The sequence below is a fragment of the Haliotis rufescens genome, unplaced genomic scaffold (genome assembly GCF_023055435.1).
Source record: "Haliotis rufescens isolate VD_foot unplaced genomic scaffold, xgHalRufe1.0.p SCAF_10, whole genome shotgun sequence".
In the NCBI taxonomy this organism is placed as follows: Eukaryota; Metazoa; Mollusca; class Gastropoda; order Lepetellida; family Haliotidae; genus Haliotis; species Haliotis rufescens.
In genome coordinates this window covers 2828344-2939961 of record NW_025963780.1, presented here as the reverse complement: position 1 = coordinate 2939961, position 111618 = coordinate 2828344, and the positions used below count along the sequence as shown (strand labels likewise).

The following is a 111618-nucleotide window of genomic DNA, read 5'->3' as shown; positions in this document are numbered from 1 at the left end:
TGATGCAAACGGATTGTGCTGAAAAACCTAGAAACATAATTGGGGCAAACCAAGTTTCGAATCACAGCATAGGAAATTGCGATCTGTAGACGACTCCCCCCCTAACACACACACACCTCCCATCATATAATGATGACAAATAAATTGTCAATGTTGTAGAATAATAAGTTCATATTATTTGCCAAAACCGAAGAAAAAGTTAAAATAATCAATCAATACTGAGGCCTTGATCAAACAACTTATATTCTGTGGTGACTGTATGAGAGTCAGTAACTGACAATGATACATTCATGTTTCAAAATATCCTCAAAGATTATCTTGATGTGGTAGGATTTGTAACGATAACTGCAAGTAGTAAGTTTTGTGTCAGTAGTGATCATGATAACCATGTCTCAGAAACTGACAATGATGAAGCCATGTTTAACAAAATCATGAATGTTGACATTACCCTTGACTTATTTTCACTAGAATCTGGATCCTCATACTAAAGAAAGTGTATAAATATTGTCTAGTTTGATGAAAAAAGTATTTATTCTTTTTGTGTCAGGTGGTCAGATTTGGGAATGTGACTCTTTCTGTGTCGTCCTTCCTATACTTGCTCATTCTTTATTTCACTAGTTTACCTGGTCCTGACATGAATATCTACAGGCTGACATGGTGTAGTGGCAGTGAATAAGATATACTAAGATGACGACAGGTGGCAGGCAATACGTGGAAAACACACGGTAGAGGAATCATTGTGTAAATAAAAGGTAATATTGCGGAGGATATATATGTCATAAACACCATCTGTTACCAATTATTCTCATGTGGCACGCCGAACATTTCTGTTTTCACTGATCTGTTTCACATTACATAGATTCTCAAAAAAAGAGGAAACAGATACGTGGGCCAGCTGCCTGTACCCAAAGATGAAGCCATTATCATCCATCTTTATTTGTCGCATTGCACACGATTCTGATGATAGTCACATTTGTTTATTTATTTCATTTTACACCAGTTTGATTATGGATATGTCAAGCTTTTATTACTTTTGCGTCTCTTGTACATTTTCCATTTCTATTAAATATATCCTTCCAGACCAAATTGTCTGTTAGTTGTCTTTGCAATTCAATTGTTTTTATATATGTGTGTCAGTCTACACCAGTATTAACTACCCGTGACATATAAACACATTGTAAAGGGAGTCTGCCACACCTACCAAGAATCATACCATTAAATGTTGTTCTCTTCACTTTTAGATATTGACTACAAAATTTAAGTTGTTCTGCCTCTATTAATTTACAATGACAAGTTCGTCATATTTCAGAACAATAGCAGAGTATAAGAAAATATTTTGAATAAATCAGAGCATGTTATGTTATCAATCAATTTCTGAAAACCATTTAAAGATATACTAGCTGTATTTGCTTGATATGCTGGGAATGAGTGAGCTTTGCTCCATATAAGTTTGGGTGTGAAGACTAGTCCCAGATACCTATAAAATGACTAAGTTTCAACAGGGCTATCATTATAATACCATTTCCTATATCGGCGTAGGGGACCACCATTTATAAAGACAATAATTGGAATTTTATTTCCATTCACCTTCATTCTTGTATCATTACAGACGTTTTCCAAAACATTTAGCTTCTTTTTGAGTAAAGAAACAGCAGAAATATCATCAACAAACATTAGTGCACACAAGTTAGCAAATAACTCATTTATGAAAGTTCCTTGTCCCCCTTCTTTTTCCATTTTCTTATAAAGCTCTTTAATAAATATGATAAACCTCTGTCGACTTAAGATGCAGCCCTGGCGGGTACCAACAGAACACTTAAAACAAGAAGATGAAAGTCCACATTTGGTTCTAACACGGGCTGTTTAATGAGAACACATTGAGGCAATAATGTTTTAAAACTTGCCAGAAATCCCAGCCTTAGGTAATGAATGTTGGAAAAAACAATAAAGAGGCAATAAAATGTCCCCAATTTCTTTCAACAATACTTCTAGACAACAACCTGTAAAGCGAACCTGTGGAGTAATTTGCTCTGATGCCAGCATGAGCCACACTAATTATATTATTATTTTCACACCAAATTTGAAGCCTTTTATTCAAAATGGAAGTAAATATTTTGCAGAGAGTGTCAGTCAGTGATATACCTCTATAATTGTTTGTATCGTTCTTACTGCCAGATTAAAATAAAGGTCATATGATATTTTTTTTTCCCAGCTGTTTGGGAAGTGTCCACTGTTAAGAAAGTAATTGAACAAGTGTAAGCAGCTTGATAATTATATGATGGGCATTTTTGAATAAATCTGCAGCGAGTCCATCAGGTCCTTGAGTTTTATTTTTTGGTAAGTGTGTGATGCTGGAGCAGATTGACAAAGTGCGTTACCCACTGTTCATCTGGGATAGTGTCAGACATTCCTTGTGAAGCTCTGTTTTCTTTAAGAATTTTCAAGATCACATTGGGATCATTTCTTGCATCTATTAGATTGTCTTTCTGTTTGCCTAAATATATATGTTTCTTTTGAATGAAGGATCTTCTGAAAAGTGATCTTTATTACATAAATAGTGAAACATCTGTGTTATTCTATGTGTGAGTTTATTATAGTGACACATCTGTGTTATTGTCTCTGTGTTCATTATCCCACCAGGGTGGTTGAGTATTATTTCTCTGTTCAAAACACCACAGTATAATTTTCTTTGTGTTCTGCAGCTTGATGAAGCATTTACTAAGAAGGCTATAGTTTCATCTATGTTGTTGTATATCATATTAATCAAAGTGGAATGTAAGTTACTGACGAAATTGCTAAAGTTAGTGATGAAGCAGTTATTCGAGTCTTTATTCCATGAAACCTTTTTCCATGCTTGTGTTTCTTGTTTGTATCTGTTCCTTACATTTGAAGTGCATGTGGGCAATTGGAATATGGGTATAGTATTGGACTTTGCTTTGCTATGTCAATGTCAAGTGAACAGTATAAAGAGAAATGACAGGACGTGTCTAATGTACCAACCCCACAATATGGTATGTGTGGACAAAGTGATGATGAGGCATCCATATCGTCTACAGAACTACTCCCATTGTGAGTGATACATGTATACATGTAAATTCACCTGCTGTGTTATTGAACATTCTGCCATTTAATGTAGGAATACGAAAGCAGTGATACAAGTCAACTAATTCAACGTCATAGTTATTGTACACTGAATTATCTTTAGAACATCTTGGCAAATCAAACAGATCACTTGGATAATCATCGGAGTCATTTATGAAGTCAGCTGGTTATGATTATCAGCTGGTATATGGTCTAGAAAGTCCTTGATTCTCGCATTTAGGCCACCACCTAAGATATGTTTAGTTTGGTGGTCAGATGTGATAGCAAACAAATACTGTTCAAATGTTGAAATACGGTCATAATCAGTATCTTTATATATTGGAGAGATTTAAGGGAATAGGTAAGGGAATATCAAGATAGACACGATCGATAGATGTTTGCTCTCCTTTCCTTTGAACCACCAACATATTTTACAATACCTTCCGAATGGAGAGACGCTTATACCTGGAAAATAAGCTATCATCCATATTCGGATAAATGGAGGCCTTAACGGCGATCCGGATGAAAAGGGAAACATTATGAAATGTAAGTGAATGGCGCCGCGATTCGCTTTGCAGAGTTGCGCCCCTTGGGCATGCCAGAAACCTATGATTGTGGGTTCGAATCCCGGTTCGCCACGGTTATGTTTCTAGGTTTGTCAGCATTACACCCATGCTCGAGGGTTTCACCGAAGTGGTAAACGTCTGAGACCTGCATCACTTCGGGCTTTCCTCCCACATTAAGCTGACACGCTGCGTTATAACTGGAATACTGTTAAAAGTGGTGTTAAACCCAACTTACTCACTCATTCGTTGTGTTTCACATAGCCAAAGAGACAAATACATCGGGATGTTGTCCAGAGAAAAATGTTTTTTACCAAATGATTTAAGAAATAAATAACCCTTAGCAAAACAATCTATACAGAAATCTGGGAGTGAGTTTGGTTTTACGCCATTTTGAACAGTATTTCAATTATATAAGCTTGGCGTGGGAGGAGAGCCCGAAGTGATGCAGACGTTTGGGCCCTGGCACTCCTAGGGGAGGCATCTCTACACAGCGAATGGCCAACGTAATAAATATCGATTGAGACAGGGGTTTACTCGTTTGAAAAGTATTTTGTCTTAACACTACTTATCTGCTGGAAGGTCACCACGCTGTTATTTTACGTATGACGTTTGTGTCAGAAAGACACAGGATGCAACTCGAATAAATTGTTAAGGGAGACACTTGAAGCAACACGATGTACTTGGGACGTGTTGAAAACAGTATTCCATTGTGACGTGTTTAATAGGGCAACGTGCTACTTCGTCTTCCAGCCTTTTGGTGTGACGCAAGGACTATCTTCAAAGTGGAAAGAATGCCTAAAATGAACTTCATTGTATTTCAGGCCGCATATAACGGCATGTAAATTAGACCATGATTAATTAGATGAATAGAACATAACGGCACGTACATGTACATACATACATACATACATATAGGTTCTAGGACTTAAAGGTTTTCGTTATAATTGAACAGAAAAAAGTAAGCTTACTAAAGACGCTGGCTTTTCTGCTGTTGAACAGATTACGAAATTTGTGTTTTTTAATGTGAGACAGACAACATGATATTCATTCTCTATTTTATCGAGGTAACATTGATTGTTTTTCCTTTCTATGGGTTGGGTACAGTTCCATCATCCAACCCAAAAAAAGGGGGCGATGATTTAACGTTCTAAAAAGGAATGAATTTATCCATCTATTTCTAGGTAAAAGTTTCAGTTTCAACTCCGTTTCAAATTCCTTACACTTTGTACCCTTTGAAGATGCATAAATGTCAGACATCCCTGACTGAAAAATATGATCATCTCTTCTTTGCTTTACTATATATTTTACCAAATATACAAACAAAACTCATCCAGCAAACAACAATTGTAGCCATGGAACTTAACATAGACTCTACACATGATATATCTATTAATGTTATGTATATTTACATGATCGTGGTATAATAGTGTGAACATAATACAAGAAAGTTTCAACGTGTGGAAACCAAATATTATAGGCAGGGTGAGATCATAAACCTTTATACTTTAATACTTATACTTTAGTAAATACTTTATTACCACGCTGGTCCACGCATCGCACACAACGCTGGTGCATGTACCCGTCCGTTTTTTGTCTTGCTAGATTTAAAAGGTACCATGGCTTTGTAAAGATATATTTCGTGGCGGTTGGCTCTGTATATGGCTTTTGAATAAATTTTCTCTTAATGTTTACATTCCATAAGTACATACGGTTTCGTATGCTTGTTGTTTAACGCCGCACTCAGCAATATTCCAGCTATATGAGGGCGGTCTGTATATAATCGAGTGCGTAAAGCGCATGTTAAATATTCAACTTAGTTGGTCAGGTAATTTGTTTGGGATTGCTTCTAAAGTCTGTTTGGAAGATCAGTATTTATGTGAAACTTAGCAATTGCTGAGAAGATGACTGTTGTGTTTGAAGGTTGTAGTACTAATGTGATTTTGTTTATGCAGTGTTGTATATAAATTAGATTTGCCACTATTGATTCTATTTATTATCTTATCTGAAAAGACCGAATTTGTAAAATGTGGCATTTTGTGATTGGCTTAGTGAAAAGGGACTTTATCCATATGGATTTACAATTTTGATTTAGAATTTGGAAATTTTGAGTTTTAATATATTTCATTTGGATTAAAACTGGAGTACAGACTGGAGAACAGACCTGACTCTAGCAAAATAAAATAAAAACATTAACAATTAATTCAATTTTAGTCATAACATTTCACAATTACATTTGTGCTAAAACTCCAGCTTGGCAAGAAGTATGCATACCATGGTCTCTGTTGTAATCCTATGTACTCCAGTTAGGACTGGTCCATTCCCAAGTAGGTGTTGTCTTAATCAATCCCCTCCTGGCCCCCTCCCAGGCTGTGTAACAACTGGGAATATAGAGGTGTGTGACAAATGGGACGTGCAACGAATAGGAGATAACCAACCCACAGGCAAATTGTTGAGTACAATGGGGTTTTTAAATATCTATTTCAATTTGTTTCCACCGTTGTCTCTTATGTTTATGTTGCTTAACGTATTGCTCATGTCAGTGTTCCCAAATCTACAATGGTGAAAGAGAAGCAATGGAATACTTCTGGAATACTATGGTTTGCATACATTGTTGAAACATCGTGATATCAAGTGGCAAGTGTAAGAAATAAGGCGAATGAGAGGATTATTGCTTGCAATAGGCTTTTTGTTAATTTGACATTCAGTAATTGCCGAGTGTGGTGGTTGTGGTTGTTATGTTGTGTGGTGTGTGGAGTGTGGAGAGTGGTATGTGGTGTGTGGTGTGTGGAGTGTGGTGTTTGGTATGTGGTGTGTGGAGAGTCGTGTGTGGAGTGTGGTGTGTGGAGAGTGGTGTTTGGTATGTGGTGTGTGGAGTGTGGTGTGTAGTGTGTGGTGTGTGTAGAGTGGTGTGTGGCGTTTGGTGTGTGGAGCATCGTGTGTGGAGCTTGGAGATTGGTGTGTGTCGTGTGGTGTGTGGTGTGTGGTGCGTGGAGAGTGGTGTGTGGCGTTTGGTGTGTGGAGCGTCGTGTGTAGAGCGTGGAGATTGGTGTGTGGTGTGCGGAGAGTGGTGTTTGGTATGTGGTGTGTGGTGTGTAGTGTGTGGAGCGTGGAGATTGGTGAGTGGTGTGTGGAGAGTAGTGTTTGGTATGTGGTGTGTGGAGTGTGGTGTGTAGTGTGTGGTCTGTGGAGAGTGGTGTGTGGCGTTTGGTGTGTGGTGTGTGGAGTGTGGAGAGTGGTGTTTGGTATGTGGTTTTTGGAGTGTGGAGAGTGGCGTGTGCCGTTTGGTATGTGATGTTTGCTGTGTGGTGTGTGGAGAGTGGTGTGTGGCGTTTGGTGTATGGTGTGTGGAGAGTGGTGTCTGGTATGTGGTTTTTGGAGTGTGGTGTGTAGTGTGTGGTGTGTGGAGTGTGGCGTGTGGCGTTTGGTATGTGGTGTGTGGAGTGTGGTGTGTAGTGTTTGGAGAGTGGTGTGTGGAGGGTGGTGTGTGGAGTGTGGTGTTTGGTATGTGGTGTGTGGAGTGTAGTGTGTGGTCTGTGGAGAGTGGTGTGTGGCGTTTGGTGTGTGGAGTGTGGAGAGTGGTGTTTGGTATGTGGTTTTTGGAGTGTAGTGTGTGGTGTGTGGAGAGTGGCGTGTGGCGTTTGGTATGTGGTGTGTGGAGTGTGGTGTGTGGTGTTTTTGAGAGTGGTGTGTGGCGTTTGGTATGTGGTGTGTGGAGTGTGGTGTTTGGTATGTGGTGTGTGGAATGTAGTGTGTGGTGTGTCGAGAGTGATGTGTGGCGTTTGGTATGTGGTGTGTGGAGTGTGGAGAGTGGTGTTTGGTATGTGGTGTGTGGAGTGTGGTGTGTAGTGTGTGGAGAGTGGTGTGTGGTGTGTGGAGTGTGGAGCATGGAGATTGGTGTGTGGTGTGTGGAGCGTGGAGTTTGGTGTGTATTATGTGGTGTGTGGAGAGTCGTGTGTGGAGTGTGGTGTGTGGTGTTGAGTGTGGTGTGTGGTGTTTGGTATGTGGTGTTCGGAGAGTTGTGTATGGAGTGTGGTGTTTGGTATGTGATGTGTGGAGTGTGATGTGTTGTGTGTGGTGTTTGCTGTGTGGTGTGTGGTGTGCCATCTGAAGTTAACCCTGAAAACTACGTAAAAATGCTGGACATCCTCACGCATATCACCTGTCTGACACTTGGAGGTATGACATTTCACGCATGAATTAGGCATCTCCATGGACGCCAAATGTGTTCCCCTTTTTGCTGATCTGTTTCTTTATGCATGTTAATTGGAATATGTGCTCGTATGTGCGTATGAGTCACAACAAGGTAATTTAATCTTATCGTTTAATGTATCGTTCAATAACCACCAAAGAGCCAATTCCCTTCCACCGATCTACCCACCTGAACCAGATATACAAGACGGCACAGCAACAAAAGAAACTGGCGTGTTTTATGATAATATCAAAATAACTGCATGTCACGAGGCAATGAAGAAATTATTGATTCGGACGAGCATGAGACATAAAACTCAAATGAAAAGTGTTAAGGGCAAGAAGGGCGGTCGGGTAGGCTCGTGGTTAAGCGTTCGCTCGTCACGCCGAAGACCCGGGTTCGATTCCAAACATGGGTACATGAAGCCCATTTCTGGTGTCCCTGATGCTGCTGGAATATTGCTAAAAGCGGCGTAACACCTCACTCACTCACTCACTCACTCACGTTAAGGGGAAGCAGCCAAACCGGTTGATTCACAATGACGTCGCAAAGATGAAGAACCAGAGGTGTCACTATAATCACTACTGGCTGTGGCCCCTATGAGCTTGAATGCACCTCACGTCGCATAAACTCCCGTTGAATGGAATTCCAGAACACCACAAGTGTGTTCCGCAACTTCTACAATGAATCCGGCGCATGGGATAAGTGTCCAAAAACGTTGTCCTTCTCGTCCCATGCTCGATCGGGGTAAGATATGCAGAGCAAGCAGGTTAGGGTAGAAAATTAACATTATTATGTACAGGATTTTGCTGTCGTGCCAGATGTGGTCTGACGTCGTGTTGCTGTCAGATCCCACTGGGGCCATGTTGGTGAAGAAACAACAGCACCACAGAATGGATTATCTCATCTCTGTAACGCGGGGCATTGAGATTCCTGACAATAAAACCCAACTGTGATTTCTGTGTTGCTGTTATTACCCAACAGGACCGATCTTCAACCATGACGCGGGTATCACTATCAAATAGTGATGGACGTGATCCTACTGCTGTGAGGGTTTGGGTACCTTTCACAGGAACCGGCGTCAGCATGAGAAGTTCTTCATTCCCAAAAGATGATGGCGAAATGTCAATGGGCATGCTGACATCGAGCTCCTGGGCGAAGTCACGGAACAGGTAGCGGGATGTGACACTGAACTCATATCCCTTGCTTGACATAAAACCCGTCAACTGGAGCCTGGTTCAACCTTTCCCAACGTCAAGAACTGAAGTCTGTTCATTTGTAAACTATACAAATGTCCCCTAGTCAAGTTAAGTGTAGATGAATTAAATGTCCTACGTACAAGGCAATCGTACACTCTTTTCGAAAGTACCTGATCCCACTGGTATTATCACTCCTGAAAACTTAGATGTATCACACAAATCTTTCGTCTTTTCCAATGGGCGTTTGACACCTATAATTAACAAGTTTACAAGTCTCACATCAACGGGTAAATCAAGATGATGCATTCATGTGTCATCCTATATCATAGGGTGAGCAACAGCTTTCAGTCACTTCTCGTGTATTTTCAAAGCAAACATAACATTTTTAGTTCCATGTTGGCAAAATATAAGAAAGAATTATGATAAAAGTTTGAATAGATATGCAAGGTTATCATTTAGCATTAAAAACCGCAATATCATCACAGCAGAAATGGTATTTAAAATTTATTTCAATTTGTACCTTAATGTCAACGATAAATAAAGCGCCGAGTTGAGGGGTCTTTCTAAGAATAATCTTTATATTTATATTGTTTATACATAAACATCCTACTGGCACAAGAAATAATTAAGATACAATGCAATTGCTGAATTCTAAGCTAATTCTAAATTTGGATGAAACATTTATTTTTGCATTTTGCCTGATTTAAACAGGAATTTTCACGAAACCCTCAAAACAGTTCATGTAGTTCTTGTGTTGTTACTCATTTCTAAAGATAGTCTTATAGGCATGCAATAAGGATGTGGATATTGATACGCGCACATCCTTTCTATCCAGTGAACATATCCATTCTATGGTATAAATACACTCAACCCATTTGCTATTAGATAGCGTCCTTTTTGGACCGCTTCGAGAGACACCACTCTAAAACAAGCCGTCCAATCAAACTACATTCATCATTCGAGACACATTGGTAGAAAAAGATGTATGTAGTAGCGATGTTCAAAATGTAATAGAGATATTTTTATATACCTAAGTGTGAAAGACTGAGAATTCACGAGTTTCAAAACTGATATTTCCACAGTAGTGACAGAAACGTGATTTGTTCACTGCAGTGAAAATGACCCTTTTGTCGGAACTACATGTAACGCAGTTACCAGCACATGCGCCTGTCACATGCGGCAGAAGCGAGGCTGCGGAACAGGTACATGTTCATGTTAACAGTGAAATGGTTTTTAACATCTAGTTAAAGATTTACTGGATAACAGTTCTTGTCATGTGATATTTGTTTGAAACGATTTATCAGTTATGCTTCAAATAAATTGGTGAGTGATCGTGCTTTTTGGTTTCATTCGTGGCCGTGTTTGTTTAAAATTTGATATTTTAGTGATCTTGTAAGTTAGATTAAATACCTCAAACAGAAAATGACCATTCATTAATTCAGAAGGTATGAAATAAAATATCAACAATATGTACATTTCATTATTTGATTATTAGCTTTAGTTATATAAATAACATTGGCACTTACCGGGTTTGTGTGCAGGAAGCTGTGTCTGAAAAGGTCAGTGTGTGTAGATTTTGCGTAATATTTGATATTTTCCTTTTCACATCACGATATGGGAGATGCATCAAATTCCACTAGACACATTGAATATTTCCTCATTATAATACACAGATGAGCCATTATAATACACAGATGAGCCATTATAATACACAGATGAGCCATTATAATACACAGATGAGCGAATGCATTGTGTGTGTTATGAACTCCTCTGTCTTTAACATTTTGCAAACCTTAAACGAAAACAGAGCTTTGGTGTCTCCACAGACTCGTCCTTGCCCTCCTCAGGGGGACATGGAGATGTCAAGTCTGTTCAGGTGGGCGTCTCTATCAGCAGCAGCACCAAGAATCAAAAGGCGTAGGCAAGACAAATGGATGAAAGCAGAGCCGAACAGGATCATTTGTGCGTTAAATCGTTACGCAGTTCATACAACAGGTCGAAATGTCCTACAGTTGTCACTCTTGGGTTTTCATATGGCAGCTTGGATACACATCTCTGTATTGAAGTAAGATTTCGTATTTGATATGAAAATTTCATATACCCATTAACACGTACATCATAGCCGATTAATTAGATAGTGTATGAAACATGTTGCTCTCATAATCAGCGAGATATTGTTATGCGTGTGTTGACAGGCTGATTAATGATAGCATTATATTTTAACCATTTACAGTCACCCATTTTTACATGAGCTACTAATATCCATAATTGACCTGAATGCATTTTAAATTTCCAAAAGTAAGTACGTATTGCCTGATGCTGCACAGCCGTACTCCTGTCATGCGATCTCAGCCTGTAAACATTCTTTGGTTAACATTCCTTCAAGGAACCGTAGCGCCTAAAATGTTTAAACAACCTTGTTTTGATAACCGTTTTTAAAAAGATATTCAAGAAGGCTACGCTTAACTGTGAGACCACTGTGAGAGTCGGCCCTACGTGATACAGCTGAAAAATATTCCCCGAGCCACTGCACCTCGCACTTTTAACGACTCGGGCTAAGAAATGCATGTCCTGGGGCTAGTTTACAACTTATACAGGACCAATTTGAGCACATTTATCAATCACCTGAATAATCCTTGCCCATGTTGATTGGCTTATTATGAGCAAAACAGATCACAATAAGAGTAATCTCATATCTGTTCGTTTCATTGAATGAAAAGCTACCTAATCACACGTCCGTACAATGAACAGAATACCATTAAGCTTTCTGCATAAAATATTTTAGCGTTCAAAAACGGGAATATATGGTACAAGTAAAAATGGAGAAATCCAACCGACATCATTTTTCTTACCCAAACTTCAAATTTGGAAATGCCATCCACATATACTACTGATGTCTTCTGTACAAAGCAGGATTTGATGCCCTAGTTGCAGCATTATCGCTACACCATCATCATAAGCATCATTTGGTGATGACAACCATATATACAAAACGTCATCGCCGGAGAATAGTCAGTCTCGATTATCTGCAGAAAAAAAACAGATTCCAGTGAGTGTGAAAGGCAAAAGGTGATGATAATGTTATGAATGGAACAGTGATAATCAGTGATGACACCAGGTGTTCTCGAATAGGTGAAGCATGACCTGCTTTACCGGTAGCATATAGCGACGTTTTGATGTAGGTTCTTACACCTTGACTACGACAAAATAATGTGAGGTACATGATATGTTGTGACAAGCAGCATATAACAGTAGCAACAGCTCATGAGTAACAAGTAGTGCACCCATTATTCTAGAAAGCGTGATGTACAGTCAGAGTAACAAATAGTCCACAGATAATGAAGGAAGATGTACAGTAAGGATTAACCCTTTGAAACAAGCTGATTGGATACTAATTAAAAAGAGTCTTTTGCTTGAAAATATCTTCATAGGCAGACAGGGTGTAATACCTTTGGTCTCTGTTGTTCAATTTGTGACATTTGATTTCTATGTCTTGAGATATTATTCTTTTTGTCAAGTCCTGGTGCTTGGCCTAGAGGGTTTGGACTTTGGGGAACTGAATTTGATGACTAGGGAACGTTCGCTATTGACAAGCTTAACTGCAAGTAAAAATGAGCATTTGCGTGATATTTCAATTCTGTACATGCACTTAATTCCCAAAGCAACTCGAAAATGTTGACGCTCGTGATGTTTATCACTGGACTGTCTGGTCAAGATTCGACTATTTACAGACCGCCGTTTTATAGCTGAAATATTGCTGAGTGCTGCGTTAAACCACAAACAAACAAACAAATTTAGCTTGCTATCATTTTTAATTTCCATGCATAAATCCATCTGCATATCTGTGCACAACTACATCCATCGATTCTCAAAAAGGTATTCGATATTCATGTCATATGTGTCCTTATGTAATTTCATCATATTCGTATGGTGATGATATTCTTCCTGACGATTGGTAATTGAACCAAAACACAAAGAGTTGTTAATAGCTCGATGTAAGAAGAATGCTGAAAAAATGCAAGTTATTATTATAGAGATTGTTTTTATACAGTCGAAGTAAGGATAAGATTTATGAATGAATAACTTCTTTATTACAAGAACTTCTAAATACCTATCAAAGAAATTTAATCAGTCTATTAGGGCATGAAATCAAGTACCAAACTCATGATTTTGTTGGTGAGTTCTACCTGTATACCAGGACATGCTTACCCTTTTGGCGATTTTCATTCGTTTTCAATGATCCCTTAATTCATGTTCACCAGTAATGTACCTGTTGGAGACAATGAAATCTGTTTGAGCGGGTAATGGAGGATGAATTTATCTGGCGTTGATGTTTTATATTAACAGTTTAGTAATCATCAGTATGTATATAAATAGATGTAAATATACACGCCCACTGTGATTATATGTCAGTTATAGTAATGCTTACTGTTTAATTTTGACCCGGGGTAGAATAGGTCTTCAGCAACCCATGCTTGCCGTAAAAGGCGACTAACGAGATCGGGTGGTAAGACTCGCTGACTTGGTTGATGCATGTCATCGTATCCCAATTTCGTGGATCGATGCTCATGATATTAATCATCGGATTGTCTGGTCTGGAATATTGCTGAGTGCGACGTTAAACAACAAACAAACAAAATACTGTTTAATTTTGATTTTTAAGGAATTGACCATAAATTACCGTTTCTTATCTTGGAATTTGTGAAAAAACAAGTTGCTGCACAAAGGTAAATAAAATCCTTCTTATTTCCTTCTTCGAAAATGCACAAAATAAGGGATTGCATTACTGGTGATCCCCAAATCATGTTGGGATTCATGACAACAACATCCACGTTGAGAGATGGAGATTATGTACAGTTTATCACGCTTGTGTGTTTGGGGATGGTAAATAACCTCTTTGTCATATATTGTCATTCTTCAATTCTGTGCTCGAAAAATCTCTTCCCATCTCTTACAAACATTACCTGAACATCGCAAGTTTTCCTTGAATGTTACGTCAGAAGGAAAGTGATGTGTCAGTCGGACAGTGACAATAGTCTCTATAGTTCCAACTCAAACCTGTTTCTAAAACAGTGGCGTAACTGCATATATGCTTGCCTTTCACGGCAATTCATCGGTCCGTCCCGTTGAGTGACGGTCCTTTGTAAAAGGGAAGTTAATCTAACCCTTGTCTATGAGACGTTACATTTCTTGCCAGACTGATTGTCCTATCATAACGTTAGAAAGTGCAGTCAGATGTTCACACAACGACAAAACGAAAAAAGAAACAGTTCGGATATATTTCGGCCACACCAACTGTTTTAATTTGGGAAAAAGGTTCAAAGCCGCAGAGGTCTACAAGCGCAGATATGGAAACTGAACTGAATATGAATTGAATATGATCATCATATTGATGAAATGGCGTGTGCCTTTCAAGTAACAGATGGAGGTGTTATCAAACACCTTTATTGGGCACCGTGCACGATTCGATTCCGACGGTAGTTCCATTAGGTCATATATTTCATTTTACAACATTATTAATGGTGATGTTGGGTGATAAGCGTGTATTTTAACTTCATATTTGCATCCTTGACGTGTATATATAAACACGTGGACTTAAATGAATATATACCTGCCAACAGAAATCATCCAACACTGCCACAGACTGAAAAAGGTAATTGACATTCCTATTTAGCTATCAATTATTTCTTCTTTTTTCGGTGCATAGAGGCAATAAGCCATCTATACATGAATAGAGATTGTATATCATATGTATTTAACATTCGAAGATACGAGGATTACTATATTAGTCTCCCAAACCCTAGAGAATAAATGACAAGATTCCAGAAATTTCATCAGATGTGCAGATTTGGTTAGTCCCTGAAACTAAGCACTGTTGTGGCAACCATTATTTCTGGGAATGTATGTTAGTCTAATCGTATCTGTCATGTAATGGATAGAGTGTCTGCCTGGGGAGCATAAGGCCGGTGGTTCCGTCTTATGGTCGCGTCATGCCACATGACTTTAAAATATGGTACTTATTTTTACCCTGCCTGGCGCTCTGCATGAAGGGGAAAAATAAGACTGGCTGCTAATTCAGTGTACCGTGTGGGATACGCATATATGCATATAAAATCTGCAGGATGGTTTCAGTGGGAAAGAACAATTAAAACCTCATACGTCCGGACAAGAACAGGCAGCATTGTCGCAAAGACCTAACATTTTACGTGTGTATTTTACATTTTTAGGAATATATGGCTCAGACATTACAAGTAGATGCAGCCGATACGTTATGTTCCATATTGCTTAAAACATATAAATGACAAATTACCCAAATGGTATTATTTGATATGCAGGTATTTGCATTTAACTGCCACATGAACTCACCAAGGCGTACCTATTCCCTATGTTTACATTCATTAAAACCCAAAGGTTTTTGACCATATAGAAGCAAAAGAGAGATTTCACACAAAATATATTGTAAAAATGGACAATGGGAATGAATAACGTTTCGTAATGAAAACCTCCTCAGCTTACAATGCTAAAATATCAAAAGATTTCGACCATTTCAGTCTGTTTTGAACCTTGCATTTTTTCGTTCACAAAGCTAAAATATGTTGTTTATATCAAGACACATTGTGAGGCATCATGTTAAATAAACGCATATACTATCGTGCACCAAATTTACACCTTCACTCTTATCCTAGGAAACTGATTACAATCAATAACTTTTGTTATGATGCTCGATTTGTCTGTCACAATCTCAGCAGTTGCTCATTCAGAGGGTGAATTTCTTTCGATATTGATTATTTTAGAATAATATGATGTCGTTTTTACTGTCAATGTTATTTATTAATATAGCATATATATAGCACCACTTGCATTAAGACACCCTTGGGATAATATTGCGTTTGTGCCAATGGACTCTCCAAACATTAAGCGCTCATTGCTGTTATGGCTGTGGGTGTTCTGGCCCCAAATCTCCTGAAAAAGAAATTATTCACTGTCGATAAATGAGGACAACAATTGTGACATTTTAGAAAGTGGTATTCGAAATATTGCTTGAACGTTTCATTATGCGTATTATCTACAAAATTAGCACGTGACCTGTCCGTTGATGCTAGAAAATGACAATTCTGATCAGAACATGAGTACCTGTGACGAGATTGTGAAAGGGCAATTATCACTTATAATTATTCCAGTTTGCCTCACGGAATCCTGAGACAGTATATAACGACTCGCTGTAATTAACAATGCTCCTATTCGTCGCTGGTTTGATCACCATGGTGTGTCTCCCCCTGTCCGTTCTCGGCGCTTCCGATGATAGAGATGCTCTTATATACAAAGTGGAAATCTTCCTTCCCCCCAAAGAGGGAAGAGACGAGACTGCGGACATACAGCAGATTAAGGAGACGGTGGAACGTCTAAATGACATTGATGTTCTCTTTTCATTTAAGGTCTGTACAATTGTGTTACTAAAAAGACATGCACACATTCATCAAAAATGCATAGCACATAGGCGATCACCAAGTTCTTAGAATTATGTATCCCTTATATAACAATACATACCAAGGACAGCATATCTACATCTCTGGAGATCTGCAAACTGACACTCAAAATTAAGTGGTTTTGATAGGGTTAAAGGGTTGTATAATTTGAATCGAAGAGTCCACGGCACTAATTATTAAATCATGAAGACATAATTTACTTGATCCTTCAGATGTGCATAGCCATACATATTGCATACACATATGTCTATATGAAATAATGAAACGTTACTTAAATAAAGTCGCACAAAACGGGAATTCCATGACATATGTTTGTAATTTCTGGATAAAAAAATAGGTCATTGAAAATACATACAATTGAACAAAAGTAATATGTGCTGAAAATAAGTCGCATGTATTTCTTATTTTATTTTTTTTGAGCAGGAACTCGGGAATCCAAGGATTATTCTTAGTAAGTCAACTTAACAATGTTCTTTAGTTATCATTTTATATTTTGAACGGTTCGTATTTCATTCGGTATTCCTTATTCCTTGGGATATTTTCACTGAACTTAACACCATTCAAGGTCTTAGTACAAGCCTAAAACAGTTGTATGATATACACCTGGAAGTCATCCAAAATTGAAGTCATCAGTGACGCAAACACAATGTCTGAATCAATTCCCTATTTTGACTATGACGTGTTCCCCTTCTTTATACCTCTACTGTGGTGGTTAGTATACTTGGAAATTTGGGTACGAATTATTAACAAATGACATATATTTTAGTTATTCAATATGTTTTTATGTGCTTCTTTCAAAAAGGCTGAGTGATGCTATTGTTCATCCTCTCATGTTGGGACTCACAGAGACAATATCTTGATTTGTCCTTTTATTTGGCAAACTGCTGGAAATATGATTTCTATAAACTATCTCACTTACATGTTATATATATTCAGGTATTGACAACACCAGTCATACTGCATGTGACTGTAAATGCAGTTGGACGTTCAGAGAAAGATATATTGTGTTCATGTAAGTGGAACATATCATTCATCCACACATGACTTAATGATAAGACATTCTTCTTCAAAATATATTTTTATTGCATGCGTTTTAGTTCTTGACGTTGAGAAAGCATGCAGTTGGCCTCAACTGACAGGCTTTCTGTCAAGCCAGGGATATGAGTTCAGCGTCACATCCCTCTACGACTGCAGTGACTTCGCCAAGGAGCTTGGTCTCAACCTGCCCAACGACATGTGGGCATCATCGTTCGGGAATGATGACCTAATCATGGACAAGGAGATATTCCCCGTGAAAGGTAAATACTACATTCCTGACGAAGTGCAAGATGATTAACCAGCTTGATAGAGTATCACCTTGAGGTTATCTGCATGGTGTCAGTGTTGCTGAAAAAAGTGTAATCGGAGAATCAAGGATATATTACAACATGGTCGTGAGCAAATAACCTCTTTAAGGTCGATCCTAATAACAAATTAACAACTGAAATGCATGATTCTGAATATGAAGGACCGAAGAGATGTTGCAATATTCAGATTTATATGATTGATAAGTTCTGCAGTGGTAATTAACAGCTTATTGACCGATATATTAGTGAATGTACACACCAAAAGGACTTACTACGTATTCGGTGTCAATTTCGTTGTTTGTCACAGAGGTTAAAAGTACAGAAAAGTAGTAATAGTCCGAATGGTGACAGATGTGAAGCAATCTATTCTAAATTTAAATAATCTGAAACGAATGTCGAATACCAGACTGAGTGCTGAATGCGCAAAGTACAAAAAGTAGAACAAATATGTCCCAACCTATTACTATGTATATCTAACAAAACATGAAACTTCATCCCTTCTAAAATGTAGTGATGCATAACACAATTGGACCATGCACATACACATACTGTGTAACACCCTTTCCATAAATAAATAAGAAGAAGAAGCCACAAGAATTTACAATTGAAATATTATTTCAAGTGAAACAAAATTATCACATGATGGTGTGAAAAAATAAAATCGGCATTGGCCAAACTTGGTTGTGGCTATTGTGATTTTAAGTTGCATCAAGTGCTATTGAATGAAACCAAAAGAATATATTTACACATTTTTCTTACATTTACTAACGTAGACAGAAATATCCCAATTCTTCATTACTGCTGAATTGCTGCTGTGTTCCCCACACGGGGTGATGGGACGTCCTAGTGAATAAGGCGTCGGATCGCCACGCCGAAGACCAGGGTTCTATTCCCCACATGGATACAATGTGGGAAGCCCATTTTCCAGCTTCGCCCGTCGTGATATTGCTGGAATACTTATGAATTGTTCACCACACCTTGTTATTAAATGTTACAAAATTTCTTCTGAACGCAGAGTCCATTCTGAGATTCTTACTACATCATAAGCGTGTGTTTGTGAATCCCTATTAAATAATGATAAGAAAACCAAGAAAACTTTCAATCAATAAACTAACGAAATATTTCAATAGTCTTTAACCAATCATGAATTACCTCATCAACCATCATGTCCATTCCAGACTTGTCAACACTTGAGTACAATGAAAAGCTGAAGTGGATATTCGAGGAAGATTTAGCCCTTCATAAAAACGGTCAGCCAGCGGTATGTTTCAAAACTCTCGCAGAGTTTCCGGTTGAGGTAATAATAAGAATCTTCGTTCGGTGTCTTACTTTTTCTCCAAGGAACTTCAAAAATATACAAATGTGACATATCAATGGATAATTAACGCTCTCAGTTGTTATTCTGTTCTCTTAATTATTTATTTATTAGAATAACTACCACGAACAAGGGTCTTCACTATCTCAGAACTCAGAACTTTAACAACTGTATTGTCGTTTCATGTTATGGGATTTTAGTATATTTTTAAAAGATAATGTGACAGTGGCATGCATTGTAGAACGTGATAAGTTGTGTCACAGCAGCGTAAGGAAGTTACATCGAACGTAATCGATAGAAATTTGACGAATCACATTGACGTCATGCTTATTCTGGTTTGGCAAAGGACTGCAGGTTGTCTCCACAACAATATATGTATTGATGTTTATTGCAGTAAACAAAATGTTCATAGTTTATTAGTAATGATCACATTTCAAATCATTTCAGCTGGTGTACTTCGCCCCGGTGAAACAAAGCAAGTCAGAAGCAATTGTAGACGCATTGCATGGACCTAATAACTTTCACAATGAAGTCACACGCATAGAAAACCTTGATTATTACACAGGAGTGTGCCAAGGAGACTAAAGTGATGTGAAAACTGTAACTGAACAGATGTTTTAAACACTGTTTAGAACACATGCCTACGATGAAGATGCGCAACTAACGCATTGTATTTTACTGAATAAAAATGTTCATGTCATCTGTGTCAGGATGATGCATCAAATTTGGACAAGCATTCAAATAACAAATAGTTAGTTTGAGTTCGTTTCCGTTTGAGCTGGAGCACATGGTGATGACACATGGTGATTTACTTGACCGTGACGCAACAGTACGGGAAATCAGCAAGTGTCATTACCGGATAAGATCCACACCTTCGTATCCTATTCTTGTTGCCAAGTAGCAGTCATGTAGCTGTAACATTACTGAGTGTGACAACAAACAACAAACATCTTGTCGCTGTATGATTTATATGTTTCATAATCTTGCATTCACTCACAGACAGTCAACCAATCGTTGACGAATTTAATTACAGATGATATATCACCGTTTGTATGGCCATCATATGATGAGCGATTTGGGTTTAACTCCGCTTTTAAGATTATTCCGGTTACATGTCAGCTGGATTGGGGTTGAAATTCCGACGTGATGCAGGTTATAGGCGTTCAGGAACAGGTGATCCTTTTGCCCAACACACCACTTCGACCCTTACTTCACCTAGGCGCTCGGTAGAATTGGCCCGTTTCTATCATTGGTTGGTTGGTTGGTTTGTTGTTTAACGCCGCACTCAGCAATATTCCAACTATATGACGGCGGTCTGTAAATAATCGAGTCTGGACCAGTGATTGATATCATGAGCATCAATCTACGCATTTGGGATCGATGACATGCATAAACCAAGTCAGCGAGCCTGACCACCCGACCCCGTTAGTCGCCTTTTACCTTTGTGCAGCAGCTTCTTTTTTACAAATTCAAAGATAAGAAACGGTAATTTATGGTCAATAGTCGTTAGTCGCCTTTTACGACAAGCATAGTCACCTTTTACGGCAAGCATGGGTTGCTGAAGACCTATTGTACCCCGGAATCTTCACGGGTCTCCGTTTCTATCAATCGGCTGGTCACGCCATGCCCTGTGCATGGAATACTTGAATGGAATAATTTCGAAATATATCAAACTATTTCCGATCAAGATATTTAATTACTTGACTGTGTTTATTTCAATTTTGCCTAGAGTCCTATGCCAGAAGGCGGTGGCTCATGGGCCAATCTGGTTGTATGGACCGCTGAATTCTGTGTTTTTATTGGAAAATGCCATGGACCGAACCAGCCTGACATTTCTCTTTTAATAACATCAGCTATTCACGTCTATATTTCTGGAGTATAGCATTCCTGTAACCCTGATGTTGCAGACTGGTTTCCACTGCAACATCGTCCTTGATGACACTCGATGGCGGGTGGGGAGCAGAAATGCTGAACAATCTACTCATATCATGGCTACCAACACACCCACTGGTTCATCGAAAGCTAATAAAAGAAGGCACCTTTCTTCGTCATCTGATGAGGAATTATCTCCAATAATTTTAGAATCTTGGCCACGATTTTTAGTCATTTCAAACATAGATGATAGTCCTTTAAAACTAAACCCGTTTGCGATCTCCAAGGGTATCCAAAGTGCCTGTGGGGAGGTTAAGAACGTCACACGTCACCGCGGTGGATCAATCCTTGTGGAATGTGCACGGAGACAGCAATCCGTCAATCTGTTGGGCCTCCAGCAATACACGGGTTCTTGTCTCAGCGCACAAGACACTGAACTCTAGTAGGGGCATCGTTCGAGATCGACCTCGCTGTCTGTCAGATATGACAGAAGAAGAGATCAAAACTGAATTAAAACCTCAAGGTGTCACCGCAGTTGAGCAGTTTACTAGAAAATTATCAAAATCCAAACTTACTTTTTCACTTTTGCTCTCACAACCAAATTCCATAAAAGCAGGTTACTTTAACATTGGAGTCGAGGTCTATGTTCCAAATCCACTCAGATGTTACAAGTGTCAAAAATTTGGTAACGGTGCCAAAACTTGCACTAACATGGCAAGGTGCTTCCGTTGCAGTGAAACTCATGAGAGTTCAGACTGCACAAATGAGATCCGGTGTGCCAACTGCAACGGGGTGCAAATGCGTTTGCATTGAGAAATCACACAGCGTTAACTGTCGCCGACATATTAGTGTCTGAGGTGATCTGTAGATTTGGATGATCACACCGATCAGGGGAGAGAGTTCGAGTCTCATTTATTCAAAGAAGTGTGTCATTTGTTAGGGATTGATAAAACCAGAACTACCCCTTATAGACCTCAATCAGACGGGTTAGTTGAACGCTTCAATAGGACCTTAAAACAGATGCTCAGCATTCATTCTGATCAAGAACCCTTAGATTGGGACGACCATCTACCATACTTACTTATGGCGTATAGAGCCTCCGAGCACAAGAGCACTCACTGCTCACCCAACCTAATGATGTCTACCTATAGATCTCATGGTGGGTACCCCACCTGCAACTGATTGTGACCGTTGCCCTAGTGAATATGTGAAATGGTTGAGGGGGACCACGCAAGGCATATTTCAGTTTGCAAATGACCAGCTAGGTAGAGCCGCTCAATTACAAAAGAGAAACTATGACCACAAGTTGAAGGTAAGATCTTATGAAGGAGGCTCCTTTGTTTGGCGATGGTATCCGCCTAAGGCCAATCAGAAGTTAGGGTTGGGATGGGATGGGCCCTATGTGGTAGTAGGCCAGCTGTCCCCTACAACATATCGAATCCAGAGGAGTCAGGGGAGGCCAGTTATCAGCATCCATGTTGATCAACTAAAACCATTTGAGGGTTCTCCATGTCCAAGGAATTGGTTGAATCAACCAGAGGATGACCCCGCTGCTGCGGAGGTCCAAGACCTCACATTTGCGGATATGGAGGGATCCTATTCAGAGGGGGGAGTAAGGACTCCAGTCGCTGTGAGAACTCGTGCGGGGAGGACTATGAAACCGCGGATAAGGTTTAGTCCGAGTTAGATAGGAGGGGGGTGGTATTCAGTGATATGTAAATAGTTCCATTGTTGTTTGATCGTGTTGTTTGTTGTTGTTTGGGGGATTTTTTAAGGGTGTTCCTGATGGGCAAACTTTACCACTATATTTTTCACTGGGAATCGATCTGCTTTTCAAGTTCTGCTTTCAGATGGAACTGCAAATAAACGTCAGCTAGGCTGAAATGGCCGATTTTACGGAACAAGAACGGCCTATCTGGCCGAACGAGGGAATGACTTGTGCCGTGGAGGGATGTGATACGATACACTTTACGAAATACCGGCAGATGGTGGACCATTTGGTCCGGGCACACCGCCCAAAGCATAATCTCAGGGAGTGCACCACCTGCCGAAAGGTATTCCAACACATGCCAGAGGCGGAAAGGCATGCTAAGACCCATTCACTGCCACTATAGTCCAGAGGAGGAACCGCCAGTTCCATGACCCTGGAGACTTCCTCGGAGAGACCCTGTTTCAGGGTCTAGAAGTGTAGAACGGGATCAGGCTGCCCAATCACGATCGGCACAACCCAAACGACGCCTGAGCCTGGCGGCTCAGGAGGTAGAAAACAAGGAGACACTGGCAAACTTCTCAAGTGATTGAGAAATCCATGTATCGCATTATTGTCGCATTTCTTCGCATTTTGTTGATACTGTTTGTGCCTAAATCCTGTTATTTATTTTTAATTTTTATTATTTTTGATATACTCCACGGGTTTTTCTATTTATTTACACTAGATGATTTATTTAGATTTGTTTTGTTTTGTTTTTGTATTTTTGAAGGGGGTCGAAGGGGGTTATTGTGGATAAATATATATATTTAAGAACGTAGTGGGTGGGTTAGTTTAAGGGTGAGTTGAACGGCTGACGTAGTACCTATCTTTGTAGTCCTTGCGTAGAAGCTTATGCCACACGGGCGTAGTGGCTGGGAAGACGTGACGATGCCACGCTTCTTGCATGCTGGGCTAGGCGGAAGGCATGATTGAGAGAGCCGAGATGTAAGGAGCGTGTTCATTGGTTGTGTCCGTTTTCCTGGTCACCTGGTCCACGTGTTCGCTTTATAAGCCTACCCTGGGTGGGGAATCGTCAGTCGTCACTCACCAGTATCTGGTAAGCACGGTCGACTTTCGCGTCCTGAACCAGGATCATTCATTATTATTTTAGGGCTTTCGTTGAGGTATTAGATTAAAATGTATGGGCGGGGGAAAAGTAGAGTAGGGATTAAATAGGTTTGTTTTATAGACGCTTTACTTTTGGGAGTTCAGTTAGAGGGGTGGTTAAGAGTACAAGTTTAAGTTATAAGGTTGAATAGGTTTAGGTTTACGTAGGTAGGGAAGGGGGAAAATTAAGTAGGGTATAGATAAGAGAAGGATTTTGCCCCTGTTGTTTTTTTCCTGTTAAATAAACTTTATATCCAACGTCATTCTTTGTGTTTTGTTTATAATTAGAATTGGTTACCCGGTCTGGAGCCTCCTAGAACGTAGAGACAAAAGAATACTGCACAGGGAGAGGAGAACACAACGCAAAATACCACAGTATAACATCTGACCTTTTGTCAACTATCTCTATAAGTCTACTGTCACTGGGCGCCTTTTACAGGCTTTGGAGGGCGCCTATTACATATATTTGTCTTCTGTTATTGTTTTCAGTTGCTATTATAAAGAGCCTTCCACCCTATGGGAAGGTGAACACATTTTCTCATATATGGAGTGTCCTGCTCACTCAACAAAACGTTGCACCTCAAAGAGTTCCATCTTAAACCGGTCATGGTAGAATGGCTACGCGTTCGGTTTCAAATTCAATTTAGCGCGGTTAAATCTACAGGTAACGTAGCTCTACATTGAAAACACAGTAGGTTTATCTCCTAATTCAATCACACAGCTCACACAACAAAAGACGTTCACTCCTGACCCAAGCAATCTTACTTAACACCTCTAAAGCTCACAGCTTACATACAGTCCAACCACACTCTTACACATACAATCAAACCAACTTCAGAGAAATATATACACTGTGATCTTTACAGTCATATAATGTCATTCTTCAATTCTGGGCTCGAAACATCTCTTCCCATCTCTCACAATTATTACCTAAACATCGAAGTTTTCCTTGAATGTGCGCATTTAGATATAATACGTCAGAAGGTAAGGGATGTGTCAGTGGACAGTGACAACAGTCTTTTAGTTTCAACTCAAACCTGTTTCTAAAACAGTGGCATAACTGCATATATGTTTGCCTTTCACGGCAATCCATCGATCCGTCCCGTAGAGTAACTGCCCTTTATAATTATAAAAGGGAAACTAATCTAACCCTTGTCTATGAGACGTTTCATTTCTTGCCAGACTGATTGTCCTGTCATAACGTCAGGAAGTGTAGTCAGATGTTCGCACAGCTGACACAGTTCGGATATATTTCGGCCACACCAACTGTTTTAATTTGTAAAATTCCCAAGCCGCAGATCCTGCTACGCTGGCGTGCTCGCTAAATTGTTTCGAAATCCTTTCTCTCCAAAGTTGCTAAAACTTGAAAAATGCCTTAGCTTTGTCACAGTTAAACATTGAGTTTCAGTATATTTGTCTTTTCTTTTGGTAAGGATAGCAATTATCAAAATAGTTTCTCTTGATTCCCGATGTTTAATTCTGACTTCATCGCCGAATGGCAACGGAGACACCATGTTTGTTTGTAAGCGCTGAAGTTAGTCCCAACTTGACTTTTGATTTTTGCATCTCTACCTGCATATGACCCTAACGGATATCTTTTTATCTGTTTGCTTTTTTCTGCCTAGATAACTACCCATTATAAAAATAAATTATAAACACTTGCCGCAGATGTTAGACGAACAGAAATTATTAGGTCACTGAACATCTTAGCTTTCATATTGAAAGAGAATAGAAACCATTCCTAATTCCTGAAAGAGTACTAATTCCTAGTCGATAAATGAGGAGTGCAATTGTGACATTTTAGAAAGTGATTTTCCAAATACTGTTGAACATTTCATTATTCGTATGTAAGCGGTTAGTTTTGATTTTTGCATCTCTACCTGCATATGACCAAAACCTGACCTGCATAACTACCCATTATACAAAAATTGGTACGTGACTGGTCCGTTGATGCTAGAAAATGACAATTATCATTCAAATACGAGTTCCTGTGATGAGATTGCCAATAACATGTATAACCGCCACGTATCTGGGCGACCACCTCAAAACTCCGCTTGCTGCCTCCTGAGAAACTACTTGGGTGCACTGACGACAATTGATGTTGATAACACATTAATTACAAACGATTACAAGAAAATGAGCTGTCTTACTGACTGTCTGTCTGATTGTAATACCATTTACAGTGCGTGTAAATAAGAACTGAACGTCAGTTTGGATGGGTTCATTGAAGTGTGAACCAACACGGCCCCAGTATGATCTCACAGGAACACAACGTCAGACCACACGTGGCAACATCCTGTACAGAATAATGTCAATGTTCTACCCTGACTTGCTTGCTCTTACCCTGATTGAGCATGGGACGAGATGGAGCAACGTTTTGGGGCACTTACCCCATGCACCGAATTCATTGCAGAAGTTGCGGAACGCAGTGGGTTTTTTCTGGAATTCCATTCTATTGGAGTTTATGCGAAGTGAGGTCCATTCATGTTCATATAGGGGCCACAGCCAGTAGTGATTATAGTGACACCTCTGGTTTTTCATCTTTGCGACGTCATTGTGTGTGTGTGTGTGTGTGTGTGTGTGTGTGTGTGTGTGTGTGTGTGTGTGTGTGTGTGTGTGTGTGTGTGTGTGTTGTGTGTGTGTGTGTGTGTGTGTGTGTTCTGACGTATATGCGAAAGATCCTTCATATTGATGAAATGGCGTGTGCCTCTCAAGTAACAGATGCAGATGTTATCAAACACCTTTATTGGTCACCGTGCACGATTCGATTCTGACGATAGTTCCATTAGGTCATATATTTCATTTTACAACATTATTAATGGTGATGTCTGGTGATAACGCGTATTTTAACTTCATATTTGCATCACTGACGGGTATATATAAGCACGTAGACTTCCATGCATATATACCTGCCAACAGAAATCATCCAACACTGCCACAGACTGAAAAAGGTAATTTACATTGCTATTTATTTATCAATTATTTCATCTTTTTTTGGTAAATAGAGGCAATAAGCCATGTGTACATGAATAGAGATCATATATGTATTTAACATTCGAGGATACGATTACAATATTAGTCTCCCAAACCCTACAGAATAAATAACACGATTCAAGAAAGTTCATCAAATTAGAGCCTTGCAGATTTGGTTAGTCCATGAAACTAAGCACTGTTATGGTAACCATCCTTTGCTGTAGATATATATTTTCAAAGAAGATAACATTATTTCTGGGAATGAATGTTAGTCTAATCATATCTGTGATGTAATGGATAGAGTGTCTGCCTGGGGAGCATAAGGCCGGTGGTTCTGTCTTATGGCCGCGTCATGCCACATGACTTTAAAATATGGTACTTATTCTTACCCTGCCTGGCGCTCTGCATGAAGGGGAAAAATAAGACCCAACATTTTACATGTATATTTTACATTTTTAGGAATATATGGCTCAGACATTAGAAGAAGATGCAGCCGATACGTTATGTTCCATATTGCTTAAAACATATGAATTAGAAATTACCCAAATGGTATTATTTGATATGCAGGTATTTGCATTTAACTGCCACATGAACTCACCAAGGCGTACCAATTTCCTATGTTTACATTCATTAAAACCCAAAGGTTTTTGACCATATAGAAGCAAAAGAGAGATTTCACACAAATTTTTCTTGTAAAAATGGACAATGGGAATGAATAACGTTTCGTAATGAAAACCTTCTCTGCTTACAATGCTAGAATATCAAATGATTTCGACCATTTCAATCTGTTTTTAACCTTGCTTTTTTTTGTTCACAAAGCTGAAATATGTTGTTTATAGCAAGACACACTGTGAGGCATCATGTTAGATAAACGGATATACTATCATGCACCAAATTTACACCTTCACTCTTAGCCTAGGAAATTACAATCAATAACTTTTTGTTATGATGCTCGATTTGTCTGTCACAATCTCAGCAGTTTGATGCTCATTCAGAGGGTGAATTTCTTTTGATATTGATTATTTGAGAATAATATGATGTCGTTATTACTTTCAATGGATTTTATTAATATAGCATATATATAGCACCACTTGCATTAAGACACCCTTGGGATAATATTGCGTTTGTGCCAATGCACTCTCCAAAATTTAAGCGCTCATTGCTATTATGGCTGTGGTGTTCTGGCCCCAAATCTCCTGAAAAAGTAATTATTCACTGTCGATAAATGAGGACAACAATTGTGACATTTTAGAAAGTGGTATTCGAAATGTTGCATGAACGTTTCATTATGCGTATTATCTATAAAATTTGCACGTGACTGGTCCGTTGATGCTAGAAAATGACAATTCTGATCAGAACATGAGTTCCTGTGACGAGATTGTGAAAGGGCAATTATCACTATTCCAGTTTGCCTCACCGCTTAACTCACGGAATCCTGAGACAGTATATAACGACTTGCTGTAATTAACAATGCTCCTGTTGGTCGCTGGTGTGATCACCATGGTGTGTCTCCCCCTGTCCGTTCTCGGCGCTTCCGATGATAGAGATGCTCTTATATACAAAGTGGAAATCTTCCTTCCCCCCAAAGAGGGAAGAGACGAGACTGCGGACATACAGCAGATTAAGGAGACGGTGAAACATCTAAATGACATTGATGTTCTCTTTTCATTTAAGGTCTGTACAATTGTGTTACTAACAAGACATGTACACATTCGTTAAAAATGCATAGCACATAGGCGATCACCAAGTTCTTATAATTATGTATCCTTTGTATAACAATACATACCAAGGACAGCATATCTACATCTCTGGAGATCTGCAAACTGACACTCAAAATTAAGTGGTTTTGATAGGGTTAAAGGGTTGTATAATTTGAATCGAAGAGTCCACGGCACTAATTATTAAATCATGAAGATATAATTTACTGGATCATTCAGATGTGCATAGCCATACATATTGCATACACATATGTCTATATGAAATAATGAAACGTTACTTAAATAAAGTCACACAAAACGTGTATTCCATGACATATGTTTGTAATTTCTGGATAAAAAAATGGGTCATTCAAAATACATACAATTGAACAATAGTAGTATGTGCTGAAAGTAAGTCGCATGTATTTCTTATTTTTTTGTTTGAGCAGGAACTCGGGAATCCAAGGATTATTCTTAGTAAGTCAACTTAACAATGTTCTTTAGTTATCATTTTACATTTTGAACGATTCGTATTTCATTCGGTATTCCTTATTCCTTGGGATATTTGCCACTGAACTTAACACCATTCAAGGTCTTAGTACAAGCCTAAAACAGTTGTATGATATACACCTGGAAGTCATCCAAAATTGAAGTCATCAGTGACGCAAACACAATGTCTGAATCAATTCCCTATTTTGACAACGATGTGTTCCCCTTCTGTATACCTCACTGTGGTGGTTAGTATACTTGGAAATTTGGGTACGAATTATTAACAAATGACATATTTTTACACAAGACCAAATAGCGTCCATTCCAATTTGGTTTGGAATTGTTTGGAAATACGGTTAGAAGGAACAAGTTAAAATATGTTTTATCAGTAATTTGAACAATAAAAAGACTATGAATTATTTATTGAGTTTAAACTATATATAATAAATAATAAATTTATCTCAAACATTCACTACTTGTCTGTCTAGGGGGGCTTTAGGGGTTGCTTATATAGTAATTTTGAAATTTTGAGATTTGGAAAGAATGCCAAGAGTGGGTGGGGGACGAACTAAGGGAGCTGTGTGTGTTGGGTGGTTGTTAGATAAGGTAGTTTTGGTTTTATTATTTTATTTGGGGTTTAAATGCGACTAATTAGTCCTGTTTTAATTAGGTATAAACCTAAGGCTTTGAATTTTTCTAATTTATTTTGTGGATTTAGGATTGATTCTAGTGTAAGTCCGGTTTTAAGATTTAGGGTTGTCTGTAGTGTTGTTCGGTGTGTTTGGTAGTGTGTGCAGTGAATGAGTACGTGTTCTGGTGTTTCTTGTTGTTTGCACCGGGGCAGTTTCCTGTTGTGTGTAGATGAGCTATTTTACGGTGATTATTTAGTTTGGTGTGGCCTGTTTGTAGTTTAGTAATTATTCTGTCGATTTTTTTGGATGGGTGTAGTATTTTTGGTTTATTTAGGTGTTTTTTTAGTACTTTCCTGATTTGGCTATTTAAGTTTTGGTATATATTTTGTGTTGACTTTTTGTTTAGTGAGACTTTTGATTTCTGATTTTGAGCTGGGTAAGTTTAAGCTTATTTCTGGGAGTTTAAGGGATAATTTTGCTGCTTTATCTGCCTTTTCATTTCCAAAGATTCCTACGTGGGCGGGGGTCCAAATGAACTCTATTTGTTTACCTGCCCTAGTTAAGTTGTTTGAGCTATTGAGCATTTGATTCATTAGTTTTGGGTGTTTTTTAGTGTTTTTATTTTTGAGGGCTTGTAGTCCACTGAGGGAGTCGGTTAGGATGAGGATTTTTTGTTGTTTTTTAGATTGCTGATTGTGTAGTGCTGAGACAACTAATAGGTCTCAAGATTAAGTATTCGGCTTGATGGCAGCTGCCATTTAATTACAAAACAGACAGTCGTCTAGACGGCATACATGTAAGTGCGCCGACATGTGCCTAAGATCATAAAATGGACAATCTTTGGTAACATCTAATTTATTGTTGTCTCACGCCAAAGCTGTGAATAATTCTGTTCATTGAACAATTGTAATTCAGGAAGTTATCAATAATTGTTTTACTTAACATAAGATAAGATAAGTTGTTTACAACATAATATTATGATGTCAGGACGTACTACAGTCAAAACCATATATTTTAAAATCAATCACACTATGATTTCCAAGTCCCGATTAGCAAATCAATGAGGTATCAGTTTCACCACATGTGCACAGACCGCCTATACTTATATATATATTTTTCATAACTATTCTCCAGTTTAAGTCCTATCCTCTTATCAAAAAATCTGTGAGAGTGATCATCATTAACGAAACTCATTCTCGTCAAAGAATACAGAACAAATGAAGAATCAGATGCATACATTTATTGCCATGCTTCATTCATCACGAAGTAGATTTAAATACATTTGTGAATAGCACTTAAACTGTGATAATGAATTTTATCATTGTCCATATTATATTATAAATACTAACCATAATATGGATTTCCGAATATATAAACGACTCCAACGGTGATATTTCAAACAAAAACAAAGTCAGCTGTCTTTTAACGTTCCGGGGAAAAGGGTTTGCTCTCACAATTGAACATTTGTTTTCACCAAAGGACAATCAAATCAAGCCAAAAACACGGAAAATACACATATATGGTTAGCGACCGTCATTATACAGCGAGGGGGGAAATTCGTCTGCTCTAACTGCCTTCCCAAAAACATTCCAGCCCTTAATTACCGAGGCAGCTGTGACGTAGTAGCATTACATTCGCTGCGTTTGCAGCATATAAGATGTGTAATCTGTGGAGTGACTAAAGTAATATTACGGCTGAAATCTTACTTGCATGGTTGTTTTAATAGAAAACTTACGGTTTAAAAACACAATTGTTCTTATATAACGTTTTTAGGTTTGGTTTATAAACACAAGAGAAGATTTTTTATACATATAAAACTGGTCGAAAATACAGCTGAACAATAGAAAAATAAAAATAGGAGTTGTGAATCGTGACAAATTTTAATTACGTTACCGTGTCAATAATTATTGATTGATTCCGTCAAACAACTGTCAAACCATTTATTGCCATGTACGGACATGTACACAGGAAGTCGGCGCTGTCGGAGGCTCCAGGTAAATAAACATCGTGGTTTTATGAGGGGAGATCAGGCGAACCGTGAACCAGGGGCATGCGACGTAATTACACCTAAAGGTGGTAGAACCAGGGTATTGTCTCTTGGACTGGCTCATTGACCGTACGTATAATTGGTAAATATATTCGTTTTGACACCCGTGTTTCATGCGCATCCCGGCTCATAAGCAGAATACAGACAAATGAGGCCCCGTGATCAGCGGAACGTGAACAACATGGATGCCGCCTTTCGGCCGTACCGAACAGTCAAGCTGCGATCTCGGAACTGAATCCAATTGCAAGCGGAGACAAGATTACTTCCCTAACCCAAACATGATCGTTGCTCAGAAATGTTCAAATCTATCTTCAGTAAATCATGAAATTAATGCGAGCATGACATTTATGCGAAAAATGCGATCGTCAGTTCCTCTGATTATTTTAAAATGTAACATTTCATCATGACAAAAAAGTTAGTCACTTATAAGGTTACCACGTTAAAAATGGAAACGATCGTTTACAAAAACAACAAAATGTATTCTCTCATCACTCAGCCTGACAGTGATATAACTGCAAATTAAACAATCAAGTACGCTAAAGTATTACACATGGTGGGTGGAGGACCAGGGGCACTTTGAGTTTGACAGGTGTCATCAACTGGTCAAGTAACATCACGGTTTGTATATTCACGTTGATTTGACAGTCTAGACTGGCGCCAACTAATCATGACGGCGTCTTCAGAACAGAACAGAACTTTATTTCTCCCAGGTTTAGGCTTACGTGGATAACGGAAAATTTTGTTTTCGTGATAGCACATATGTAATTCAATCTTATATACTTTCCTTGATTGATTATATGGCTGCGGTCGTAGATCCGGATGTATCTAAATATGCTCAGTATATACACAGGGTTTATTGTTATACTATTAGGATTAATAGATACCATTGAGTATTTATACCCTTGATCATAAAGTTAGTCACTACTTTCACATTTTGATTTGTATGATTTGGGTTATGATTAAATTGACAAAATAAGAAATCATTCCGTGTATATGTGTATTATATATTGTACCCCAATACGTAATTAAATTGTGTATAAATAAGGACACTAGGTTAATTACTGTAATTGATTATTTGATAAACATATTCACATTTAGTTGCGTGATATGTCACACAGGTAAAGCTTATTCATAACAACTAATTGTCCTATTTATTTGGCTTCTATCTTTTATATGAAACAAATGCTATAACATGGGGTGATAAACTTCATTGGCAATAGACGTAGCATATAATTGTCCGCATGAACAGTCTACTCTGTTCCAGATATGTTTATTCATTTTGTCAGCATTTAAATCGTTGCATTCCTGGCTCAATGATTCATTTGACGAAATCTTGTTCCCTGTTTTGAATAACCGTCACATAGTTCCAGAACAATTATAAAATTTCCAGCCCTATGTGTTGCGCATAATTCGAGGATAATTCGAACCAGTCATACTGCATGTGACTGTAAATGCAGTTGGACGTTCAGAGAAAGATATATTGTGTTCATGTAAGTGGAACATATCATTCATCCATACATGACTTAATGATGAGACATTCTTCTTCAAAATATATTTTTATTGCATGCGTTTTAGTTATTGACGTTGAGAAAGCATGCAGTTGGCCTCAACTGACAGGCTTTCTGTCAAGCCAGGGATATGAGTTCAGCGTCACATCCCTCTACCACTGCAGTGACTTCGCCAAGGAGCTTGGCCTCAACCTGCCCGATGACATGTGGGTATCATCGTTCGGGAATGATGACCTAATCATGGACAAGGAGATATTCCCTGTGAAAGGTAAATACTACATTCCTGACGAAGTGCTAGATGATTAACCAGCTTGATAGAGTATCACCTTGAGGTTATCTGCATGGTGTCAGTGTTGCTGAAAATAGTGTAATCGGAGAATCAAGGAAATATTACAACATGGTCGTGAGCAAACACCTCTTTAAGGTCGATCCTAATAACAAATTAACAACTGAAGTGCATGATCCTGAATATGAAGGACCGAAGAGATGTTGCAATATTCAGATTTATATGATTGATAAGTTCTGCAGTGGTAATTAACAGCTTATTGACCGATATATTAGTGAATGTACACACCAAAAGGACCTACTACGTATTCGGTGTCAATTTCGTTGTTTGCCACAGAGGTTAAAAGTACAACAAAGTAGTAATTGTCCGAATGGTGACAGATGTGAAGCAATCTATTCTAAATTTAAATAATCTGAAACGAATGTCGAATACCAGACTGAGTGCTGAATGCGCAAAGTACAAAAAGTAGAACAAATATGTCCCAACCTATTACTATGTATATCTAACAAAACATGAAACTTCATCCCTTCTGAAATGTGGTGATGCATCCGTGAATGTTGGATGCAAGGGAAGCTGATACTGGTAACACAATTGGACTACGCACATACACATACTGCGTGCCACCCTTTCCATAAATAAATAAGAAGAAGCCACAAGAATTTACAATTGAAATATTATTTCAAGTGAAACAAAATTATCACATGATGGTGTGAAAAAATAAAATCGGCATTGGCCAAACTTGATTGTGGCTATTGTGATTTTAAGTTGCATCAAGTGCTATTGAATGAAACCAACAGAATATATTTTATCATTGTTCTTACATTTACTAACTTAGACAAAAATATCCTAATTCTTCATTACTGCTGAAGTGCTGCTGTGTTCCCCACACGGGGTGATGGGACGTCCTAGTGAATAAGGCGTCGGATCGCCACGCCGAAGACCAGGGTGCGATTCCCCACATGGGTACAATGTGGGAAGCCCATGTTCCAGCTTCGCCCGTCGTGATATTGCTGGAATACTTATGAATTGTTCACCACACCTTGTTATTAAATGTTACAAAATTTCTTCTGAACGCAGAGTCCATTCTGAGATTCTTACTACATCATAAGCGTGTGTTTGTAAATCCCTATTAAATAATGATAAGAAAACCAAGAAAACTTTCAATCAATAAACTAACGAAATATTTCAATAGTCTTTAACCAATCATGAATTACCTCATCAACCACCATGTCCATTCCAGACTTGTCAACACTTGAGTACAATGAAAAGCTGAAGTGGATATTCGAGGAAGATTTAGCCATTGATAAAAACGGTCAGCCAGCGGTATGTTTCAAAACTCTCGCAGAGTTTCCGGTTGAGGTAATTATAAGAATCTTCGTTGCAAATTTCTTTGTTATGGTGTCCTACTTTCTCTCCAAAGAACTTCAAAAATATGCAAATGTGACATATCAATGGATAATTAACGCTCTCAGTTGTTATTCTGTTCTCTTAATTATTTATTTATTAGAATAGCTACCACGAACAAGGGTCTTCACTATCTCAGAACTCAGAACTTTAACAACTGTATTGTCTTTTCATGTTATGGGGTTTTAGTATATTTTAAAAAGACAATGTGACAGTGGCGTGCATTGTAGAACGTGATATGTTGTGTCACAGCAGGGCAAGGAAGTTACATAGAACGTAATCGATAGAAAGTTGACAAATAACATTGACGTCATGCTTACTCTGGTTTGGCAAAGGACTACAGGTTGTCTCCACAACAATATATGTATTGATGTTTATCGCAGTGAACAAAATGTTCATAGTTTATTAGTAATGATCACATTTCAAATCATTTCAGCTGGTGTACTTCGCCACGGCGAAACCAAGCAAGACAGAAGCAGTTGAAGACGCATTGCATGGACCTAATAACTTTCACAATGAAGTCACATGCATAGAAAACCTTGATTATTACACAGGAGTGTGCCAAGGAGACTAAAGTGATGTGAAAACTGTAACTGAATAGATGTTTTAAACACTGTTTAGAACACATGCCTACGATAAAGATGCGCAACTAACGCATTGTACTTTACTGAATAAAAATATTCATGTCATCTGTGTCAGGATGATGCATCAAATTTGGACAAGCATTCAAATAACAAACAGTTAGTTTGAGTTCGTTTCCGTTTGAGCTGGAGCACATGGTGATGACACATAGAGCTGTGTCACGTTGATAAGTATTGCATAGTTTAAAATTTCACAGGACGGATTACTTGAATGTATAACATTCGGTTGAAGGCCAATCACTTCATATACTGTTGATGTATTCTGACCACCACAAAATACAGGGTTTGAATTTGTTAGTTGAAGCATTACCCATTACATGTATATCACGAGAATATTTTCCTTGCACCTGGCAAACCACTACAGGCAGCCACAAGAATGACTTGACCGTGACGCAGCAAGTGGGGAAATCATCAAGTGTCATTACCGGATAAGATAAGAGTGTGGCGTGAAACAACAAACATCTTGTCGCTGTATGACTTATACATTTGATAATATTGCATTCACTCACTGATAGTCAACCAATCGTTGATGAATTTAATTTTAGATAATATATCACCGTTTATATGGCCATCATATGATGAGCGATTTGAGTTTAAATAACGCCGCTTTTAACATGATTCCAGTTAGATGTCAGCTAGATGGGGGATGAAATCCCGAAGTGATGCAGGTTATAGACGTTCAAACGCACACGTTTTGTGCTGAAAAACCTAGAAACATAATCGGGGCAAACCGGGATTCGAAGCATCAATAAAAGCTTTCTGTCCTGCCCAAGGGCCTAAACACGGCATAGCAAATTGCGATTTTGTAAGTAGTGATAACCACTCCTCAGAAACTAACAAAAGTCATGAATAATGAATTTAGCCTTGACTTATTTTCACCAAAACATCGGCCATCATACTAAAGAAGGTGTCTTTATTGTCTAGTTTAATGAAAAACGTATTCTTTTTGTGTCCACAAAAAGAATCAGGTGGTCAGATTCCGGGATGTGACTCTTTGTGTGTCGTCCTTCCCATATTTGCTCATTCTTTATTTCACTCGGTTACCTGGTACTGACATGAATATCTACAGGGTGCCACGATGTAGTGGCAGTACATATGACACACACTATGCATAATGAACATTTTTCGCGAAAACCTGATATGATCACTATTTGACAGTGATTCATGAACACGTGTTCATGATACAGTCGGAATCGTAAATCGACTCTTCAGGATAGGGTTGGGTTTTATCGCTTTTATGTGCACACCTGTCCACAAAGGATCAGAATCATGTCGAATTACAATTGACCAGAATTGGATTGGACAATGCGATTGATCAAAACCTCGATCTTTGACGAAGTCAAGACACTATTTATTTTATACGAACACATTTTTATAAAATTCCAAATGTTCTTATGAGAAATAGTAAATAGGTTCTAATACATATATTCATATTGATTGTGACTACATTTGCTAATGTGGAGGTTGTTGTGTACGCTCACAGGACGCTAAACCCGTGTCGAGGTATTGTTCGAAACAGAGCTCGTTGCCTGGCCGATATATCTGAACTGGATATACAAGCAGAGCTAGAAGATCAAGGTGTAACATCAGTGAAACGTTTCACCAAAAGATTTGATGGCATTATCAGCAATACCAATGCCTATCTGTTAACTTTTGCCTGCACGTCCGTCCCACGGTCCATCAAGGCTGGTTATTTCACTATCGGAGTGGAGGAGTATGTCCCCAATCCACTCCGATGCTATACATATCAGCAATTTGGACACGGTTCTAAATCCTGTCACAGCTCTGGGGTGTGTCATCGTTGTGGAGACAAACAGGAATCACGCCAAACGCTAACACCGTATTCGTGCGTGCGTGATTCCCGTGCACCCTTTCGAGTTGAGTTGATTGGTTCAACTGTGGCATATGGCCCTGTGACGCAGGGGTAAGCATTATGCAGATGGTTGTTTTAATGAATGCTCGTTCCACCCGTGACGAACAGGTCTGGTTGTTGATGAAATATAGTAATAGCTAAATAGACAGATTTTTTATTCATGCACCGATTGTCTTTAAATGTAATATCCAGTTATGTATGACTGTTTAATAATCTCATACTAACTTTGACTGTAGGTCCAATAGTTTTTCAGATATTGTAGTAAACGTGCGTACCTTAAATTACCTTCCAGACTATACTTGAAAACACGGCATTTCAAAAGATTTACATGATTTTGGATTGCGAGGGCGTTTGCCTCAATTCATATCCGAAGTTTTCACTAACAAACAATTTCAAGTCCGCGTGGGCTCTACCCTGTCTGATCATTATAGTCAGGATCAGGGGGTCCCACAAAGCAGTATTTTGTATGTGACCCTGTGTAGTATTAAGATAAACAGTTTATCTAAAGTTTTAAACAATTCGATTAATGGATGGCTCTTCGTGGATGATTTTAATATTTCTTGTCTTGGCAAAAACATGCATACTATTGAAAGGCATCTGCAGCTATGCTTAAATAAAATCCAGAAATGTTCTTAGAAAATGGTTTTAAATTTTCAAAATCTAAAACAATTATACATTTTTGCAGAAAATATAAACCCACAAAGATCCAGAATTATATTTAGATAACACGCCCATTAACGTTGTAAAGGAAGTCAAATTCTTAGCTCTACTTTTCGATCACCATTTACCTTTCTGCCCCACATTAATGCATAAAGAATAAATGCTTGAAGGCCCCACATTTATTAAACGTTGTGTCCAATTCACAGTGGGGAGGGGGATGAAAAAAATAAAATTACTTGAGACAATTCATCATCAGGGCCCGAGGGTTTGCCTTGGTGCCTTCAGAACTTCGCCTATTCATAATTTGTATGTAGAAGCTGTCAAGCCATCCCTTAAACACCGTCACATTAAATTAGCTCTACAGTATATCTCTAAATTATGTTCCAATGACTCCAACCCAGCGCATGGCTGTGTTTTTAATCCCCTTTATGGTAATCTCTACAAAACAAAATGTATCTGTTAACTTTTGCCTGCACGTCCGTCCGACGGTCCATCAAGGCTGGTTATTTCACTATCGGAGTGGAGGAGTATGTCCCCAATCCACTCCGATGCTATACATATCAGCAATTTGGACACGGTTCTAAATCCTGTCACAGCTCTGGGGTGTGTCATCGTTGTGGAGACAAACAGGAATCACGCCAAACGCTAACACCGTATTCGTGCGTGCGTGATTCCCGTGCACCCTTTCGAGTTGAGTTGATTGGTTCAACTGTGGCATATGGCCCTGTGACGCAGGGGTAAGCATTATGCAGATGGTTGTTTTAATGAATGCTCGTTCCACCCGTGACGAACAGGTCTGGTTGTTGATGAAATATAGTGATAGCTAAATAGACAGATTTTTTATTCATGCACCGATTGTCTTTAAATGTAATATCCAGTTATGTATGACTGTTTAATAATCTCATACTAACTTTGACTGTAGGTCCAGTAGTTTTTCAGATATTGTAGTAAACGTGCGTACCTTAAATTACCTTCCAGACTATACTTGAAAACACGGCATTTCAAAAGATTTACATGATTTTGGATTGCGAGGGCGTTTGCCTCAATTCATATCCGAAGTTTTCACTGACAAACAATTTCAAGTCCGCGTGGGCTCTACCCTGTCTGATCATTATAGTCAGGATCAGGGGGTCCCACAAAGCAGTATTTTGTATGTGACCCTGTGTAGTATTAAGATAAACAGTTTATCTAAAGTTTTAAACAATTCGATTAATGGATCGCTCTTCGTGGATGATTTTAATATTTCTTGTCTTGGCAAAAACATGCATACTATTGAAAGACATCTGCAGCTATGCTTAAATAAAATCCAGAAATGTTCTTAGAAAATGGTTTTAAATTTTCAAAATCTAAAACAATTATACATTTTTGCAGAAAATATAAACCCACAAAGATCCAGAATTATATTTAGATAACACGCCCATTAACGTTGTAAAGGAAGTCAAATTCTTAGCTCTACTTTTCGATCACCATTTACCTTTCTGCCCCACATTAATGCATAAAGAATAAATGCTTGAAGGCCCCACATTTATTAAACGTTGTGTCCAATTCACAGTGGGGAGGGGGATGAAAAAAATAAAATTACTTGAGACTATTCATCATCAGGGCCCGAGGGTTTGCCTTGGTGCCTTCAGAACTTCGCCTATTCATAATTTGTATGTAGAAGCTGACAAGCCATCCCTTAAACACCGTCACATTAAATTAGCTCTACAGTATATCTCTAAATTATGTTCCAATGACTCCAACCCAGCGCATGGCTGTGTTATTAATCCCCTTTATGGTAATCTCTACAAAACAAAATGTATCTGTTAACTTTTGCCTGCACGTCCGTCCCACGGTCCATCAAGGCTGGTTATTTCACTATCGGAGTGGAGGAGTATGTCCCCAATCCACTCCGATGCTATACATATCAGCAATTTGGACACGGTTCTAAATCCTGTCACAGCTCTGGGGTGTGTCATCGTTGTGGAGACAAACAGGAATCACGCCAAACGCTAACACCGTATTCGTGCGTGCGTGATTCCCGTGCACCCTTTCGAATTGAGTTGATTGGTTCAACTGTGGCATATGGCCCGGTGACGCAGGGGTAAGCATTATGCAGATGGTTGTTTTAATGAATGCTCGTTCCACCCGTGACGAACAGGTCTGGTTGTTGATGAAATATAGTGATAGCTAAATAGACAGATTTTTTATTCATGCACCGATTGTCTTTAAATGTAATATCCAGTTATGTATGACTGTTTAATAATCTCATACTAACTTTGACTGTAGGTCCAATAGTTTTTCAGATATTGTAGTAAACGTGCGTACCTTAAATTACCTTCCAGACTATACTTGAAAACACGGCATTTCAAAAGATTTACATGATTTTGGATTGCGAGGGCGTTTGCCTCAATTCATATCCGAAGTTTTCACTGACAAACAATTTCAAGTCCGCGTGGGCTCTACCCTGTCTGATCATTATAGTCAGGATCAGGGGGTCCCACAAAGCAGTATTTTGTATGTGACCCTGTGTAGTATTAAGATAAACAGTTTATCTAAAGTTTTAAACAATTCGATTAATGGATCGCTCTTCGTGGATGATTTTAATATTTCTTGTCTTGGCAAAAACATGCATACTATTGAAAGGCATCTGCAGCTATGCTTAAATAAAATCCAGAAATGTTCTTAGAAAATGGTTTTAAATTTTCAAAATCTAAAACAATTATACATTTTTGCAGAAAATATAAACCCACAAAGATCCAGAATTATATTTAGATAACACGCCCATTAACGTTGTAAAGGAAGTCAAATTCTTAGCTCTACTTTTCGATCACCATTTACCTTTCTGCCCCACATTAATACATAAAGAATAAATGCTTGGAAGCCCCACATTTATTAAACGTTGTGTCCAATTCACAGTGGGGAGGGGGGTGAAAAAAATAAAATTACTTGAGACTATTCATCATCAGGGCCCGAGGGTTTGCCTTGGTGATTTCAGAACTTCGCCTATTCATAATTTGTATGTAGAAGCTGACAAGCCATCCCTTAAACACCGTCACATTAAATTAGCTCTACAGTATATCTCTAAATTATGTTCCAATGACTCCAACCCAGCGCATGGCTGTGTTTTTAATCCCCTTTATGGTAATCTCTACAAAACAAAATCTTCTCTTATTCCACCACTTGGTATAAGACTGCAATCATATGTCCGCTGCTAAAATCAATCTTGACAATATAGCCCCCACTCAGCTTTTGTCTTTCTCCACCATGGCATCCGTAAAACCACAGGTGTATCTTACATTAACTGAACTGAATAAATCCGAAACCAATCGACTAATTTATCAACAAGAATATAATCAATACGGAACTTTTACAATACCTACAAATCTATCAGATGGATCTAAGGTTGGTAACGCAGTTCCTAGCGCTACTGTCATCCAGAATACCAGACAACTATTCCTTTTTACAGCCGAATCAAAAGCAGCACTAGAATACATAAGGAAACAATGAAAACATAAACAATTTATAATTTATCTTTTCAGACTCTCTTTCCGACTGTGTTGATTTTTCCATCACAAGGGATACTTATTTCAAATCATCGTCTATTAAGGATCTTTAACAGAATAAGTTCTCATTTAATTATTGATTTTTAAAAGATATTGAACTTATTGAGTATAATTGTGTATAATTGGTAACTTGGATGGTTAGTGGCTGTATCCTCAAAGGGGTTTGAAGTAGCGTAACATTATTGTCCCCCTGAAAGGATAAGTAAAACCACATCCTTTAAAATATATTTACTCATGTCACATTTTGAAACGTAGTGTATTTTTTTTCTTCTAATTGATTGCTAATATCCGTTTCTCCATTAACAGGGCTTGATCTTCAATCGCCAGGAGTGGTTTATTTTTATTCACCCAATCTGATTGGCTGGCTGAGAGTGGAGAGCTGTGTCATCGCGTTTTGTTGGTTGGCTAAAAATAATTGACGGCACTATTTTCGGATCGGGGATACCCGAAGTCGTCTGGTACAGGAAATCCCCAGCTGGCAAAACATTACCGTAGTGACGGTGTTTCCATCTCCGAAAGTTGGTGACCGAGAGAAAATTTGTGGGGGAAGAAGGGGTGTGATATATCAGAGAATTTCGGCTTCCCAATGTATGAGATTCAGTTGCAGAATGGGGAGACGGTAACCGAAGTGAGATACCGCATCGATTGTACGGAACCAGGTGAGCCACATTCTTTACTGGGCGTTTTCAAGGCTAATAACAAAGCTAATGAAACAGTTAATTAACTCATGTAAAAATACTGATGAAATAGTGAAACAAACCATATTGTTTTTGGTATTTTTGAATAACTATCATCCACATAATAAATGTCACGTTATAACTAAGTGTTGATCTTGAGCCTATCGATCAAAAACATATTTCATAGCTATATAAAAATAATCGAGGCTTAAATTTCATATTTTAAGAAAATAGAGACTCAAATAATTTGGATCTAAAGCAATACTCAATGTTAATGCAGGAAACGATCAATCTTTGCCGGACGGACTGTACTGTACATCTCACGACCAAGATGTTTTGCAACCACAGCAGTTGTTTCCCCTTTCAACAGTCGGAGTTTATCCAGATCAATATAATTAATTTATTTTGGCCTATAATTATTTGGGGGGGGGGGGGGTAAATATGAAGACTTCAATTATTTAAACATCTCAGGACAATCAAGAAACTCATTATAAAAAACAACATAACCATGTTTAAACTTGAATGTATTCAGTCAAACCTAAATCTATGTAAACTCAAAGAAGTAATATATGTATTTATATTTTTTCTTTACCATTTTGATTTCTTATAGGGAGCAGACAAAATGATGAAGATAAACATGGTGTGCACCAATCAACCTTATAAGGTATTTTTTTTTAAAAACATTATTCTTTTTTAATGTGAAAAAAATTTCAGAACATGGTAAGTAAAGAAAAACTCCTATATATGGGTGATGAAGAAATTACCAACAAGAGGTCCTCTTATAACATTTTACAATAAACCTCTTTTCTTTACATAAGTAATTTTAATTTTAATTTTAATACTTTTGACAAAAAAATCATATATGAACAGGTCACTAAAATACAATTTTTTTATGAGTCTTGTTTTCATGAAGATAAAAAGAAGAAAATGTCATTTTTAAATTACCTATCATCAGTAAGTCTTAACTTCTAATCTGATAAAATAAGAAAAGTTTGGAGGTAACTGTTGCAGTAAAATCACAATGTAACATTACAAGGGTATTAAAATGCTAATATTTGTAGAACTATTGAAATGATAATTTATAATTTACATATATCCTATGTATTTATGTTTCACACACAATAAAGAATTGTGCTTGTCAAATTCACATTGTTTCTTGTCATTCACAAATATTGGGAAATTAGATAACTCAATTAGTAACATTTTTGGTGTCATGATATTAAATATTATGGTCAAAGGAAAAATTGTCCACTGAATAAGGGATTTTTTCAAATAATAAAAACACATGTGCTCACCATGTTCAGGAACAAAACAAAAACAAAAAAAGATGACATGAAATAATAATCATTTCACATATTAAATTATTCACTGTAAACTTAGTTTTATATAGGAAAATCCGTTCAAAAATATTACAAGCCATTGGTGGATTTGAGAAGATTTACCTAGCAGTAATTAGCTGATCAGTTGCCTGAGATGGTATTATAAAATCTTGCCTGATCAATCCTGCTAACAGTTCCTTTGGCCCTTGTTTTTCGTTAACAATATTTCACAATATTTAAGACAATATTTAATTCCCTTGGGTTTATACCATTTGTTTCTAGCGGACAAATAAACGAATAACGTATTTACATACACTAAAAAGGTGGGCCTAGTTAGTGTGTTTTGCATTGAGAATGATAGTCACGGCGAGACGAATGCAAATAAAGTTATGGGCTGAGTAATCCAAAACCATTAACAAATATCATTTCACATTACTAATTCTCAAAATGTTACTCCCATCACCTTTTAATTGTTAACAAAAAGCATAACATGAATGCTAACAAGTGGCTTGCCTGTCACGGGAAAACTCGTGTGGGTTGTCTTCGCTAGATCCTTTTTACCTGTTTATGGTGCAGTTGTCATACTGAGCATATTCGAAAACGAGGCTGGAGGGAATCTCGAGTGATTTCTAAACACGGGAAATCTTCAACTACGAGCTCGACTTTTTAAGGCGTATTGTTATTGTCGAAAAAGGATTAACCACTGTGTTCGGTTGTTACCGGAAATCCTGCTGGGGAACCGTGCAGGTAGCAGAAGTATCGTGAGTCCCGATGGTCCCTAGTATGGTGGCCTAACTTTGGTTGCTGGTGATCTATAGCCCATTTTTATATTGTATTGTTGAATGAAAATGTATACTTTTAACTATTCTAAACTAGTTTTAAAATCGAAACTGTGATACTCTAGTTATTATACTGTCCATCGTTGACATATTTTTATTACAATATAATTATTATGTAACTGTTTCGTCACCATATGGCTGAAATACTGCCGATGTGACGTTAAATTTAACTCACTTACTCACTCACTCACAATTTACATTTATTCAACCGTCATTCATTTTAGTGCACCTTAATTCTACATGCCATATAGATCCGGGGTAGAATAGATCTTCAGCAACCCATGCATGCCGTAAAAAGCGACTATGCTTGTCGTAAGAGGTGACGAACGGGATCGGGTGGTCAGGCTCGCTGACTTGGTTGATGTATGTCATCGATCCCAATTGCGTGGATCGATACGCATGATATTAATCACTGGATTGTCTGGTCCAGACTCGATTATTTACAGACCGCCGTCATATAGCTGGAATGTTGCTGAGTGCGGCGTTAAATAACATTCCCAAAGCAACAACTACATGCTATCTTGTGGCTATGGAAAGTGTTTTGTTGCTATTTGAATTTAAAATTTGTGTAGCCGTTTCTTCGGTTGACCTCGCGAATTCTGATGGACTTCTCAACAGATTGCTTGTGGAATGAATGATCACCAGTTGGTGCGGAGAGTTTTCTTCTCCTGCCTTTATTGAAATAGTCGAGCTTTGAATTGGAGTTGAACTGTATGGAGTTGCTTGATAACGGTATTAGTATCTATACCGAAAAAGAAGTTGCATATCAAAAGAACTATCTCCCTTTTTCACCAAACCAACTTGTAAATGTCACTTTAAGAAGTGTATTAACTTGCCCTCAAACATTACACTGTGCGGTTTTCCAAATACTCATGTTTAGGTTATGCTGATAACTCTCTCTCTCTCTCTCTCTCAATTTGATTTATGTTTGTGTTGTGTAACAGACACGTGAAATTATAATGAATTGAATTTGCTGAGAACTTTATTGGAAAGAATTCAGTTAATGAGTTCTAATAATTGTACTAAAACATGTTAAGTCATTAATCGATCAATTCTACACAGCGTTTCGCATCGGATTAGTCTCCTTGGCACTGTCCTGTGTAATGATCAAGGTTTTCGATTCCTGAAGTACATTCTCAAAGTCTCTTGGTCCATGCAAATATTCTTCATATTCTTCAATGCGATGTTGGGTAACTGCTCCGAAGTAGATGAGCTGAAGTGGGTTGAAAAATTATCATTAATTACAGATGGCAAACATTGTCATTACAGAGTCAAATATCTACAATATATTGCAGACATTTAAGAACATAATGCCATTTTTTCAGAGACGAGTGTTGTGTTTCTCTTTAAGAACACTTGACACTTTAATTTCCACCTTGATGATCCCTTTTGCCAAGTTTCATCTTTTTTATTATATCTCAAAGTACATGTATGTTTACAGTTTTTGGACAAATAAGGTTTCTCATATATCTATCCATGGTGACGTTTCTTTTGCGGTTCAGTATACTTTGTAAACGTCACTATTTTGTTTTGTAAGAAATAAACGGGCCATGTAAACGTCAACCAATGACATCGCCGGAAACCCCTTAAAACTTCAAAACAAGAATGTACATAACAATTACTGGATCATTCTCCTCTGCGTTCAACGATACAATTCTACATTTTAGTTTTGTGTCATTAGTCTGGTGCTCCAACAGTTTATGACTTGATTGCATACGAAATAAGGAGTAGCCTCACGATGATGCTCATCTACTCTGTTGCGTGACAATGGCTATGCAGAATTAACGTATACCAACTGTCCTGGCACCAGGCTCTTTCGTAACCTTCGTGTGGGCATTCTGAGAGTGGAGCAGATATGCTCCATGTGACGAATGCATTACATGTTATGGAATATGCACGTGTCGGTGCACTAGGGAAGACCTTGTTAAGATGGAAAGATGGAACATTATAATTATTATTACTCGCTGGACACTCATGGCATCTGACAACTCTCGTGATAAAAATCTAATATCACAGAAAGTAATGTTCTCTTCTTTCCTCTTTTGCCTCAATATAATATGTAGTAGTAGTCTTGCTTTTTGCGAAAAGACATTCTACATGTACTTGTTAAAATCAGACAATGCCAAGCAAATGGTTGATAAAAACTGTTGACAGTCCAGGTGCGATGCCATAAAGAACTTCACATTTTGTTATTGATATCGAGACACACAGTGTTGTCGTTCACTCACATCCTTCCCTTAATGAATGGTCTTGCTCGCCAAATGGAATGTTGGGTGAAATCAGCGATCAACACCTGTGGTACTGACCTCAACCGAGAAACCAGTGAATAAAATTAGGGCTTGTTCCAAACCAAACAAACGAATAACTTGTTCAACCTAACTAGTTATGGGCTAGTGAGCTTTGTTGTGACCGGACCGCCTCCGTGGTCTAGTGGTAGAGCGTCCGCCCGGAGAGCGAAAGGTCCGGGGTTCGATCCCCGGCCGCGTCATACCAAAAGACGTTAAACGATGGTACTTGTTGTTACCCTGTCTGGCGCTCGGCATAAGCGGCTAAAAGAAAGAGTGGTTATACCGTGTCTGATTGGGGTATTCATGTTAAACTGCGGCATGGTATCTCAGTGTGCAAGCACTATAAATCGGCATCAGTCCGGACTAGTACAAGCAGCCGAACACGAACACACACACACACACACACACACACACACACACACATGCATGCACGTCGCTATATAAGTGCAATAATCTTGAACGCGACGTTAAACCCCATTTCACCTCACCTACAACTTTTTTATCATCTCGAAGCTAAAGATGGGGCCACCTTTGTTCTCTTCGTTAAGTGTGGGTAACTGGGTTACGTCGACGGAGTGCACACGAGTTACCGGCAGGGTGCACCGATTCATACAATGCACATGTGTGTAAGGAGAATGAAGGCAGCAGTGTAGTAATAATGCATACTCTATTACTCTTGTTTGTTTCTTGTTTAATTAAAGACGTATAGTATCTGTACCATCTAATAACACAACACTGATACTTTATTGCTGTATCATAATAAAACAATGAAACCTTTGGTCACTTACCTCAAGCGGGTATTCTCCCAGAGCTCTGAACATTGTCATTTGCTGGCCGGACCTGGCTAAGGCAGCATCTCTCTCAAGCGTCCATTCAAGCATTTCGTTGTACTCCAGTGTTGACAAGCCTGAAGAGAAAGAGGTATAACTTCAACTTTCCGTTTGTGTCGAGCAATATCAGAGCAGCTCCAGCCATGTTAGTGTCCCACGTATACCATGTCTATCGTAATAGGTAACTAAAATAGATCCGGTGATCAGGCTTGGTTTGTCTGTTTATTTGTTGTTTAACACTCAGCAATATCCCAGCTAAATGACGGCGGTCTGTAAATAATCGAGTCTGGACCAGACAATCCAGTGATTGACATCATGAGAATCGATCTACGCAATTGAGATACGATGACATACATCAACCAAGTCAGCGACCCTGACCACACGATCCCGTTAGTCGCCTCTTAAGACAAGCATAGTCGCCTTTTACGGCAAGCATGGGTTGCTGAAGACCTATTCTACCCCGGATCTTCAAGGCGTGGTATGTGGCTGAAATATTGCCGATGTGACGTTAAATCCAAACTCACTCACTCACTCAAGGCTTGGTGACTGGGTTGATCATTACGTAGTGTACCCCTGATTTACCCACCTAAACTAGAAATAAAATAGCCCATTGCCATCAATATCATCTGTTTCATATTTAGAACAATGCATGAAGATTCAGGGTGACAATCACTCTTTACAATACTTGTGACAAGAGGTATGACATCAATTTTTCATTTATCATCCTTTTCTTTATTTCGAACAATATTCCAGCATCACCACCCTTTGGTGTCTACATTTCACAAATTTTGAGGTACAATCGAGCATGATCTTTCTTTCAAGATTTCCGAGAGCGTCATACGACTCATGCTCAGAGGTTGTTTGAACCCTTCAAGGCCTCTGTAAAGCTTTCAAATCGTTTTAGTGACAAAATGAAGTCCTATGAAATTCCCTTATAATGTTTTGTTTAGATGAACAATTGACTAGACGTTGCATGTGTTTGTGACGGATGTCACAGGTCGGGCAAGCTACGAACACCTTTTCAAAAACACCTGGTATCATCTCTGTTAAACAGTGATTCATCAGCACATGGCTCATGATATCGTGAACTAGACAGGGATTTCCGGTAAATAGAAATTGTTTTGTCGCTTGTATTTACCTACATTGGCATCATCTATATGATATACTGTAATAAAGTCTTGAAGTTTAACTAAACTGCTGTCATTGCCAAAGTTATCATACAATAAGCTAGAGAATCGTCAATGGTTTCACTTAGAACAGTTTTCACCTCTCTCGGGAAAGACCACTCTGTCCATCACAAGGCGATGATTCTCGAAAGAAGTTGCCCATAAATCACCGGTCAGGTTGACACCGAGTTCCTGTGCGAAGTCACTGACGTGATAGAGGGATGTGACACGGTACTTACGGTGTCTGTAGACATCACCTGTCTTCACTTATTGGCAACCCAGCGTACATGTTGTATGCGCCACTGTGAACGCAGTCGACGATGATGATCGCAAGCTCGGAGGTTCACACAGTTTAACCTGCGCTTTTAAATCGTTCATAATTCAATGAACCCATCCAAACTGACGTTCATTTTTTATTTACACGTACTGTATAGGGTATTACAATCAGACAGACAGTCAGCTAATTATCTTGTTTGTAATAATTGTGTTATTTACATCAATTGTCGTCAGTGCATCCAAGTAGTTTCCTACAGTAGTTTGCCTCGGGGCGGCATCGAACGTCTCTCAGGAGGCAGCAAGCGGAGGTTTTAGGTGGTCGCCCAGACACGTGGCGGTTATACGTGTTATTGACAATCTCATCACGGGAACTCGTGTTTTGATCATAATTGTCATTTTCTTGCATCATCGGACTAGTCACGTACCAATTTTGTACATCATACGAATAATGAAATGTTCAACAATATTTCGAAAAAACACTTTCTAAAATGTCACAATTGCAGTCCTCATTTATCAACAATTAATTATTACTCTTTTAGGAATTAGAAATAGTGTCTATTCTCTTTCAATACAAAAGCTAAGATGTTCAGTCAACTAATAATATCTCTACGTCTAAGATCTGCGGCCAGTGTTAATAATTTATTATTATAATGGGTAGTTATCTCGTCAGAAAAAAAACCAACGGATAAAAAAGATTTTCTGCGCTTACAAACAAACACGGCGTCTCCCTTGTCATTCGGCGATCGAGTCAGAATTAACCATCGGGAATCTAGAAAAATATACTTGGACAATTGTTATCATTACTGAAAGAAAAGACAAATATACTGAAAATTAATGTTTAACTGTGACGAAGCTAAGGCATTTTACGAGTTTGGGCAACTTTGGTGAAAAAATTGCGGAACAATTTAGCGAGAACACTAGCCTAGTGGGATCAGTTTCCATATCTGTGCTTGTAGACCTCTGTGGCTTGGAACCTTTTCGGTGTGGCCGAAATATATCCGCAGTGTTTCTTATTCGCTTTGTCGCTGTGTGAACATCTGACTGCACTTCCTAACGTCACGACAGGACAAGCAGACTGGCAACAAAAGTAACGTCTCATAGACTAGGGATAGATTAGCTTCCCTTTGTTAAAGGGCAGTTACTCTAGAGGACGGACCGATGGATTGCAAGGCAAGCATATAAGCAGTTACGCCACTGTTTTAGAAACAGGTCTGAGTTGGAACTGTATAGACTGTTGTCACTGTCCCGACTGACACATCACTTACCTTCTGACATAAAATTCAAGGAAAACTTGCGATGTTCAGGTAATGTTTGTGAGAGATGGGAAGAGATTTTTCGAACACAAAATTGAAGAATGACAATATTTGACAAAGAGGTTATTTACCATCCCCAAACACACAAGCGTGATAAACTCTACATAATCTCCATCTCTCAATGTGGATGTTGTTGTCATGAATCCCAACATGATTTGGGAATCACCAGTAATGCAATCCCTTATTTTGTGCATTTTCGCAGAAGAAAATAAGAAGTATTTTATTTACCTTCATGCAGCATCTGGTTTTTTTACAAATTCCAAGATAAGAAACGGAAAATTTATGGTTAATTCCTTAAAAATCAGTCCTACTATTACTGACATATTATCACAGTAGGCGTGTATATTTACCTCTATTTATATACATACTGATGATTACTAAATTGTTAATATAAAACATCAACGCCAGATAAAATCATCCTCCATTACCTGCTCAGATTCCACTGCGTCAAACAGGTAAAATAATGATGAGCATGTATTAAGGGATCATTGAAAACCATTGAAAATCGCTTAAAGGGTAAGCTTGTCCTGGTATACAGGTAGAACCCATCATCTTCACAATTTTCAAAATAGAGTAAGTGGGCTTACCAAGAATAATCCGTGGATTCCCGAGCTCCTGTTTAACAAAGAAAAATATTTTGTACAAGACAGTATCTTCAATAATGTGCAAATAGTCAATTCCCTTCCACCGATTTACCCACTTGAAAGTGAAACAAAAGAGACCAGTGAAACCGCCTACTTTGTTTCATATTCAGATCTGTGCATGAACATTCAGAGTGACAAAAACACAATCCCCAAGACTGTATGACAAGGGGTATGACTTCAACTTTCCTAAACTCAACTTCTCATTTTGTTGATTAATTTTCCATCAGCTCCACCCTAAATCTACAACCTATCCAGTGTATTATGTGTCCTCGAAAAAGGTAACTGATTAAAATGCCACAACGATAAAACTAGCCAAACAAACTGTATTCCTCTGCCAGTGTTATTCCGCAAAAGGTAATCGTAAGAAAAATAGAGAACGTAATAATTTTACAAACAAATATAGATGCAACTAGGTCCAGGGTATTCTATCAGGATGCACTGGGTGGTCGATGATGTGCTATGCATTATTAACAAAATTATTTCAATAATTGTACAAACCTTAAATGAAAAAAGAACATCGATGTCAGATAGATCTTTCACTGTCTCCTGAATGTGCAGTATGTCCGCTATCTCATCCCTCCCCTCATTAGGGGGCAGGAAGATGTCCACTTTGTATAGAAGGGCGTCTCTACCATCATCAGCGCTGAGCACTGACAGGGTGAGACACGACATGGTGATGAGACCAGCGACGAACAGCAGCATTGTTGCAAGTCCTTACGTACAGGCAAAGAGGATTTTCTCTGAGACAAGTAGTTCAGCTCTGGCGCAAATGGGACCATGTGTTAGTTGAACGTGCACTGGCGTTAAATTACTATTTAAAATGGTGATTTTTACATTGATACGGTCTGAATACCTTGTTCATGTACAGACAAATGTCAAATTGATTTAGTTTAGAAACATTTCCTGATTCGGCCATGATACGGAAATGAAACAATCACAAGTGGTTTTTTTTGTCATTACATCCATGTGGCATTGCTGAACACATCTTTCGATTTCAATGAATTCCTGTGAGGTCGACCGCAATTAAGGTTATTAGAATGATGATACATTTCTTATAATATCCTAACTTTCATGCAAAGAATGGGGCGCCCTTCAGAATGGGGAACACTTCTGTTGGTGCCCAATCTAATCTGGCTGAATCCTTTCATTCAATGCCACTGGAGAAGTTCAGGACATTTTCGTGACACAATACGTAATACTGCATCGGAAATCAGAAAAACTTTTCTCCACCTACTGAACAAGTTTACTAATGTTGTCAAATAATTGTGGAAATAGAAGATGCATTCGCGGTTATAATAAGTAGAATTCATGCTATCCGTGATCTTGACCACCCTGGAATCAGAACCGAATATTGCTGCAGTCCTGTCTGTAGCATAGTTGGGTTAGTTTACCGTCTGTACCCAAACAGTACTTTTTTGTCTGTTTAACATTTTAAGTAAAATGCAAAATTGATATGTCTCTGGGTCAACAAGACCACCGTGCTTGGAACCATACAATGGGCTTTGCCGTTAGCAGAGATGTCTTATGATTATGGACATAGTTCTGTCGCTTTTATGTTATTTGGGTAACAAACGATGCAATGTTCTCGAAAGATGAGCATTTGGTGATAAATTGATCATATAATTCTAACCAAGTTTTTCTACATTTTGACTCACAATGTCTTACCGAAAAGTGTCAACAGGACCGATACAGCAATTTATTACCCACGTGGTGGAGATACAGGTGGTCTGATACTTAATCCGGACATCACACGTGTGTGTTACCAGTGTGACCTCGTTTTATTCGTTTTGATTTGATAACCGTGACCTCTCTCACACCGGAACACCGTTTTCATTTCTAAAAAAATCACGAGTCGTCTTTGACTTGTACAGCTAAAAGGCAAAACTGAAGGAATCTCATGAAAGCGAGAGACATTTGCGCACTCTTTATTACATCAAGGGGCACGGGTGGCCCAGTCATCTAAGGCGCCGCGATTCGCTGTGCAGAGATGCGTCCCTTGGGCACGCCAGAATCCTATTGTTGAGTGTTCGAATCCCGGTTCGCCCCGATTATGTTTCAAGGTTTGTCAGCACCATACCCGTGCTGGTGGGTTTCAGCGAGATGGTAAACGTCTGAGACCTGCATCACTTCGGGCTTTCCTCCCACCGTAAGCTGACACGCCGCGATATCACGGGAATTCTGTTTAAAGCGGCGTTAAACTCAACTCACTCACTCACTCCCTTTATTACACCAGGCAAAATCGTCACACGGAACAAATTCGCTTTGCATTCCATATTTGTTATGCATAGAGCTACTACCGACATTATATTATCGAGACATGTCCATATGCAAAGTACGACTAGCGATTGATCTTCTGTCAATGGTCCTTTTGAGCGTGACGCACCCAACCTTTTCGCGACTTTTAATTTGTTTCAAGGTTAAGCTTGTTGAAATAAAGTCAGTTTAAACTATCTGGACAGATATCTAGACTTTCGTTGGATGTTCCGGTTGTGCCATCAGTGTCCCCTTTCGAAGCGTATTTTGTGACGTTGCATCCGAAGGTGGTTGTTGATGGATGAACATACACGACAGCACGACCAGGTCACTCAAAGTGAACAGTTCCGATACAAATCATTCGAAAACTGTAAGTGTGCCTGACTTCTGTTTTTGTGGCCCAAAACATCTCAAATGTGAACAATAACATTCCCTATAATGCGTAAAACGCTCTGAGTAGATCACGGATCACTTAAGTTTGTTGATGTTAATCTCTTTAGTATTGAGTCATACAGTTGACATGAATGTCTTTGGCGAACACTCTGATTTCCCTCTTCCAAAATGGTACGGACAGGATATAAATTCAGCTGATAGATCGAGGAATCCGAACCACATTGTTTGCACAGCCGGGAGCTCGGTGGTGCGAGTGACCGACTGTTTGTCCGATATTCAAAGCGATGCGCTATTTGACTTTTTAAATGTTCTTGTGGACGTCCTGCGCACAAATAACAAAGCTCTTGAATAACCATAATTTGAAGACATTCTCAAATAAGGATCTTGACCGTCGGTGCTGTTATGTTTGCATGTTGGCATATATCAATATATATGTGCAACCAAATTTTGCAACCGATTTTAGTTTGGTCTGTTAGCGAACGAAAGTTGTTATGTATTTACACTTAGATATATATTAAACGTGGATAATAAATAAAATACAACATTCATTCTCGCTTTCGTTGAGTCAGATACCATAGAAAGTCAACTCGTGTCAACAGTCTCAATAATATGAAAAGGGTAAGCATGTCCTTCCCTACCAGTAGCAAACCTGACTTCGATTCAGTTCTTACAATTTGGCAACAGATAAGATGGTCACTATATTGCGGAGTCATTTGGGAGCCCTTCATATGAGCATCTGCATTGTTAGTAAACTGCATTTCACTCAGTAATATTTCAGCTACATGACGACGTTTTTGTTAATATACGAGTCTGGACCAGACAATCTAGTACATTGTAGAATACATATGGACTTCATCTTGATCTGTATTGATGTACAAAAGGCCCGTGGCCCATACGTAGCAAAATAAAAGATTGATTGATTGAACTTACCTGGACAGTACCAGTTTTGGACGTTGGCTGTTGGTAGATGTCTAGGGCCGAATGTGACGTGTTATATATACATGTCCTTTATGCAAATAGTAATAATAATGGTATAATATGCAATAAATTCCTACTGCGTCTATCATAAAAAGTAGTGCAAATAGATATGGATGATAACGGTTACATGAGCAGTTTGTAGCAATATTGCCATATCGTATTAACCTGTTGATCACGTGCTTGATAAGGGTACTGACATCTATACCACATATCTGCTTCCATTTTTGAGAGTTTATGTAATTTCAAACAGCTAAGTGAAAACAGAAATGTGCGGTGTGCCGAATGATCATGAGTAACACTGGTTACGGATGGTGTTTATGACTATATATCCCCCAAGGTTACCTTTTGACAACGCAATCATTCCTATCCTATGTGTATTCCACGTATTGCTTTTCGTTGTCACCATTACTGTATGGATAACTCATCATCTCAGTGAGTGAGTGAGTGAGTGTTTATTGCCACAGGCAGCATTACGCCCACTAACTTGTGGTGGTTAGTAGACATTCACGTCTGGACCAGGTAAACTAGAGATGTAAAGAATGAGCAAGTTGTCCTTACATTTGGGTTGGTTGACACGGATTGAGCCAAGTCCCCAAACCTGACCACCTGATCCATTTTAGCCAACACTTTCTCAAAAGGTATAAATTCATTTTTCATTTAACTTAGTATACAGCTTCCACATGCAGGAAACTTAATATTTGCATTTATCATTACAGATCCTACCCCATCAATGTCATCTTTTAGGTTGTTGTCAGACAGGTTAAACATATTAATATTTGCACTGAAAACTGAGACCCGTAAATAATGCAAACCTTATTCTAATACCACATCCTATGTAAAGGTAATAGAACATAGTACCTATTAATAATCACACAATATATACCTTGGTGGTCAGTTTTCAAGCATAATCAACAGCGTCCGGTTTTGATATTCGGAATGATAGTATTTCGTGTTATATTAATTACTATATAATTATGGTATGTAACTGTTTACTCTGTCTTACAGACTCTAGAAAAGATATTTTATGTAAAACAGTGACCCTATTCTCATCCAATTTCCAGCTCTGAAAATTAAAAACTCGAGGGTTCATGAATACTCCATGGTTCCCTTATAAAAGCATTTTTATTTTGCCGGGTACATAAGCTTATTTCAGGGACTATATGTTGGTCTAGTTACTGTTGTACTTTTATGCTTTTATAAGACATGAATACTATTTTGATATCCTGCAACATCGGTGGCCTTTCCAGCTTATTGCGACTTGTGACTGTCCACATTGATGAAATACACTAGACGTGGAAGCTGTTCTGAAGATTCCAGGGTATCATTTGATTACCCTGGCGACAAATGCCGGTCACAGTTGATACATCTTCATATGTAATCTTTGGTGCGTTCATCGAGTCTAGGAAATGTACAGAAGATTATATATATGCAGTAAAACGGTAAAGAAAGACTATTATTTTACAGCGTATAAATAAGTGTCTGCACTTCGTCAAGACTCGATCTACAATCCAAAGATAACATATGTATTTGTCAACAGGTTTTTACACAATACAGCGTTAACAAGCATGAAATACTCATTTCCCCTCCAATATGACGTGTCTGGTTGTGTGCAAGCCATTAGCCCCCGTGAACTATGTTCAGCTGACCTTTTTGTAAATGGCCTAATCGCAAGCACTAAAAATGTTATTTCTGGTGTTTCGTGTCATCTGCAGTTGATGATAGAATACGAAAACTGTATTTGTGATGAGCTGTGTTATTACTTAAACAATAATCAGAGAAGTAAGGGAGTTCTTACTTTACTTAGAGATCAATAATAGCAGGGGTTATCATGAGGTGTACTGAGAAGAACAGCGACAAACATATGATGATCTGAGCAGTGGACTGGTGTTTGGAATCAAACAGCACTGACATGATCAGTAAACATCAAGTCCAGTGTAGCTCTAAGACAGTGAGTTGGAGAGTGAATGAGTTGATTCTTTTTTAGCACATTAAAGAAATCTTCAAATTTCAGTTTTTCACTCACAGTTGAAATGCCCAGGAACAAGGAACATGTTCACAAAGAAAGAAAAATGTATTCAATACTGCGAGATGACGTTACATCACAAAGCTGGACACTGTTCATGAAACACTTACACAACAATACCATGTGTAGTGTCTCCTGTATAGACTTGATATCCTTGGATGTTTCTTTCACTGTAATCTTGAGTTTCTGTGAAACACAAAACATGAACCGCACCGACAAATTTATTATTCTTCACATCTTCAAAATGAGCATTGAGTGATCGAACATTCAAGTGAGCAGCCTTGAGTCCATCACCATGACTGCTCTCAACAGGGTGTGTCCAGGTGAAGAGTCTTTCATTTCGCATTCTAGTCATTCTTTTTTACAACAATTTTGTGTTCATCAAAACCTACAAGTTTGATTTGACCCTACTGAGCAATGTATACACTTGACCATGATGGGCTTTAAATTCCAAGTCAAGTGGTTTCATCTCAATTGGGTAATTTTGGTAACGGTTCTCACGGTAAAAAATCTCAAGCTACCAAAACGAGATCTATGTGCCATGTTAGTTTAAGACATCTCTCATATTATTTTTAGTGTTCCTCCGGAAACGAAACGTGACGGACGGACGGCACTCATTCCTATATCCCCCTTCCACTTAGTGGCGGGGGATAATAAAAGTGCAAGCCACAACATGGCGGAAATACTGCCGATGTAACGTTTAATAAAATATCACTCGTTTTTTTACGGGTTCATATGAATGAAACACCCATATTTTGCTAAAGGTCTTATTTTATTACAAATAACACAATATTAATACAACTTTGCAGATGTACAAGGATAACCGTTTCTAATTCTCATTGTCTAGCTTTTGTCTCTGTCATAATATGTTACGTATGATCGACAAAGTCATGAGTTTGGTACTTGAGTTCATGCCCTAATAGACTGAATAAATTTCTTTGATAGGTATTTAGAAGTTCTTGTAATAAAGAAGTTGTTCGTTCATAAATCGTATCCTTACTTAGACTGAATAAAAACAATCTTTATAATAATATCTTGCAATTTTTCAGCATTCTTCTTACATCGAGCTATGAACAACTCTTTGCAATTGTGTTTTGGTTCAATTACCAATCGTCAGGAAGAATATCATCACCATACGAATATGATGAAACTACATAAGGACACATATGACATGAATATGGAATACCTTTTTGAGAATCGATGGATGTATTTATGCACAGATATGCAGATGGATTTTTGCATGGAAATTTAAAATGATAGCAAGCTCAGTTTGTTTCTTTGTTTGTTTGTGGTTTAACGCAGCACTCATCAATATTCCAGCTCTATGGCGGCGGTCTGTAAATAATCGAGTCTTGACCAGACAATCTAGTGATACACATCACGAGCATCGATCCACGCAATTAGGAAACGATTACATTCATCCTGTTTGTCGCCTCTTACCAAAATGTTTGACAAGAAGAATGATGTCGATTGTCCCATCAATTTCAGCCTATGGCGTCAACATTCTCCTGTTGCTTAGGAAATTAAGTGCATGTACACATAATTCAAATGTCACGCAAATGCTTATTTTTACTTGCAGTTAAGCCTATCAATAGCAAACGTTCCCTAGGCATCAAATTCTCCAAATCCACTAGGCCAAGCATCAGGACTTCACAAAAAGAACATTCTCAGAAGCCATAGAAATCCAGTGACACAAAAAAAATTATCAACAGAGACCAAAGGTATTACACCCTGTCTGCCTATGGAGATATATTCAAGCAATAGTCTCTTTTTAATTTGTATCCATTCCAGCCAAGTGTGTTTGTTTGTTGTGGTTTAACGCAGCATATATTCCAGCTATATGACGGCGGTCTGTAAATAATCGAGTCTGGACCAGACAATCCAGTGGTAAACATCATGAGATCACGCGCATCAACATTCTCCAGTTGTTTAGGGAATTAAGTGCATGTACACATAATTCAAATGTCACGCAAATGCTCATTTTTACTTGCAGTTAAGCCTGTCAATAGCAAACGTTCTCTGGGCATCAACTTCAGTTCGACAAAGTCCAAATCCTCTAGGCCTTCACAAAAAGAAAACTCTCAGAAGCCATATAAATCCAGTGACAAAAAATGATCAACAGAGGAAATCAAAGGTATTACACCCCGTCTGCCTATGAAGATATACTCAAGCAATCGTCTATTTTTAAATAGTGTCCAATCAGCTTGTTTCAAAGTGTTAATCCTAAGTTTACTGTACATCTTGCTTCATAACCTGTGGACTATTTGTTACTCTTACTGTACATAACGCTTTTTGAATCATGTGTGCACTACTTGTTACTCATGAGCTGTTGCTACTGTTATCTGCTGCTTGTCACAACATATCATGTACCTCACATTATTTGGTCGTAGTCAAGGTGTAAGAACCTACATCAGAACGTCGCTATATATAATAAGGAGGACGCTATTATCCATAAAGTTATATGTTTTCGTATTTTCCATCAAGGTTTCATCATCGACCAGAACTTGTATGACAGAGGAAGTGACTTGGAATGACACGTTGCTTGCCAATATGATGCGCGATCTCATTTCCTAAACCTTTGCAGGGAGTTTTTATACCTCCTGACAAATTGACACTAACTTTACTGAAACGGCTGGCCCTCCTTGTTGACAGCGTAACGTCGTGCCCAACGACGTGGATCATTGTTCATAATAATGACGACGTATTGTCATGACGTAATTTGACTGACAGCAGAGGGCCGTAATGTGGCAGGACTCTTGCTGGGTGCGACGTAAGGAAACAAACAGACACTTACTCTTTCAAGTTTTGTGAGTGGAGGGTGCTACCGGTAGAGCAGGTCATGCTTCACCTATTCAAGAACACCTGGTGTCATCACTGATTATCACTGATCCATTCATAACATTATCTTCACCTTTTGTCTTTCACACCCATTGGAATATGTTTTTGTCTGCAAATTATCGAGACTGACTACTCTCCAGCAGTGACGTTTTATACATATACCGTTTATATACCAAATAATGCTTATGATGATGGTATAGCGATATTGCTGTAACACATCCTGCTTTTTATAGTGATTAGAAGACACCAGTAGTGCGTGGATGGCATTTCCAAATTTGAAACTTGGGTAAGAAAAATGATGACGGTTGGATTTCCCAATTTTGACTTGTACCATATGTTCCCGTTTTTGAACGCTGAAATATGTTTTATGCAGAAAGCTTAATGGTATTCTGTTCATTGTACGAACGTGTGATTTGGTAGCTTTTCATTCAAAGAACCGAACAGATATGAGATTAGTCTCATGTTGATCTGTTTTGCTCATGATAAGCCAATCAACATGAGTAAGGAAGGATTATTTAGGTGATTGATAAATGTGCTCAAATTCGTCCTGTATGAGATGTGAACCAGCCCCAGGACATACATTTCTTAGCCCAAGACGCTAAGTGCGAGGTGCAGTGCGAAAGTCTCGGGGAACATTTTTTCACGTGTATCATGCAGGGCCGACTCACACAGTGGTCTCACAGTTAAGGGTAGCCTTCTAGAATATCTTTTTAAATACGGTTATCAAAACAATGTTGTTTAAACATTTTAGGCGCTACGGTTCCTTGAAGGAATGTTAACCAAGGAATGTTTACAGGCTGAAATCGCATGACAGGAGTACGGCTGTGCAGCATCATTCAATACTTACTTACTTTTGGAAATTGAAAATGCATTCGGGTCAATTATGGATATGAGTAGCTCATGTTAAAATGGTTGACTGTAAATGATTACATTTACTGCTATCATTTCTCAGCCTGTCAACACATGCATGACAATATCTCGCTGATTATGAGAGCAACATGTTTCATACACTATCTAATTTATCGGCTGTGATGTTTATGTTTATGGGTATATGAAATTTTCATATCAAATATGAAATCTTACTTCAACACAGAGATGTGTATCCAAGCTATCATATGAAAACACAAGAGTGACAACTGTTGGGCATTTCGACCTGTTATATGAACTGCGTAAAGACTTAACGCACAAATGATCCTGTTCGGCTCTGCTTTCATCCATTTGTCTTGCCTACGCCTATGGATTTTTGATGCTGCTGATGATAGAGACGCCCACCTGAACAGACTTGACATCTCTATGCCCCCCTGAGGAGGGCAAGGACGTGACTGTGAAGACAAAACTCTGTTTTCGTTTAAGGTTTTCAAAATGTTAAAAACAGAGGAGTTCATAATACACACCATGCGTTTGCTCATCTGTGTATTATAATGGCTCATCTGTGTATTATAATGAGGAAATATTCCATGTGTCTAGTGGAATTTGATGCATCTCCCATATCGTGATGTGAAAAAGAAGATATCAAATATTTGGCAAAATCTACACACACTGACCTTTTCAGACACAGCTTCCTGCACACAAACCTGATAAGTGCTAATTATACTTATATACCTAAAACTAATGATAAAATACTTAAATTATTTTTTTTTAATTTACATATTGTTAATATTTTATTTCATTCCTTCTGAATAAATTAAGTCATTTTCTGTTAAATCTGATTTATAGATCACTAAAATATCAAATTTTAAACAAACATTGCGCCGAATGAAACCAGAAAGTGTGATCGCTCACTAATTCATTTGAAGCATAACTGATAAATCATTTCAAACAGATATCACATAACAAGAACTGTAACCAAGTAAATCTTTAACTAGATGTAAAAAAACATTTCACTGTTAACACGAACATGTACCTGTTCCGCAGCCTTGCTTCTGCCGCATATGACAGGCGCATGTGCTGGTAACTGCGTTACATGTAGTTATGTAGTTACATGCTATATTTTAGCAAATGGGTTTAGTGCCTGTAAACTATAGAATGGATATGTTCACTGAATAGTAAGGATGTGCGCGTACCAATATCTACATCCGTATTGCATGCCTATAAGACTATCTTTAGAGATAAGTAACTGCATGAACCGTTTTGAGGGTTTCGTGAAAATTCCTGTTTAAATCAGGCAAAATGCACAAAAATAAATGTTTCATCCAAACTTAGAATTAGCTTAGAATTCAGCAATTGCATTGTATCCTAATTATTTCTTGTGCCAGTAGGATGTATATGTATAAACAATATAAATATAAAGATTATTCTTAGAAAGACATCTCAACTATGCACTTTATTTATCGTTGACATCAAGGTATAAATTGAAATAAATTTAAGATACCGTTACTGCTGTGATGATATGGCGGTTTGTAATGCTAAGTTATAACCTTGCATATCTATACAAGCTTTTATCATAATTCTTTTTTATAGAGATTCATAAACACATGCTAATGTGTAACCGACAGCTTTTAGAAGATATTTCTTATGAATATTGAAAGGCTTTTGATCGCTTTTATTGCAACCTGATGGCAGGCCAGCCACAGGAATTGTTCACAAGCTAAACAATACCGGACCATTTCCACATTCCAGAAGCTTCTCTTGATTCAGGGACTTTGGTGACTAACAATGATGTTTAATTTTTATTTGCAATAACATCATTCCCTTTTTTCAGTAAAAGATGTTAACTTACAGAAGTATATGAATAAATCAGCGCAATGTTGTAATAAGTGGCAATGAAATGTACACCTTGGTAAAACAAAATTCCTTCTTTTAAATATATACACACAAACATGTTTAACACGGCTCGAAATAATTCATACTGAAAAATACCCATTCACAGCAACTGTAAAATTGAATATTATCATGTCACAAATGGTGTTCCAGCGAATGAGAGTACAGTACAATTGCAGCTATGACGTCATATCGCAGCACGACATGCATGTGCAGCATGCCACCCATTCATTTTTCGAAATGCAATCTGTTTACCACAACTGTGACTGTTTAACGTTATTGACTTATTGTTGAAGCATTATCTGTGCATATTGGCACAAAGAAGGTTATCATAGGCACAAAGGTGGCGTATTATTGGTATGCTTTCGACAGTATAATGACTTCAACATGGTTATCATTATTCCATACTCGGCATACTGGTACATAACCTTTGGCGAACCAATGCTGTAAGGATTTCCCTCAGTCAGGAAGATCTTGCATGACGTCGGTGCGTGAGGACATGACACTGCTTTGGCTTGTACGTCGTCAACTATTTGCAATATCTGTTCTGAAGCGCCAGTGGTTACCTAATAGACGGATGTCAACCAGACCAGTGAGGACTCGACTGGAATCGGTGGGAATGAATTCCAGAAGGGCAATCAAGCATCCTCGTTGAATTCGTTTAGCATGGTCTTTGACCCAGTGAGCTTGTAATCTGAGGACTTGGTGAGGACATTTGTCTGATAAGAGCAGGTTCCTGCTCCATGTCACGGATGGCCGATTGAGGGTATGGAAGCATAAAAATACGACCCAGGAACAAAAGACCTTCGACCCAGTATGGTGGGGGTTCAGTGATGATTTAGGATTGCCTGTCACACGATTGTAAGCTGGATCTTCCATCCAAGGAAACGTCAGTGGTGATCAGGCACTCGAGAAGAGCAACCTACCCTTTGTCAGTGCTGGGTATGGTAAGAGCTCTTCCCCCGTGTGGAACCCGGGCAGAATGTGTCCACAGCACCCCATTGCTGGTCGTAAAAGGCGACCGAATGGGGCAACCTGTTTGCCGCGGGTTGCGCGCCTGTGTCGGTGGACGACGAGATTCTGGTGGTTGAGGGCAATGGAGCCAGGAACAGTGTTCCTTTTGCCCCACACATCACTTTGACCCTTACTTCACCTAGACGGCAGGTAGAATGGGCCCGATTCTATCAACCGGCTGGTCACGCAATGCCCTGTGCATGGAAAACTTGCATTTCGAAATATCAAAGAATATAAATCGTTTATCATCAAATGTGATAACGTTATTGATGCAAACTTAAATTTTGCCTAGAGTCCTATGCCAAAAGGCGGTGGCTCATAGGCCAATCTGGTGATACCGACTGCTGAATTCTTAAGAAAAATGTCATGGGCCGAACCAGCCTGACATTTCTTCTTTTAGATTTCGTAGATATTCATGTCTCTATTTCTGGAGTATGTCATCCTTGTAGCCCCGGTGTTGCAGTCTGGCTTCCACTGCAACATTGTCCTCGTTGACACTCGATGGCGGGTTGGGCGCTAGGATGCTGGACCTTCTTATCATAACATGGCTCAAAACTCACACTCTGCTTCTTTGAAAGCAAGTAAGAGAAGACATCTTTCTTCTTCATCTGATGTAGAAGTCTCCCCTGTGGTGAAAGATTCTTTGCCAAGGTTTTTGGTTATTGAAACTGCAGATGGTAGTCCCTTAAAACTCAATCCGTTTGCTGTCTCTAAAGGCATCCTAGGTGCCTGCGGAGAAGTTAAAAATGTCACTCGCCTCCGGAATGGTTCACTTTTAGTAGAATGTGTCAAGAGGCAGCAATCTGTCAATCTGCTGGGCCTCCAGCAGTTTGTAAACACTCAGGTTATTGTCTCTATACACAAGACACTGAACACTTGTAGAGGCATCGTCAGAGACTGGTCACGTTATCTTTCTGTTATGTCAGAAGAAGAAATTGTTGATGAATTGCAAGACCAAGGAATAACTTCTGTAAAACGCTTTACAAGAAAGCAAGATTAAAAAATCATAAACACAACCACATATCTCTCCACGTTTGGTATGACTTCCCTCCCAAAGTCCAATAAAGCTGGTTACTGTAACATCGGAGTGGTCATATATGTACCAAATCCTCTCCGGTGTTATAACTGCCTAAAGTTTAGACATGGTGCCAGGTTTTGCACTATCAAGTCAAGATGCTCACGCTGCAGTGAAGCTCATAACAGCTCAGATTGTACAAATGACATCAAATGTGCCAACTGCAGCGGCGACCATTTGGCAACATCTAAAGTGTGTCTTATTTTGAAAATGAATGTCAAATCCTTAAAATAAAATGCACAAATAACATTTCATACTGTGAAGCAAAGAAATAAGTACCTTCAATTTCAAAACCTGCTACTAGTCCCCCATATTCAGCTGCAGCTGCTTCTTCTGCTCTGGCGTTTGTTGCAAAACCTACCTTAGTCTCAGCTTCATGCCAAACAACGATATCTTGGGTCAATGAAGCCCAGTTAACCTTGGATCAAAGTATCGCATGAATCTAGACGTTCATCAGCCTCCCAGACAGTGACACCACGAGCAGAAACTCCACCAGAGCCAACACGTGTTCTTGATTCGTCTCAGGACATAGTCCAGAGTAGCGTTCACCACACACAAAAGGAGAAGAAAAAGTTGAGAAAAAAGACCAGAGCGCTTCAACATTTGGAGGCTATGTGGAGGCCGATGAACCTTCCTTAAAACAACGCCGTACTAAATTGTCTCTTCAATATGTTACTAAATTACGTTCGAACCCCCCTTATCCTGCTGATGACTCCGTTTTCTACCCTCTCTATGAAAATCTATTTCAGAAGAAACCGAACCTGGTTCCTCCACCTGGAATTCGGCTCAAATCCCATATTGCTGATGCAAATCAAGATCTGGATCTTATCTCTCCTTCCCGGCTTTTGTCTACTCCTTCATTTTCTTGTCTTCATGCAACTAATTTATCTTCAACTCATCCAATTATTTAACTTATTTGAGAACTACACCATGATCTTTAACTGGCCAAAATGACATCATCTTTGTTGTAACCGAGCCATGTGGGTATAACTAGAAATACAATGGCCGATGCTGCAGCCAAAACAGCACTCAACAAGTCTATGACACCACTTCTGATACCATATAGTGATTTGAAACCTGTCTTACATCTTAGATCTTACATCCGTGGTCAAATGCGAAAGAAGTGGGACACCCAAGTAGACAATAAATTACATGAAATTAAACCCAATATTGGTTACACCTACTTGGGTTGTCAGTCAAGATTTCATGAGGTCATTATGCGACGATGTCGTATTGGCCACAGCAGATATATACATGAATATCTATAAAAGGTGAGGATCCTCCGTTTTGCATCCCTTGTGATGAAAGAATCACAGTCAAGCATGTCCTGCTTGACTGTATCGATTTTTCCATTACAAGGGATCAATATTCCAGTGTCAAAACAGTAAAGGACCTTTTTAACAATGTTAATTCATATTTAATCATTAACTTTTTAAAAGATATAGAACTAATTCTGAAATTTTGATATGTATTCTATAAATCGCTAGTGTATGATTATTAACTGAGATTGTTCGTGGCTATGCCCTCGACGGGGGTTGAAGTAGCGTAAAATTATTGTCCCCCTGGGAGGGTATGTAAGACCACCTTCTTCAAAGTATATCTATATCTACCAATAATTTAACTGCAGAATATTTGTTGATTTTAATCTCTGGCTAAACTTGCAACAGTCACCAGTAACTGAGGGTAAATCCTGCTGGGGAACAATGCAGTTAGCAGAGGTACCGTAAGTCCCCTTGGTCCCTAGTATGGTGACCTTAACCTTGTTGCTGGTGATCTATAGCCCCATTTTTATATCGTGTGTCGTATCCTGATAATCAGACAGTTTTAATGTTCTACAACTAGTTTTAAGTTAATCTGTGATATATTGCTCGTTGACAGTTATTATTAATATTGTCTAACTCGTTCAAGTCACATTATGGCTGAAATATTGCCGACGTCACTTTAATTAAACTCACTCACCCAATGGTGATCATGCATCCGAAAAGTCCTGCAACCAGTTGTTGTGCCACATTTCGACAAACACCCTCTCGCCTACCGAACGGTGAACATAGATGACAGTGCTAGAACCAGATCGTTCCCGGGAAGTAACAGCTTTTCTCCAGAATGACCCTGTGGTTCCATTGCAGTAGCCTACCATGAGTCCTGACCTGAACCCGTTGGAGCATACTTTAGACATCTCAGGGTGTTGAGTTTTGCCCAATTGGAGGCAGCTCTTCAACGGGAATGGCTGCAGCTGGACATTCAACAGATCCAACGACTTGCTAGATCTGTTGAATGTCAGACTGACCTGACATGGACACACACTGATCACCCTCTGCCTATGAATAAAACATCTGACAGTCTGACAAATCATTCTGTCAGTCCTTGTGAAATGTCTTCCACTTCTGAAACTGTAACTAAGGCTCAGGCCCAATTTACAACTACTCCTGAAATAGCAGCTACTGTCACACCACCAGCAGAAATAAAAAAGTAAATAAAACAGGAAAATTACAACAAAGATCCCCACTCTTACTGAAACATCTGTTCATAACTTGGATGTTAATCCATCTTCACATCACAACAATAGTTGTGATTCCTCTTCACGATCACGTGAGCGATCTCCCGTAGAACCACCATGAACCATTCAAATATCCTTCAATGGAATTGCAAAGGGCTAAGGTGGCACAATTTCAATGAACTACAGTTATTAACAACAGATTTTATTCCATCAGCAATTTGTTGACAAGAGACGTACCTAACAAATACAGATAAATTTGATTTAAGGCAGTATAGTTCCTATCATTACTTCTGTCCTCCGGGAGATAAAGCTACTGGAGGTGCTTCTATTTTGGTGCGGCGGGGCGTTGTTTACAATCCTGTTCCGCTTGACTCGAATCTGCAAGCAGTTGCAGTTATACTTACACTGCATATTGCCTTCACATTTTGCTCTTTATACAATCCTCAGCGGAATGAACTTCAAAATCTATACGACCAACTCCCAAAGCCCTGCATCATCATGGGTGATCTAAATGGGCATAATCCTTTATGGGGAAGTTCTATCATTAATCAAAAGGGAAAAGAGATCGAGGATTTTGTTTCCGATAATGATCTATGCATCTTTAATGATGACTCGGACACTTACTTACACCCTGCTACAGGTACATATTCATCATTAGATCTGTCTCTGACGGATTCAATTTTGTTAAATGAATTCTCCTGGTCAGTCCACGATGACCTATGTGGAAGTGACCATTACCCCACTGTGCTTAAACCCATTAATCCCACTGATGATTGACCTTCACCTCAATGGAATTTTATGAAGGCTTTTATTTCAATCTTTATGCAAAGATAGATTACAACCTACGTCTTTTCAGAATGTTATTATTTAAGCAAAATAAACGTCAATCATGGAAGAACTATGTCTCAAAAATAAACTCTCGAACTCCTATGTCCAAGGTATGGAAGATGATTAAAAAGATCAAAGGCAAGGGATCACATTCTACAGTTAACCATCTAAAGGATGGCGATACTTTACTAACGGATAAATCTGCTATTGCCAATAGACTTGGGAAAACTTTATCTCAACATTCGTCTTCATCAAATTACGTTCATGAATTTTAAAAAATATCAGCTCCAACAGGAAAAGAATAAAGTACATTTTACATCTATTCATTATCAGCCACTAAAACACTTGCCTGAATCATGTCTTGAAACTATGTTGAATATATTTGATGACATTTGGACATCAGGGAACTTTCCACCTTCATGGCATAATGCCATTGTTGTCCCCATACCTATACCCAAACCTGGACGGGACCATTCTGATCCATCAAATTACAGACCAATATCTCTCACTAGCTGTGTCAAACTATGGAACGCATGGTTAATAATCAATTGGTGTGGTACTTGGAAACAAATAATCTCATTGCCAATTTACAATGTGGTTTCTGGAAAAACAGAAGTACTATCGATCATTTGGTGCGTTTAGAATCGTTCATTTAAAATTCCATTGTAAATAAACAACATGCTGTAACGATCTTTTTCGACTGAGAAAAAGCTTACGATACCACATGGAAACATGGTATTTTAAAAAATCTTCACGATTTTGGATTAAGAGGCCGTCTGTCTCACTTCATATCTCAGTTTTTAACAGACAGGCAATTTCAAGTCCGAGTGGGTACAACACTCTCTGATCATTATAATCAGGATCAGGGTGTCCCACAAGGCTGTATTTTGTCTGTCACTTTATTCAGTATAAAAATTAACAGTTTTTCAAAGGTTTTAAATGATTCAGTAGATGGATCACGTCTTGTGGATGCTTTTAATATATCTTGTCGTGGTAAAAATATGCACACAGTAGAAAGGCAATTACAATTATGTCTCAATAAGATTCACAAGTGGTGTCTAGAGAACGGGTTTAAATTTTCAAAATCAAAAATTAACTGCATACATTTCTGCAGAAAACTTAAACCTCGAGCTCATAAGGACCCTGAACTGTTTCTAAATGTCAACCCTATCAAAGTTGTGAAAGAGGCCAAGTTCTTGTGACTTATTTTTGATATCAATTTAACTTTACTCCTACATATTAAATACCTAAAAGCTAATTGTCTGAAGGCACTCGATTTATTGAAAGTAGTTTCTAATTCAAAGTGGGGAGGGGATCCAACAGCCCTCTTACACTTGTATAGATCACTGATCCGTTCAAAACTTGATTATGGCTCCATCGTCTATGGTGGATCCTGCAAAAGTAATTTACAAAAACTAGATACGATCCATCATCAAGGCCTGAGGCTTTGCCTTTGGGACGTCTCCCATTCATAGTCTTTCTAATAAAGCAGATGAGCCTTCTCTTAAACAACGCCGTCTAAAATTATCTTTACAATACATTACTAAATTATATTCTAATCAGTTAAATCCAGCTTTTGAATGCATATTCAATCCTCTGTATGAAGATCTTTACAATAAGAAATCAACACTCACTCAACCACTCGGAATTAAATAAAATCTGCCGTATCAGCTTCTAATATTGAACTCCAAGATATAGCTCCTACTCAACTTTTTTCACCTCCTCATTGGCAAATGGTCAAGCAAGAGGTAGACCCCACATTCACAAAACTAAAGAAATCAGATAATAACCAATTAATTTACCAACAAGAATATAATCAATTAAGAAACAATTATAACACTTACAAATCTATAATTACAGATGGATCCAAGGATGGTGGCGCAGTTGCTAGTGCCAATGTCATTGGATCCAGAACAATATCTTCACGATTACCTGATAACAGTTCCATATTCACTGCAGAAGCAAACGCCATTTTTGCAGCACTAAAATATATCAGTAACCAAACTAAACATAAACAATTCATAATTTTTTCAGATTCTCTTTCGTGCCTTCGGGCGATTAAAAATATGTCACCCAAACATCCACTTTTAATCCAAATTTTCGAAGTAATGAATGATCTTGCTACTGACAAATATGACATCGTCTTTTGTTGCTTACCAAGCCATGTTGGAATCATTGGTAACACAATGGCTAATGCTGCTGCACAAGCAACATTCAACAAATCTGTGACACCACTTCTAATCCCCTACACTGATTATAAACCTATAATTAGATCTTACATCCGTGATCTGATGCAAAAGAAGTTGCTGATCTAAGTAGGTATCTATAAATTACATGAAATTAAACCAAATATTGGTTACCCCTACTTGGACTGTCAGTCCAGATTTGAAGAGGTCAAAATGCGACGATGTCGTATTGGCCATAGCAGGTATACACATGAATATTTGTTGAAAGGTGAGGATCCTCCAGTTTGTATCCCTTGTGATGAGAGAATCACGGTCAAGCATGTCCTGCTTGACTGTATTGATTTTGCCATCACAAGGGATAACTATTTCAAACATTCATTCTTCAAGGATCTTTTTAATCTTAGTTCTCATTTAATCGACGGTTTTTTAAAGGAAATTGAATTATTTCATACATTTTGAACAATATCTTCTGTATATAATAAGTGTGTTTTTAAAAATTGGTTGAATAAAATTAATAACTGAGATTGTTAGTGGCTGTATCCTCAAAGTGGGTTAAAGTAGTGTAAAATTATTGTCCCACTGAGAGGGTATGTAAGACAATGTCTTTCAAAGTATATTTATTTGTACCACACTTTTAATCGTAGCATATGTGTTTCTTTAATGTTAGCTAACTTTATCAATAATCGCCAACAGCTGAAGGGATGATGTAAATCCGGCTGGGGTCCATACAAGTAGCAAAAGTCCCCATGGACCCTAGCATGGTGATCTCTCTTCAGTGGCTGGCGATCAATAGCTCATTTTTATCCTGTATTGTTTCGTATGATGTTATATTTTAATGGCTATCTACTAGTTTTAAATATAATCTGTGATAAATCTAGTTATTTTACTGTCCATCGTTGACAGGTTTTTATTCAGTCTAAATATCAGTCTATTAATGTACTTCTCGTCACGATATGGCTGAAATACTGCCGATGTGACGTTAAATATTAACTCACTCACACACTCCCTTTTTCACAAACTTCTAAATGTCGCTTTAAGAAGTATAGAACTTGCCCTCAAACATTACACTGTGCGGTTTTCCAAATACTCATGTTAAGGTTATGTTGATAACTCTCTATCTCTCTCTCAATTTGATTTATGTGTGTGTTGTGTAACAGACAGACACGTGAAATTATACACAGTGAATTGCATTTGCTGAGAGCTTTATTGGAAAGAATTCAGTTAATGAGTTCTAATAATTGTACTAAAACATGTTAACTCATTAACCGATCAATTCTACACAGCGTTTCTCAACACATTAGTCTCCTTGGCACTGTCCTGTGTAATAATCAAGGTTTTCGATTCCAGTAACTACATCCTCATAGTTTCTTGCTCGATGCACATATTCCTCATATTCTTCAACGCGATGTTGGGTAGCTGGTCCGAAGTAGATCAGCTGAAGTTGGTTGAAAAATTATCATTAATAACAGATAGCAAACATTGTCATTACAGAGTCAAACATATACAATATATTGCAGATATTTAAGAACACAATGCCATTTTCTCAGAGACGAGTGTTGTGTTTCACTTGAAGAACACTTGACACTTAAATTTCAACCTTGATGGTCCGTTTTGCCAAGTTTCCAATGGCATCGCCGGAAATCCCTTAAAACTTCAGCACAAAAATGTACATAACAATTACTGGATCATTTACCTCTGCGTCCAACGATACAATTCTATATTTTAGTTTTGTGTCATTAGTCTGGTGCTCCAACAGTTAATGACTTGATTACATACGAAATTAGGAGTAGCCTCACAATGCTGCTCATCTTCTCTGTTGCGTGACAATGGCTATACAGAATCAACTGTCGTGGCACAAGGCTCTTTGTAACCTTCATGTGGGTATTCTGAGATCGGTGTGAATATGACATGTAGAAATCGATGATTCTTCTTACTCATGCCTCAATATATGTACAGTAGTAGACTTGCTTTTTCAGTTGCGAAAAGACATTATACATGTACATGTACTTGTTAAAATCACACAATACCAAGCAAATGGTTGATAAAAAAACTGTTGACAGTCCAGGTGCGATCCCATAAAGAATTTCACATTTTGTTTTTGATGAGGAGACACAGCGCTGTCGTTTACTCAGAATCAGCGATCAACACCTGTGGTACTGACCTCAACCGAGAAACCAGTGAATAAAATTATGGCTTGTTCCAAACCAAACAAACGAAGGACTAGTTGAACCTAACTAGTTATGGCCTAGTGAGCTTTGTAGTGACCGGACCGCCTCTGTGGTCTAGTGGCTGAGAGTCCGCCCGGAGAGCGAAAGGTCCGGGGCTCGATCCCCGGCCGTGTCATACCAAAAGACGTTAAAAGATGGTACTTATTGTTACCCTGTCTGGCGCTCGGCTAAAACAAGGACTGGTCGACTCGGAGTTAGTATACTGTGTCTGAGTGGGGTATTCATGTTAAACTGCGGCATGGTATCTCAGTGAGCTAGCACAATAAATAGGCATCAGTACGGACTAGTACAAGCAGCCACATACACGTGCATGCACGTTGCTATATAAGTGCAATAATCTTGGACGCGACGTTAAACCCTATTTCACCTCACCTCACCTCACCTCACCTACAACTTTTTATCATCTCGAAGCTAAAGATGGGGCCCCCTTTGTTCTCTTCGTTAAGTGTGGGTAACTGGGTTACGTCGACGGAGTGCACACGAGTTACCAGCAGGGTGCACCGCGTCATACAATGCACATGTGTGTAAGGAGAATGAAGGCAGCAGTGTAGTAATAATGCATACTCTATTACTCTTGTTTGTTTCTTGTTTAATTAAAGAAGTATAGTATCTGTACCATCTAATAACACAACACTGAAGCTTCATTGCTGTATCATAATAAGACAATGAAACCTTTTGTGACTTACCTCAAGCGGGTAATCTGCCAGAGTTCTGAACACTGCCATTTGCTGGCCGAACCTGACTATGGCAGCATCTCTCTCAAGCGTCCATTTAAGCATTTCGTTGTATTCCAGTGTTGACAAGCCTGAAAAGAACACGGTTGATAAGATTATTGACTTTGTACCTGTATGACAAGAGGTATAGCTTCAACTTCCGTTTGTGTCGAGCAATATCAGGGCAGCTCCAGCCAACTTAGTGTCCCACGTATACTATGTCTATCGTAATAAGTAACTAAAATGGATCCGGTGATCAGGCTTGGTTTGTTTGTTTGTTGTAGCAATGTTGTCAGCAATATCCCAGTTAAATGACGGCTGTCTGGACCAGACAATCCAGTGATTGACATCATGAGCATCGATCTACACAATTGAGATACGATGACATACATAACCAAGTCAGGAAGATCCTGACCAACCGATCCCGTTAGTCGCCTCTTAAGACAAGCATGGTCGGCTTTTACGGCAAGCATGGGTTGCTGAAGACCTATTCTACCCCGGATCTTCAAGGCGTGGTATGTGGCTGAAATATTGCCGATGTGACGTTAAATCCAAACTCACTCTGTCACTCACTCACTCACTCACTCACTCACTCACTCAAGGCTTGGTGACTGTGTTGATCATAACGTAGTGTACCCCTGATTTACCCACCTACACCAGAAATAAAATAGCCCATTGCCACCGATATCATCTGTTTCATATTTAGAACAATGTATGAAGATTCAGAGTGACAAAAACTCTCTACAATACTTGTGACAAGAGGTATGACATCAACTTTCCATTTATCATCTTTTTCTTCATATCGAACAATATTCCAGCATCGATCACCACCCTTTGGTGTCTACATATCACAACTTTTGAGGTACAATCGAGCATGATTTTTCTTCCCCGATTTCAAAGAGCGTCATACGACTCATGCTCAGATGTTGTTTGAACCCTTCAAGGTCTCAGTAAAGCTTTTAAATCGTTTTAATTGTTTTGTCGCTTGTATTTACCTACATCGGTATCATCCCTTTACTGATTTGCATCTATATGACATACTGTAATAAACCCTTGTTTAATTAAACTGCTGTCATTGCCAAAGTTATCATACAAAGTTCTCATGCAAACAGTTAGAGAGTCGTCAATGGTTTCACTTAGAACAGTTTTCACCTCTCTCGGGATAGACCACTCTGCCCATCACAAGGCGATGATTCTCGAAAGATGTTGCCCATAAATCACTGGTCAGGTTGACACCGAGTTCCTGTGCGAAGTCACTCACGTGATAGAGGGATGTGACACGGTACTCATATCCCTTGCTTAATAGAAAATCTGTCAGCTGGGACCAACTGCATGCTTTCTCCACATCAAGAACTGGAACGTGAAACACAAAGTTCTACCCATCATTTTTTGTTTGGAAGAATTATATTCCTGCTTACATGCAAACAATATAATTCTCCTAGAAAGTCCTGCTTGGGCTAACTATCTGAGATTTTGATGTATAATACAAACCTTGTCTATTCTCCTTCAATTTAAAAACTAAGAAGTTCAATCAACTGATAATTTCTGTACGTCTAACATCTGCGGCCTGTGTTAATGATTTTTTTTATATAATGGGTAGTTATCTCGGCAGAAAATTAGCCAACGGATGAAAACGATATCCGTTGGGATCATATGCGGATAGAGATGCCACAATCAAAAGTCAGGTAGGGACTACTTTCAGCGCTTACAAACAAACATGGCGTCTCCCTTGTTATTCGGCGATCGAGTTAGAATCAACCATCGGGAATCAAGAGAAATTACTTGGATTATTGCCATCATTACTAAAAGAATAGACAAATATTCTGAAATGTTTGACTGTAACGAAACTTAGGCATTTTACAAGTTTTTGCAAATTTGGGGGAAAATTTGGGGGGAAAATTGCAGAACAATTTAGCGAGAACGCCAGCCGAGTGGGATCAGTTTCCACATCTGCGCTTGTAGACCTCTGCGGCTTGGAACCTTTTCCCCAAATTAAAACAGTTGGAGTGGCCGCAATATATCCGAACTGTTTCTTATTCGCGTTGTTGTTGTGTGAACATCTGACTGCACTTCCTAACGTTATGACAGGAGAAGCAGACTGGCAACACATGTAACGACTCATAGACTAGGGTTAGATAAGCTTCCCTTTGATAAAGGGCAGTTACTCTAGAGGACGGACTGATGGATTGCAAGGAAAGCAAATATGCAGTTACGCCACTGTTTTAGAAACAGGTTTGAGTTGGAACTGTATAGGCTGTTGTCACTGTCCCGACTGACACATCACTTACCTTCTGACGTAACATTCAAGGAAAACTTGCGATGTTCAGGTAATGTTTGTGAGAGATGGGAAGAGATTTTTCGAGCACAGAATTGAAGAATGACAATATATGACTAAGAGGTTATTTACCATCCCCAAACACACAGGCGTGATAAACTCAACATAATCTCCATCTCTCAACGTGGATGTTGTTGTCATGAATCCCAACATGATTTGGGGATCACCAGTAATGCAATCCCTTATTTTGTGCATTTTCGAAGAAGGAAATAAGAAGCATTTTATTTACCTTTGTGCAGCTTCCGGTTTCTTACAAATTCCAAGAGAAAAAACGGGATTTATGTTTAATTACTTAAAAATCAAAATTAAAAAGTAAGCATTACTATAATGACATATAATCACAGTGGGCGTGTAAAGGTATATTAACCTCTTTTTATACATATATACTGATGATTACTAAATTGTTTATATAAAACATCAACGCCAGATAACATCATCCTCCAATACCCGCTCAGATTCCACTGCGTCCAACAGGTAAAATAATAGTGAACATGTATTAATCGATCATTGAAAACCAATGAAAATCGCTAAAAGGGTAAGCATGTCCTGGTATACAGGTAAAACCCACCACCCACACAATTTTCAAAATAAAGTAAGTGGGCTTACCAAGAATAATCCGTGGATTCCCGAGCTCCTGTTCAACAAAGAAATCTATTTTGTACAAGAAAATATCTTCAATAATGTGCAAATAGCCAATTCCCTTCCACCAATTTACCCACTTGAATGTGAAACAAAAGAGACCACTGAAACCGCCTACTTTGTTTCATATTTAGATCTGTGCATGAACATTCAGAGTGACAAAAATACAATCCCCAAGACTGTATGACAAGGGGTATGACTTCAACTTTCCAAAACTCAACTTCTTATTATGTAGATTAATATTCCATCAGCTCCACCTTAGATCTACAATTTATCCAGTGTATTATGTCTCCTGGAAAAAAGGTTTCTGATTAAAATGACAACGATAAAACTAGCCAAGCAAACTATATTCCTTTGCTAATGTTATTCCACAAAAGGTAATCGTAAGAAAAATAGAGAACGTAATTACAAACAAATATAGTTGCAACTAGGTCCAGGGTGTTCATGATAATATAAGGGAGATTCTATCAGAATGCACTGGGTGATCGATGATGTGCTATGCATTATTAACAAAATTATTTCAATAATTGTACAAACCTTAAATGAAAAAAGGACATCGATGTCAGATAGATCTTTCACTGTCTCCTTAATGTGCAGTATATCCGCTGTCTCATCCCTCCCCTTCTTAGGGGGCAGGAAGATGTCCACTTGGTATAGAAGGGCGTCTCTACCATCATCAGCGTTGAGCACTGACAGGGTGAGACACGACATGGTGATGAGACCAGCGACGAACAGCAGCATTGTTGCAAGTCCTTACGTACAGGCAAAGAGGATGTTCTCTGAGGCAGGTAGTAGTGAGGCTCTGGCGCAAATGGGACCATGTGTTAGTTGAACGTGCACTGGCATGGGACTTTTAAGCAATTACTACTTAAAATGGTGATTTTTACATTGATACGGTCTTAATACATTGTTAATGTACAGAAAAATGTCAATTTAGTTTAGAAACATTCCCCGATTAGGCCACGATACGGAAATGAAAGTGGAACAATCACAAATGGTAAACGTCTTCGACCGGCACCACCTGGGGCTTTCCTCCCACATTAAACTGACAAACCGTGATAAAACTTAAATACTGTTTAAAGCAGCGTAAGGACCGCCTCCGTTGTCAAGGCGTTAGTAATGAGCGTGGTAGTCATGTTACACTGCGGCATGGTATCTCAGTGCGCAAGCACTACAAAATCTGCATTAGTCCGGACTAGTACAAGCAACCACGCATACACACACATGCATGCACGTCGCTTTATAAATGGAATAATCGTGGCTTGTTTTTCGTATTTCAAAAAACGAATAACGAACCAACTGTAAATACGATATCTTATATTTGTTATAGCAAGTCTGAATAACATTGCAGTTTAGTGTCTCTCGTACATCGAAAAGGCATTCTATTGTATTGGGACCAGTTATTCAATTGAGTCATCCGTTAGAATATTCTTTTCCCATTTCGTACAGTGTACATTTTTTGTAGTGACTTCTGAAATTAGTTAGTTGTAGAAGCATTTCGATCCATTTACAAATTTAAGTACATTTTCGATACATGGGTGTATAATTGGATTTTGCAACTTGTTCAATTCTTCTAGTTCAACATTAATTGCCTTGAAATAGTGTTTAATGGCCACGATAAGGCTGTTACATAGTAAGAAGTTCGTTTTTATCGCGAAAGATTTTGAAAAGTTGTCAAACGACAGAAATTTTCCATCTTTGTCAAGGAGGTCATTTAAGAAGCGTACCCCCTTTTGATTCCAGGTGCTATAAAAGACGGGCTGACGCCCAATACATATATTACTGTTAAACCAAATATTATCAGCCAGTAAATGATTTGCGTTGTGTTCCAGTTGAGCGTTTAAGTCCCACCAGGCAGTCAAAATATCTTTGTAGTAATTGTTAGGGGTAAGTGGTAGTAGTTTATTTCTTAAGTAGTTACAGTTATGTTCTAATATATTGCCTGCACCTACCGGTAACTTGGGAAGATTAAGATTAAATAGATAACTCCACTTGGATTTCGAAGTAAGAAAGCGTCTTATCATTGATATTTTTTTAGCCTGGATTGTTGCTTTAATGTTAGGGACATTGAACCCTCCATCCTTTTTTTCACAAATGATTTGGTTTTTCTTAATTTTGTCAGGCTTATTCTTCCAGATAAACTTAAAACAATTTCTTTGAAATGCATTAACAACATCAGTGTTTGGATTTGGTAGTCAACTGAATAAGTGATGTAGCTTAGGAACAATTAACGATTTTAAAATCGTGTTTCTGCCAAGGGGAGTAAGGTTGCGGGCTGACCAAATAGACATTAACCGTTCACATATTCTAATCTTTTCTGTATAATGTGTTACTATCATATCATGTAGGTCCTGGGTAAATGTAATTCCTAGAAGGTCAAAGTCACTTTCGTCCCAATTGAGATTAAGTTGGGGGCATAATTTCATTCTTGAGCGTTTTTTTTATCCAATCCATATGAGACGCGTTTTTTCAATGTTAACTTTTAGACCTGAAAATCTGTCAAAGACGTTTAATACATTAAACACAGCAAAGAGACATTGTTCGGAACCGTCTAAAATACATGTTGTATCGTCTGCAAACTGATTGATTAGAAATTCTACATTGTCTATTTTTACCCCTTTGATATTTTTGTTGTTTTTTATCATTATGGCAAGAATCTCTGCACAGAGAGTAAATATGTATGGAGAGAGTGGATCACCCTGACGACATCCCCTTTGTATATCAAACATAGGCGAACCATAACCATTTACAAGTACACTGGATTCTATCCCGTTATATAATGTCATGAACCACGAACGTATTGATCGTCCAAAATTGAAAAAGGCTAGTGTCTTATCTATGAAGGACCAGTCAACTGTATCAAACGCCTTTTCAAAGTCGATTAGTAGAAGTAGTCCAGGAATTTGGTGTGATTCTGTGTATTCCATAAGGTCATAAAGTAACCTCGTTATCTCGCCAATATACCTACCAGACATAAAACCTTTTTGGTCGTCGCTAATTAATATATGGAGCACAGATTTTATTCTTTTGGAGATAGCAAGTGAAGCTATTTTGTAAAAAACTGATAAAAGTGAGATAGGTCCCCAGTTTTTTAAAAACATTCTTGGTTTGTTACCTTTTGGAATGCAAGTAATAAGTCCCCTTTTTAGAGTTATGGACAATTCACCTTTATCATATGATTGATTTATAGATCGGATTAAAAATTTGTTGATATCTGACCAATTTTTTAAAAGAAATTCAGCAGTAAAACCATCGGAACCGGGGCTTTTATCATTTTTCAAACATTTCAGTGCTGCAAGTAGTTCTTCATAGTCAAGTTTGCTTTCTAGTGATGATGATGAATTTTATCCAGCTTTGGCACATTACAATCCTTCAAAAAAATTTCAAGATCAACATTACTAACATCGTTTTTCTTATGATAGAGTTTGGAATAGAATTTTCTAATTTCTTCTTGAATTTCCTGTTGATTTGTTAAAACATCGTCATACTCGTTTTGCAGACAAGAGAAAGATTTATTTATGAAATTTATAGACTCTAACGATAAGAAATATTTGGTTGGTTTTTCCCTCTTTTCGACTGCGTTTACTTTTGCCCTTACCATAAGCCCTTGCGTTTTGATCTTATTAATATATTCTAGTTTTTCATTTATCGTATCAATTTCCTTTAGTATCTTAGATTTTGGCTTCAGTGTCGTTAGTCGCATCCATGTCCTCAGTTAACATTAATCTCAGATATGAGTTCAGTTTCATCTCTTTCTCGTTGGCACTTTTTATAAGATGAATATTTAATAGTCTCGCCCCTTATCTGCAAGAGTAGAATTTCGAAAAACATCTGGTCGTCTATGGTAAACTCACTGTCAGTAGAGTCATAGTTCTTGTATTGTAAAATTGTTTCCGATATTGTTTTTTTGACAATAGCTACATAGTCTTTGTCCCTGAGAAGCGAGTTATTAAATTTCCAGAATCCTGCCCCCCTGTCTATTTCAGTTAGGGTAAATGACATTGATACTGGAGAGTGGTCCGACATAAAGCTTGGCTCTATCTGAGTAGCTGTAATAGACGGGATCATGTTATGGGACACAAGAAAGTAATCAAGTCTAGCTTGCTTCGATGGAGATGGTTGGCGCCAGGTGTATCTTTTTTCATTCGGGTCTCTCTGTCGCCAAGGGTCAACTAGGTCCATTTCATCTTTTAATTTCATTATTCTATCTCTCGCCTTTGGATTATTATTGTGTTTATAATTGAAGGTGTCAAAGTAATAATCTTGAACTACATTCCAATCTCCACAGACAATTATATGATCGCTATTTAGTGATGTTATCGCTGTTTCAAGATCGTTGTAGAAGGTAGGGTCGTCAACATTCGGACCATAAAGGTTAATGATAGCTAACTTATATTTATCGATTGTGATTTCGACGATTAAACTATTACCATCATTATCTTTTACAACATTATCAAGAGCAAAGTCTATATTTTTAGCAAATAGGATAGCAACACCTCTTGAATTACTACTATTAGGCAGCCTAATGACGTCACGGGATTCCCCGGTTCGTCATGAAGCCTATTTACAAACTGCAAATAGGCTTGAAATAAAAGCTTGAATCCTCCTTAAATATACACTCTTCTGACAGATATACATTCTCCATAAGAAATAATAGCCATACTTAACATATTTATAATGAAATCAGCATAGGCCAGCTTCTTCATACATGTCAGTAACATCCAAATGCAGACTGCCCATCCCACGTCCGCTCCCGACTGGGCTGTAATGGCGTCCGTTTGTGCTGATCGATCATTCACGTCGGCCGTACTTATTAATGCATGCGGAATTATTCTTTGTGTTAATAAATAGAATATTTGCATGAAAAAAAGGGAATATTTTTTACCGTTCTGAATCTGTAACTTTATGACCCTGTAGTTAATCATGGGTATATGTTAATAATTATTTTCCCGAAATCGTCACTGTTAAATCATAAGAAAATCTTGAGGATAACAATCTCGAAGATAAAGGCAGTTGATAAAATCCAGCGTAATAAACCGTGAATATCGCCGGTAAGAGTGATTTTTTTCCGATGTGTAAATAATAATGGATTTAACTAAAACTGTGCAATAAAATGAACCGGAAGTGACATGCCCCGTATAACTTTGCTTGGGTATATAAACGAGTGTCACCACGGGTGGCACGAGAAGAATACTCAACAGCATGTGGACGTGGCAAGAGATAGAGCTTCTTACAACTGATCTACAGATACCCTGTAAGTATTGCATTGACATTGTTGCACTTAATACTTTATTAGTTACATAAAACATTAGTTTAGATGAATAATACATATGTATTTCATGTACTGTTATGCCTTTTTCGGGATAGAACAGTTACGACATTTGGGTCCGAATTTTTTGCCGTGAGCATGTGAACTAAATTAGTTTGAATTAACACTGAGTGTGAATGTATGTTTCATGTTATTATAGAATATTAAACTGAAAAACTTCGCTTCGGTTTGAGGCTTATTTTACCTTTACCGTACCAAATTCAAAACGTTACAATAACTGCTCCCGCACATATAGTAACTATTAATAACTTTTCATGAATTCCCCCTATTAGCATTGTAACTAATATTTGTAGTATAAATTATGCAAGGAATATATTAATTTGCCACTCGTTATAAGAAAATAGAAAATACTTATTGTTTTTTGTTGCGACATATACATAAATATATCATTCTGATTTTACTTGTATTACTGTATGTGATTGCGATGTGAAATGGTATTATTACAAGATTAGGCTGAACATACATTCAGTTAGTAATATCATTATTGAAATATGCCTAAATAAATTTTGGCCCCAAGCATAATGGTTAAAAGAAACCAATAAGAAGATCAACAACATATTGCAATGAATTTATGTAAATGTGAAATATATATTGTACACTAATAATTGGCTTATGCAAGAGTGCAGTAGACGATGTTTTGTTTTTAAGGTGAATGGCATTGTTCTCATTCCATGACATATGGGCATATGCAAAAACTTATAGAATCTATAGAAAAAAACGGTAAGGTGTTAGCCCGCACACTAACATCTGTGCTGCTAACACTTAAACCAAATTGGTCTGGTGTTTTACCTCCAGTGACAAACATAAAGAGCAAGATTAAATTAAAAAAAAATCATCCCAAAGCAGTTGAATGGTTATGTGAATGTCAGATCCTGACATCATCGGCAATGCCTTTGCTGGCCAAGGCATTGCCTTTTCACATCTACAAAAATTACAGAAGATGACAAGTACAATTTTAACCAATGAAATGGCCATGGAACTGCGTTATCATGCATCCAAAGGATCCCTCACATATGAAACAGTTACACAATATGTTAATCTTTTTCGATCCGAGGGAAATGAAATATCTTCACAGCTTTGTTTATATCATCTGAATAATGTTCACAAAATTCAAACTGAAAAAATTAGAAATCATAAAACAGATATTGAGAGCTTCAAAAATCATCCTTTTGCATCATCGCCTGCCCCTTCTTTTTCAAAATGTCTTCCTTCCTCCTCGTCTTACCAGGAACTTCAGCTGAAATTAGATTTTATTTCATCAACTGCCACAGAAATTTTAGAAGATAACAGCCAGCCAAAATTGACAATATCCAATCTTGAAAACCACATTTTACAACTTGAACATAAATATTCTTCTTGTCATGATGAAATTGATTCCCTAAATACCAGGCTTCATACAGATGAGAAACAACTGAAATCGTTAAATCCCAAAAATTTACAGCGTACACTCAAAAGGAAGAATTCAACAATAACTGAGATGATTTTAGAAATAAGAAAAATTATTTCTGAAAAAAAACACTTGACAACCGCTCTGGACCAGAAAGACAAAACTATCATTTCATTGAAAAAACAACAAGAGGTGGAAATTGCTCATCTAAATAAAAAAGTAAAAAAACTCTAACACCATTGTTCGGTTAAAAATGAAAAAATCTCACTTCTTCGTTCTCAAGTTCAATCAGCAGCTGAAACCAATCAAGTCATGCAATATAAAATGAAAGAACAGGACAAAACTATTACTCAACTGATTAATGAAGTTCACAGTGCCCTAAACGAAACGTATAATCTCAACTTCATCAATGATGGCATCTATAGTGATAATTTAAGAGTAGTTATCATGCACCTTGGAGCAAACGGTGTCAGTTCACACCACATGGCTGATACAATTAAAACCGTACTGGAAGGCCTGGTCAATATTGACACCCCAAAACTAACTTGTCATGCAACTATTTGCAATATTCTTAAAGAAGCCAACCTTGTTGGAAAATTGCAAGTTGCTGAGGTATTGATGAATCATCCCAACAGCTGTTTGCATGTTGATGGCACGAGTGATCACCAGCGTCATTTCTATGGGTATCAAGTGTCCACTTCATTGCTGCCCATCATGGCCATGTGAAACTGTATGTGGTGACACAACAACCCAATTAAACCAGCTGTCAACGCTTTTGGATGATTTTTCAAAGCTTCTTTCATCAAAGAATGATGACCCAAAGCAATTATACGAAGAAATGTTTCTCAACTTTAAAAATCTCATGACAGATCAGCACATTGTCAACAAAGTTTTTAAAAAGAAATTAGAAGAAATTAGACAAACCATATTGTCAAAATCTGAAAAAAGCTGGATGTCAATGACCGATACGGAAAAAGCTCAAACTGTCACTATAAATCAATGGTTTTGTCACTTACATGTCCTTTAAGGCCTTGCCGATTCAGCATCTCTTGGAATTTCTCAATACGAAAAAATTCCGACTGATGATGGAAATCTTAACACTCTAAAAAGATCTTTTAGCCTCGACAAAAAAAATTGAAAATAGCCGTGCTGAGGAAGTCATACGATCAGTATCATCCCTCATCAACACCAAAGGCCATCCTGCTGCTGGACTCTCTGCCGACTTCAATTCCTATATGAAAAGCAACAACCTACCTAGCCATTTTAAACAATTTCAGCATAATCGTTTCAACATCACTTTCCATAATGCCGCAGCAACAATCCACCACAAACATCACCTTACGCAGTTCCTGGCCAAGATCACTCATGAAAATCTCCTCATCAAAGCTGTGAAAGAAGACCTTTCCAATGACATCCTCCTTGCTGAAGTTCATGCTCTTGCCTTTTATAATGAATATATATCCAACCCATTTTACAATCTTATTTTAAGTCAAAACACAGCACATCATATCCTTGATTTGAATCCCCATTTTGTTCAAATGCAGCAATACCTTCAGCAAATTTCAGAAAATCCATCTCTATTCTTACAACCTGATTTCATCATGTGGCAATCTTTTCAAAAACAAAATCCCTCTTTTCTTTCAGTATCCTCTTCCGAAAACAATCCCTATATAGATCTGACTTTAGAATGTCTTGGACTCATTTGTACATATGCTCTAATTGATTTTACACGTCTTGTTGCCAATCAATTGACATCAGGATGTCATGCAGATGATACTCTTAAACTCCGAACAGAGTCATCATCTGTACCAAAATCAAACAGTATTGGAGAAAGCCAATTTGCTCTTCTCAAACATCTCCGACGTTTTAAGCCAAATGCCAGCACTTCCCACCTGGAAGCCAACATCCTCTGGGCATACAACAAACCATACGCTTGGCTGCAGTCTCTGTCTCCGGAAGATCGTCACCTCAAGCTGGAGCAAGCCCGCCTGCAAATGAAGGATTTTCGACTCGTGTGGCAGCAACGTCGTGAGAACCTTCATAAGCAGAGGTTGCAACGTCTTCAGGAAAAGAAACGGGCAGAGACCAATCGAGAACACCGTAATGCAGTCAAGCGTTTGGAAGCGACGCAGTCTGTGGCCACTCAAGGAGGCCATTGCAGTACCCCAGAGGATGTTGATCATGCTGTCATTGGCAAGAATGAAAAGGAGCAAGTAGCCTTTCTCTCAACACAAATAATTTTCTACCGTGATGTCGTCAAGCCCAAAGGAGTTCCACGAAAAACTTACTTCCTCTCTGAAAAAAAGGTTCATTTTGATTCAGCTGCTCTGAAAAAGAAGCTAAAACACATTTTACAAGTCCATTCTGAAAATGTCAATTCTGTTCCATCATCATCGTCTACTGTTGTGTCACCACATACACTTCAAAAGAAAATGAATGTTACCAAGCGGTCCATTATGAGCACCTATGACAAATTTAATAATTGTCAAGGTGCTAACAAAAGAATAAAATTAATTTCTGAAATGCCCATCCCTGTTGGCAAAAACATACGCCACAGATTTCAGTCAAGTACAGGGAAAAGCTACAGGTGGTACAGCGGTACTGTACTCCAGGCCAGTGCTCCAGGTGCAATGCCATCCTATGCAGATGATGATGAGTCTGATGCAAGGAATTACATGCTCTTTGACATTAAATACGATGGATATGAAGACATCAGCTCCATTCGTATAGAAAAGGACTTGCACCAGGGAGATGTGGTATTTGATTCTTAATAGGTAACCCTGGAATAACATTAAAATTGCACCTCCTGCCATCATCCTGTTGTGTGGTGTTGGATTACACAAAGCATATTGTTGGCAATGGTACTTTCCTTTCTCAATTCTCCTCTTGCCCAAACCCAATTCTCCTCATCGCCCAAACCCAATTCTCCTCATCAACAAAACAACTCTCCAATCTAATGTAAAATATTTGGTGAATGATATGCAATTATTACTTTGCACATTTTCGGAGAAGCACATTAATTACCTCATTGGACATGTTCAATTTACCACCGGTTATGTTGGCCGAGGTGATTTATACTGCACACACATTGAATATGAATGTTTGGTTATCCTTTAACGTACCAACACACTAGCACTTCCCTTGTTCCATCATGATCATCATTGTGAACATTTAGGCATTGTAAATTCTATGTTATTATACATGTCATATGCCATACACAATGCCAGAATAGGTGTACAACTAAAGTCATGTTATTTTTCACACGTGTAAGTATATTAATGTGAATAGCCTTAATGATTATTGTATGCAAGTGATTGGTTTTATTAATCATGCCATAATAATATCATCATTTACGTTCATGCAGTCCTAACAAACACAAATTTCTTTATATTTCAGATATCATCATATTGCTGTCACAAACTAGTTCTTAAAAGGTGAGTGCAATTAAATATTTTTGTAGATATTCCATAAACTTATGAAATAATAATAGCGTTTATGAAGTTAATATAACAGCATACTGGAAGGTTAATAGTCTGTGTTTTTGTTCCAGATCCTGTGCCTTCACATTTTATTAGAAAAGATTAAGGTAACTACCATTATAAGAGGATTAGTGTAAAATTATCTCTTTTAATTGATTAGAATTTTTTTTTATAAATTTCTCTTAATAAACCATGAGTTTTTTCCCAAGTGATTCCACTGACATCATCAGATATCTTGGCTCCAATCCAATCCGGCCGCCCCCGCAGGAATGGTGTCACCACTTTCCGTTCTTGCTGTCGGACAGCAAGGGTTTTCCGGTTGGAGAGGGTCCAGGATCCTGATGGTGTTCCAGTGGAATACCTGTGTAAGGCTGGTGGCAGGACAGAGGCATTGTTTCAGCTTCTTAAAAGGGAGCTACCACAGCTCATACACAAGCATGGAAAGAATGCCGCTATATATGTATGGAGTGGTACTTGTGATATCACAAAAAAGATTGGACGTACCCAAATGATTGGTATACGCACTCCAGGCTCCTCAGTTCCTCGTGAAGTAATAAGTACTTTCCAGGACATGAGGAGATATGCCTTTAGCCAGGGCTGCCACATAAAATTTATTGGTGTACCATACTATTCTGTCATGGAGTACAATTGGTACAAAGGATGTTCCATGCCAGGGGGGGATTAAAATGATAAGCTGCTCTTATTTTTATTTCAACCTAATTGTCAATTACCACTTTCCTGGTGCCATATTATAGTTGTATTTATATGCTGGACTCCTGTGATATGGGTGTTCAAAGCGAACCCCGACCACTATATCATTAGGCCTATTGAATACCCTGAAACTTGCTCATCTTCAATATGTGAACACTTCTCTGGATTCTCAATATGTGTGGAACTCCTTTGGACTGATGTGATAAGGGTGTTCAAAGCGAACCCCGATCACTATATCATTTGCCTCTTCTGTATCCTGAAACTTGATCATCTTCAACTTGTCAACCTTTCTCTGTATAATACTGCTTTGGACTTATGTGATAAGGGTGTTCAAAGCGAACCCCGATCACTATGATCTTGCTCATATTTTAACCTGGATCTTGCTCATCTTCACCAATTTTAATGTGTATATATATATGTATAATGTGCAATACTGCTTTGGACTCCTGTGATAAGGGTGTTCAAAGCGAACCCTGATCACTATATCATCTTGTTCATATTTTAACCTGGATCTTGCTCATCTTCACCAATTTTAATGTGTATATATATGTATAATGTGCAATACTGCTTTGGACTCCTGTGATAAGGGTGTTCAAAGCGAACCCCGATCACTATATCATCTTGCTCATATTTTAAACTGGATCTTGCTCATCTTCACCAATTTTAATGTGTATATATATGTTTAATGTGCCACACTGCTTTGGACTCCTGTGATAAGGGTGTTCAAAGCGAACCCCGATCACTATATCATTATATCTTTATCACCTCGATCTAGTTCATCTTTAACCTCATTGTAAATAGAATGTATATTAGGAATGTTTGTCACTGGAGTTATATGGAGTCACTGGATGTGTATATAATTTTATCCAGAAGGATAAATACTTACTTCCTTTCATGCAAAGTGTAATAATTGTCACCAATGATATTATTACACAAAAACAATGTGCAGTGAAAGGTATCAACTGCACAGATATTTTCAAGTTACGTCTTTGGTATATGGGTCTTCAATTTAACAGCATGAGTATTTACTTGTAAATAACAACTTAAATACAGAGACGATTGAAATAGTGTAGTATGAAAATTTATTCACAATAAATGTGTTCATGATGAATGTTTGAGAAGAGACGAATATGCATTTACCAATGCATAAACAATGAGACATAAAGAAGCAAATATGATATGTATGTGGTACTTGTTTTATTTGAAAGAACTATATCTTCACCCCAAATAGTTAACTTGGGATGGGATGATACAGCAAGTGTGCAATCCGATACGTATCATGATACCTTGCTCACGATACGATACATGTATCTATACTTGCATGTGCACTTTTCTGTGGTGCTGGAGCCATGTTTGTCATAGACAGGGTGATTAAATAACTTATAATTTACAGTTGCCAGTATCAAAGATGGTGCAATGGATGAAAAGAAATAAGTTTTCACTACTTATTTTAGCTAGAAATGAGTGTTTTGTGTAACATTTATTTAAAACATTTAAGTTAAGAATCGATACTTTTAACTTTGTATGCGATTGTGATTGTTACTCGTATAGAGAATTAAAAAATCGCGATTAACCAATGCATCGGTGTATCGTCCCACTACTATCATGACTATAGTTAACTAGTCTGTTAATCCATGCCTAGGCTAATTGTTTCCTCCACAACTGCAGTATGCTGCACAACCTTCTAGTCTGAAAAGACCTGCAGACTAGTTACATATGACCAATGATAAATGTGACAGCCTTGCTGACTCCCATACAACATTAATAAGTAAAATGAAATAGCCATTTCTGCATGAATTGGGATTAATTTTCAGTGGTTAAAATGAGGTACTGTCGAATAGATCGAACAAATGAACAAACACAACCATGTGAGAGGCTTGTGCCAAAACCCACCAACATGACCTCCACATGCAACATTACTTGTTGTCATTGGAAAACGTTGGGATATCTTTTGCATGCCGTCTCCATTCTACAGCTGCTGAACAGAGGGAAAATGCCACGACTGACTGAAGACGAACACAACAAGGCCATCGGTTAACTGCCAACAGGAGAATCATCTTCAGCTGTGGCCAGTTTGATGCTATGTGGACAAATCACCATTACAAGACTGTGCAGCCATTATCACACACACAGGACAAGAGACCTTCCCACATGCTGTTGACCATGTATCACACACAGGACAGATTGATGTGTTGACATCACTTACATGACAGAAGCTACACTGCAGCATTAGAAACTGCCACCTATCCTGTAGTCTTTGGCAAACTGCCCAATAGTTAAGGTTTAAGGACTAGCCTCAATTTGACATTTTTAAGGCTTATGCTCTATGTTATAATCATACGGACTCATGTACAAAACCTGTTATCTTCTATCGCTGCACAGCCACCACTACGAAAATACCAGGATGTCAGCCCAGACAGTGAGGAACCGTGTACACGCTGAAGGTATTCTTGCTACACAAGTTTGAGGTGACATATAGACGGATCTGCATCGTCTGCCGCAACATCAAATGCCACAACTGTGATGGGGAAAAGTTCTTATTCTTCGTTGTGCGGATGTTACACATCATGTTTACAGGCGTCAGGGGGAACGTTCTGAACTAAATTGCATACAAGTTCACATATTTGGAGGTGCTTGTGTAATGTGGACAGCCATCTCCTACACGGGTAGAACAGACTTTGTGGAAGTTTGTGGTAATTTAAGAGCACAACTTTACATAGATGGATGACATTGTTCGGCCACACATACTTCACATTATGCAACAAGGGGACCAACAAGACAACGACCTCACATGGCAAGACAGACAACAGCCTTTTTTCAGGAATCACATCAGGTCCAGCCATGGCCCTCCAGGTTTTCAGATTTAAACCCAATGAAACATTTATTGGAAGGCAAATGGCTCAATGACCAGAACCAGAGACCTCAGTTGGCAGAACCACTGCAGGAACAATGGGTGAACATTCCGCAGGCCACATTTCAATATGATTGCTTCCATGGGACACAATACCAGTCAATTTTTGGACTTGTTAGGAAGCATGTAAAACATATTGAGGACAGATGACCTTCACCTTTAATATATACTGTCGGAACCTTCGTCAATGACAATGTGTGCCAATTTTTAACAATAGATTCACATCTGTTTATCATTTATAAAATGTAAAATCAATGTGCGGTTTTTTTTCTTCTACGTTATCTTGGTTTGTTAAACGAATAAGTACGATCAAGATATATATGATATACAGGCATAAAGGAAGGAATAAACTGTACAGGAAACGGCGTTAGAAACTAGCACTTTTAGTCCACTTGTACTCATCTATAGCAAAACCATTAAAAAAGGTCACATTTCTACGAGTGCTTTTTATGTCGTCATTATTGGGCAGTTTGCCTTCGACCACAGGACCAGTGCCAATTTCTAACGCTGAAACAAGTATCACTAAATAATGTCGATGGTAACAGGTTCTTGTATATTCTTTTGACTTTCAAACGACTCTGAAACACACCAAACAATTTTTACTCTGGGATAAATATGAAAACCATTTGTGAATATACACCTTAACATTTGCACCTTTTGTTTAGGTTTAAAGATTGCACTTTTTGGTAACTGTTTTGGTGAGAGGATGCACTAATTCATGGACCATGGGAACTTCAATCTATCATTTTTGTACACAAACATTTATACTATGTTACATTCTATATGGGATGTGAAGTCCTACATTAGGTGAATAATTTACCAAACAATATATTCATATTCATTCATTTGAGGTGCATGAGTAATCACCTGCTATAACATAAGTTGTCAAGAAAGTAAGGGGCTATAACTCTAAATACTATTCTTCTGAGGTCACTGTGTAATGATAAACTGGTCATTCATTATTAGTTGTAAAGAAATATCATGTTTGTGTGAAGCAGACGCCCCTGAGCTCCATACAGTGATGGACCATGGACTTGTTTGTACAGAGTTTGGTGTTTTTAGTGTTCTTTAAATAATACTTTATGTGTATTCATAATGATTCTGAGTGTGTATAGAGGTGCAAACATATTAAATGAAAGTAAAGCTTCCATTATTTCCATACTTAAATATGTTTTTGTCTTTTTTTCAGGTGAGTGAAAATGCCCACAACAAGAGACCAAGACAAGAGTTACCCCCCTTTCATTCAAGTTAACAGTTAATTCTCAACACTTTCAAGGTCATTTTCGTGTAATGCGTGTACATGTATATATGTTTTGATATTTATTTTCAATAAAATCTCTTTTTTAATCGTATATCTATAAGTGACTCTGTTATTATTCACCAGGATGCGAGTTAACGCAAATGACTAGGATGCCCACTACTATAGGAACTGTAGAAGCAGTGTTTACAGCCCCAGTCTTCCGTTACTAACTTTTCCATATCTTCAGTAAAATGAACATCTTGTAAGCAGTATATAGATGAGCGCTTCTTTTTCAAGAATCTAAACATTTCCCTCCTTTCTTTCCTATTATTCAAACCTCTACAATTTATTTATACTATGAATGAATGAGAATATCCCGTAGGTACAGTATAGTTAGGGAACATGGATGGATATGAGCGAGAGTGGGAGTTGAGTGTAACATTGTCCAAAAGCATACATACAGCTATATCTATAGCACATGAAAAACTCAGAAGCGTATAACAAAAAGTTGATAAAGATGAAAAATGATTGGTAACTGAGCGTTGGGTATTCATGAAGTCAAGGCTCCACGGATGATAACAGTTATCATAGTTCACGTCGACAGATTAAATATAGTAGCTGTTTCATACTCACACATTTGCATTGTGTCTATGTAATTAATCCAAAAAGGTCCAGAGAATCCATAAAGAAAGTGGGTGACACAGAAAACACAACACAGGACAACAGCGTACCACAGAACAGCACAACAACAGCTCCGTGGTACTGTGGCCACATGGCTCATCTCTCACTTTGCGCGGGAAGCACGTGCAGTTTGTGTGCCTAGTAATGCGCTTGTCTTATAACTGGTTATTGTTCAGTTGTTTTGTCGTATTAAGTATATAAGTCTATTTATTTCATAATGAAAATGAGAGGAAAAACAAATGCTAGCATAACAAAAACACAACAGTTGCACAAACCGAAATGAAAGCCAATTGGCGGGAAAACAAAAACGTTTCGTCACACACGTTATCCGAGGACGGTGTATTAACTAGTTGTTGGAAACCATAGTCTGAATAATCAAAACAACGACATATGAAATCGATGGAGTTTTTACTCGTATTTCGCCAGGAAGATGATGGAATGTTTGGATCGCGAGTTTCCAGGATTACCTCGGTACCGACGATTCGCACCCTTGTCCATAATTTCTCCTGCTCACGGATAGTCGCAGCTTGGCGTCCGAGAATTGCCCTTCTTTTTTTTCATGAGAGCAAGTAGGTCAGTTTGTATACTGCCCGTTGTACCTTTCAGGAGATTACGTGCTCCGTAAAATGCGTCTCGGTCTACCATAAGGATAAATGTGGCAATTATTGACGGTGGCGCTGCATGTTTGTTCTTCCTTTGGTATTCAAACTTAGGAAGCCTGTGTACAGTTTTAAAATACATATTGTCCACATGGTCCTCGCTAAACTGGAGGGTCTCGACAAAGAAGTTCCTAAGAACTCGTTCTGTATTTTCTTGGGGCTTTTCTGGAATACCATAGAACAGTAAATTAGTTTTGTGGTCATGAATATCCTTCAATATTACCTGCTTTTTCAATTCGGCTTTTGACTTTTTCACTCCTGCCAGTTCCTTCCGTAGCGAGATTAACTCCTCGTCGTGCTTTGACACCACGTGGTCGACGACCTCGACGTTTTTCCTTAATTCACATAACTCAGTTTTGAATGAGTCAATTGACGTCTGAAGCTCTGTCTGACAGTTTTTGATTAACGCTACTAATCTTTTCTCGGCGTTCTTGATAAGTTCTTCCGTACTTGCCGAAGCACGTGTAGATCTGGTTGATTCGGACATTTCAAAATAGTCAAAATAAAAGCAGCAGAGACAGCAACAAGTTATATATGAGTGCAGCTTACGTTGTTTAGCGTCGCTGTGTATAATTATAGCCTTTGCAGACGTGTTTCAACAGTTGGGCAACAAAATCATCCGTTGAAGTGGAAAGCGCCTCAACCACGCGTCCGACCCGTATTCATGGCTCCAATACAAAATACTTCATCATATACTTTCGACTAATGTTTTCTTGTGTAAATTAGGTTATGTTGACAGTCGAAATTGCAGTTTTTGTTCAGTTGATATCGAGACCCCAATCCATCTTTTTTGGTCCTGTAATATGGTTCAGCAAATCTGGCGTCAACTTGAAGTTTGGCTACTTCAAAAGGCTAACATCCAAATCGAAATTACAAAGAAACATGTGATGATTGGCTTTCCAGAAAAGCGCAATGACCCTCTAAATATCATCTTTTTGGTCTTAATAAAAGACCTTATATTTAAAAGTATGTTAAATAAGAGACTCCCGTCATTTCAAGTCTTTCAGAACGAAATAAGAAACTACTACAACCTTACTAAATGTGCAGCGATTATTGAGTGTGACATTGGCCTATTCTATAAATTTTGGTCAACATGCCATCATCTATTTAGATGATTATTTAGCTATGTACTGGAATGTAACATTTTATCAAATAAATGTAAAATGATTGAAAAAAGAAAAAATTATCAAAAAAAGAAAAAAAGTCTGGATAAGCGCGGCCGGTGCTGGTTTGCTTTTCGTTATTTAAAAGTACTGAATAACTAAACAGCTTTGGGATGATGTAAGACGAACCTGCTGTCATATATTAAATGAATTTCAATGTTTTTAATTAACCACATTACTGTAGTAACGAACCCGCTGCTAACTTCAGGCCCCTGTCATAATCGCGCAATGGAGATTTCTTACGATTATGGATTTGTTGTTTTTGTTTTTTATTGAGAAAGACAGCCAACTTTTTTGTCATTACATCCATGTGGCATTGCTGAACACATCATTCGATTTCAATATATTCCTGTGAGGTCGACCGCAATTAAGGTTATTAGAATGATGATACATTTCTTCTAATATCCTAACTTTCATGCAAAGAATGGGGCGCACTTCAGAATGGGGAACACTTCTGTTGGTGCCCAATCTATACTGGCTGAATCCTTCCATTCAATGGCACAGGAGAAGTTCAGGAAATTTTCGTGACACAATACGTAATACTGCATTAGAAATCAGAAAAACCTTTCTCCACCTACTGAACAAGTTTACTAATGTTGTCAGAGAATTGTTTAAATAGAAGTTGCATCCGTGGTTATAATAGGTAGAATTCATGCTATCCTGACCACCCTGGAATCAGAACCGAATATTACAGCAGTCCCGTCTGTAGCATTGTTGGGGTATTTTGTCCCGAACAGTTCTGTTTTGTCTGTTTAACATTTTAGTAAAATGCAACCAAGCTGGTGATATGTCACTTATGATATAGTTGGAACCATACAATGGACTTTGGTGTTAGCAGAGATGTCTTATGATTATGGACAGGGTTGTATCGCTTTTATGTTATTTGGGTAAAAAACGACGCAATGTTCTCGAAAGATAAGCATTTGGTGATGAATTGATCATATATTTATAACCTACTATAAGATATGTATCATCACTCACGACTGCCTCAACAATAGCGACTATCCAGACTATCTCAAAGATCTTATATCCCTGTACTCTCCAGAGCGTGCTCTCCGATCCTCTGGTGGAACTCTACTGTATCAGCCTCTGTCTACTTCGGCTATGTCTGACCGTGCCTTCTCCTTTTGCAGTCCACAGTTATGGAACTCTTTGCCTTTGAATCTGAGAAACTCTGCTTCTAAGGAAACGTTTAAGTCTCTCCCCAAAACCCACTTCTTCACTTCAGCTTTTCAATAGATCTCCTGATTGTTGGCATATGTACATAGACATTACTTTTTAACTTTGTCACAGCGCTAGTGAGCAACTATCGATGGATATTAGGCGCTTTACAAATCAATTATTATTATTATTATTATTATTATATTTATAACCAAGGTTTTCTACATTTTGTCTTACAATATCTTACGGAAAGGTTCCAACAGGACCGATACAGCAATTTATCACCCACGTGGTGGAGATACAGGTGGTAAGATACTTAATCCGGACGTCACACGTGTGTCGTTCAAGTTTGACCTCGTTTTATTCGGTTTGATTGGATAACCATGACCTCTCTCACACCGGAACTACGTTTTCATTTCTTAAAAAATCACGAGACGTCTTTGACTTGTACAACTGAAAGGCAGACCTGAAGGAATCTCATGAAAGCGAGAGACATTTGCACACTCTTTATTACACCAGGGGGCACGGGTGGCCCAGTCATCTAAGGCGCCGTGATTCGCTGTGCAGAGTTGCGTCCCTTGGGCACGCCAGAAACCAATGGTTGAGTGTTCGAATCCAGGTTCGCCCCTATTATGTTTCTAGGTTTGTCAGCACCATAACCGTGCTCGCGGGTTTCACCGAGGTGGTAAACGTCTGAGACCTGCATCACTACGAGTTTTCCTCCCACATTAAGCTGACACGCCGTGATATGACTTGATATACTGTTAAAAGCGGTGTTAAACCCAACTCACTCACTCACTTTATTACACCAGGCAAGATCGTCACACGAATCAAATTCGCTTTGCATTCCATATTTGTTATGCATAGAGCTACTACAGACATTATATAATCGAGATATATCCATATACAAAGTAAGACTACCGATAGATCCCAACCTTTTTGCGACTTTCAATTTGTTTTAAGGTTAAGCGTGTTGACTTTGGTTGGATGTTCCGGTTGTACAATCAGTGTCCCCTTTCGAAGTGTATTTTGTGACGTTGCATCCGAAGGTGGTTGTTGATGGATGAACATACACGACTGCACGACCAGGTCACTCAAAGTGAACAGTTCCGATACAAATCATCCGGAAGTGTGCCTGACTTCTGTTTTTGTGGCCCAAAACATCTCAAATGTGACCATTAACATTCGAATTCCCTATCTAGCGTAAAACGCTGTGAGTAGATCACGGTTGTCTTCGTTGGAAGCTGTCATTGACATGCAAGAAGACTTGCGTTTGTTGATGTTAATGTCTTCAGTATTGAGTCATACAGTTTACATGAATGTCTTTGACGAGCACTCTGATTTCCCTCTTCAAAATTGGTACGGACAGGATGTAAATTCAGCTGATAGATGGAGGAAACCGAACCATTTTGATTGCACAGTCGGGAACTCGGCGGTGCGCGTTACCGACTGTTTGTCCGATATTCAAAGCGATGCGCTATTTGACGTTTTAAATGTTCTTGTGGACTTCCTGAGCACAAATAACAAAGCTCTTGAATAACCATAATCAAATAAGGATCTTGACCGTCGGTGCTGTTATGTTTGCAAACACAACAGCAAGAGTACGTTGTTACTGCGTATGTATAGAAATGTCAACATACGTAGGCATATATCAATATTCATGCGCAACCAGATTTTGCAACAGGTTTCAGTGTGGACTGTTAGCGAACGAAAGTTGTTATGTATTTACACTTAAATATATATGTAATGTGGACAATAAATAAAATACCACACTCATTCTCGTTAGATACCATTTTTACGAAACTCGGAAAAACCTACGCTTTCGCTGGGTCAGATACCATAGAAAGTCAACTCGTGTCGTAAAAATGGTAGTATCTAACGAGAATGAGTCTAGTATTCTCTATTTATCTACCGATTCCAAAACTAAATACAATGCTCATTTGAATTAAAAAGCAATTTGTAAAGTGCGAAGGTATTCCTTCTAAATATTTTAATGTAATATAACCTGCCAACGATTAGGTATTAATGAAAAGGGTAAGCTTGTCCTGCCCTACCAGTGGCAAACCTGACTTCGATTCAGTTCTTACAATTTTGCCATAAGATAAGATGGTCACTTTACTGCGGAGTCATTTGGGAGCCCTTCATATGAGCATCTGCATTGTTAGTAAACTGCATTTCACTCAGTAATATTTCAGCTACATGACGGCGGTTTGTAAATAATCGAGTCTAGACCAGACAATCTAGTACATTGTAGAATATATATGGTCATCATCTTGATCTGTATTGATGTACAAAACGCCCGTGGTCCATACGTAGCAAAATAAAAGATTGATTGATTGAACTTACCTGGACGGTACCAGTTTTCGATGTTGGCTGTTAGTAGATATCTAGGGCCGAATGTTACATATTATACATACATGTCCTTTATCCAAATAATATTAATTAAATGGTATTAAATGCAATAAATTCCAAATACGTCTATCATTAAAATAGTGCAAATAGAGATGGATGATAACGGTTACATGAGCAGTTTGTAGCAATATTGCCATATCGCATTAACTTGTTGATCACATTCTTGATAAGGGTACAGACATCTATACCACGTGTCTGTTTCCATTTTTGAGAGTTTATGTAATTTCAAACAGCTAAGTGAAAACAGAAACGTGCGATGTGCCGAATGATCATTGGTAACACTGGTTACAGATGGTGTTTATGACATACATGTAGTTGTTACTGTATCTGTATATTCTGCACATACCGAGCTGTCTCACGTTGATAAGTATTGCACAGTTTAAAATTTCACATAAGGGATTACTTCAACATATAACATTTGGTTGGAGGTCAATCACTACATGTACCATTGATGTCTTCTGAACACCACAGGGGGCACGGGTGGCCCAGTCGTCTGAGGCGCCGCGATTCGCTTTGTAGATTTGCGTCCCTTGGACATGCCAGAAACCTATGATTGTGGGTTCGAATCCCGGTTCGCCCCGATTATGTTTCTAGGTTTGTCAGCACCATAACCGTGTTCGTGGGTTTCACCGCAGTTGTAAACGTCGGAGACCTGCATCACTTCGGGCTGTCCTTCCACATTAAGCTGACATGCCGTGATATAACTGGAATACTGTTAAAAGCTGCGTTAAATCCAACTCAATCACTCACTCACTTTATATCACCAGACAAGATCGTCACACGTATCAAATTCGCTCACTCACTCTGAACAATTGAAAAGTCAGGTTTGTTTTTGTTAGTTGCAGCATTACCCCTTACATGTATATCACGGGGATCTGTCCCTTGCACCTGGCAAACCACAACAGACAACCAACCACATGAATGACTTGACCGCGACGCACCAGGTGTGGAAATCAGCAAGTGTCATTACCGGATAAGATCGACATCGTATCCTATTCTTGTTGCCACATTGCCGCCTTGCAGCTGTAACAATGCTGAGTGTGGCTTGTATGGCGCTGTATGACTAAGACATTTAATAATGTTGCATTCACTTAAGAATTGAACGTCAGTTTAGATGGGTTCATTGAGGTTCAGACGAAAGTTTAACCAGCGCTTTGAAATCGTTCACATTTCAATGAACCCATCCACTGACGTTCAATTCTTATAATTTCATACTTTGTAGTTTACTGGTCTCGCCGATATAATATCGGAACAATGTTTGCTTAAATTTGAAGTCCTCTGGTTTCGCCGAAGAACATTGCAACAGTGTTATTTTGTCGGTATTTGCCGGCTCTCGGTCACACACGTTTCCCCACTCATACTCAGTTACGCAAAGATAAATAGTTCTTTGAATATATACACCATAATCTAGAAATATTTCAACATAATTTCCTACTCTGAACAAATTTACAAACAATATGTGGGATAAATCAAATTTTTTAAAATAGGTTACAGGGAGGTGAACAAAACTATAAACATGACCTCGATGCACCGAGGCGAGGTCAACCTTCAAGTGGGGATTTATATATGACGTCACATAAGTTTGTAAAGAGGTGCATTTCGAGTCGAACGGGAGCATGAGAATGAAATTTATACTGCTGTTGAAAATGAGCAGAAAATTATGGAGCAGTTATGGAAAACACCCCGACGCGTGAACCCTTTCATGGCTCTAGCAAATTGGGAATATCACCGATTTATGAACGTGTTGCTTGTGTTTGGATAATCTCAAACTAATTCGGACGATACGGAATGGACTGGTTGGGATTAAACCGAGTGCTCTGAAAAGTGTGTTTTGTGTAAATTTTCAACGTCAGGGTGCGTTATATTTGGAGTTTGGGATTTGTCGCGTGTGCTTTAATACTTTGCTTAGCTGGTGTTTCTTGTCACCTGAGATGGACCTACTGTATGACCTGATACTAGCTTCATTTCTGTGCCCCGTCACTCCTCATGTGCCGCCGCTTCTCGGCCTAGAATGCACGGAGAAGGTCGGCCAACTCAGAAACCGGAACAGTAGATTTCTAGTCTCCGAAGACCAATCGATAAAACAAGTAGGCAATTTTTTTTTTTAATTTGGGGGGTAAATTTAAGTTTCATTCCTTACCTTTTTATGTTTTAAGGTTTCTCAAAATCTTAGATTTTTTTCCCGATACGATAGTAAATCGGGTTTTAGTTTGGGATTGATCAGGAGCTGTCGCGTTTGCTCTGTGTCAGCGGACACATCTGAGCAGGGTACGACATTATTTTCATTGGTGCGAGATTCCTGTCATTTCCGAAAACAAGGCATCAAAGTCAAAATCGCTCAATTAATCAATTTCGTTCACATCAATAAATTTTACAGAAACAATTTTCTTCACTTGCGTTATTTGTATTGAAAGATAGCCATTCCATATCCAAATCACCACAAGGATAATCCATTTTGTTTCATGTAGCAGCTAGACGACATCAATCACCAGAACCAAAGCATTTGTTTATAAGTCCGCTGAAATGTTACAAGACCAGGCAAAAATACTAAATTAATTATATTGCTGATAAATGCAGGTATTGAAAAGAAAATAGAAAAACGAGTTGATCGTAAACACCGATCGAGAATTCGGGGAAACCCCGGAAAGTAGTTCCGGCAAAAGTTCACACGATCAATTTCACAAAAAAATGTTCACATCGTGTGAACTTTTTCTGTCCGTTCACAGGTGTGTGAACTCCAAATATCAGATCACGTGACTACTCCTTCAGCCAATCAGCATGAAAGAAACAGTGTAAACTTCAAAGTATGAAATTATTCACTGATAGTCAACCAATCGTTGACGATGACGATGTTGTTGTGCCAACGAACAATGATTTTTATTTTAGATAAGATATCACCGTTCACATGGCCATCATAGGATGAGTTAGGAAATCTCGAAGTGATGCAGGTTTTAGCCGTTTAGCCACACGTATTGTACAGAAAAGCCTAGAAACATATTCGGGGCAAGCCTGGACACGAACCAACAATCACACACTCACACACTCACACACACTCACAATCATTTGATATTATCTGCCAAAACCGAATCCATTTTAAAGTCAATATAGTGATTGAAATAATGTGGAACTGTCCGCCACCTGTTTACCATCAATACTGTGGCCTTGAGTGTTGTTACCTTGATCAAACAACGTATATTCTCTGAGGTATGTAAGAGAGATGATAAACTGTAACTGGCAATGATACAACCATGTTTCACAATAACCTCAAAGATTATATAGATGTGGTAGGATTTGTAACGATACCTGCAAGTATTAAGTTTTTTGTCAGTAGTGGTAAACATGCCATAGAAATTGACAATAATAAAGTTATGTTGAACAAAATCATGAATGTTGACATTACCCTTGACTTATTTTCACCAAAATCTGGACCCTCATACTAAAGGTGTATATTGTCTAGTTTGATGAAAAACGTATTTATTCTTTTTGTGTCCACTAGAAGAATCAGGTGTGACTCTGTGTGTGATCATCCTTCCAATACTTGCACATTCTTTATTTCACTTGTTAACCTGATCCAGACATGAATATCTGCAGTCTACCATGATGAAGTGGGAGTTACGCTGACTGTGGCAGCAAATAAGATATACTCACTCATTCACTGAGATAAGTATCACAGTTATCGATACAGTGATGGAGACAGATGACAAACACACAGTAGAGGAAACATTGTGTTATTGAAAGGTAATATTGTGAAGGATATATATGTCATAAACACCATCTGTTACCAATTATTCTCATGTGGCACGCCGCACATTTCTGTTTTTACTAATTTGTTTGAAACTACATACCTCAAAATACAGGAAACAGACACGTGGTACCGATGCCTGTATCCTTATCAAGCAAGTGATCAACAACATGCAGCCATTATCACCAATCTTTATTTGTCCGATTGAAAACGATCCTGATGATAGTCATATTATTTCATTTATTTCATATTATACCAGTTTGATTATAGTTATGTCGTGTGCATAGTGCTGATTAACTACACATTTGCAAAATGAATATATATTTTAAAAAAGCACCGGTGGGGCAGGACACGCTCACCTTTTTCGCGAACGCCTGGAGTGAGTGAGTGAATGAGTTGGGTTTAACGCCTCTTTTAACAGTATTCCAGTTATATCACGGCGTGTCAGCTTAATGTGGATGGAAAGCCCGAAGTGATGTAGGTCTCAGACGTTTACCACTTCGGTGGAATCCACGAGCACGGGTATGGTGTTGACCCACAATCATAGGTTTCTGGCGTGCCCAAGGGACGCAACTCTGCCCAGCGAATCCCGGCGCCTCAGACGACTGGGCCACCCGTGACCCCCGGTACTTTATAAGGTTTTGAAGTTAACACATAGACTTCGGAGTTGAATGTGTGTATGATATGTACTTTCGATGGTTTGATAAACAGCCGAGAATGTCATGCCACAAACGCAAAAGCGGTAAACAAATGAAATGGTGTTTCCCCTTGCGTTTACTATTATTGCGTCAGACCATTAACGTGGTTGGTGAAATTGTGTTTCACGTCGCATACAACATTCGTGCATTCTTAAACGTCAAACCATCGAGGTCGGGGGTGAAATGTTTTTTCACGCTGCCTCCTTGCACGCTAATAGTGTCAAACCATCAAGGTCGGGGGTGAAATGTTTATTCACGCTGCCTCCTTGCAATCTAATAGTGTCAAACCATCGAGGTCGGCGATGAAATTGTCTTTCACGCTGCCTCATTGCACTCTAATAGCGTCAAACCATCAAGGTCGGGGATGAAATTGTGTCTTGCCTGACAAAAACCCACAACACCTGTTTAAAATATTCTTTTATTTTGAATCCAGACAAAGATGTGCAATATACATACAACAAATAGTTTGTGAAACCAAATGAGTCACTGTTTATGGTTACACTTATTGCAGTGAACAGCCCCGAGAAACAAGAAAGTCATACACAACAGGATGTCCTTTACGCATTGCTATCATGGCTGCAGTTTCACCATCCTTGTTCCTGGAGTTAATGTCTGTCATGTTCTGAGATAAGATATGTTTCACCATCTCCACACGTCCACCAATAGAGGCCAGATGAAGGATGTTGTAACCCTTATCATCCACTGAGGAAATTCGACCACCTTCACTCACAAGTAGATCAAACACTTTTCTATTTCCATAATACGCGGATCTCATCAATGGTGTCCTTCCGTACTTTCCTCTGCTACGAATGTTCACAATGCCCCGTGATATGATATGCTTTAACACTTCCACTTGTCCTCTAATTGAGGCATAATGAATTATGTTGTCGCCATCATCATCCACCATTGACACATTAGCTCCCTTACTCACGAGAAACTCAAGCACGTCTCTGTGTCCATAATATGCAGCCTTCATCAGGGGTGTTTTTCCCATCTTTGCTCTACTGTTAATATCAACACTGTATTGTGAGAGTAGATATTTCACCACACCCACTTGTCCGCCAATACAGGCCCAGTGCAGGATGTTGTCGCCATCATCATCCACCAGTGACACATTAGCTCCCTCACTCACGAGAAACTTAAGTACGTCGCTCTGTCCATAATATGCAGCCTTCATCAGGGGTGTTTTTCCCTTTTTTGATCTACTGTTGATATCAATAATGTGTTGTGAGAGTAGATATTTCACCATACTCACATGTCCGCCAATACAGGCCCAGTGCAGGATGTTGTCGCCATCATCATCCACTTGTGACACATTAGCTCCCTGACTCACCAGAAACTTAAACATGTCCCTGTGCCCATAATATACAGCCTTCATCAGGGGAGTTGATCCGAACTTTCCCCTACTGTGAATATCAACACTTTGTTGTGAGAGTAGATACCTCACCATGCCCATATGTCCACCTCTGCAGGCCCAGTGCAGGATGTTGTAGCCGTCATCATCTACTTGTGACACATTAGCTCCTTTTCTAATAAGAAAGTCAAATACTCTTCTATGTCCCTTCTCTGCCGCCGCCATGAGTGGTGTCCTCCCGTGCTTCTCGTCTCTACCGTCGACGTCGACCAAACCCCGGGACAGGATGTATCTTACTCGACCAAGGTCCCCCTTCCTACAGGCATCATGAAGTGGGTTGTTCTCATGTCCGTCAATTTTATGTTGTTGAGATCTATCAGGGTAGTTCTGCTTCTCATCTGAAGATGTGTATGTCAGCAATTTGTAATGATCATTCATTGCCGTAAATAAATATCTAGCTAGAATAAAAACACATGGTTACCTTCAGTTGTATACAGACAGTGTTTCCAGATCGAGTCCAGGGAGCACATAGGAGACAATGTAAAAAAGACCAGCCGTTACCTTGTACACAGACAGTGTTTCCAGATCGAGTCCAGGAAGTACATAAGAGACAATGTAAAAAAGACCAGCCGTTACCTTGTACACAGACAGTGTTTCCAGATCGAGTCCAGGAAGTACATAAGAGAAATGTAAAAAAGACCAGCCGTTACCTTGTACACAGACAGTGTTTCCAGATCGAGTCCAGGAAGTACATAAGAGAAATGTAAAAAAGACCAGCCGTTACCTTGTACACAGACAGTGTTTCCAGATCGAGTCCAGGAAGTACATAAGAGACAATGTAAAAAAGACCAGCCGTTACCTTGTACACAGACAGTGTTTCCAGATCGAGTCCAGGAAGTACATAAGAGACAATGTAGAAAAGACCAGCCGTTACCTTGTACACAGACAGTGTTTCCAGATCGAGTCGTCAAACATCGTTGCCCGAGACTGCATGTCTTGGATGCACAGGGACCCGGTGGGAGCTTCAAACACGAGGAAAAGTACTGTAGGAGAACCCACATAAATACATTTATTCTTATGTTTACCTCTTGTATCATTACATTTCATATATAATGATGTTCTTGTTCAATGACCATTATTTGTCAAAACCTCTGGCGTAAGTACAAATATCTTTTCCATAATACACATAATTTATTTGGAGATGAGATGACTAGCCACAAATTGGCCTTCCCTCATTGCTGATCTATTTCGTCATGGATACAAGTCGGATCTTCTGCTCGGATTTGCTACATGAATATCCCCAAAGTCAACTGTCCCTTTCAGTCGAGCAATATTTTAGCAGCTCCACCCTTTAGCCCTTTAGTGTCTGCCTTTGAGGTACTAAGGGGAGCACGGGTGGCCCAGTCGTCTAAGGCGCCGCGATTCGCTGTGCAGAGTTGCGTCCCTTGAGCACGCCAGGAACCTATGATTGTGGGTTCGGATACCGGTTCGCCCCGATTATGTTTCTAGGTTTGTCAGCACCATATCCGTACTCGTGGGTTTCACCGAAGTGGTAAACGTCTGAGACCTGCACCACCTCGGGCTTTCCTCCAACATTAAGCTGACACGCCGTGATATAACTGTAATACTGTTAAAAGCGGCGTTAAACCAAACTCACTCACTTTGAGGTACTATCAATAGTAAAGCGTGTCATATGATGTTTTCTCACAAGTTGTTTAAATGGTTTTGTGGTTGACCTGTGAAGGATATTTCCAAAATCGACATGTCACTGACCAAACTGACGTCCCTATTTTGAGTTTATCTTCCCCGATAGTTTTCAGGTGAACAATTAACTTTGCCTTTGCACCTTATCGCTAACACCTGGTGTCATAACTATTTGATTGTGATTCATAAACAGACAGACAGGTTTATTCAGTAATTTAGGCATCAAGGCCTATAGTACGCTTATGACATAGTCGGAATCGAACAAAGCACTCTGTTTTTAGTAGAGATTTCTCATGATTATGGAAATGTTTTTTACTCACATCTGAATAAATCTTTGAAAAACACGCATCTCCTTCCTTCGCGGTCTTCTTTGATTCATCTTTTGATAAACGACAAGTTAAAGTTTCAATATCATATTCAAAACTCCCACAGAGGCCATGTTCAATACATTTTAACTGACACAGCTTGATGCCAACATTCCTTATAGTAACAATAGTCTTAGGTCCACACTGCTTCAGGCTTGATGTTGAAAATACAAACATCAGAATAACTGTTACTTCCAGGAGTAGTTCCACACAGTCCCTTAAATATCTTGGTATCATCTTTCAAAGATAGCAAAGGATCACCTGCTGTGGTGGGAACGTTATGGAACAACTACCACGAGGTTGAAGGGTTGAAGTTCAGGTAGACTGTTAACACAATACTATAGTCACCATGTTATAACAAGGTGGACGGTGAACACAAGACTATAGTCACCAATGTTATAACAAGGTGGACGGTGAACACAAGACCCCAAATACTAAAAGCGACGATGTCTTTTAGTGCACAGCGAACACGCCGACTATCTGCGTTCTTCACTATCCGGTCAGTAGAGTCGATGTTTTTGCTTCTGACTTTTAACACTCACAGGACATCACGTGACATTAAACGTGACTGGTTTGCCCAATCACAAGAGATGGAAACAAGGGCATAAATCATTCAACTATTTCTGACACTGGCCATTTGTCTCATTCTTTAAGGTCTTGGCTCCTTTGATTCTAATGTCAAAGTGCTACAGGACCGATTGTAACTTTCATTTGTTTGTTTGTAGTGTAACGCCGCACTAAGCATACTCCAGCTGTATGAATGCGTTCTGGTAATGATCGGGTCTGGACCAGACAATCCAGTGACTGACTTCATCAGCATCACTCTGCGTAAGCAATTGGGACACGATGAAATTTATCCGCAAAGTCACCGAGCCTGACCACCTGATGTCGTGTGTGGCCTCTTACGACAAGCATTGGTTGCAGAAGATCAAATTTAACCTGGATTGTCATGGGTACCACACCTTAGACTATTGAGCTACCTACAGCATAGGCCACTGAGTTACAGTTAAGTCTCGTTAATCCGACACTCGTTAATCCGACAATCGGCTTTATCCGACACAAATGATGGGAACCGATTTAATCAGTGTTATTTAGACCCGTTAATCCGACAGTCTCGCACTCCGACTCCGACACGCCTAATTTGCAACGAATTACCGAAATCACTCATTAATCAGTCTCGTTAATCCGACACGGTGATCAGCGTACTCCGTGGTCATCTGCCCGCGTAGTACACAGCCCCGTGTTTTGATGCGAGACGAGTCGACGAGTAGCTACATATTTCAGCGGCTGCAGAGATAAACTAGCTTAACAATAAACAATTATTTAAATATACATAACAAAATATACAAAATACCCGCACCTAAGACCACGGAGATATACGAATCCTAGATCACTGAACTACCCACACCTCACTGATCTTTTTTGGGTAGTTCAAGCTCGCGGCATGGATGGCCCAGTCGTCTAAGGCGCCGCAATCAGCTGTGCAGAGTTGCGTCCCTTAGGCACGCCAGAAACCTATGGTTGGTTCGAATCCCGGTTCGCCCCGATTATGTTATTAGGTTTGTCAGCACCATACCCGTGCTCGTGGGTTTCACCGAAGTGGTAAACGTCTGGCAGCTGATACGCCGTGATATAACTGGAATACTGTTAAAAGCGGCTCACTCTAGTATTTTTTTCAGTTGGTGAATATAAACTGCCGAGCAAAATACAGTATATAAGTTGAAAACTGGATTTGACCAACAGATGACAAACGTTATCAAGCGTTAATTGGCTGAAAACAGTCGATGACGCACTGCAACATAAGGTCCAAAACATAACTGTTTTATCCGTTCCAAATACATCGCCATGGAATAACCATTTCCTATTTGTTTTATTTTTAACCACCATGAAACATGGGCATACGTGCATACTTCTTTTGCCCGACACTCATGAATATATATTTAAAGGTGAAGATCCTCCAATTTGTATCCCTGTGATGAAAGAATCACAGTCAATGTCCTGCTTGACTGTATTGATTTTTACATCACGAGGGTTAAGTATGTCAATGTTTCATCCATCAAGGATCTTGTTAACATAAATTCTCATTTAATTCTTGGGTTTTCAAAGGAAATTGAATTGATCGATAAATTTTGATTGATATTGTTTTGTTTATAATCAGGAACTTTTTTTAATAATTGGTAGATTATATTGAATAACTAAGATTGTTAGTGGTTGTGTCCTTGAAGGGGGTTGAAGTAGTGTAAAATTATTGTCCCCTTGAGAGGGTATGTAAGACTACGTCTTTCAAAGTATATTTATTTCTGCCACATTTTCACATTTTTAATCTTAGAATATGTGTTTGTTTTAATGTTTGGCTAAATTTGTCAATCATCGCTAAAAACTGAAGGGGTGGTCTAAATCCTGCTGGGGGCCATGCAAGTAGCAAAAGTAGTGTAAGTCTCCACGGTCCAAAGTGTGGTGATCTACCTTCAATTTGTTGGCGATCTATGCCCGTATGTATATTGTGTTGATTTATTTTGAAATGCTCTCAAACTAGTTTTGCTTAAATCTGAGATATATTAGTTATCATACTGTCCTTCAACGACTAAATTTTATATTGTTTAAATATATTTTATTAATGTCAAGTTGTGTCTATGCACGATAAAGCTGAAATATTGGCGATGTGACGTTAAACTTTAACTTACTCACTCACTCTTTTGCCCGACAATATACTTTTCTCTCGAGCTCGTTCAACCTGTAGTCATGTTTTACATTTGCTCCTTTTGAAATTTGACAGTTAAGGTTATTTTTGTTAAGTGTAGCAATATCAGTAGATCAACAGCTTCCGGAGAAATGCATTCAATATGTATAGAACTGTGTGTCGTGTGGTGTATTTGTCATGTCAATCAGAAGATAAGTGACAGTGTCCAGAACTCACAGAAGTAAATCTGCTCTATTTTGGAAAATACCTTGGTAAGAAATAACCAATTCCTTGTCCTGGTTTGATGTATATGTTGACGTAGATGTGAATATTTGACATGTTTTCGCTATTTGCTATCTAAATTTTCAATCTGCGATGTCGTCAAGGAAATTCTTTGATCTAATCTAATTTTTTTGCTCAATGACTTATAGCAGAGTGACAACTTGGCTTTGATAAACAGCCCGAGGATGTAAATTTCTATTGTTGTACATACACCTTACGAGCATCAATGAGCAGCATCTACTTCACAATAGTTTCCATGGATTGTTTCAAAACTAAGGAGTTTAGAATATAAATAAAAAACACAAAAGGACCTTTCCATAGTCATAGAAATCTCTACTAAATCCAGTGTCCACTGAACAACTGCGAAAAGAGCATCGTCAGCATTAAGAGGACATGTCTAACACCTGGTGTCGTCACTGATTTTTAGTGATGCATTCATATAATTTTCACCGCTATTTGCCTCGACGGATAATCGACACTGGTTATTCTTTGACGTTTTATACTTATAATGATACTAAATTGCTGGGGAAAAGAAAGTATACACCAATGTTTGATAGTGAAAAAATATGGATCAAACAAGAAATGGTTAATTGATGACAATACCGGTTTGCTCAGATAAATTTCCTAGGTGTGTTTGTTGTTTAACACCGCACTGGACCAGACATTCCAGTGATTGATATCATGAGCATCGATCCACGCAATTGGGATCGATGACATGCATCAACCATGTCAGCGAGCCTGACCACCCGATCCCGTTAGACGAATCTTACGACAAGCAGGGCTGCTTGCTACCCGTACCCTAGCCCACTGATCTACCCGTACCTTAGACCAGTGATCTACCCATATCTTAGACCCATGATCTACCAGTACCTTAGACCACTGATCTACCCGTACCTTAGATCACTGATTTACCCGTACCTTAGCCCACTGATCTACCCGTACCTTAGCCCACTGATCTACCCGTACCTTAGACCACAGATCTACCTGTATCTTAGAACACTTATCTACCTGTACCTTAGACCATTGGTCTAACTGTACCTTAGGCTACTAATCTTTCCGTACCTTAGACCACGGATCTACCCGCACACCCTAGCCCACTAATCTACCCGTACACCCTAGACAACTGATCTACCCGTACACCCTAGCCCACTGATCTACCCGCACACCCTAGCCCACTGATCTACCCGTACCTAAGCCCACTGATCTACCCGCATACCCTAGCCCACTGATCTACCCGTACATCCTAGCCCACTGATCTACCCGTACACCCTAGACCACTGATCTACCCGTACACCCTAGCCCACTGATCTACCCGTACCTTAGACCACTGATCTACCCGCACACCCTAGCTCACTGACCTACCCGTACCTTAGCCCACTGATCTACCCGCACACCCTAGCCCACTGATCTACCCGCACATCCTAGCTCACTGATCTACCCGTACCTTAGCCCACTGATCTACCCGTACCTTAGCCCACTGATCTATCCGTACCTTAGCCCACTGATCTACCCGCACACCCTAGCCAACTGATCTACCAACACACCCTAGCCCACTGATCTACCCGTACACCCTAGTCCACTGATCTACCCGTACACCCTAGCCCACTGATCTACCCGTACACCCTAGCCCACTGATCTACCCGCACACCCTAGCCCACTGATCTACCAGTACACCCTAGCCCATTTATCTACCCGTACACCCTAGCCCACTGATCTACCCGCACCTTAGCCCACTGATCTACCCGCACCTTAGCCCACTGATCTACCCGCACACCCTAGCCCACTGATCTACCCGCACACCCTAGCCGACTGATCTACCCGCACTGCCTAGCCCACTGATCTACCCGTACACACTAGCCCACTGATCTACCCGTACATCCTAGCCCACTGATCTACCCGCACATCCTAGCCCACTGATCTACCCGTACCTTAGACCACTGATCTACCTGTACCTTAGCTCACTGATCTACCCGCACACCCTAGCCCACTGATCTACCCACACACCCTAGCCCACTGATCTACCCGTACCTTAGCCCACTGATCTACCCGCACACCCTAGCCCACTGATCTACCCGTACACCCTAGCCCACTGATCTACCCGTACCTTAGACCACTGATCTACCCGTACCTTAGCCCACTGATCTACCCGTACCTTAGCCCATTGATCTACCCGTACCTTAGCCCACTGATCTACCCGTACCTTAGCCCACTGATGTACCCGTACCTTAGCCCACTGATCTACCCGTACCTTAGCCCACTGATCTACCCGTACCTTAGACCACTGATCTTACCGCACCTTATCCCACTGATCTACCCGTACACCCTAGCCCACTGATATACCCGTACACCCTAGCCCACTGATCTACCCGCACACCCTAGCCCACGGATCTACCCGCACACCCTAGCCTACTGATCTACCCGTACACCCTAGCCCACTGATCTACCCGTACACCCTAGCCCACTGATCTACCCGCACACCCTAGCCCACTGATCTACCCGTACACCCTAGCCCACTGATCTACCCGTACACCCTAGCCCACTGATCTACCCGCACCTTAGCCCACTGATCTACCCGCACCTTAGTCCACTGATCTACCCGCACCTTAGCCCACTGATCTACCCGTACACCCTAGCCCACTGATCTACCCGTACACCCTAGCCCACTCATCTACCCGTACACCCTAGCCCACTGATCTACCTGCACACCTTAGCCCACTCATCTACCCGTACACCCTAGCCCACTGATCTATCAGTACACCATAGCCCACTGATCTACCCGTACACCCTAGCCCACTGATCTACCCGTACACCCTAGCCCACTGATCTACCCGTACACCCTAGCCCACTGATCTACCCGTACCTTAGCCCACTGATCTACCCGTACCTTAGCCCACTGATCTACCCGTACCTTAGACCACTGATCTTACCGCACCTTATCCCACTGATCTACCCGTACACCCTAGCCCACTGATCTACCCGTACACCCTAGCCCACTGATCTACCCGCACACCCTAGCCCACTGATCTACCCGCACACCCTAGCCCACTGATCTACCCGCACACCCTAGCCTACTGATCTACCCGTACCTTAGCCCTATGATCTACCCGCACCTTAGTCCACTGATCTACCCGTACCTTAGCCCACTGATCTACCCGTACACCCTAGCCCACTGATCTACCCGCACACCCTAGCCCACTGATCTACCCGCACACCTTAGCCCACTGATCTACCCGTACACCCTAGCCCACTGATCTACCCGTACACCCTAGCCCACTGATCTATCAGTACACCCTAGCCCACTGATCTACCCGTACACCCTAGCCCACTGATCTACCCGCACACCCTAGCCCACTGATCTACCCGCACACCCTAGCCCACTGATCTACCCGCACACCCTAGCCTACTGATCTACCCGTACCTTAGCCCTATGATCTACCCGCACCTTAGTCCACTGATCTACCCGTACCTTAGCCCACTGATCTACCCGTACACCCTAGCCCACTGATCTACCCGCACACCCTAGCCCACTGATCTACCCGCACACCTTAGCCCACTGATCTACCCGTACACCCTAGCCCACTGATCTACCCGTACACCCTAGCCCACTGATCTATCAGTACACCCTAGCCCACTGATCTACCCGTACACCCTAGCCCACTGATCTACCCGTACACCCTAGCCCACTGATCTACCCGTACACCCTAGCCCACTGATCTACCCGTACACCCTAGCCCACTGATCTACCCGCACACCCTAGCCAACTGATCTACCCATACCTTAGCCCACTGATCTACCCGCCCCTTAGCCCACTGATCTACCCGCACCTTAGTCCACTGATCTACCCGCACCTTAGCGCACTGATCTACCCGTACCTTAGCCCA

At 39.0% G+C, this 111618-nt stretch overlaps 4 protein-coding genes across 6 annotated transcripts; 2 read left to right on the top strand and 2 right to left on the bottom strand.

Moving 5' to 3' along the window:
- The first annotated feature begins 14582 nt into the window (after nucleotides 1–14582).
- LOC124145446 lies at nucleotides 14583–19932 on the top strand. Its single transcript, XM_046515209.2, has 6 exons — nucleotides 14583–14688; nucleotides 16217–16471; nucleotides 16946–16973; nucleotides 17620–17820; nucleotides 19047–19165; nucleotides 19631–19932. Exons 2-6 carry the CDS (start codon nucleotides 16268–16270, stop codon nucleotides 19766–19768), a joined length of 690 nt encoding a protein of 229 aa, XP_046371165.1. The 5' UTR covers nucleotides 14583–14688; nucleotides 16217–16267; the 3' UTR covers nucleotides 19769–19932.
- Nucleotides 19933–26825: 6893 nt separating this feature from the next.
- LOC124145434 lies at nucleotides 26826–35610 on the top strand. Its single transcript, XM_046515197.2, has 6 exons — nucleotides 26826–26863; nucleotides 28293–28559; nucleotides 29032–29059; nucleotides 33326–33526; nucleotides 34785–34903; nucleotides 35385–35610. The coding sequence occupies exons 2-6, from the start codon at nucleotides 28356–28358 to the stop codon at nucleotides 35520–35522; spliced, it is 690 nt and encodes a 229-aa protein (XP_046371153.2). The 5' UTR covers nucleotides 26826–26863; nucleotides 28293–28355; the 3' UTR covers nucleotides 35523–35610.
- A 9936-nt stretch (nucleotides 35611–45546) lies between these two features.
- Nucleotides 45547–96924, bottom strand: LOC124145435. Of its 3 annotated transcripts, XM_048386440.1 has the most exons (7): nucleotides 96847–96924; nucleotides 76317–76581; nucleotides 75747–75774; nucleotides 74080–74158; nucleotides 48888–49009; nucleotides 47579–47697; nucleotides 45547–45715 (listed from the first exon to the last, which is right to left on the bottom strand). In XM_048386440.1, exons 2-7 carry the CDS (start codon nucleotides 76518–76520, stop codon nucleotides 45557–45559), a joined length of 711 nt encoding a protein of 236 aa, XP_048242397.1. In that variant the 5' UTR covers nucleotides 76521–76581; nucleotides 96847–96924; the 3' UTR covers nucleotides 45547–45556. The 3 variants fall into 3 exon arrangements, with proteins under 3 accessions (XP_048242397.1, XP_046371139.2, XP_046371154.2); XM_046515198.2 differs by lacking the exons at nucleotides 45547–45715; nucleotides 47579–47697; nucleotides 48888–49009 and adding exons at nucleotides 71050–71299; nucleotides 72779–72897 and having other exon boundaries at nucleotides 73958–74158; XM_046515183.2 differs by lacking the exons at nucleotides 48888–49009; nucleotides 74080–74158; nucleotides 75747–75774; nucleotides 76317–76581; nucleotides 96847–96924 and adding exons at nucleotides 50963–50990; nucleotides 51518–51779; nucleotides 54596–54635.
- A 4930-nt stretch (nucleotides 96925–101854) lies between these two features.
- Nucleotides 101855–103144, bottom strand: LOC124145422 (ankyrin repeat domain-containing protein 50-like). Its single transcript, XM_046515184.2, has one exon. The coding sequence runs from the start codon at nucleotides 103142–103144 to the stop codon at nucleotides 101855–101857; it is 1290 nt and encodes a 429-aa protein (XP_046371140.2).
- Between the last annotated feature and the right edge of the window lie 8474 nt (nucleotides 103145–111618).

Coding starts and splice junctions, on each gene's coding strand:
- LOC124145446 (XM_046515209.2), top strand. CDS start 16,268: ATGCTCCTATTCGTCGCTGGTTTGATCACCATGGTGTGTCTCCCCCTG. Junction 16,472..16,945: donor ATGTTCTCTTTTCATTTAAG/GTCTGTACAATT, acceptor TTTTTTGAGCAG/GAACTCGGGAATCCAAGGAT. Junction 17,821..19,046: donor GGAGATATTCCCCGTGAAAG/GTAAATACTACA, acceptor TGTCCATTCCAG/ACTTGTCAACACTTGAGTAC.
- LOC124145434 (XM_046515197.2), top strand. CDS start 28,356: ATGCTCCTGTTGGTCGCTGGTGTGATCACCATGGTGTGTCTCCCCCTG. Junction 29,060..33,325: donor GAATCCAAGGATTATTCTTA/GTAAGTCAACTT, acceptor CATGCGTTTTAG/TTATTGACGTTGAGAAAGCA. Junction 34,904..35,384: donor TCGCAGAGTTTCCGGTTGAG/GTAATTATAAGA, acceptor AAATCATTTCAG/CTGGTGTACTTCGCCACGGC.
- LOC124145435 (XM_048386440.1), bottom strand. CDS start 76,520: ATGCTGCTGTTCGTCGCTGGTCTCATCACCATGTCGTGTCTCACCCTG. Junction 75,775..76,316: donor ATGTCCTTTTTTCATTTAAG/GTTTGTACAATT, acceptor TTTGTTGAACAG/GAGCTCGGGAATCCACGGAT. Junction 74,159..75,746: donor GAATCCACGGATTATTCTTG/GTAAGCCCACTT, acceptor TTCACGTTCCAG/TTCTTGATGTGGAGAAAGCA.
- LOC124145422 (XM_046515184.2), bottom strand. CDS start 103,144: ATGAATGATCATTACAAATTGCTGACATACACATCTTCAGATGAGAAG.